At 57.7% G+C, this 138,131-nt stretch overlaps 6 protein-coding genes across 25 annotated transcripts in view; 1 reads left to right on the forward strand and 5 right to left on the reverse strand.

The window, feature by feature from the left end:
- Window positions 1-3,813, reverse strand: part of MRPL23 (mitochondrial ribosomal protein L23) — a 6,786-nt gene extending 2,973 nt beyond the window's left edge. The window contains exons 1-4 of one of the 2 annotated variants that reach the window (XM_057729952.1): window positions 3,763-3,813; window positions 1,925-2,047; window positions 974-1,056; window positions 278-351 (exon numbers count right to left, since the gene is read on the reverse strand). In XM_057729952.1, the coding sequence (XP_057585935.1) occupies window positions 278-351; window positions 974-1,056; window positions 1,925-2,047; window positions 3,763-3,779 (297 nt within the window). In that variant the 5' untranslated portion in view covers window positions 3,780-3,813. Of the gene's footprint in view, window positions 1-277; window positions 352-973; window positions 1,057-1,924; window positions 2,048-2,186; window positions 3,461-3,762 lie in introns of those variants that run through there. The other variant, XM_057729953.1, reaches the window with a different exon arrangement.
- A 25,820-nt stretch (window positions 3,814-29,633) lies between these two features.
- TNNT3 (troponin T3, fast skeletal type) lies at window positions 29,634-46,783 on the reverse strand. Of its 16 annotated transcripts, none has more exons than XM_057727216.1 (17): window positions 46,697-46,783; window positions 43,482-43,514; window positions 43,349-43,362; window positions 42,864-42,881; window positions 41,523-41,540; window positions 41,323-41,364; window positions 40,276-40,296; window positions 37,956-37,994; window positions 37,300-37,318; window positions 34,577-34,622; window positions 33,844-33,960; window positions 33,668-33,745; window positions 33,310-33,423; window positions 33,117-33,226; window positions 32,944-33,034; window positions 31,335-31,375; window positions 29,634-29,834 (listed from the first exon to the last, which is right to left on the reverse strand). In XM_057727216.1, the coding sequence occupies exons 2-17, from the start codon at window positions 43,496-43,498 to the stop codon at window positions 29,780-29,782; spliced, it is 840 nt and encodes a 279-aa protein (XP_057583199.1). In that variant the 5' UTR covers window positions 43,499-43,514; window positions 46,697-46,783; the 3' UTR covers window positions 29,634-29,779. The 16 variants fall into 16 exon arrangements, with proteins under 16 accessions (XP_057583199.1, XP_057583201.1, XP_057583203.1 ...); XM_057727218.1 differs by lacking the exon at window positions 31,335-31,375 and adding an exon at window positions 31,913-31,953; XM_057727220.1 differs by lacking the exon at window positions 37,956-37,994 and adding an exon at window positions 40,042-40,056.
- Window positions 46,784-51,481: 4,698 nt separating this feature from the next.
- Window positions 51,482-88,520, reverse strand: LSP1 (lymphocyte specific protein 1). Of its 4 annotated transcripts, none has more exons than XM_057729896.1 (11): window positions 88,434-88,520; window positions 62,077-62,214; window positions 60,555-60,722; window positions 58,731-58,773; window positions 58,143-58,232; window positions 57,860-57,903; window positions 57,617-57,698; window positions 56,541-56,675; window positions 56,143-56,220; window positions 55,887-55,989; window positions 51,482-51,892 (listed from the first exon to the last, which is right to left on the reverse strand). In XM_057729896.1, exons 1-10 carry the CDS (start codon window positions 88,499-88,501, stop codon window positions 55,900-55,902), a joined length of 936 nt encoding a protein of 311 aa, XP_057585879.1. In that variant the 5' UTR covers window positions 88,502-88,520; the 3' UTR covers window positions 51,482-51,892; window positions 55,887-55,899. The 4 variants fall into 4 exon arrangements, with proteins under 4 accessions (XP_057585879.1, XP_057585876.1, XP_057585877.1 ...); XM_057729893.1 differs by having other exon boundaries at window positions 58,575-58,773; XM_057729894.1 differs by lacking the exon at window positions 88,434-88,520 and adding an exon at window positions 75,275-75,420 and having other exon boundaries at window positions 58,575-58,773.
- On the forward strand, window positions 52,905-54,308 carry PRR33 (proline rich 33). Its single transcript, XM_057729892.1, has one exon. It carries the CDS (start codon window positions 52,905-52,907, stop codon window positions 54,306-54,308), a length of 1,404 nt encoding a protein of 467 aa, XP_057585875.1.
- Window positions 88,521-96,468: 7,948 nt separating the features above from the next.
- On the reverse strand, window positions 96,469-98,406 carry TNNI2 (troponin I2, fast skeletal type). The gene is made up of 7 exons (XM_057727346.1): window positions 98,377-98,406; window positions 98,230-98,259; window positions 97,493-97,534; window positions 97,266-97,394; window positions 97,030-97,119; window positions 96,751-96,927; window positions 96,469-96,635 (listed from the first exon to the last, which is right to left on the reverse strand). Exons 1-7 carry the CDS (start codon window positions 98,389-98,391, stop codon window positions 96,540-96,542), a joined length of 579 nt encoding a protein of 192 aa, XP_057583329.1. The 5' UTR covers window positions 98,392-98,406; the 3' UTR covers window positions 96,469-96,539.
- A 1,888-nt stretch (window positions 98,407-100,294) lies between these two features.
- On the reverse strand, window positions 100,295-102,728 carry SYT8 (synaptotagmin 8). Its single transcript, XM_057727348.1, has 7 exons — window positions 102,421-102,728; window positions 102,162-102,328; window positions 101,684-101,782; window positions 101,388-101,559; window positions 101,151-101,323; window positions 100,959-101,064; window positions 100,295-100,864 (listed from the first exon to the last, which is right to left on the reverse strand). The coding sequence occupies exons 1-7, from the start codon at window positions 102,539-102,541 to the stop codon at window positions 100,395-100,397; spliced, it is 1,308 nt and encodes a 435-aa protein (XP_057583331.1). The 5' UTR covers window positions 102,542-102,728; the 3' UTR covers window positions 100,295-100,394.
- Between the last annotated feature and the right edge of the window lie 35,403 nt (window positions 102,729-138,131).

A 138,131-nucleotide genomic window follows, 5' to 3' on the forward strand; every position in this document is an offset into this window, starting at 1 on the left:
GTCTGGCCTGAGACGGACCTCCACCCCATCCACTGCTTCCTGGCCTCGACGCTCGCTGGCCCTGGCTCCTGTCTGACCCCGCCCCCAGGCCCGGCAGGCGCCTGCGCCCACGGCACGTCCAGGGCGCGTCCAGGACTGGCCCCGGGGCCGCTCCCCAGCGCCCGTGCCCTCCCACCTCTGAGCAGTGCTCGGAACCCCAGCTCCTCCCGGGGCTCCATGTGGATTGGAACTAAGTGCCCCCCGCCCAGGTCACGGCGGGGGTGGGGCGAGCGCTCACCAGCTGCACATAGGCCACCTTGTAATCTGGCTTCTTTATCCGGACGTTCCTGTGATCCCGCCTCCTGTTGGAACCTGTCAGAAGGGGAGAAGACAAAACCCTTCACTCCCAGCATGCAGTTTTCAGTCCCAATAATCCAGGGACCCACTTTCTAGAAACAGGAAAGCACGCAGGCATCCGCGGGCTGCAGGCAGCATGCCCGCGGCCACCAGGCCAGGCTCGCATGGGCAGGCGCCACCACCTGGGTGAAAACCCAAACGTGTCTTAACTCAAGAAACGGCTTTCTGCCGCGTCAGCAAAGAGGCTCTTACTGCCTGACCTCCCCTCGACAGAGGGTCGTCATATTTACAACTGGGCGACCGGGGGCTGGGGGGCAGGGGTCAACAAGAAGGAACGAGAAAGGCCCAGGGGAATAAAAAAAGCGCTTTGCTGATCGACCCAGGGACAGGCAGGGAAGTGGATGGGAGGGTTGAGTGTGGGGCCCTGCTCTGAGCGGCCGGCAGGGCCAGGCCACCCGCGTCCCAGCCCCGGGAGGCCCCTTCCACCCTTGTGTGCCTCAGTTTCCTCACGTGCAAAGGACTACATGTCAGAGTGGCTGCGAGGGGGACCAGGCCAGTGACAGGGACAGCCTGGCCCCCCTGAGCTCTGGGGAGGAGCCCACAACACAGAGGGGCAGCCCCTGCTCCAGGCACCCACCGTGCTGCACCCTCGTCCGCACGGCGGCCACAGGCACGTTGTAAATGCGCTCAAGATAATTCCTGAGGTCCACTCTGGTCATCCTGGGCAGAGGAGAAAGGAAGGGACTCTGAGCAGGGCCAAGGCAGAAAGCCACCCGCCAGACAGAGTGGGCTGCCAACTGCAGGCCCCAAGTGGGAGCAGGCTGAGGAGAGGCCAGGGCTGAGGCCGGGCCGTGCTGACCCCGGAGATGCAGCCCCTGGTCGCTGCCCAGCACACTCAAGTCCGCACACAGCAGTGAGGGGTGACGGGACCAGCCCCCGGGACTCGGTTCTGCTCTCCCTCCTGCTGATCCCGCTCCCTGGGGCCCAGCTGCCAAGGGCAGGGACAGGATGGTCGGCGAGGCCCCAGCTGCCAGGAGCCGCCCGCAGTGCCCTCCCAGCCAGCGCGTCTTCCCAGAAAGGGTGGTCAAGGGGATGGTGGGCTAGTCCCACTGCCTCTTCACCCTACATGGGCCTCGGCCTCTCCTGCCCTTGCCCCCAAGGCTGACAGCACAACCCCCAGCTCACACAGAAGCTCAAGCCAGGCCTGGAACTCCCAAGACTTCAGCGTGGGGCACAGGGAGGCTGTGTCCCTGTGGTAACTGGGGCCTCCGTGAAGGACCCACTGAGTACAAAGGCTTTGAAAGCCACGGTGAGTGGGTTCAGGAGTCACAGCCCAGCCTCCTGGGAAGAGCAGCCAGGCCTGACGCAAGAAAAGAAGTTGGGTCACAGGCCAGGTTCCCAGGGGAGGTGGGGAGCACCCCACGCCAAGGCTCTGCACACACCGGACCTCGGGCACTGCGGAACTGCCTGCAGCATCTTCACGGCAGGAAGAAACTCGCCTGTGAGTGGGGTTCAGTGGCACCTCTAGGGCCATGGGCCCCCTGGGGCCCTCCCCAGCCTGAATGCCTCTGGGGTGGGGGGTGCTTACTCCATGGGGATCCGGAACTGCACTGTGTCCTCGGGCTGGGCTGTGCCAGGCCGCACCAGCTGGACGAAGAAGTTGGTGCGGAAAACCCGGAGCTGGGGGTTGCCCAGCTGGTACAGAGGATACCTGTGAGGAGGAGAGGGGTCACGTCAAACATTCAGAACACGAGGCTCCCAGGATGCCCCGGCAGGGGCCACAGGTCATCACGCCCACGAGGCCGGGGAGTCGAGGGGGCAGTCACCCACAGGCCACTCCCTCCGCTCACCCGATACCGGCAGCCAGTCCCGAGTCCTCGGGGCAGGGTGGCCTGTTGACCCCCAAGGTCAGTCTTTGGAAAGGACCGGTGAATGATTCATGAACAGAGACCAGAGGACATGCCCACCCCACCCCGTAAACAGGCTCAGAGTCATGTGTTTGTTCAAAGTGCCGTCCCACAGGCACGTGGCCCCCGCATGGCTGTCACCCCCCGGAACGGGCCCCACACAGGGCACGCCCTCCAGCTCCCTTTGGCTCAGGTGAGGTGGGCTCGGTCAGAACCAGCTTATTCCGCACCGGCCCACCCCCTCAGTGGGGAAACAGATGGGGCCACCTCCACGCCCCTGTGCTGGAAGCGCCAGCTCATCCTTGACAGGCGTGAAGATCAACAGATAAGAGGCTCAGGAGAGGTGGTGTCCACATCACCAGCTACAAGCTGACCGCCCACCCGCCCACCCCCAAAACCCCCAAAGCGAGAAGCATCTAGAAAGTGCAGGCAGCCCCCACCTGCCCCTGCCAACTGCACCCAGGCCCCAGGTGGGGTTTAGTGGGCCAGGAGGGCCACACTGCCCACTGGGCCCAACTGGGCCTCAGCAGCGGGGGTGAGGAGAAGGCCCAAGGTCTGCAGGGTCTGCAAGGGGCCGAGGTTCCACTGGGAGCCCAGGGACGCGCCTTGGTGGAGGGTGGGCACAGGGGCTGAGGATGCCCTTGGGGGGGGGGTCCCTGGTGAGCAATGTGCAGCAGGGCCCGTGATCTGGGGGAGCAGCCGGCACCACCTCAGGGGGCTCAGTGAAGCCAAACCCCACGCTTCCGCGGGGCCTCCTCAAGTCCAGGGAGCGCGAGGGGGTCAGAGGCCCATATCGGGGGGCGGGGCATCCCGAGGGGGCTGGCACAGGCCTAGGCACGTGCGGCAGAACAGGCACAGAGCGGGGCGCTAGGGGCCGTCTCCCGGGATGTCCTGGTGACCCAGTTCCAGGTGGCAGCTGCCCCAGTGGAAGCTGGTGGCACGGGTTTCCCCGTGGGGCGGGCACCAGGGAGGCGGGAGGGACAGGTTCCGGAAGCGCAGGGCTATGCACCGGGACTAGCCCCGCTCTGCCCTCGTGGGGGCCAGGCCATCCCCCTGGGGACGGCGGCGGGCACAGCAGGGGCGCCGTCGGGGGGGGAGGGGGGCGCCGGGAGCTGCGGGTGGGGGGTCAGCCGGGGGGGCTCAGCCGTGAGGGGGGACTCAGCTGGGGGAGAGGACTCAGCCGTGGGGGGGGCTCAGCGGGGGGAGACAGCCTTGGGGGGGGGAACTCAACCGTGGCGGGGGGCTCAGCTGGAGGGGACTCAACTGGGGGGGGCTCAGCTGGAGGGGACTCAGCTGGTGGGGACGTGCCTGAGGTCGGCAGAGGCCCCGCCCCACCCCGCCCCCCTCCTCCCGCCCCCGCCGAGCCTCACGCCCGATCCCCCAAGGGGCGGCCCGGGCCCAACAACCCCCCCCGCCCCCGGCTCCACCACGACCACCCCCGGCCCGCCCTCCCCCGCGGGCGCCGAGTCCCATCCCCGCGGCCCCGCCCCCGCGCCCGCGCCCCGAGAGCCCTGCTCACAGTACGTTCCGCGCCATCGCCGGCTTCCGGGGCGGCGGGCGGAAGGAGGGGCACGCACGGCCCGGGCCCACCCCCGCCGCAGCGCCCCCTGGCGCCCGGAGGACGCGCCGCCCGCGCACCTGTGCCGCACCTGCCCCCCCAAAGCCCGGCGCAGCCAGCACGCACTCCCCTCCCCTCGCGCCCCTCTCGTGCCCGGCAGCACACGGTCCCACGTGTGCCCCCTCCACCCCGGGGCCCAGCGCACCAGCCGCCCACCACGCCTGCCGCCCACCCAGTGCCCAGAGCCGGCCACCCTTCCAGCTGCTGGCCTGCGGGGGAGGCTGGGGGAGCTGGGAAGGGGAGGGTGCATCGGAGGCCCATCTCTCCACCAGGTGGAGGTGGTTTCCTCCCTCCCTCCCTGGCCCCCAACCCAATCCTTCTGGCCGGCCCAGCTGGGGCCCATGCCCTCAGCCACTCCCCCATCCCCTGAGACACTCCCTCCCCACCAGGTGCCCCCAGTCATGCCTCCCCTGTGAGGCCGCTGGCCTCTCCAGGCCTCTGCTGGCCCACCCCACTTCCAGCCTCCGCACAGTCCTCACTGGGGACCCCCTCCGAACCCGGGGCCCCCCTCCGAACCCGGGGCCCTCTGCCCGCCGGCTCCACCCCCCCCCCCCCCCGCCCCCCAGACACACACAGCAGGCAGACCTGTGGGGAGGAGAGGGCCACAGGCCTCCCGGTCCCCAGGCCCAGCTCTTCCCCTCGTCCCCTCTGCCCCTGGCTTCCATCCTCCCCCCACCAGACTGCCTGGGTCCCCTTGCACTCCACAGCACCCTAAGTGCTCTTCAGGGCGGGGAGGGTATTCCACAGGCTGCAGGGAGACAAGGGACCCCAGGAAGCAGGGGAAGGTCCCTGCAGGGGGGCCGGGAGCAGGCCTCCAGGGGGGGCATGGGACAGCAAGGAGACTAGAGCAGAAGGAGCCAGCTGGTGAGGGGCCCGGTTCTGGGCAGGAGCTGGAGGGCCCTCCTTACTGGAGTGTCTGCTGGTGGAGGCCTTAAGTGGGTTCGTCTCGGCTGAAGAAACGATGGGGAGTGGGTGCTGGGGAGGGGTCAGCTGTGAGTGGGGGGACAATGGCCTGCTGGGAAGGACCGAGGAAGGCAGAGAAATGTCCGGCCCTTGTGGGATGGAGGGGTTCAGGCTCGGTTGGAGGGGGACATGCCATGCTGGAGGGGGCCTGAGCTGCACAGGCTGCTGTGCCAGGGCCCAGTGAGGCTGACAGGTGACCGAGGTGGCCCAAGGAGGTGGGGAGAGGGCTGGAGCTGGAGAATGGGGGTCCCCAGACTTAGAGGCCAGGAGGCTTTCTTCTCCTTTTTGTAAAGCTTTAACTCACAGCCATATTCCAACCCAAAGGTCCTGATGTTGCTCAGAGATGTGGCCGGAACTTGGGCTCAGAGCCGTGCGTGGCTGACAGGAGGGGCCACGCTGGATTTCAGTGGCCGACGCTCTGATTAGCGGGGCTGAGGGAGCTGAGGTCCTCAAAGAGGGTGGGGCAGGGATGGGGTCTCAATGGTGCAGACCCCACAACACTCAGACGTGGCTTCTCTGATTATCTGCCAACTGGATTCTTCCCCTCAAGGCATGGGACCTGTGAGCGTAAGGTGGGTCTCAACCCCCACAGCCTGGGGAGCCCACGTGTGGCCCTTCTCTCCTCCTTCCTCTGCATCATCACATCCATCCCGTCACTCTTTTCATGGCTTCACAGGGCTAAGTTTGCCAAATAAAGGAGGGGATGACCAGTTAAATTTGAAGCTCAGATCAACAAGTTGTTTTTGTTGTTTGTTTTTTAAGACTGTTTTTAGAATGATTTTAGGTGTACAGAAAAATTGCTCAAGAAAGTACAAAGAATTCCCTATACTCTGTCTCTCCTGCCCCCTACCCCCATCTCCTGTATTATTAACACTTGCACTGATGTGATACATTTGTTACAATTGATAGACCAATGCTGGTAGGTTATTACCAGCTGAAGTCCTTAGTTCAGGTTAAGGTTCACTCTAGGTGTGGTACATTCTACAGGTTTTGATAGATGTGTGATGACACGTGGCCTCCATTACAGCATCCTACAGAGTAGTTTCACTGCCTGAAAAACCCTGTGTGCTCCTCCTGTTCACCCCTCCTCCTAACCCCTGGCAACCATGGGTCATTGTACTGTCTTGGTGGTTTTGCCTTTTCCAGAATGTCCTGTAGGTAGGATCGTACAGTATGAAGCCTTTTCACCTTGCCTTCTTTCTCTTGGTGATATGCACTTACGTTTCCTCTGCGTCTTTCCATGGCTTGGTAGTCCCTTTCTCTTTAACTCTGAATAGTATTCCATTGTCTGATGTACCACAGAAATGTATCCACTCATCCCCTGAAGGGCATCTTGGCTGCTTCCACATTGTGGCAGTTATGAATAAGCTGCTGTAAACCTCCAGGTGCAGGGTGTTGCATGGACAAAAGTTTTCAGCTCCTTTGGATAAGCACCAAGGAGCATGATGGCTTGATCATATGGTGAGAGTATGTGTCGTTTTCTAAGAAACCACCAAGCTGTCTTCCAAAGTGGCCGTGCCATTGTGCATTCCCATGGGCAACCATGCGGGTTCTGTGACCTCACATCCTCGTCAGCATTTGTTGGTGTCAGTGTTTTGGATTTGGGTCTAACAGGCATGTAGGGATATATTTCTTTCATTTTTAACATACATTTTCATTCACTAGATCTGACATCCCTACCTGGGGCCCCACCAGGGTTCGGTGCTGGGGAGGCCCAGAAGTGGCCCGGGGAGTAGCAGCCCCCGAGGGCAGGTGAGAAGGGGGGTGGGCAGGAACCCTCCTGGGAGGGCAGCTTCCCTGCTGCCCTTTGCAAGTCTGGCTGGGGAGCTGGGGCTTCTTTCAGAGAGCAGTGGGCGTCCCTGAAGGGCTCCAAGGGAGGGACAAGATGACCTTGGAAGTGCCTTGGGGCCGCAGCTGAGGATGGGGCACCCGAATAAAATACAAGCATGAGATACACTGGATTCCCTTGGAAACATGTGGGGGGAAGAGTAACAGAGGTGGGAGGGAGCTGTGGTTTTAAATGAGGCTGTCAGAGAGGCCTCACAGAGGAGACAGCTTTTCTAGGGCATGCAGACAGCATGTGCAAAGGCCCCTAGCCAGATGGAAGGGAAGTGGCGGGCAAGGTGTGGGGAGAGGGCAAGGAGCATCCGTGCTCCCTGAGCACCAGGCCCTCAGATCTCCCCAGGTTTACAGACCCAGGAGCAGTCCAAACCTCATCCTTCTGGGTTTGGGGGAGCCTTCATTGCAGAGCACAATTGATTAAATCATGGGTTCAACCTCCAGCCCTTCTCCCCGCCTCAGGGCGGTGCGGAGGCTGGAATGTCCCCCATATGCTCAGGGCTGCCTCTCCTGCCATCAGCCCCGGTCCTTGGGTGTCTTCCCAAAGCCTCCTTGTGAACATAAACCCAGTGGTGCTGAAAAGGGACTTGTGTGAACATGAAAATCAAGACACCCGTTTCACCTTCACGGCTCTGAGTGGTTTCAGGAGCTGAGGCCAAAACACCAAATATTATAACAAATGATGCTCCCATTCGTCTTACTGCCCAGGAAATTCCAAGGGTCTCGGGAGGAAGCTGTGAGCCGGGGACTAGGGACAAAGACCAGACATATATTTCTTATAAATCTCTGTATCATAGCCTGTTTTTGTAACCTGGGAGGCTCCAAATGTTTCAGAAAGTTCGGAGGACAGTTCCGAAGAGGGAAGCGGGGAGACCACTAAATACGTGATTCTGATTAACGGGGACGTGTGATCAAGCACGCATCTTGTAGAAGATGTTTTTCTTAATGGTTTTAGTGCTTTCCTAAGTGTGGGGAGATGCAGGAAACTGGGTTCATAACGTTTTCTCCTGACAAACGATCTGAGGGCCAGTTCTGCCAGGTTCTCCAGCGCGCCTCACCCTGCTCTATGTCCTGACCTCCTTTAGGGTGTGTTGTAGGTCAGCGACTGCGGGGGCTGATGACCTCATTCCTGCAGAACTGGACGGTGGGCCACATTCTTTATTTTACAGTCCCTTCCCTTTCCGTCTTAATTTCAACCAAGGCTCGGGAGGCATTTCGTGACCAGTTTCTTCCACGGCGCTAGGAATGCTCCTTCCCGACTCGGGCAAGGATTTCCGTGACGGGTCCCTCGAGGTGCTGTTACTGGACTAGGCCCTGTGAACCATCACCCAAAGCCTCTGGACCCCCTGTCTTCCTAGTCTGTTATGGTCCAGCAAATGGGTCCCTCTTTTTGCTTCTTCCCGCATCTAGAGCCACCCGATGACAGTCATCGATCTTATAGAACTCTGTCTTTGATCAATCTTTGCACGTCTCCTAATCGCCATGAATTTTATCTGAGGCTCCATCACACGTTTGGTAATGCGAGAAACAATCGTCTCGTAAAACAGGCGGAACACACGTCATGGACCTGAGGACGTTCGTAAGGTCATGAACAAGTATTTGAGCTAAGGACTCCTATGAGGCGTGGTCCAGTATCTCCCCCGGTCATCTGGCCAGTCTGTCCTGCAGCCGCTGCTATCTGAAGGGAAATGATATACTGCCATTGCTCATAAAGTCCAGCAAAGATGTCTGCACGTACAAGGCCAGCGGTGGGTCATCGTGACCCCTTACGGGACTGAGAAAGGAATGTTATCTTCTCAAGGGTTACATGGCTGACGTCAAAAGAAGAAAAATAGATTTTTATGGCTGAGCAGGTATTTCTTTCCTTGGGGAGGTCTGGTTAATGCATAATGCAGGCGTGTAATGCCCACCAGAGAGGAGGCGAGAGGCCAAAGGGCACAGAAACAATTTCATGTTGAAATTTTTCTGGTCTTGCCTTAAAATTGGAATTTTTTCCATCAGGTGTTGGCTGTCCATGTTCAGACCTAGCCCTGTGAGATCTTGCCACCCCTGAGCCCTGCAAGTCTTTCCCCAGAGGTTCCAGGCCCCTTTGTGGGACCCACGTGTGTGGCTCCCTGGAGGGTGGAGGGGTGACCTCTAGCCGGGGTCTGGCACACAATAACCAAGGGACCTCAGCACTGGGGGCGACCTTTGCAAGCTGGAGCAGGGGAAGGGGAGGGGGACTCGGCCTCTCTGGTTTGCATTTCTACTTTGGTTACACACCATATTCTGCTGGATTTATTGGTCATGTGCATTTCTGATTCTGTAACGTGTCTATGACATTTGCTCATTTCTTTTTCCTATGAGGCTGCATTATGGGCTGACTCGTGTCCCTCCAAAAGTTTACATGTGCAAGTCTTAACCCCCGGGAACTCAGAATGTGACTGTATTTGGAGCTGGTCCTTTAAACAGATGATTAAGGTAAAATGAGGTCCCTAGGGTGGGTCCTAATCCCACAGGACTGGTGTCCTTTTAAGAAGAGGAGGTCAGGACACAGACACACACAGAGGGACGACCCTGCGAGGACACAGGGAGGAGATGGCCGTCTACACGCCGAGGAGAGAGGCCTCGGGAGGACCCAGCCCTGCCCACACCTGGTTCTGGGATTCCAGCCTCCAGGACAGGAGATAGTGAATCCTGTTGTTCAAGCCACCCGGGCTGTGGGCCTTCGTTTTGGTCACCTAGCAAACTAATTAGGGTGTTAGTGTTTTCCTTATGGATTTCCAAGTGCATTTACTGTGTGAGTTATGTTACCCCCTTGTCTCTCATATTTGACTCAAAATAACTTCCCACCTTTGTTACTTGCCTTTTAATTTTTGAAAAACGGCTTTATTGATATGTAGTTGGCACAGTATGTGACAAGTTCTAACCTGTGTAGACACCCATGACACTATCACCCCCATCAAGATGGCAAGCACACCCGTCACCCCTAAACGTCTCCTCTGGCCCCCGGGATACCTCCTCCCATCCCTTCATGCCGTATCCACCCTCCCCCATCCTCAAGCAGCCAATGACTTGGTTAGTTTGCATTTTCTAGAGTTTTCTATAAATGGAAGTGTATATATGTACTCCTTGTTGCCTGACCTCTTTCTCTCATCATAACTATTTTGAGATTCCTGCGTGCTTTATCGTGCATCAGTGGAACATTCCTTCTGAATGCCACAGTATCGATACCCAGAAATTTGTTTATCCATTCATCTGTTGATGAACGTTTGGGTGGTTTCCAGTTTTTGTCAATTAAAAATAAAGCTGCTATTTACGTTCATGTGAAGGGCTTTGTAAGGACAAACATTTCCTTTTCTCGTGGGGAAATGCCTAGAAGTAGGATTATGAGATCACGTGGATGCTTAATTTTTAAAGAAAAAAGATGCTGCCAAATGGTATCAGTTTACATTTCCAACAGGAATGCGGGGCTCCTCCACATTCTGGCCGTTTGGGACAGTTGGTCTTTTTTAATTTCAGCTGTTTTTACAGAGTGATGTCCTGTGATTTTATTTTGCATTTCCCCAGTAGCTAATGGTGTACTGAATCTTTTCACGTGCTGATTTGCCATTTATCTTGTTTAGTGACGTGTCTGTTCTAGTCTTTTACCCTTTTTCAAAAATTGGGTATTATTGAGTCTTGAGAGTTCTTTATATGTTCCGGATAAGCCCTTTATGAAATATATGCAAACTTTTTCTCCCTGTCAGCGGTGTATCTTTTCATTGTCTTTACAGTCTTTGGGAGAGCAAATTTTAAAATGTTTCGATGAACTTCAACTCACCAATTTGTTTTTTTAGGGACCACGCTTTCCATATTGAATGTAGAAAATCTTTGCCTTGTCTAAATTCACAGAGATTTTCCACTATGTTTTTATTTTTTTATTTTAATTTTTTTGTAGCATTTAAATTTTTAAAAAATTTTTACTTATTTATTTTTGGCTGCATTGGGTCTTCGTTGCTGTGCACGGGCTTTCTCTAGTTGCTGCAAGCCAGGGCTAGTCTTTGTTGTGGTGTGCAGGCTTCTCATTTCAGTGGCTTCTTTTGTTGCGGAGCATGGGCTCTAGGTGCGCAGGTGTAAGTAACTGAAGCACGCGGGCTCAGTAGTTTTGGCGCATGGGCTTAGTTGCTCCATGGCATGTGGGATCTTCCCGGGCCAGGGCTCGAACCGGTGTCCCCTGCGTTGGCAGGCGGATTCTTAACCACCAGAAAAGTCCCACCCCTATGTTTTGAATAGTTCTAGTTTTACATTTAGGTCTATGACCCACTTTGAGTGGATCTTTGGATGTAGTATGAGATATAAATCCAAGTTCTTCTCTTATTAATTTTTTTTGGCTTGTGGATATCCAATTTGTTCCAGCACGATTTATCAGAAATGCTGTCGCTTCTGCACTGACCTGCCCCTGCACCCCTGGATGACCAGGTTGTCTATGAATAAAGGAGTTTTCCTTCCTTCGCTTCAACCTGTATGACTTTTTCTTGCCTAATTGCAGGAACCTCCAGTACAATGTTGGATGGAAGTGGTCAGAGCAGACATCCTTGTCTTGGTCCTGATTTAAGTGAGAAAACATTCATTATTAGCTGCTCCTGGTTGGCTGAGGAAGTTTCCCTCTACTCCTAAGTTTGCTGAGAGTTTTTTTTTTTTAAATCAAGAATGAGTGTTGAATTTCGTCAAATGCTTTTTCTGCATCTGTTGAGATGATCATGTGGTTTTTCTTTTTTAGTTTGTTAACATGGTGAATTACTCAGATTTTCAGGTGTTGTACCAACCCTACATTCCTGGGATAAAACACACTCGTTGTAATGTGTTATTGATATTCTTCATTGTTGAGTTCTATTTGCAAAATTTTGTTTAGGATTTTTGTGTCTGTGTTTGTGAGGAATAGTGGTCTGTGGTTTTCTTCTCCTGTACTATCTTTGGTTTGGGTATCAAGGTAATGCTGGCCTCATAGAATGAGTCAATTTATTTTTTGTAGAATTTATATATAATTGCTATTATTTTTTCTTTAACTGCTTGGCAAAATCCACCAATGAAACCGTCTGGGCTTGGAGTTTTCTTTGTGGGAAGGTTTTAAACTACACTTTCAATTCTTTAATAGATATAGGGTTATTCAGTTTTCTACCTTTTTTAAGTGGGCATTAGTATTTTGTATTTTTAAAGACACTTTCATCTAACCTATCAAATTTATTGTCATAAAGTTGTTCATAATATTCCTTTGTTATTCTTTTAATAGCTACAATCTGTAATGATGTCACCTCCCTTATTCCTGATATTGGTAATTTCAGTTCTGCCTCTTTCTCTCTCTCTTTTTCTGGTCAGATTGGTTTGTGATTTATCCATTTTTATTGATATTCTCAAAGAACAAAGTTTTGGTTTGATGTTCCTGTTTTTTCTATTGCTCTGTTTGCTATTTCCTCGACTTCTACTTGATCTTTATTGTTTCCTTTCTTATGCTTACTTTAAGTTTAATTTGCATTTCTTTTTCTATTTTTCTTAGGATGGAAGCTGAGGTCATTTATGTGAGCTCTTTCTTGTTGTCCAGTATAGGCATTTCATGGTAGAAATTTCACCCTAAGTCCTGCCGTGGCAGTTTTGCATAAGTTCCCACGTGCTTTTTTTTAATTTTCATTCTGTTGAGAATACCTCCTAACGTCCTTTTTGATTTTTCCTCAACTCGAGGATTACTTAGAAGTGTGTTATTTAAACTCCACATATTTGAGAATGTCCCAAGGATTTTTCTGTTATTGATTTAAAATTTAATTCCGTTATGGTCAAAGAATATAATTTATGTAATTGCATTCTTCTCAATCTATTGAGCCTTGAGTTAGCCCAGAACGTGGTCTCTATTGGTAAATATTCCATATGCACTTGGAAAGAATGTGTATCTGAGTGGCGTGTTCCGTAAATGTCAGTCGAGTCAAGCTGGTTGGTGGGACTGCCCAAGTCGCCTGCCTTCTTGCTAATTTTCTGCCTCCTTGTCCGATTAATTATAGAGAAAGGGGTACTGAAATCTTGGACTGTAATTGTGCATTTGTCTCTTTGTCTATATCATGTGTGGCTTTCAAAGGTATTTCAAAGGTATTTCAAAGGTCTGTAATTCCTTTTAACCTGTGTGTCTTTATAGTTAAAGTGCGTTTCTTGCAGGCAGCACCTAGGAGGGTTCTGCCTTTTTAACCCAGTCTGACCATCTCTGCCTCTTATTGGGGTGTTCAGGCCTCTTACACTTAATGTACTTTTACTCACCGCTATGAGCAGATCATCTCTCACCCAGGCTGTATTCATTCCGTCTCTTTTTATCTCGTTCTTTCTTCTTCTTCTGTCTTCTCCTGCGTTAATCAAGAATTTTGGGGACTTCCCTGGTGGCACAGTGGTTAAGAATCTGCCTGCCAATGCAGGTGACACAGGTTCGAGCCCTGGTCCGGGAAGATCCCACATGCTATGGAGCAACTAAGCCTGTGCGCCACAACTACTGAAGCCCTCACGCCACAACTACTGAAACCTGAGTGCTCTAGGGCCCATGCTCTGCAACAAGAGAAGCCACCACCGTGAGAAGCCCGAGCACTGAAACAAAGAGTAGCCTCTGCTCACAGCAACGAAGACCCAACGCAGCCAATAAATAAATAAATGAATGAATAAACAAACAAACAAACAAATAAGAGAAAAGGAGTTCTATGTATTCCATTTTGTCTTCTTTGCTGGCACTTTAGCTGTGACTCTGTGCTGTTATTTTGGCGGGTGCTTTAGGACTTTTAGTTCCCAGTGTTAACTTCTCACGGTTGGTTTTGATTGATTGACTTTTCTGCTCTTCATGGCTCACTTTTTCCTGCTTCTTTGCCTGTTTGATAATTTTTGATCAGATGCCAGACATTGTGAGCTTTTCCCTTCGTTGGTGCAGGCTATTTTTATATTTCTACAAATATTCTGGAGCTTTGTTCTGGGACACAGTTAAGTTACCTGGTCATAGTTTGATCCTTTCTGGTCTTGTTTTTCTGATTTGTAAGGGCGGGGAGGCAGGGGGTGGGGGTGGGGGTTCTGGCACAGTGCCCCATTCAGGGTTAACTGTTCCCAGTACTGAGGCAGGACCCAAGACCCCAGGAAGTGTCCATTATCCTCGTCTGGCTGGTGGAAACAGACCCTATTCCCAGCCCTGCATGAGTAGTGGGCACTGGTCCCTCCAGTCCTCCCAGTTGTCCTCTCCTGAGCCTGGAATCATTTCCCCGCAGGTACATGCTGAAGACGTGTGTGGATCCATCTGCAGGGCTTCAGGGCTCCCTCCCTGTGCATGCTCTCCTCGCTGACACTCTGTCCCGTGAACTTTTGTTGTCGTGGTCTCCCTAGACCCTCAGCTTTTTCTCACCAGCTCGGGGATTCTGTCTGGCACCCCCTCAGGTCCTCCTTCCTCTCTCGAGAAAGCAAGCTGAGCAATTACAAGTCTCAAGCTGGTTGTTTCTGGTCTCCTAGGGATGTTGCTTTTCACGGCCTGATTCATGTACTTACATGGTTTTGTTGTTGTTGTTGTTTTGTTTTGGTGGGGGCGTGTTTCGGGCAGGAGGATAAATCTGGTCCCTGTTTCTGCATCTTGGCCAGAAGCAAATGTCTGCCTTTTAATTTTTTTTAAGAACTTTTATTGAGATATAATTGACATACAATAAACTGCATATATTTAAAATGTACAATTTGATATTTTTTTCTTATTAGTAATGTATATATGGCAATCCCCATCTCCCAATTCATGCCACCCCAACACCCCCCCTCCCAAACTGGCTTTCCCCTCTTTGTGTCCATATGTTTGTTCTCTACATCTGTGTTTCTATTTCTGCCTGCCTTTTAATTTTGATGAACATTTTTTGACACACAGACATTTTAAGTAATGAAATTTACTGAGCCTTTCCTTTTCTTCCATGATACTTTCATTGTTTGTAAGCTTAGAAAACTGTTCTCTGGCATGAGACCAGATCAATACACACCTACATTTCTCTCTCGTTTTATTGTAAACAATTTTTTTGCACATACTGAACTCTCTAACTCTCCTGGCATGTTTTTGGTATTTGGCGTGGAGTGAAAATCTCATTACCTTTTTCTCCTCCAGTATACATTTCTGATTTTCTCAGCCTCCCAATTAAAGATCATGCCACCTTTGATGGAAATGCTCCCAGATTTCTACATTTTCATGGCATCGAGATGACAGATATCGTAGAACTGAAATAACTTGTACAACCTACAAAAGTGGACCACGTGAGGTTATAAATTATGGTCTATATTTGGATCCACTTCTTAGTAGCTGTGTGACCTTGGGACTCTGCTTAACCCACTCTGAATTTCAGTTTGCTCTTCTGGAAGATGCAAGTGGTGAGAATGTTTACCTCCTAGGGCTACTGTGAAGATTTCAGGAGACAGAGGCAAAGCAGCTTCGCCAGAAGGCTGGTCTTCAGGGACCTCCCCACATGCATCAGCCATGTTGCCTTCACTTTTGAAATCTGTTCTTAATTTTCAAAATTTTCTTGGCTATTCCTGCCTATTCTTCCTTGTATATGAATTTTAGATTCGTCTTGCCAGCTACCTCCCCACCCCTGGCTCACCCCTCACCCCCAAATAAACCCTATCAGAATTTTGGTTGAAAATCTGGCAAACCTATACATGAATTTGGGAAGATGTGATGTTTGTAAACTTCCTATTCAAGAACATGTTGTCTTTCTTTCTTTTTCAAATTTCATGTTTATATTTCTCATTAAAGTTTGCCATTTTCTTCCTGCAGACCCTGAGCATTTCTAAAGAGGGTTTTTGTGAAGTATTTTTATGTTCTTTGGTTTTTGTTTCCCCTTTCATTTGAGAATGAATTAAAAAAAAATTCTACCTTCTCCTCTAACTGGTCGTTGTTAGAAAATAATAAAAATATTGATTTAAAATATGTATTTTGCATTTGGCTCCTTTCCTGAATTCTCTCCTTCATTCTGAAAGCGCTTCCGCTGACTCTCTCGGGGCTGCTAGGAATGCGGTATTTTGGTCTCCTCCTTTCCAGACGTTGTACATCTTATTTCCGTTTAACATCTTTTGCATTGTCTTCAGTTTATAGAACAGGGCTGAGCAGTAATGGTAAAAGCAGGCATCCTTGTTTGGTTCCTGTCTTGGGCTGCAAATGCCTCTGTGTTCCACCATCCAGGGTAGATAAAGGAAGTGCTTATTTATAATTTTCTATAGTTTATTGAGCTTTTGTTTTGTTCTCAGTAATAAGGATTGACTTTCAGCAAAGATCCTTCCCCACAATGTTTAACAATCATGAACTATTTAAGACATGCCAGAAACATAAATAAAAATAGGAAGAACCTGCATCTACCCGCCCACCACTTGGCTCAAGTGGCTCTGAGGGACCCCTCACAATAGAACCCCTCCCCCGCTGGAGGGGGCCATTCATCGGAGATGCTGCTCTCACGTCCAGGCGTCTGTAACTTATTTCCATATATTGAACCGTGTTATGGAAGTCACATCACCCCGTGTTCTTCCTTTTGCGACTTTCTCACCGCCCCCAGAGCTGTGTTTGGGAAACTTTGCCAAGGGATGCATGTGGCTGTACGTCATTGTTTTAACCGTGTCGACTCCACTCACAAACACACCTCCATGGGCCTCCTCTCAGTGGAGGCTCTGAGCTGCTCTAATTTTCCATAACTACCAACAGGGACCTGCACTCAGCAGAAATCGATGGGCCTCTTTAAGCTGCTCAGATGTGGCTACATTGCTCTGCCGGCCCTCCACCCCATGTGCCTTCTCCCGAGATGGGTGAGCACGCTTCAGAGCACAGGCTTGCAGACCGATTCCCCCCTCCCCAAGCCTTGCAAGGAAGATGCAGACAGGAGTCTTCCGAGCACAAGGCCCCCCTCCTGGACCACACCCCAGGACCACACCATGGATGCAGGGCCTTTGAGCATTCTGTACGTGATCATCCAGGCCACGCATCCTGCTTCGTGGTCCTGCCCCTTTATCTCTCTTCATCTGGAACAGGCCACCACTTTTTTGGGGCGGGCAGGGGCTTTTAGAGTCAGTGACAGCTTTAAAGAATCTAGGCTAGTTATCTCAAAGAGGGTCCCACAATTGGATTTGTTGGACCGTTTCTTCATGGTCAGACTCAGGTTGAACTTTTGGGCCAGATCATGGCTTCGGTAGTGCTGGTCCTCGGTGCTAGTCACGGCCCAGTGCCTGGTGCCTGTTTGTCTTGCTGTCAGAGATGCTAAGATTGATCACCAGGTTAAGGAGGGGCCCGCCAGTTTTCTCTCTTTTCAAGGTATCCTTTTAACGTGGGAAATAATGGAAGAAAGTTCATGTATGCAGGTGTGGGGAACTCATTCTGATTAGACTTGAATCCTGTGCTAAGTAAAACAGCCTGTTGGTGACCTATCAGACATGCATTGTACATCTGTTTTAATCATTAAAGAAAAGGGTGCATTGACCAGAAGTAGAGAAGGTCCATGTTAAAATCAGGATGAAACGCCTCCTTTCTTGGGACGCTGATGCCAGTCCTCCTTCGATAAGACTCCCTCCCAGGTGCCAAGGCCAAGCCGAGTCGCTGTGTATGTGTCGATTTTTTTTTTTTTTTAAAACCTTGAAGGAATGTATCCCTGATTTGTTTAAGCGGGCTTTGTTCCAACAAGACATAAAACTGTGTCGAAAGAACTGCTTCTCTGGAGCAGACCCTCAGAGTCATCTGGGAAGCGGGCTTCCGGGCTACAGTCCTCAGTGTGACTCAAGTAAAACTCTTTTCTATTCCTATTATAGGTTGTTTATTGATTATTTCCATTCTCATTGCTTGTTGTAGTTGGCGGGATATTAGAAAAACCCACCTTAGGTCACCTGGAATCTACTTTGGACCAGTGCTCGGGACCAAGCCCAGGCCCCTTGAGCACCACTCCCCGGCCCCCAGCCCCCAACTTCACAGCCCCCTCCAGATGCTCTGGAGTGCTCTTCCTCACGTCTGGATCTCCTTGTACTAGGTGACTTTTATTTGAGCTGTATCTTAAGATGTGGAGTCTTTGGGGGGATGCTGGTATGTTTCCTAGGTGAAAGGGACCTGGAAGGAATTTCTAGGGAGGAAAGGCCTAGAAGGGACTTTGGAGTGAACTGGGCTGGCTGAATTTTTTTAAAAATATGGCTTAAAATTAGAAAGATTTGTACTTTATAGTAAAATGAAACTTGAAAAAAGTGGGAAATTGTGCTTCTAAAGCCTATCAGCTTCCAGACAGGCAGCCACCCACTGGAACCCCAGCTGGCTTCTTTAACTGGTATGGATTCAGTACTTGCAGTTACGTATCTAGCCCTGAAATGGCCTGGACACAACTCTTTTGACATTCCAAAACTGATATTTTGCACATGCAATTAAAGAAAGCTAGCTTGATAAAACAGATAAAAATTCAGACCCTGGGGACTTCCCTGGCAGTTCAGTGGTTAGGCCTCTCTGCTTCCACTGCAGGGGGCACAATTTCAATCCCTGGTTGGGGAGCTAAGATCCCCTCCACATGCCGTGTGGCCAAAAAGAAAAAAAAATCATGAGATTTAACAGAACGTGTTTCCCAATCTAATAAAGACTTAAGTATTCAACATTTTAAAAAAATTCAGACCCTGAGAGAGCAAAAGTACTCCTAGGAGAAAGCCTGATGTTATAATTCTCATCTTGTCCTTGAAATGCAAGCACAGCCCACATTGCCTAAGACAACAGCCTTGGCTCAATTAGTAGAACCTAAACACTCCCCACCCCACCGCCAAAATAAAGGGGAAACTTTTAAAACTCAAGCAGGACAACTATGAGATCTCTGTCTGTGTCTATCGGGATGTATGTACATATTTGTGTACTTATAAATATGATCTGTTTCTACCTGTGAATAATATTATCAAAATTAATTTGTAAAAGAGATCTATTTAGTTGATTTACAAGCGCTTGCAAATCAACTATTTCTAAATATAACAGGAAACTAACCCAATTTTTTAAAAAAGGAATCGTGATCTAAGATTAACCTTTGATAAATGAAAATAAGTTCAAGTTGTTGGTTTGATTCACAGACACGTCTTTAGAGCCATCAACATTAAGTATAACACTTTCATTGTACCCAGGTTTACGGCAAGCCAGTAAGCTCATGTTACACATTTTTTCAATCTCTGTTATAAAATTTGTCAACAAGAAATCTAACTTGGTATAATGATATTTCCATAAGTAATGAAATAGAGATAAATGGGATAAATGTTTTTAGGTAAACTCTTCAAGAATAATCATGTTTCTGTATACAATGGAATACTACTCAGCCATAAAAAAGAACAAAATGATGCCATTTGCAGCAACATGGATGGACCTAGAGACAATCATACCAAGTGAAGTAAGTCAGACAGAGAAAGACAAACACCATATGATATCACTTATGTGTGGAATCTAAAATTTGGCACAAATGAACCCACCTACAAAAGAGAAACAGACCCACAGACATAGAGAACAGACTTGTGGTTGCCAAGGGGCAGGGGGGTGGGGAAGGATTGGATTGGGAGTTTGGGATTAGCAGATTATATGTTATATATAGGGTGGGTAAACAACAAGTTCCTACTGTACAGCACAGGGGACTATATTCAATATCATGTGATAAAGCATAATGGAAAAGAATATAAATAAAGAATGTATGTGTATAACTCAGTCACTTTGCTGTACAACAGAGATTGGCACAACACTGTAAATCAACTATACTTCAATTTAAAAAACTGAAAAAAAAAAGAATAATTATGTTTTATGGTATGTCTACTTAAAAACAGTTTCTCCAGATTTTGGTAACTTGAAACTTTAGTTTTGCTAAATTAAGTTAAATGATGGGAATTCATTGACTATCCAGATTATTTCCAATTAAAAGACTAAAACATTAATTGCTAAGCAATTTTAAGTTTACCAAATTTGTCTTCTTCTTAGAGAAAAACTAAAGATGTTTGGGTTTATTGGACACATGTCTTGTACCACACTGAGGGAAGAAATTACGGTGTGAGAAAATGTACATTTCTAGAGGTCGTAGAATATGTCCATACGTTTGCCAATCAGGAAATGCTGGCCTGACAAACAGTTCAGAGTTGCCTGCTTCTCGGTTTTTGCTAGAGATTCAGGTATTTTCAAGGGTTAAAAATTATAGTATTTATGTAATTAAAGTGACTTTAAAAAGGGAAACATTTTGGTATACAGGAAAATAGGAAGGAAAATAAGATGTACATTTTCAGTAAAATAAGTTGTGAAAAATGGAAATACATTTTGTTAAGGGAAAAGAAAGAAAGTGGTATTGTCCTGAAGCATTTTAAAGAGAGATAGTAAACTAATTAGGCTTATTTGGTACATTAAGTTACATGGGAAGCATTATCAAATAAAAGATAACATTAAGCCTTCTTTATGTTATGTCTACATAAATATATATTATGTGTTCCAGAAATTATATGAAATTCCTGGAAGTCTTGTGTGTCCTGACAAAGTGTGATCCGATCTCAAAAATGAGGCTCGCACTGAAGGCTGAACCTGAGTAGTAGGGAAATGCCCTTTCCTGCAAAGGTAACAACAACAGAATCTGTAAAGTTTATGGCACTGCTCCTACAGAATTACTCCCTCCTGGTCAGACATTTCCCTTCCTGATGTCCTGGTCACAGGGCAACAGTCTGCTCCTGAATCAGAGGAGTTCAGATAAGCGAACAACAGCCGTAAATTAAGTGAACGATCAGGGCTGTGGGAACCCGAGACGGCCACTTGCTTCCTCCCTTCTCCCCGGCAAACTGCATTTTTCATTTCATGGGTCAGAGCCTTCCCTTGCTGCGAGGCTTCTGCCCTCGTGATGAAAAAGACATGGTAAAAAGTATGTTTCCCACTTGGGAGATCCCTCCCATGACCTCCAGGAAGCAGGGCACCCAGTTTGCTGGGCAAAAGCCTGTGAGCCTCAACCAAGACACCTCCAAACTTCTTGAAATGGCCACCGTCCCTACCATCCTCTGTTGTCAGGCAAGGTCCACAGAGCTCATGGAAAACCTGGACTCCAGCAGAACAGAGAGTCATAACATGGCATTGAATGATTGAATGAACTGATAAATGTGGTTACAAATTTTTATGACTCTTTGTCTGACATATTGCTGGCTTTTCATCTTCGTTTTTCAGGTGTGAGGGAACCTTTCCCCTTAAGCTTATTATGACTTACCACAATTTAGTAAATTATACCTTTGTAAGGAGAATCAGAGCATTTATCTTTCTCTCTACCTGATCCCTCCAGAATCAGGAAACTCCTAGGTTCCCAGCAGCCTCTCCAGGTGAATAAGGAAGGTCACTTCCCAGCAGGTGCAGGGACCTCAAGATACTTTGGATCTTGCAAAGAGAGGAATCCACCTAAATCTGTGGGTGCTTGCCACCTAAATCTTTTGGCAAGTCCCCGGCATAACTTTCCTGACCATGAGAAGCCTTTTAGAAGTCCAATTTGAGATTCTTCACGAATAGTTACAGCGCAGCCAAATTGAAAAGAGCCTGTAACTCCAAAGAAGACATACTGATGGCCCACAGGCACGTGAAAAGATGCTCAACATCGCTAATCATCACAGAAATGCAGATCAAACCCACAATGAGATATCACCTCACTCCCATCACAGTGGTTCTCATCCAAAAGACCACAAATAACAAATACTGGCAAGGATGTGGAGAAAAGGGAACCCTGGTGCACTGTTGGTGGGAATGTAAATTGGTGCAGACACTATAAAGAACAGTATGGAGGTTCCTCAAAACACTAAAAATAGAACTACCATATGATCCGGCAGTTCCACTTCTGGGTATTTATCCAAAGACTATGAAAACACTAATTTGAAAAGATATATGCACCCCAATGTTCATAGCAGCGTTATCTAGAATATCCAAGACATGGAAGCAACCCAAGGGCTCACTGGTAGATGAATGGTTAAAGATGTGGTGTATATATGTACCACGGAATATTACTCAACCATAAAAAATGAAATTCTGCTTAAAGAGTATTATGGTTAGCAAAATAAGTGACAAACAAATATTCTATGTTATCATTTATAGGTGGGACCTAAACAATAAAACAAATGACTGTATATAGCAAAACAGAAACAGACTCAGAGATGTGGAGAAAAAAGCAGTGATTGCCAGTGGGGAGAAAGAAAGGGGAGGGACAAGATAGGCGCAGGGGATTTAGAGGTACAAACTGCTACGACGGCACAGGGAAATACAGCAACTATTTTGTAAAAACTGTAAACGGAGTGTAAACTGTAAAAATGATGAATCACTGTGTTGTATACCTGAAACTAACATAATATTGTAAATCAACTATTCCTCAATAAAAAATAAATAAAAGAGCCTATATGTTCAATTACACAGATGTGAATCTTTAGGCCAACTTTATTGGAATGAGACTTGTTTTTGCGAACAGTCTTAATTTGGCTATATTTGATGGAAATAAGGATAATTTTCGAGAGAAAAATTATGTTTCAACAATATAGCTTCGTGGATATTAAGTTCTAGTGTTATTGTCTTCGAGGTTTGGTATTTTCTGCATAAAACTCACTTCCTAGGTGACTCCTTGTTACTGTGTTACATTATTGTAAAGTTTAATTGAATTATTGAAAGGATATTCTAAGCTTGTTTCTGAAGCTGATCACAGCAAACAATCTTTGGATGAAGGTCAGATAGTCCGTGACCTGCACCCAGGAGACTGTGCAGACTGGAAAAGATATCATTTAAAGGACTCTCTCCAACCTAGATGGCAGGACCCTTATCAGGTGCTCTTAACTGGCTCATGCACAGTGAAACCAAAGGGTATTGACTCTTAAACTCATATTCCGCACTTTATTCATTTTTTTTATAAATTTATTTATTTAATTTATTTATTGGCTGCATTGGGTCTTCGTTGCTGCACACAGGCCCTCTCTAGTTGCTGCGAGCAGGGCCACTCTTCATTGTGGTGTGCAGGCTCCTCATTGCAGTGGCTTCTCTTGTTGTGGAGCACGGGCTCTAGGCTCATGGGCTTCAGTAGTTGTAGCTCATGGGCCCTAGAGCACAGGCTCAGTAGTTGTGGCACTCAGGCTTAGTTGCTCTGCGGCATGTGGAATCTTCCCAGGGCAGGGCTCGAACCCGTGTCCCCGGCATTGGCAGGCAGACTCTTTACCACTGCGCCACCTAGGAAGTCCATATTCTGCACTTTAAAAAGGCCTCTGCATCGGACTGGTGTGTAGAGAGGACCGCTGACCTCACACTCACCTTAAAACAACCATCAAGACAGGACCAGAAGACAGCAGTAGAAACACAGTGGACCAAAAATCCAGGCCAGGCCTGCAAGACCCGTCCTACGAGTTCAATTGAACTGTTATTCAAATGTTTGTCTCCCTATCAAAATATAGAGTTACTGTTTTGGTTATACTTTTGCCCCCATGTTCAGGTTGGAAACAAAATTCTTTGGTAAAGTTGTCACAAAAAGTATAGCTACTGGGGGGCAATGTAACCAACTGTTAGATCTGTCATCATTTCTAAGTCAATACAAGACTGATAAAGGCCCCTCCTGTCATCTGTCACTGACTTCTCAGATGTTCCTGATGTAACCACTTACCTACACCGACCTCCCGGTGTAGGTAGGTTCAAATTCTTCGAGTTCAAATTCTTCAGCATATAAATGTGTCCACCTCTTGTCTGATACTTTCGTCTGTCCTTAGAGATGGAGTGCAACTTACGCTAGGACATCCAGCCCCCACTCTATCCCTTACTTAATTAACAGATGCTGTAAAGGGAAAAACACAAGTAAATTGTGCCAGCAACTCCCTTATGTCAAATACCATGCAGATAGCTTTTGGAAAGACTGCAAGAGAAATGACCCGTGGTTTAATACCATGTTAACAAAACTTGCAATTAATGAGGCTATCAACAAGAGCTCTCTAGGAGGGATCACTTTCCCTCTCCCAGGTTTTGTCTTCGTGTGTGATATTGGAACTGATCCACCTTCCCAAGGATGGGCACATAAATGTCTTAACAGCTGGCAAATAGATTTACGTTTATTGGGTCCTTAGGTTACCCCATTGTCAATACACAAGGAAATAAATGAACCTCCCTGTTACACTGTCAACAGATTCATGCTAGCAGGATACCAAGAAACCTGGTGGCAAAGTCTCTTAGAAAACTTAATTCCTAACGCAGGAATGTATGTAAACAGAGAGATGATCAGAAACCTATCAACCACCATTGGTCAAAGAGCTGAGGAGACTGCAAGAAGCACTGAAGCACAACAGACATCCCTAAACTCCTTAGCCCGAGTTGTATTAGATAACAGGGTTGCCTTAGATGTTCTGCTGGCTAAACAAGGAGGTATTTGTGCTATTTCTCACACTACTTGTTGCATTTACCTCCTGAGAAGTTGAGACTCGTCTAGAAAGAATTTCCCAAAAGGCAAGTTGGTTACAAGATGTAAGAAAAACTGACCCTTTAAGTGACCTGTTTCTCTGGCTCTCTTCAGGCATAAGTAATTTTTCCACTCTGCTTTACAGATGAGTATTATTTTCATAATATGTATTAATCATCCTTTTCCTAACTATCAAGACACTAGTGACAGGTATCTCTGCTTTCTTTAAGTCTATTGTTAAAAGCACATGTGCAATGTGTGTGTGACCATTCAGTACAATTGAAGAAATGTATAGCCTGTAGAATGCTTTCCCATTAGCTTACCTCTGTGCTTGTTTACTATGTCTGGTGAGTTTCCCCTCAGTGTGGATAACTAGGCAAGTCTCTATACACATATAAACAAACAAAAGAGGCCTAACACCAGGGGCGGGGGGTGGGGGGTGGGGTGGGGGCACGATGGACCCAGGGCGACTAGCAACCACCTTGGCATCAAGGGATGAATGTGTTGATCGTCTATGCTTTCTATCGAAAGGTTTATGATCAAAGGGGAGAAATAATGAAAGAAATTTTTCATGTTCAAGTTGGGGCAATCATGTTGGCTTATAGATGACTTAACTTGAATTTTATGCTAAGAAAAACAGCCTGTTTGTGACTTGTCACACATACATTGTACATCTGCTTTAATCATTAAAGAAAAGGGTGTATTGACCAGAAGTAAAGAATGTCCATGTGAAAAATAAAGATAAATGCCTCCCTTCCTGGGATGCCAATGCTGGCGCTCCTTTGATGATAAGACTCCCTTCCCAGGCGCCAAGGCCATCCTGACTCACTGTGTACATGCTGGTCTGTTTTTTCTCGGAACCTTGAAGGAATGTACCTCTGACTTGTTTGATGTTCTTTGTTCTGACGAGATGTAAAAATGTGCTGAAAATCTTGCTTCTGGGGAGCAGTCCTCCGAGTTATCCGAGAGGCTGTCTTCTGGGGTGTAGTCCTCAGTTTGGCTCAAATAAAACTCTTTTCTATTGCTATTGTAGATTGAGTATTTCCGTCAATGTTAGTCATTGGACAGGCGTTACTTGGAGACTGAGTATTCTTGATACTTAAGTACTCAGAGACTTGAGTACTCTGTACTCCACTAATTTTTCCAGTCATGTCAGCAGCCAGTGACGACCCTTGCCTTGGTTGAGCATCACAGTTAGTGGAGCTTTTCTCCCTCTCCCTCTATCCCTTCTCTGTGTTTATCAGCTGTATCCTTCTCTTCCCCTCACTGACATCTATATTCTGTTCCTCTCGCTGGTCTGGACTGGCATCGGTGGTAGTTTATATTAGACTTCCCATGTGCTACGATCACTCAGGTTCTCTTTTCTGTGAGCTGATTACTCCCAAGTTGGCCCATTTTTCTGTCCAATTGCTTGCCTTCTCATGGTGTCCTCAGGTTCCTTATACAGCCATCCTCACTGTCTGAGGGGGATTGGTTTCAGGACCCGCAGATACCAGAATCTGGGGATGGTTAAGTCCCTTACACAAGACAGTGATGTGTTTGCATACAGCCCATGCACATCCTCCTGTGTACTTCAGATCACCTCTACATTGTTTATAACACCTGATGCAATGTAAAAGCTATGTAACTAGCTGTAAATACAACGTAAAAACTACATAAATAGTTGCTGGCATGTGGCAAATGCAAGTTTTGCCTGTGAGAACTTCCTGGAATTTTCCTTTCTGAGTATTTGCAATTGGAGGTTGGTTGAATCTGCAGATGCAGAGGGCCTACTGTATACACTGAATACTAACAGTGAGCACATGACCGATAGGTGCTACAAATATCTCTTCCCAAGAGACGCCTTGTGTTTTCACTTGCAGTGTCTTTTGATGCAGAGAAGTTTATGTTTTTAACTTTTTTCTTGTTGAACTTGTCTGTCTTTTGTTTTATGATCTGTGGTGTTTATGCCTTGTTTAAGAAATTTTCCCCGATAGGAGAGCTTTCTGATTGCTCTCTTATAGTTTTTTTCCTAAAAGTTTGAATGTCTTCTTTTTCAGATTTAGGTCTTTCAATGACCAGGAATGGATTTTTGGTTGATGCTATGAAGGACAGCACTGTTAGTTTACTTTGTTCTCAGTGGATATGCAGCTGTTTCAGCTGTGAAAGAACGTTGCCCACCACCCAGTTCCACCTACCACACACCCAGAAAGGAATTCAAGGCAAAGATCAGGAGTGAGACACTCTGTGCTCTGGAAAACAGGCAGAACAGGCCCTCAGAGAGGTAGATATTTTCAGGAGAAAACTTATGAACCCACATTCTTGCATCTTCTCATACTTAGAAAAGCACTAACATCATAACTGAGACACCCGTTCCTCATGACCAGCAGGAACCTTCTACCCAGATGTGTGCTTGGTGGCGCACACTGCTTTGCCAAATTCGCGTATGTCCTGGTCGCCCCCCTACCTCTTCAGAACAGTTCCTCAGAGCTGCTGTGAGGCTGTCTCCCAGGCTATGGTCCTTAGCAAGACCCCAGATAAAACTGAAACTCACAGCACTCCCACTGTGGGGTTTTATTTGCATCAACACAACCCATTCTTTCCCCCATTATTCCTGGCACCATGTCTGCCACCTCCCCCCCCATCAAGTTCCCCTGTGTCCACCTTGGAGCAGACATTCCAGTGGCTTAGGGAACCCAGCTTCACACCAGAGGGTAGCTGGTAGGACAGACCCCCAACCTCAATCTTGGGATACTCAGGCCCCATTTCCTTCCATAGGAATTTTAGAATCGGTGTCAATTTACATGTGAATCTGCATTGGAATGTGGGTGAGTATCCCTGAATGCGCAGATTAATTTAAGGAGAAAGAATGTTTTAAAGATATTTTATCATCCTCTTGTGGAGCCTGGTGACGTGTCCAGTGATGTGATTCTTCTGTAACACTTTTCAGTAAAGGGATTGTATTATCTCTCTACTTGCACATCTTGTGTTCGATTTATTCCTATCGCATGCTTTTTACATTTCTGTCGTAAATGACATCCTTGCTCATTGCCTCCTAACCTTCGTTCTTTCTCATGCTCCCATGCACACATCCTCACTCTTTTTAATTTTAAAAACTTAGAATTGCAGATGTTTCTGGGTTTCCTTATAGACAGTTATTCAATTGTGAATAATGTTAGTTTCCTCTAAGGGACTGGTAGACCAGACAAAGGGAAGCTGACTTTCCTGCCTTACCCTTGTTCTTAAAGAGGATCTTCTGACCTTTCACTATTAGGATGATTTGCTATAGGATTTTGGAAGATGCCTTTCTCAGGTTGAGAAGATTGTCTTCTATTCTTAGTTGACTAAGAATGTGTAAACTGTGTTCTGTGTCATCCAATTTTTCCCCCAGCCTTCAAACTGTTTATGTGTCATAAATTGTCATGTTACTGAGTTTTCTAATATAAAACTATTTTTTCATTAGAGAGGATACCCTGGGTCGTGATGTAATTTTCAAAATCTTAGTATTTTTTTTTTTTTGGTGTGGGGGGGTTGTTTAACTGCTGGTTCAACATCTTTAAAATGAAGTCAGTCTTTTCAAGTGTTATGCTTCAATGCAGTAAGTCTATTTCCCTATTTCCCCTGGAAACTGGCCGTTTTATCTGCTTTTCAAATATACCATCATAGAGTTGTCTATGCTGCACGCTCACTGCTCCTTGAGTCTGTGCTGTCTCTGTCACATGCTCTCTCTTCATTTCCAGGTGGGGTTTGTGCCTTGTCCCCTTCATACCTGATTTTCGTGCCAGATGTCGGACTGTTTTATCAGTCCTTCTGAAGAACCAATTCTTGACTTTGTTGACCTTCTCCGTTCATTTTGTTTCTTTATTTTATTGTCTTCTCTTTTCCTTGCACTTTTCCACGCTTCTCCTTTAGTCAGTTTTAGTTTTTTGTTCCTTTTCTAACTTCTATGAATTTGATGTGTAACATTGAACATGTGGGTCCCCCACCTGTTCTACCGTAACCATTCAGGCCCTGACAGTTCCCTGTAGGTCCGAGTCAGCAGCACCAAGTCCTGCGCCGCGGGCCCGCGTCATCACCCCGCTCCACGGTGCTTCCTAAGTCCCAGCCCAATTTCCGCTGTGATCCCTCAGCTATTCCCGGTGTGCCTTTGCATCACTAAACACACGCTAATAGGCTACCTGTGGTTGGTTCTGACTGTGCTGCAGACCCCCGGCTGGGACGCTTCCGTTAGAGCTTGAAACTTGCTCTGAATCCTTCTATAGAAACTGCTGCTGAAGGTTTCACCCACTTCTCTAGTTTGGAGGAACCGCGGTCCATCTGTGTCCATCAGTCGAGCCTAATTGTTTCGTTTGACCCTTACACGTCCACCCCCTCACCTTCGAGCCCACTGACTTCTCCGTGGCAATGAGATGTGCTTAGAAACCTCCCGCCCGTATTCCAGACTCGCTCATTCCCTGGGTTCCAGCGTGCGTGACTCAGCTCACATTGTTCTGAATCTGCACTGTCCCAGTGAGCTGACTCTCCTGCCTGGGTGTGCTGGCCTCTTCTCCCCAGGGCAGCTTTGGTCCCGTCAGTTCTGTGTGATGCGGAGGGACGGTGCTAGGGGGTCAGTGGACCCCACCGTTTACTACATGAAGGTGTTCGTCTTCGAATCACTACAGGAAAACATACTGGCTGTGCTCGGAGTATTTATACCAACTGCAAACAGCCCTGTTGTGCGGGAGTTGGCGGCGGGGGCGGGTGGGGGGGATGCAGGCATGTTTATGGATGTATGTGGCGGGGGAGGCTACACGAGGGGGCGTGGGTGTGTGTGTTGGAGCGCACACCGTATGCGTGCACGTGCCATCTGGGCAGGCGACCTTGTTGTCAGGGTACCGGCCCCCTGTGGCAGACCGAGCAGGGATGCTCTCTACTCTCCTTCCGCTCAGCAGAGCCCTGCCGGGAGGCGGATCCAGACCCGCGCAGCTTCCTCCGTGAATACTTGGCTGTGCGAGGCTCTATGTCTTGATCCAATTTTTGTGATTTATATTTTCCGTAATTCTATTTGGTCAGGACTTTCAGACTTATTACACAGTGAGCGCTGTGTTCTCATAGAACATAGAAAGAATGGTCTGTGTGTGCCGTGTCTGCTCCCCGAACTGTGCTTTTCCACTCCTTTCCTGGGGCCATGTGCACCTCTTGTGCTCTGGACTCTCCTTCTGCCCCATTTCTGGGGGATGTTTGCGACATGTCCCACTGTGCCCCAGGCCCGCCTCCCGGACCCCCTGCAAAGGCCAAGCTCTTATGCCCCAAATCGTCTTCGGAGCTGACCTGGTGGGGCTGGGGGCTGAAGTGGAAAACTGAGCAGCTCTCGGAGTGGGGACAGAAGAAGGTTCTAGGGGTGAAAGAGGTTGACAGAAGTGGAAGCCACTGCCAGAGCCAGCGGGTGTTGGGGGCCCAGCGCCCACGGCACAGTAGTGCCACAGCCCGGTAGTCCCTTGAGCCGACCCCTGGGATGAGCGCCCAGGGTCCCTCGGGCCCCCAGCTGCAGAGCAGCCCCTGTGATGCTTCTGCCAGCCCCCCCGGGGCCCCGTCCATGAGCCAGCGCACGCCTGGTGGAGGGGAGCCTGCTAGTTTTATTCACAGACCCCAGAGGATGGGGACAGCGAGGACAGAGACACGGGGCGTGACTGGGTGCCAGACGCCGCCATGTGGGCCCCATGGGCTGAGGGGCTCTGCCTCCAGGAACCTCTTCGGCTGCTTTACTTCCAGCGCCCGCCGACTTTGCCCTTGGCCGTGGTTCCGGCCTTCTTGCTGCTGCAAGTGGGAAGCAAGTTGGTCTTGAGCATGGGGGTATCTGGGACCTTAGCCAACCCCTTCTCCGGCCCCCAGCAGACCCCAGCCCCCAGGAAGCCCCAGCGCACATCCCCAGCTCTGGTCCAGTGGTGGTGACTCACCTGTACCTGCCCGGCTGGGCTGGGCGGTGTTGTGCCAAGGGAATTAGTGAGGTTAAGGGGGTGCGGACGAGAGCTTGGTCCCCCTCCCCCCATTCCTCACCCAAGGGGCTCGGGGCACAGGCGGCAGTGAGACTCCAGGGCCCTACGTTAGGCAGGTCTGAACCCACATGGGAAGCTGTCCCTGCGGGAGGCTGCCATCTCCCCAGTTACTTTGGCCTGAAAAGACTCTGTGCCCCCTGGGTCACAGCCTCCTGGGGCAGGAGGCGCTGGGGCAGTGGGCTACTCCAGTCCTTCTCACCAGGCCAGCAGTCCCTTCTTGGTGGACTCAGGACCTGGGAGGCCTCTGATTTGTTCCAGAGTATCGGCCCCTCAGCCACAGGTTAGAACCGGACCCTGGGGTCTGGAGGTCCCCACCCCGAGGGACCGTGGTCCTCAGGAGCCCACCCCATCTGTCTCAGGCCCTCTGCACGCCAGTGAGCAAGGAGTGAGCTGGGTGCCGAGTTCGTGGAGTGGTGATCAGAGCTCTTTCTGGACAACTTCGGGCTGGAATGGGCCCTGTAGCTCCCAAGGCTTCAGGAGAAGGCCCGGCACTGCAGGCCATGCCCACAACCTGTGTTCCACAGCCAAAGCCTGAGAACCCTCCCAGCCACGCACACGCAGACACATGCACACATGCAGACACACGCAGACACACACGTGCTCGTGCACACACCTGGTCGGATGGCCCGCTCGCTAAGGGGCCTGCACAAACCCCCGCCCTGCATGTCGGAGCGCGGGGAGGACGGCGTGTCCCCTTAGCCAGCCCCCTGCCCACCTTGGGGGGTGCCCACGCTCAGCCACCGGGCTCGGGGGCAAGATCTCAGAGCGGGTGGCCCCTGGGTGCGGACTCTCCGCGCCTTTCCCAGCAGCTGTTGTATAGGGTCCCCTGGATCCCAGAGGGTTCACCGTTCTGAGGAACCAGGGCTTTCACCCAGGGCCGTGGAGGGGCTGGTGACAGAGCCCAGGCCTCCTGATTCCCAGTCCCAAGTCACCTCTGAGGTGACACACTGCTGGCATGTCCAGGAGCCCAGGCTGGCTTCTCTGGGCCACTCCGAAGGCCACCCTGGGGACTCCCGCAGTCCCTCCCCCAACCTGCCGTCCTCCTGGGCTCCGGGGGTGGGCGGTGAGAGGAGGCCACAGGTCCAGGGGTTCAGGGCCCCGACATGAGGGCCCAAGTGGCCGGCTGGTTAGTCCTGTTACTGCTCTGCCAAGGGCCGGCAGCCACCGACACAGGCTGCACGAGCTGGGCCCTGGCGGAGCGGTGGCGGCCAAGCCCGGGGGCCACGTGCCCGCACAGGGCGAGGAGGGCAGGGCTACTCACTGCTTCTGGGCCTGGTCGATGCGGCTTCTGAGGTTGGTGATCTGCAAACAACACAGGGGACTTACCTGCCACATCCTGCCCCCAGGGCCCCTTGGTGGCCCAGGCAGATCTCGTGCTCTTCCTGCATCCTAGCTCCTCTGGTGGGAGGACACTCGTGCCTCTGACTTACTCTTGGTGGCCTGAGCTGGAGACCTGGGCCATGACACGCAGCAGCCCTGAGCCGGCCACTTACCTTCCAGCTTCCGCGGGATGTGGGGCGGGGGGCATGGGGCACAGGGGAGGCTTGCCAACACAGCCCCTGACTGGGGGCCGAGCTCAGAGCCCCACGGCCGCTCACTCCTCGGCCCAGCTGCTCCCTCCTGCCGACTGCCCAGGGAGGCCAGCACGGACAGCAGGTCAGCCCGGCAGCACCCCGGTGGCCGGCAGGGGGGAGGAGGCGGGCAGGAGGAGGGGAGGAAGGCCTCCGGGGTCTCCGTGCCCCCCGCCGCCGACACCGCAACGACCCGGGTTTTCGCCATGCGAGAGGTGACCGCGCACAGACACTACGAGCCTGGTCCAGGATGGACCCGGCTACTTACAACTTGGCCAGCATCTCCACTCTGGCCCGGACATTCATGATCTAGAAAGACCGAGAGGGTTAGGGGGCTGGGTGGGCGGCTGAGGCTTCGGTGCCCGCCGTGTGCTGTGCTGTTCTGGGCCAGGGCCCTCGTGGCTCTTGTAGCCCCTGGGGACCCAGTGTGGGCCGTGCACGATGTGTTGGGGGCAGTGTGACCCCGGCTCGGCCCCCTGGACAGGAGTGGGACCAGTCTAGGTCTCTCTGAAGCCCATTTCCGAGGCTGACCCTCCCAGGGGAGCATTGGCCAAGAGTCGCAATGTCCCTTGCGCCTAGCGGGCCCTGCCGGCCGACACGATGCACTTGCCCCTGGGGGTGGCCTGCGATGGGCGTGGTCCTGCTCCTGTCAGAGGTGGGGAAACCAAGGCGCAGGAGGACCAGGTAACTCGCCTAAGGGCACCCGGCTCCTGAGAAGGAAGCAGGACTCGCCCGGCTGTCAGGACTGGTCACTCACACCCTCCATCTCAGAAACCAGTAGGGGAAGTTGGAGGAGGGGCCTGAGAGTGGATGGTCCTCCCTGGGGACCCTGGAGGCTGGAGGGGTCTGTGCTTCACGTAGTGGGTCAGTCACCAGGACTGGCGTCCCCACCCCGGGCCCATGCTGACTCCGAGGGACAGGGCCCCCCCAGGCCTGCCCTCCTGACCTGTGACCCTGGTGGGGGGAGCCACCATCCCAGCCCCCTCCCCAGCTCTGAACTCTGGAGCCTGGGCAGGGGCCCTCAGGCGGGCATGGTCGGGACTTGGGTTTGCAGAGAGGGCTGTGTGGGAGGACCCCCGACCCCTGAGGAACTTAGTGCCACCCGGCGGACTCGGGACACTGGCTTTCCAAGGCCCCATCCTCCACAAGGGCCCCCTGCCCTGCTGCTCCATCCTGCCGGCCCTTGGAGCCAGCCTGGAGGAGGCCCAGGCAGGGATTCCAGCAGGACGGGGACTCTGTGGGCGTCCGAGGGGACTCGGGGTGCCTGCTGGCGAGTGAGGCCGGAGGTGCGTCACTCACGTCGTACTTCTGGCGCTTCAGCTTCTCCGTGCACTGGAATTTGTCCGTCTCCAGCTGGTACAGGGTGTCCCAGAGCTCCTTGGCCTTGTCCCTGGGGAGTAGCGGGTGGGGGTTGGTGCATCAGCCCTGGGAGGTGGCGCTGGGCGCGCCCCACGTCCCGGGCGGGTCCTCACCTGAGCTTGTCCTCGCTGAGGTGGTCGATGTTGAGGGGCTTCCGCCGCTCAGCCAGGACTTTCTTTTTCATCTCCCTGGCTGTCTGCTTCTTGCCTCTCTTCTGGTCAGCCTGAGGGGACACGACAGAAGGGACAACGTGCCACCGGCCTGAGAGCGTGGTGGGGACACCCGGGCCCTGCGCCCTGCCCTCACCTTGGCCAGGTAGCTGCTGTAGTTGGCACCCATGGAGGACAGAGCCTTCTTCTTCTTCAGGTCGTCCTCGGCCCTCCTCTTGGCATCCTCCTCCTCCCGCCGGGCTTTCTCCTCCTGCAGAGACCCCACCCCAAGCTCAGGGCAGGCATCGAGGACCCGCCTGGGCTCGGGACCTTCTAGAAGGTCCAGGTCCTGGTTGGGTCTGCCCTCTGGCGGGGGCTCTGCAGGGCGTGGGGAACTTATCCGGCGGCCCGGGTCCCTCGCCCAGGTCAGGGGGAGCATCAGGAGGAGGGAGGTCTGGGGGCCTGGCGCTTCTTGGGCTGGGGGCTGGGGTGGGGGAGGGGGGTGCCGGCCTCACCGCCAGTCTGTTCTGGCGCTCCCTTTCTTTCTCGGCCCGGATCCTCTGCTGTTCTGCTCTCTCCGCACGGCGCTTCTCCTGTGGCCAGAGGAGGAGTGGCTCAGCCCGGCCTGGACGCTGCCTGGTCCCCCACCACGTCCACCAGCCCCGCCTCCACCCAGAACTGCGGGACTCACGATTCTCTCCTTGAGCGCGACGAGCTCCTCTTCCTCCTTCTTCCGAGCCTCGAAGTGGCTGTCGATGAGCGCCTGCAGCTCCATGAGGTCTTTGTTCTGCCGCTTCTTCTGGATGTCCTGTTGGGGACAGACCAGTCGTCCCCACCCCTCCTCTGCAACCTTGGGCTGCCTGGCCCTCCTGGGGCTAGGCTGCCTGCTCCCTTCGCCACAGGGTAGGAGTGGTGCCCTCCCCAGGGGTGAGTCCAGGCCATGTGCAGCCCTGAGGTCGGTCGTCAGCACCCCGGGATGGACTGGTCCTGACGTGACCTCATTGTCGTGCCCAGGGATGCCCCGTGAGGGTCAGCAGAGAAGAAATTGGGGAGGTAGTTTGCTGGATGCACAGCTGGATGGGTGGGTGGATTGACGGATTGGTGGATGGATGGATGGATGGTATAGATGGATGGAGGAAAGGACAGATGGGTAAATGCACAGTTGGATGGCTGGATGGATGGATGAAAGCATAGATGTGTAGATGGATAGATGGGTGGATGGATGAGTGGGGGAGGTGGGAAGAAAAGTGTCTATTACTGGAGGAGTTTCCTCTGGTCCAGGAATGAACTAAAGCAGAATGGCTTGGAACCAGGAAGCCCTAGCTCTGGCTGCTGGAGAGGAGAAGACCTCCTCAGGCTTAGCCTGGAGCCTGAAGGCTGGGTGCTGGGGACAGAGTGTGTTGATCTGGGCCCCATAAACTTACATCGAAGTCTACTTTCTCCCCTTCCGGGATCTTAGGAGCAGTGAGTCTGAAGAATAGAGAGAGGCTCATGAGTGGGGACAAGTGGGGACCCCACCAGGACGGTTTGGCTAACCCCACCTGGCTTGGCCCCAGGTTGGCCCTCTTGCCCTCTGGCCCTGGCATCGGCTGAGGGCACATTGCCTGACCTTTGTTCTTATCAGATGTATAACCCACTGTCCCCAGAGTGACTTGACCCTTCGAGAAGTTTTCAACCTCTTAGCATCCCCCTGTTTTGCCAACTTCTAGACCCCGCAAGGGCTATTTCACCCCTGTCTGTCCAAGAAGGACAGCCTTGCTTTCTTTCTCAAATAAACAAATGCAGGTCAGACTAGAAGGCAGGGTAGTCACCACAGACCCTCCCAGGGCCTTTGGCCTCTGTGATTGGAACGGCCATCTCGGATGGCCCTTTGCGTTTCTCCGGCTTTGATCTTTCTTTCTGGGGATGCAGAGGAAGGGAGGCTGAGCAGAAGGTGGTGAGAAGAAGAGATGAGACCCTCTCTGAATCCCGTCGGCTGTAACAGCCTTTGCCCCCCCCCTCCCCTGGAAACATTTCAGATGGAGCAAAGAGTTAATCAACAACAACAACAATTTCTACAAAAAAGAAGAAAGTGGAACCGAACGTGGCCCGGGATGCTGGCGCGGGGGGAGGATTTTCTAAGCTCGGAAGGTCCCGCTGGGGGAAAGATGGCCAGATGACTCCATGCACTGAAAAACTTATGGATGTGGAAAAAGGCACAACGCGAAGGGGGAAAAAAAACCAGACTAGAAAAATATTTTCAGCAAATACAGAGAAGACTTATATCCTTATGCAAACCAATGATTAAGAAAACACAGAGACGCCCCCGCCGTCAGATAAATGGGCAGAGGGCGTCCGCTAGCAGCTCCCCAAGAAGAAAGACCACCAGTCAACACACGCGGGAAGGGCCCCGGCGCCGTCAGAGGAATGCGAACAAAAACAACCCGGAGAGGCCGTTTCTCATCCGTCCATCAGAGGCTCCGTGTGCGAGCACGTCGTGGGCCGGGCATGCGGCGTGGAGACCGCACTGGCGGCCCTCGTGGAAGCCGTTTGGCAAAGGCTATCAAAAGCCTTAAGAACGTTCCTACTCTTTGACCCAGTAATTCCATTCTGGGAATGCGGCCTAGGGAAATAACCCGAAAGACAGAAAATGCTTTCCACCCAGCGTTATTTATGATAGTAAAATATTGGGGAAAGCCTTAATATCCTGCAATGGAGGAACGGGTAGCAAAATTATGGTTTCTCCAATTGATGGAATATTATGTGGCCATTCAAAATATTTAAGAAGACTATGTAAAAACATGGAAAAATACTTAGGAACAGCACTGCATTTTTTAAAAAGCAGAATTCAAGGCTGTATAGACAGGATGATGTTTGAAAAACAGCCCAGAGTTTCAATCTTTTTTTTTTTTTTCCAAGCCCTATGCATGGAAAAAGAGTAGGAAGAAATAAGCCCTTTTATTTCTTTCTACACTTTTCCGCAGTCTGGCCGGCGGGGTGGGAGAGTTATAGATGATTTTTTTTTTCATTGGACTTTTACGTATTTTCCAAATTTTCTTTAATGAGGTGTTTTATTTTCATAATGAAAACACAAACATTTTTTTTTTTAACTAGAAAATATCTTGTGACCCGGCAGCTTTCTTTAAAATTGCTGAAAAATAAAGTGCAACGGATGGAAATGTGCTGGCTATACGTTTGCATATTTCCAGTCTGCTTTGGAGAGTCCGTAAGGCTCCCCTAAGTGGGAGCGAATGCTTGGCGTGCGTTCACAGGCGCTGACATCCCGTCCCGTGCAGAGCAAAGGCCGGCACGAACCCTCTGAAGGATATCGGGATGAATCACGTGCACAGTGCCGTGGGCTTGTGTGTACTTACCAGAAACAGAAAAGTCAGGGAAGTCAGATTAAAACAAAAAATCTCTGAACCACTCACACGTGGGCAAAACGAAGGAAAGAACGTCCCTTCCGATCAGGAAGATGGTTCCCCAGAGGGGCTCGAGGCCCTTTCGAAGGGAAAGATCGTGGCTCCCATCAGGGTTTTGTTTCCAAGCGGCTTTCAGGGGCGAGACCCTCCCTCTCACCACCCCACTTTCAAGCCTATTTCACATCTAGGACCCTGGGAGATTGGGGGCAGGGAAGCACAGCCAGTGTGGGCAGTGGGGTGCTGGAGAGGGCAAGCGGGAGCTCCGTGGTGCCTCCCTCTCTCTGCCCCATTTCCCCCAACTTCCTGCCCCACTTGCTTCCTCCGCCTATCGCCTCCTCCTGCAGGAAGCCCTCCTTGCCTACACTGGATGACCTGGGGCGGAGCCACGCCCGACTGGACCTCCAGAGTCGGTCTCTGCCCATCCCCGGGGGTGAAGCACCAGGCAAGGTCTGACCCCCGCCTGTGGGGCTGCCCCCAGTGACCCCATTCCTGTGAGGCAGCTCATCAGAAATCTGGAACCTTCAACACCAAATCGAGACGCAAAGAAGCGGCTGCTGTCTCTCAGGTGTTTGGGTCCCCAGAGCCTAATGTGCTTCACTGCCTTCCTCGGGGGGCCCGGGGCCTCAGGTGGCCTCGGGCCCATCCAGCCTGCCAACCCGGGCTTCTCCTCCAAACATGGGCTCCAAGGCCTCACCCAGCCCACCCCGCTCGCCCGGCATCCAGCACTGCCCGGGGCCCGCACTCACTTGGGTCTAGGCTTCTCTTCTGGTCAGCAGGGCGCCGGCGTGGGAAGAGGGGAGAGGAGAGAGAAACCAGGTGAGATGGGCAGCCTGCGCCCGCCAGTACGTCCCTGGGGGCACCTGGCTGGGGGCGTCCTGGGCTCCGGCCAGTAGGGCCACCTGCCCTTCCAGCTGAGCCCACCCCCCACCCTCCCCACCCACCAGGGGCGAGGGGGTCTTGCCCCCACTCTGGGCCCATGGAAGTCCCTGTGGAGTCTGAGGAAGAGAGCTCAGGTGCAGGGCCCATCCTTGTGGGGCAGAGGCAGGAGAGAAGGGCCAGAGATGGAGGAGGGAGCGGGGCGAAGACTGGGGATAGGGGCAGCACCCCCTGCCCAGGCTCCTGGTGTGCTGGCTGGTCCCCACTGACCGCCCCGCTGCAGTGTCGGGCAGAAGCTCAGGAGCAGGTAGCGCTAAGCCCGCGGCAGATGCAGCGCAAAGCAACTAGGCCTGGCCCTCAGAGGCCCCGGTGCCAGGAGAAGAGGAGGACAGACAGATGGACAGGCGGGCTGAGGGAGAGGGACGGAGAGCCCTCGAGACAGACCCTGGGCAGGCGGGCCTTCTCTCCCAGGGTCTTTGCAGACCCAGCCCGAGCGCTGTGTGCACCGGCCGGGCCCGGCGCTTACCTGCCTCGTCCTCCCACTGCTCCTCCTCCTCCTCGGCGTCTTCGGGCAGAAGCGCACATGCAAGAGAAAGCGGCGGGGCTGCAGGCAGGCGCGTCAGGGGCGCGAGCCGGGGAGCGGGCGTAGGGCTGGGCCAGAGCCAGCCGGGGGACGCGCCCGGACCCCCCTTCCCCTGGGCGTGCATTGGCCTGGACCCCATTTGTGACCCCGACGGAAGGCCAGAGAATTTCCGTCTGGGGAAGGTCTGGAGGAGCTGTGCGGCCACGATGCCCTGGGAGAGACCCCCGCGACCCAGGAGGTGGCGGTACAGGCCACTGGCCTCTTTGAGTCTTTCCGCTGGGGGTGGGCGGTTCTGAGGACCTGACTCCTGGGTTGTGTTGGGTTGAAACCCGGTGAATCTGGAACAATTTGGTTAGTAAAGCCTCCTGGGGCCTCAGACCTGCAGAAGCCTGGCTAGTTGCAGCCCCAGCCCAAGGGGCCCTGGGTCGGGTCAGCTCAGCCCTGGGGGCCGGGCTCCTGACCTCCCGAGGGAGTCTGTCTCAGCCCCTTGGAGGTTTCTCTTCCGGAGGCTGGGTGGCCACCTCAGGGGTTGGCCTTATGACAGGTGGCCTGTCCAGGCTGCAGCCTTCAGACCTGAGACCCCACCTGCCTGGGCGAACCTGGCTGCCCTCCCATGGGGGCAGCTTCCTCTGAGCCTCCAGCCTCCCCGGGCCCTGGGGAGGTCCTGGGCGGCCTGGATGTAGCCCGGGGTCTGCAGGGGGCTCGGCAGCACTCTACCCCCGTCCCTCAGTCCCTGCTCTGGGCCCTTCGGTGGCAGTGACAGGGCTGTCCCCACGCCTGGTGCTCAGCCTGTGTGAACCCCCAGTGGCCCCTGCACGTGGCCGGGCCCCAGGCCTGTCGGGGTGGGAGGGCTCTTGGCAGGGTCACCCCCTGCACCCCCTCAGCTCGCACATCACTCGGCTGCTTAGCTGCTGCCACTGCCCCACCCCCGCGCCCCTGCTGGGACGTCTGTTTTCAGGTGGGCCTGATGTCCCTGTCCCCCACCCCCGGCACCTGGTGGGGGGCTGTGAGCAAGGGGAGGCTGGGGGAGATGGTGCTTTGGGAGCAGATGCCGGGGCGGGCGTGGGGGGTGGCCGAGCGCCATGCGGCAAAGCTCCCCAGGCAGCGGCAAGCGGGCAGCGGCCTGGCATCCCCTCCCCCATCTGTCTGTCTGTTGGCCTCAGGGCTAGTTCCAGGGTGACCTGGTGACTGCGAGGCCCAGCGTCCACCGCCCGACCCTCAGGCCCGGCATGTCCCTTCTTGTATAGGTGGCCTCACTGTGGGGACTGTGCTCTGGGTTCGGGCCCAGCTGGGAGGCCCTTGCGGCCCCTCAAGGCTTCGTGTGAAGGCGGGGGCTCCCTGACTTGGGCCCCGACTTGAGCCTGCAGCTCCATCACCTCCACTCCGGGGTACGGCCAGCCCCGCTGCGGGGAGGGCAGGCCCACCCAAGGGGCCTCCTCGCGCCCGGGTGTGTCTGGCTCTGGCCCAGCTGTTGGGTGGGATGCCGGGACCTGACTGATTGCTCGTTTGCATGCAAGGCCCCTGGCTGTTCCGGGTCCCCGATGTCCCCACCTCAGCCGCAGCCTGACTTTCTGATTCACCCACTTGCCTCCCCACCCTTCCTTCAGCATCCCCCCACCCCCACCAAACCTCCCCTCTCTGCCCTGCTATCTGGGGTATGGAGGAGGCCATCTGTCCTGCCTCTTCTCCTCTGCTCTTCCTCATCCCACCCTGGTGGATCCCGAGGGTCCCAGTGGACCCCAGCCCAGTCCTCCCAGGGCCCGCACCCCTCTCAGGCCCTATGCTCAGCTCTGCCCTTGGCCTCGAGGCTGGTCGTCCCCATCTGCCTGCTGGCGGCCCAGGAAGGTCCTCATCCCCCGGCCCCGAATGCCCTCGGCCTGCTCCCCGTCACCTGGTCCCACCTGAGCCAGCACCCCGGGCCTCCCTGTCCCCGCCCTGTCTGCAGCCGGTAGGAAAGTGCGAGACGCATGCAGGGAGGGAGGAGAAAGCGGCAGGGCTCTGGCCTCTGGGGGGCTGGGGTCGAGCATACCTTCCTGGGCTTCCTCTGCAGAAGCGGCACCGTGGGGGCGGGGGGGGGGGGGGAGAGAGAACCAGCTGTGAACCTCGGGGCAGAGGCTGAGGGGAGGGGGCAGTGGGCGAGCAGAACGACACTGTGAGTGGGTTACGCGGCCCCTCTTGTTCCTGCGCGGCCAGACTGCGGCTCACACTCACACACACCCCGTGTGCACATGCGCCCACACGGGGCTGCCGTCATGGCACGTACCTGGTTCATGAACTTCATGGACTAAGGAGGGCCATGGACCAAGAGGCAACGCGTGGGTCAGAGGTCAAAGGAGAAAGCATCCGAGGTTAATGGAAACGGCCGGTCGCCATGGGAGGGTCAGTGGCCGAGGCCGAGGGGTGGGGAGCGTGCGGGGAGTGAGCGAGACAAGGTCAATGTTGGCCCGGGGCAGCGTCCCCCGTCCTGTCCCTGTCTGTGCGGAGATTCCAGCCTGGCTCTTGCTTCTGTCGTGACATCTCTGCTGGTCACGGGGCTGCGGGGGGCCTGCCTCCCTCTGCCACCTCCCCTCTTCCCGCCTTTTTCAGGCCCCCCAGAAGGACTTCCATGCGGGGACGGGGCTGTGGCCTGGTGGGGTAGCACCAGGGGCCTGGAAGGGCAGGGCCTGTAGCCCAGGAAGCTTCCTACCAGCCTGAGAGTGGGGACGCGCTCCCTTTTCTTTCCAAGCCCGCCAGGGTGCTCGGACAACGGGCACTGGCCCTCAGCTGCTCTGACCACTGGTCCGAGCACGGGATTCCCGACCCCGAAGAGAGAGCCCACTGGGGAAGGCTCGAGGGGGGCTGGGGAGTGACAAGGGCCCCTGCGGGGGCTGACAGGCCTGGCTCAGGGCACAGGCCGCAGGGGCCGTTCTGCCATCACCCTGTGCTCTCCAAGATCCAGCCTGGGGCCCTGACCCTGTCGAGGTGTCAGGCGCCACGGGACCCTGAGGTACCCACCCTGGGATGGAAGGCTGGCTTCAGGGATGTCCCAGGGCATCTAGGTCTATGTCTGGTCCCGAAGTGCCCCCCGAAGTGCCCCCCTGACTGGCCACCCATGGATGCCCCCCACCCCCGCCACCCTGCCCATGTTGGGGGATGCTGGCCCTCGGGGGGCCCCCTCTCTGGTCAAGCATTGGCCATGGTTAGTGGGTTACATTGGGGCCACATGTGGGGGCCCCTTGGCTGGCTGGTGCCTTGCTGCCCCCTCCCCCGCCCTGTGTGCCCAGCCAGCGCTGGGCCCCACATGGGGACCAGAAGTCCTGTGTCCTCATACCTTCTTCGTGGACCTCATGGACTTCTGCAGGCGGGGGGTGCACTGGGTGTGCGGGTGGCGGGAGGAGAGAGGAGAGGTTAGGCCAGGAGCACACAGCACGTCCTTAGAGGGGTTGGGGGCACTCGGGGTCACTGAGGGGGATTCGGGGGGCAGAGGGCTGGAGAGTGGTTGTGGGGGCCGGGGTCCTGGACCCCACTTACCTTCCTCCTGGGCCTCTTCTGAGGTGGGAGCCGGAGGGCACAGGAGGGAGAGAGGGAATAGGACAGTCATTAGGGGGCCACACACGGGGTGGCAGGGAAGGGAGACGGCCCCGGGGTGGGGGTGGCAGGCAGTGGGCCCTCCAGGGACCAGGGAAAGGTGGTCCTGCGTCGCGGGCCCACAGGACCTCAGAGAGCTCGGGCCTTGGCCCGCCTGTGCAGTGTGACCTCCTCCAGGCCCTGGGGGGCTCCGCGCTCCTTTCCCCTCCCTGGGGAGCCTGCCCTGGACTGCGGTGTCTGTGCACCGGAGGGGCTCGCTAGGTCTGACTCTGAAGGTGCTGGCAGTGAGGGCGGGTGTCATGAGAAACCCCAGGAGATGCTGACTGGCGGCCAAGGGGGTCTGCAGGTGGGCGGCCAAGGCAGGTACTGGAGGTCCCAGCTCGGGGGACATGCCTACCGGCCCCATAGCCTTCCCTGAGGAAGGGTGGCTCCCAGGACCACGGTTCCCTCTCAGAAAGGAGTCTTTCTACCTTTTCAGCAGAAAAAGAAAGGTTTTGCTCACGTTGTTAAGGTAGCCAAGTGTTTTCAAAATATTTTCAAACCCTAGTGCCCAGAACGTCCCACAAGAGAGGCCTGCCTGGTAGATGTGGAGCCAGGGGCTGCGCAGGAGCGCCAGTCGGGCCTGAGAACTGCCCGTGCGCACCCTTCCCAGGGGCCGCGGCTCCACTCCCACGCCTGCCCGGGCACGACCCACCCCACCCGGAGGCCCCCACAGACGCGGGCTAGGGAGGGGTCTCCAGATCCGCCTGGGGGTTCCTGCTCCCAGAGGTGGGGGGCGGGGAGGATGCTGGGAGAGAGAGAGAGAGACAGAGACAGAGACATAGAGACGGAGATGGAGATGGAGAGACACAGAGACAGAGACAGAGAGACAGAAATGGAGAGAGACAAAGAAAGACAGAGACAGAGAGAGACAGACAGACAGAGCTGTTGAGAGACAGGTGGCGCCCGCACACCCAGACTTGCTATTAATGAGGTGAGTGTCTTTGCGACCGAATCCCAGCTAAGGGCACACACCATGGACACCATGGACGAGATTATTATGTATAAGTAATACATAATAATAGGGAAGGATTAATGAACGATTAATGAACGCTTTCTATTAATCGAGGAAAGAGGTGGGCTGTTAGGGGTGACGGCAAGTGGGGATTAGGGATGAGGAAGGGGGACGGTTACTTGGTGAGCTCGGGGGGTGGAGGGCTTGTGGGGACAAGGCTGGGTGTGTGTGGGGGGGAGGGGGAGAGGCCTGGGGCTGGGGCAGGGCACTTCCGGGGCTGCCTCAGTTACCTTCCTCCTCGTACTCTTCTGCAAAGGGGTAAACAAAGGAGAGGAGCCGGTTAGAGGGGCACCCCGGGGGCGGGCCTGGGAGGGAGGAAGCAGGGGCCAGTGTGCCCCATCGCCCACTGTCAGGCCTCTCCCGCCTGCCAGAGGGGGGGCGGGAGGAACAAGAGGCTCTGGCGGCTCACGCGAAGGGGTCTGTGTGGAGGACCGGAGGACGGGGTCCTCTTCTGGGGAACGTGGCCCCGCGGCCCGCAGGGCCCCGCAGGGCAGGCCGGGTGTGCGGGGGGCTGAGCTCGGGGGCCTGTCCTGTGAGAAGAGGTGCGGGCAGCCGTGGGAGCCCGTTTACGAGGGGTGGGGGTGGGGGGTCGATCTGGACGCCGCTTCCAGCGGGGGCTCCTTGGGAGAGGTGCTGGCAGCAGCTGGAGAGCCCCTCCCCACCTGGGCTTTCTGTCTCGAGGCGGATGCAGAGACAGTCTGGCTTCCACACTTACCCTCGACGTGTTCACTGTGGGGGAGAGAGGGGAGGGGGTGAGGGGGGGGGAAGAAACGAGCTCTCGGCAGGGGGTCCTCTGGCCTCTGAGCACAGCCAAGATCCAGGGGTCCCGAGGCCGGGCGGGTACTCACACTTCCTCGTCCGACATGGTGGGCGGGTGCTGTCTGCGAGGGGTTGGGGGAGACCAGCGCGAGAGTTAGGAGTCGCCTCGGTCTAGAGGGCCTGGGACAGCGGGGGGTGGGATCTTGGAGGGGGGCTGCGAGGGGATGTCTGTGAACGGGGGCGGGGGGCTGGGGGGGTCAAGGGCCAGCTCTCTGGCCTTGGGCGGGCCGGCTCCCGCACGCGCGGCCTCCTCAGCAGGCAGCCTTGCTTCCTCCGAGGCTCCAGGCCCCCCAGCCCTCTACGCCCCAGATCTGATCCCATTCCGCCCCCCTTCCTTCCCTGGCTCCAGCCTGGAGCTTGGACTCCCGGAGCTGGACGGGATGCTGGGAGGTCGTGGCGGGGCAGACATCCTCTCTGCAGCGGCCCCCGAGGAGGGTCATCCAGAATGCACACAGCCCGTCCAGGCCAGGGCGGGGGCTGGGGGCGGGGGGCCCTCCACGTCCAGCCTGCTCTGGACGTGGAGAGGCCCTGCTGATGTTGCCTCAAAACCTCCCTCTTGGTGGTCTCTGCTTTGGGGCCTAGATTGGGGTAGTCCCAGGGAGCCCCCAAATTGTAGAGCTGGGCTCCCCCAAATGGCCACGTTGCACCTTCCTGGGCCTTCCCGCCCACCATCCCCACCAGGCCGGCTCCTCAGGTGTGAGCCCAGCCTCCCCTCTCTGACCGAGGTTTCCTGCGAGGACCCTGTGTCCTCTTATGGGGGTGCCCAGGGATCCCCTGGGGTGCCTCCTGTTCCTCTGCGGAGCCCTCTCCCAAAATCACAAGCACGCAGGAGCCATTCTGTCCCCTCTCCCCGTCTCCACGTCGCCCCAGCAGACAGCAGCCTGAGCCCTGGCTTGTGGGGGCTGCGTCTGGGCCGTTTCTCTGTGTGTCCCCCAAGCCTGGTGCCCATACCAGGCGCACATGCCCTCCGAGAACGGAGGGGACGGCCCGTTCCTCCCTCAGCCTGCTTTCCCAAGCCCCGCGGATGCTCTGGAAATTGTCAATGTCTGCAGCCTGTGCCCGGGCCTGGCCGCGTGCATCCAGGTGCGGCCGGCGCCGGGCCAGCAGGCTCGGGGACCAGCGATCCGTGAGCTGGCCACCGCACAGGCCTGAGGCGGCCCCGGGGCCTGGGAACGCTCGGAGCAGCTGCACCAGAATGTTGGCCCGGGGTTTCGAAAAACAGAGTTCATGACAACATGCTACAGCGTACTTGAAGACAATAGTTATGGCCGCCCCATGGGAGCTTTGTATAAGAAAAACACAAGTTCATCATCGAAAAATGCATTTACATCGCATTGCTAAGGTGGGAACAGTTTTCCAAAGCCTCTGTCAAGAATGTTAATTTTCCCAGAGCAATTTAAGCTCCATGCAAAATTAACCAACGGGTGGATCTCGGCTAGCCCTCCAGGAAGACAAGCAGCTCTTTCCCATCCTCGAGTCTGTTCCTGGGGCTCGGCTGCCCCCTCAAGTCACAGTCTCCTGCTGGCTCTGTAGCTGGGACCTCACCGTCCCTCAGCCCCAACCCTCCTGCTGGGCCCCGTCCCTGGGTGCAAGGCCCCTGCCCCACCCAGGCCCCTGTCCTCGCCCCGCTGTGCCCACCTCTCCCCCTGGCACGCCCGACACCTGTCAGCTGCCTGGAGAGGGGGTGGTCATGGCCTGGGTCCAGGGGTGGGTTATTTTTAAGGAGCCAGTGGCAGCTGAGACATCCAGAAATAGGCACCCAAATTAGCCAAGACACCTCGGCCCAGAAACCCAAGACGGTGGGCGGGCGGCTGTGAGGGCAGCCGCCGCTCAGGCCTTGGCCTGCCTCCCGCCCCTGCCGGCCCCACCGCAGGTCTCCCAGGCTGGCCTGAAACCTCCCCATCTTGCCCTCTTGTCTTCTGGGCCAGAGTCCCAGGGGGCACGCAGGTGGGCTGCCGCATCCCCAGACAGGGTGCGGAACCCTCTCAAAAGGGAAACTGAGGCTGCTGAGGGCTCCTGCTCCTCTGCCCAGCAAAGCCCTGGGGGTGACACCACGGGCTGCTCTGTCCCCCCGCCCGCCCTTCCCCTGCTAGGGGCCCAGGGTGGGGTGTGCTTGGGGGCAGGGTGGCATTTTGACAGCTGAGAAGGAAACCAGTTGTCCACTTAATGTCCTGCCCTCAGAGGGGCCATTGTGAAAACAGCCTCTGAGGTCACCGCTCCTTGGGGACACCCCCTCCTTCCTTCCTTCCCAAGTGACAAGGTGGGGGCGGGGAGGCAGGAGGCCCTGCCGCGCGCTTGCTGAGGGGCCCTGACCCTGTTCCGTGATCCCATCTAGCAGTGGCTCCTCACCCGTCTCCTCCCAGAATGATTGAAAGCACCAGAGGGGCTGCTGCCCGGCGGGAGTGCCCCGTCCCCTGACGTCAGGAGGGGCCGCCGAGCCCTGGTCTGAGGGGGCACAGGAAGGGCAGGAGGGGTGTGGGGGCCAGGAGCTCGGGTGGGGTGTCCTGGGAGCACGTGCTCCTCCCGCTCGCTCTGAGGGGGGACACGTCTCTCTTGGGCAGGCAGAACAGACGCCCAGAGCCCCACTCCCTGCTCTGTCCTGCCCCAGCTCAGGCCCTGTCCTCTCCTGGCCTTGACCTCTGGACATTGGCTCCCAGGCTGCCGGGGTCCCAGCCACCCCTCCCCCCAGACCTACGCCTGTGAATCAGGCCCACCTGGCCTGAGTTGTTGTCTTTACAAATGGCGGCCTTGGAGGCTGTGGCCACTGGGCTGAGCGTCCCAGCCTCCAGGGAGAAGCTGGCCAAGGAGCCCCTCAGCTTAGCAGAGCCCTGTGGCAAGGCCATGCTGGGGGCCAAGAAGCCCTGGGCAGCACCCCTTCCTGGCCTCTTCACCTCAAATCCTCATGTCCCTCTAGCTCTCTGCCTTGGGACCAACCCCCTCAGCCCTGGGCCTTGCAGGCCACCCCCTCCTTCCTCCTTCTTGGGCCTCCCCTGCCCCTGGACTCTGATCTGAAATGGGTTCTTCTCCATCTGATGTTCAGAGAACGTCACCCCGCAATGCCAGCACCCCAGATCCTTGGGGCCCTGGGGTGGCTTCCTGGGTCTCCAAGATGCCATGCGTAGAGTGGAGAGGCTGGGAGGCCCGGTGTGCTGTACCGTCTGCATCCCGGGACCCCAGGGCACGCCCAGGCCACCGGCACACAGCTGGCTGGCCCGGCCCCGGGGCTGCTCTCAGCTCTACTGACCTGCGGCTGGGTCTGCAGAGACGGGCAGGAGCTCCCTGTGGACAGGACCGGCTCAGGCACTGCCTGCTCGGCCGCACGCCCTCGTGTTATAGTGACATTCGATCTTTCCCAGCAGCCCATTGGCCAGGGGCTGGGTGGCCGGGCGCGTGTGGCGGGCGGGAAGGGGCCGTGCCTTGAGGCCCCTTACCAAGTATAGGAATAGCAGAGGAGGAGGCCCAAGGAGGTGAGGCTGGGGGGAGAAGGAGGGGAGGGCCGCCCCCCTCCCCCAGGAAGTGTCAGCTTCTATTTTTACTCCCCCAACAGCGGGCACATTCTTCATGGGCTGAGGAGGGTGAAGGAGGGTATTGGGTGGCCCTGGGGAGGGAGACAAGGACCCTCCTTTGTTCAGGCTGGTGTGGGGCCCCCAGATCTGGGCCCCCCACTTCCCCGGGAGAGCTGCCCCTGCCCCCCAGATCTGCCCAGGAAAGGGGTCTGCCCGGCCAGGCTGCACCACGCAGGCCCCAGGCCCACCCTACCCCCCCATCCGAGGCAGCGGCCTGAGGTCCCTGCGACCCCCACAGAACAGTCCTCGGCCAGGCCCTCAGCAGGTCCGAGCCCCACCGAGTGGCCGGACCTGGTTCCCTGGGTGCTGCTGTTGGGACGCACAGCGTGCGTGGGCGGAAGAGGTGCCAACCTAAGTCCGACGGGGGGGTCTGGCATCTCCCCAGGAGCGGGTGCCTCCCAAAGCCAGGGGCCGCGCCTCCACAGTCGGCTGGGAGCTCTCCGCTTGGGGGTCCAGACCCTGCAGGCCTGTCTCTCGCCACCGGCCAGGCTCCACGTGCCGCTCACAGCGGGCTCCACCTCACGCACGCAGAGCCCCGTCTTCCTCTTCTCAGGACTCCAGGTGGCACCGTCCAACGGGCACACGCCTCGCCCGAGGCCTTCCACGGTCCCCACGCGGGCCAGCGAGGCCGCGCGCGCCTACGGCCCTGCCAGCCGGACGCAGAAGGCTCCGGGTGAGGGGTGGTGGTCACAGCTGGTGGGTGAGGACACTCCGTGGACGCTGGCCTGATTCGACGCCGTGGCTGGTGGGCCGGGCCCCGGACAGGGGCCGGTCCTGAGGAGACTCTGATGAGGCCCCCGCCCTCTGGAGGCTTAGGGCCGGGGGCGTCGGGACCACCCCTCCAAGCCCCAGCCCTGCTTCCCCTCATCCTGCCCCTCCAGAGCCTCCTGGGAGGTTTCCCTGGGCTCCTCATCCGATTTCTATGAGTTGGAGATAAGGCCGTGGGGACCCGAGAGAGGCAGGTGGGCGCACCCGTCCACAGCCAGAGAAGGCAGCACAGACCCCTATCTCCTGCCCGCCCCCCCAGAGCTCCTGGGGGCAGGAAGCCCATCGAGGCCAGAGCCGCCGGGGTCCTTCCTGCCTCCCTTGTGGGAACTCGAATCCCTCCTCCTGTCCAGCTCCTCGAGTGGGCGAGGGCTCAACGGGCCACACGCAGCCCTGACCCCTGGATAACTCTGACCAACGTCCTGTCCAGTGGGGTCAGCTGTCGAGACACTTCCGAAAAAGGCCCCTGAGCGGCTCCTGGGGCCGCCCTGCCCCGTCTCCTCCCCACGGTGGGAGCTGACGTCCCTTCTCAGGCCGGTTCCTCTCTCTGCTGACACTGTCCGCCTCCCCCTGCCCCACAATCCCCGGAGGCAGGTGCCCCCGTGGAGGAAGCACAGGAGCAAGCCCTGGGCCTAGGAAGCCCCGTGTGTGCCCAGCCCCACCACCTGTGGGTGCCTTGCTCCTGGGAGCTGCCGGACACACCTCGCCCCGGGCCCGGGGTGTTCTTGGGGGCTGCACCCACAGGCGGGCACTCCACGGCCCTGCAGTGGCCCCACTTGGCCAGCAGAGGAGGGTGGCTGCCCGCTCAGTGGCCTTGGCCTCTGGCAGGTGCTCTCCTGGGAGCGGGCGCTGAGGTCAGAGGGACGGGGCAGATTTTATTTTGGGTATCGGCAACCTCCCCCTCGGGGCGCCAGGCCCGTGGTGCAGCAGGACGGCATCGAGCGGGCTCTGCTGGACAGGCCACAGGCTGCCGAGGGCCTGCGACAGGTAGCCCACGCCCTGGTCCACCTGGCCTGGCCGGGCTGCGGTGGGGGAGGGCGGCAGGACAGGGGCCCCCAGGGGCTGGACAGGGGGCTGGAGACCTGGGGAGGAGGCACGCGATGGGGTGGCCCAGACCAGGCTGGGTGGGGGACTCATCTCAACCCCAGGAAGAATTTGAGGGCTGACGGGGCAGGGCCTCTGCCCGGGGACAGCGGGAGTAGAGGGTGGGCTTCTCAGGTCTGCAAAGCTGAGCTGAGCCAGGGAGCAGGAAGGAGGCCGTGGGGGGCCAGTCCCCCCAAATAATTGTCTCTAGGTGTCTGCAGGTGACCCTCAGGGTGGTGGGGGAGGGCAGGGGCCCCTCGATCTGGGTCCTGGCCCCCAGTGTACACGCTTAGGAGTGGCGGGGCCCAGGGACCTTGAGCCTCTCCTGGGAGCCCTCAGCTGACCTAGGTGCCCACGCCAGTGCCAGGCTGAGCTCCTGGTCGGCCCGGCCCGCAGGCTCGGTCTCTGCCAGGCCCCAGATAGAAGCTGCTGACACAGCACTTCGGGGGTGAGCCTCTCCCAGCCGTGCAGCTGCCGCCCGCACACCCTGGGAGCTTCTGCAGGGTCTGCCGTAGGGCACCGGAGCAGGGGAGCAGGAGGGTGTCTGGTGGAGCCTTTCAGGACGGACGGCAGAGGGCCAGCGCTCGGGCGGTGGCCCCTCTGAGCCTCCTGACCTCTGTGGTGGGCAGGCCCTGACCCCCAGCTTCTGCAAGGCAGGGGCTGATTGTCACTGTCCTAGAGGAGACAGACCCTGGGTCCTTGTCCCCAAGGTCGGGCCGGGTGCCAAGGACCCCGAGAGGGGCTGGGCTGGATCAGGGCTGAGTGGCGCTGCTTTCCTGGCACTGCCCAGCCCCCCTCCCCCCACACTCGCCCCTCAGTGCCTCCCACTCTGGTCCCTGCTGGCCATCCCCTGGGCCGCGTGGCTGCCTCTGCCTGCTGCCCTGCCTAATATCCCATCCAGGTGGGTGGACGGGAGCACCACGTCCCCTCGCAGACACTCCCAGCTGGCAGAGCACGGCCCTGATGCCCCCGCAGAGGGGGCCACAGGCAACAAAGGTATGGTGGAGCTGCCCGTGTTCACAGCCCCTCTGGAGGCAGGCAGATTTTGACCATGAAAACTTCAGAAAACAAGTTCTCAGCAGACCCAGGCCAGAACCCCAAAGGTCTAGGAGGCCTGCTCTTTAAAGGGGCTGCCCTGACCCCAAGGGCAGCAGGGCCCCCTGTTAGACCTGTGAGCAGGCCGGGGAGGGGGTGTGCGCTTGGGAGGACAGCCCCACCCTGTGCCCCCACCACACGCTGGTCCATACACCAACGGCACATTCATTTTCACACCTACATCCTCAGTCACTGTCTGTCTCCCTCCCTCACTCCTTCCCTCCTGCCTTCTCCCTTCCATCACCCACCCACCCACCCACCCACATGCCCACCCCCCACCAGCCCTCCACCCACCGTCCTGTGAAGCAGGCATTGACCTGACTGCCTCTCCATCTCTTCCCTGGTCTACTCTCTGCACAACTGCTTTTGAGCCCATTGACCTCTCATCCCTTCTGCAGACCCACCCATCCACCTGTTCTTTATCTATCCACCCATCACCCAAGGATTCACCACCCCTCTTTCTATTTATACACCATTCATTCCACCTACTCATCCCTCCATCCACCTACCCATCCATCACTCTATCCCTCCATCCATCCATCCATTCATCCATCCATCCATCCATCCATCCATCCATCCATCCATCCATTCATCCCTCCATCCACCCACCCATCCATCCAACCACCTACCCATTCCTTCATCCATCCATCCATCCATCCATCCATCCATCCATCCATCCATCCACCCATCCCTCCATCCACCCATCCATCCATCCATCCACCCACCCATCCATCCAAACACCTACCCATTCCTTCCTCCATCCATCCATCCATCCATCCATCCATCCATCCATTCATCCCTCCATCCACCCACCCATCCATCCAACCACCTACCCATTCCTTCATCCATCCATCCATCCATCCATCCACCCACCCATCCATCCAAACACCTACCCATTCCTTCCTCCATCCATCCATCCATCCATCCATCCATCCATCCATCCCTCCCTCCATCCATCCCTCTATCCACCCATCCATCCACCCACCCATCCATCCAACCACCTACCCATTCCTTCATCCATCCATCCATCCATCCATCCATCCATCCCTCCCTCCATCCACCCACCCATCCCTCCATCCATCCCTCCATCCTTCCGTCATCCATTCTCCACTCATCCATCCACCCACCAAATCTTCACTGAGCACCTCCTGGTTGCTGGGATGGGGATGACCCCAAGGTGGGTCTTGTCCTCAAAGGGTGCACAGTCTAGGGGTCCAGAGCAGAAGTGCATCCTGTTTCAGGGGCTATAGAGTTTATAAGGGGCCAGTCAAGGGGCAAGCACCACAGGTACTCTGGAGGAGGATGACTGAGCCCCCACCCGTCACATGCACCCTGACTTTGGCCACCATACCCCTCACACCCCAGAGCCTAACACACAGAAGACCAGTGGACAGGACAGAGTGTCCAAATCTGAAGGTCAGAGGCCTTGGCCCCACAGTGTGCAGGGTGGATGGCCTTTCCAAAGGGCCCTGCTTCCTGCCCCGCCCCCGTCAGTGAGCCCCAGAGAGCCAGCACGTGGAGACACATGGGAGGTTTACTGCACAAAGTGGAGGGGTTCCAAGCAGGGGAGGGGGGCAGTGCGGTGCAGGTGTTGGTGGCTCTTGTCACGGAGGTCCCTGCACATGGCCTCCCTCTGCACCGGCTGCGCCTTCCCTGGGAGCTGGTGGCTTCTCAGGAGGTGGTCCCTTTGCCAATCAACAGCCAGAGTTTCTTCCCTCCGGACGGTGAGGGCAGAGCCGGGGGTCAGGGGGAGAGGCTGGAGGGTCCAGGAGCGAGAGGTGGAGGACGTTGGGGGGTGCGGGTGGCCAGGCGGACCTTGAGAAGCAGCGTCTTCGGCAGGGCAGGGGTGGGGTGGGGGGCTGCCGGCCCCTCCCTGGTGCATGCATTTGGAGCCAGGAGGTGCCGGCGGGCAGCCGAGCCGGTCAGGAAAGCTGCAACACGGGCGGGGGAGCGTCAGGCTGCTTGTCCAGGCCCGTAGCCTCTCGCTGGTGGTGCCTGGCCTGCCCACACCCCCGCCGCCCCCCAGGAGCAGCCTCCCCATGGCAGCCGTGAGCCCGGAGTCCAGCTCCGGCCTGGAAGCTTGCTTCCTGACACTGCGCTCCAGTGCCCTGGGCCCTGCTTGGGACTCAGGGTGGAGGGACGCGGCTGGCCGCCTGTTTGCCTGCTGGCCTGACAGCCCCCCAGGCGATACCTGGGGTCCCGGCTCCCCTGAGGTGGGCAGCAGCAGAAAGCGAGCCCTGGCAGAGCCCTCGGGCCCCTCCCTGGGCCCACAGAGCCGGTCCCACAGCAGCCCCCAGGCCTCCCTCCTCTCCCAGGACGGCGGCCCCGCTCAGCCCAGGCACCATTTGTCAACGTCCTTGCGAGCACGTGGTGCCCAGAAAGCAGGGTGGGCGGCTTGGCAGGAACCACCCCGCCGGGACGTCTGCGGGAACATCCCATGAAGCGCAGCCCAGCGAACGCAGCTCCCACCTCCCGTCTACCTCTGATGATGCAGCCACAGATCTGCTGAGACCCTGGCCGCCACCTCGCCGCTGGCTCACAGCAGACGCGCCTGTGGTCAGGCCGGCGACGGCAAGGCGGCCCTCACGTTTGTGGGCGGGAGCTCTTCCTGCCCTCGCGGGCGGCCAGCCCAGCACGTGCCTCCTGCGAGGCGCCCGCCTGTGGGTCTCGCGGAGCCGGGTCCCAGCCCTCATCCCCTGCCAAGCACCCAGGCCTCGTGGGTTTGTTTCTAAACCGGGGCAATGGTGGGGCCGCCCCACAGATGCTCCGGATGCAAACGTTCGTGCCCGGAGCGCTTGGCCAGGGCCACGTGCGCAGGGAGCAGAGCTTCTGATGGGCCAGCTGCCGCCCCTCTGCGCCTGGGTCCTCCTACACTGGGAGGGGGCCTGCAGGGAGGAGGGCCAGGCTCATGGCCGACCCTCCTTCCCACCCTAGGGTGCGGCGATGCTCCTCTCGGCCGCCCCCATGGCCCCTGAGATGGCTGGCCCACGCCCCCCAGCGCCCCCCGGACCCCCACCGCCCCTGCTGCCCAAGCCTGGGAAAGACAACCTGCGTCTGCAGAAGCTCCTGAGGAAGGCAGCCCGGAAGAGTATGAGCAGGGGCGCGCCCCCTGGCCCGCCCGGCACTTTCCGCACCTCCCTGTCCCCCGTGAGCGAGGCCAGCCACGACCAGGAGACGCCGGCCCCGCACCCCCTGGAGGCCCCGCCGGCGGTGGCCCTCCTGCCCCGCTCCCCCCACACCCGCGTCATGCACCATGTGGCGTCTGCCCTACAGAGGTCCACGTTCTCCTTCAGCCTCACCCAGCGCAGGAGCCTGGCTTCGCACTTCCAGGCCCCGGGGCCCCGGCTCGTGGCCCCAGCCCCCCACCCCGCCTGGTCCCCCAGCGGCTTCACCCAGGTCTTGGCCCCCACGGCAAGGAGCACCCATGTCAGCCAGGTGCACATCCGGATGGCACCATCCCCGCAGGCCGAGACCCCTGAGCCCCACCAGACAGCCCCGGACGACGGGCCCAGTGACCAGGACCAAGACACAGCCCCCTGCCCTCCCGAGCCTCAGCCCCTGATCCCCGTGGCCCACATCTGCCCACTGCCTGCTGGGACCCAGGCTGCCAGCCCCAGGCCTGAGGTGCTCCCTGTGCCCAGGCCAGCGCCCGGCTTCCAGGCCTCGGTGCCCAGAGAGGCTAGCACCCGGGTGGTGGTACCCATTGCCCCCACTTACCACTCGCCAGGACCCTCACCCTATAGGCCGGCCTCTGTCACCCCCGAAGCTGGGCACCTGGAGGAGCCCCCCACGGCTGGCCCTGCTGCTGAGGCCGGGCGAGTCTCCAGCCCCCATGGGGCCTTGTCCCCTGCCCCACCATCAGGCCCCCACCCTATCCCCAAAGTTGTAACCAAGCCCCGGCTCAGTGGCTGGACGCACCTCAAGAAGCAGCTGCTGGAGGAAACGGAGGAGTCCCCCTTCTCGGGGCTGGAGCCGAGCCCAGGGCACACGGATCCGGGGAGGATGGCCCCCACCGACCCGGCCCCCCAGCCGCCCACCGACCCAGCCCCCCGGCCCCCCACGGACCTGGCCCCCCGGCCACCTGCCTCCCGGGCCTCCAGGATATGGGACGCGGTGCTGTACCGCATGTCAGTGGCCGAGTCCCGTGGTGGCGAGGCGGTGCCCCGGGATGGAGCTCGCAACCTGGCCAGCCTCAGCCGCCTGCCCTTCCTTTGCCGGCCTCGCTTCAACGCCCGGAAGCTTCAGGAGGCGGCTGCCCGGCCCCCTCCCATGGGCCACCCCGTCCTGGTCCTGAGCCCCCAGCCCAAGAACTTCAACCGGACAGCAGCTGGATGGAGGCTCCAGTGAATGGCCGGGGGGGCCCCAGGACCGTGGGGTGGACAGAAGAGGGGCTGAGGGTCCAGCTGGGAAGCCGCAGCCGTGGACAAGGGAAGCGTGGCAGGGCTGGCGGTCAGGAGGAGAGGTGGGGTGGAGGGGAGCACGCAGGACCGTGGTGGGAGGTGCGACACTGCTGGGAGCAGGTGGGGTCAAGGAGGAGGTGGGTTTGGATGGTGTGGAGGGGCAGAGAGGGGTCTGCACTGGGGGGGAGGGTGGGGGTTGTGGGGTGAAACTCTGGGGAGACAGACAGTACACGGGTCTGCTCTGAGGCCGGGGTTGTATGAGTGACCTCGCAGGGCAGGGCCCACCTGAGGGTCTGCACAGAGCTGGGGACAGGCGGTGCAGGAGGTGGTCACCAGCGGGGCCTGAGAGGGCTGCCCGGGGCAGAGAGGCTGCAGGCAGGGAGCAGGCCCGGCGGAGCCCTGGAGGCTCTGGCTGAGGAGCTTGATGCTTGATGGGATGGAGAGGATTCTGGGGCCCCTCCCATCTGCCGAGACAGGTTGGGGGGCTGATTTATGTCATTGTGGGGCATGGCAGTGGCCAGGGCGATTGGGTCCCGCGCACCGTGGGCTCTGTTAGCCGCATTAGCCATGACCGCTGTGCTTCCCGAGGACGGAGCCCTGAGCGGTGTGGGGAGCCAGGCCTAGGCCCGGGCAGGAGCTGCCCCGCACCCCTGCCCCTGCCTGGCCACTTCTGCTCCCCGACCTGAGGCAGAGCTTGAGGGGCACTCGCGGATGAGAGTGAGAGGGTGGGGTCGGAGGACAGCCTGGCCACTTGCGTGAGGGGGAGCCGTGGCCCTGACGGGGTGGTGACGGGGCCCCCAGGCCTCATGCAGCTGTGGGGGCCCCCAGTCTGCACTCAGCTGGGGTCTGACTCAGGACAAGCGCTGGGGCCCTGACAGGGCAGCTGTGATGCGAGAGGGACACGGAGGTGCTGGGGGAAGCCCCGGCCACAGCTCCGGGAGCAGGACTCGGGAGGGAGGAAGTACTCGGTGGGGGGACGTGACGGGTGCTGTGAAGGGGTCCTGGGACCCAGGCCACTAATAAAAGTGTGTGTAACCATGGCAGCGGGTCACCTTTCTGATTCTTCACCAGGTGACGGGCTGGGTGGTGGAAACGGGAGCAGCTCCTCGTTGGGGCAGGAGGGCGAGACCAAGGTTCTGGCCTCTTTGGGACCCTCAGCCCTCCAACAGGTGGGTGGGGACTGAGCTCATGGGATGCTGTACTGTCCCCTTCCTGCCGCAGTCGCCCTGAGGCGGCCGGGACGGGCTCCCCTGCCCGAGGAGCCCAGCTGGGACATCACGTCCTCCTCCCAGGAGGGAGTCTGAGCTTCCCCGTGGGGCACGGGAGCAGGGCAGGAACCAGGGGAGGATGCGGATGGGAGGGGGCGTAAGTCTGCGGGCTGGGGGACCAGCGGAGGCGGGCTCTGGCCAGCTCTGAGGCCGGGCACTCCGCCCTCACAGGCCACCTTGCAGTCCTGCCGCCACATGCCCAGAGCAGCAAATTTCACACGTGACACAGCATGCTCTGGCCACCGCCCCAGACTCACCAAGAAGGGTGGCCTAGGGCACCGAGCCCTCGTCCACGAGCACTTTCTCATACTTCCCGTGTCCAGTGGCCACGAACTTGTACCTCTTCCCAGATGGGGTGCTCTGTCAGGGGGAAGGAGGTGGAGAGCAAAGGTGAGAGCTGCAGAGGGAGATGGCGCCGCCTCTTGGAGGCCCTCCCAGGTGTGCTGAGGGCAGCCCCTCTTGCCTCTCAGCCGCTGGACCCGCCCTCGCGCATCAACCAGGTTCCGGCTCTACCTTAACCGTTGATGAAGCCTTGGGGCCTCCTTTCTGCTCCCAGAGGCTCCTCTTGGTCATGTCTCCAGCCACGATGTCCTGGAGGCAGAAGGAGGCCACGTCACAGGGGCAGAGCCTGGCCTGGGGCTCGGAGCCCTGGTTACTTCTCCTGCCTGGCCTTCCAGGGCCAGGGCCCCTGGGCCGCCCACCTGCCTCCTTGGCTGAGAGGCCAGGAGAAGCGGCCAGGGAGGGAAGGCGACAGCGTCCACCTTCACCTGGCCCAGCAGCCTTCCCACCCAGCCCTCCACAGGGGCCCGCCTGGCGACCCCATCCGCCACAGTGCCCTCTGCCCACTCTTCAGCCCGGACAGTCTCACACCTCCCTAGGGAGCCCAGCCTGGCCACAGGATGGGGGCCTACCTTGCAGGAGGGGGCCTTGGCAGTGGAGTGAGCCTGCACCTCTCCCGTCTCCCAGAGGCTCTTGGTGCTCGCCACGGCCATGCTGGGCAGCTCGATGGATGGCTGGCGGGCGAGCTTGGGGTTCCGGCCGGCGGTCTGCAGAGGAGACAGAGCCCAGGACCACTTTACTGGACAGCCACGTGGAACACATCAGAGGGCATGTGTGGGTTGCTTCAGCACGCAGATGACGTCCTCTGTGTGGTTGTCCCCCACCAGGACTGCTTTTCCAACACAGGGCTGGAACAAGGCACTCTGGAAAAACGTGCCTTCCTCCACTCAGTGTACTCGTGGAACACCCCCTTGTTCTGCAGAGCACAGGTGATGCGGTGGGGCTGCCTGCGTGGGATCTGGGGTTGGATGGAAGGGTGTTGGTTGGATGGAGTGATGGTTGGATGGAGGGGAGTTAATGGGATGAAAGAGCATTGGTTGTGTGGAGGTATGTTGGTTGAAGCGAGTGGTGTTGCTTGCACAGAGGAACATTGCTCAAACAAAAGTATTGGTTGGATGGAAGGATAGTGATTGAATGGAAAGACATTGGTTGAATGGAGGGGTGTTGGTTGCATGGAGGGGTGTTGGTTGGATGGAGGGGTGTTGACTGGATGGAGTAGCATTGATTGGATGGAGGAGTGTAGATTGGATGGAAGAGTGTTAGTTGAATAAGAGGGTGTTAATTGGATAGACGGGTGTCGGATCAATGGAGAGATATTGGTTGGATGAAGGGGTGTTGGTTAGATAGAGGGGTATTGGTTGGCTGGAGGGTCATTGGTTGGATGGAGGTTTTGATTGGATGGAGGGGTGTAGATTGGATGGAAGAGTATTAGTTAACTAAAAGGGTGTTAGTTGAATAGGGGGGTGTAGGATCAACAGAGGGATCTTGGTTGGATGGAGTGGGTTGGTAGGATAAAGGGGTGTTGGTCGGATGGAAGAGTGTAGGTGAATGGACAGGAGCTGGTTGGATGGAGGGACATGGGTTGGATGGAGGAATGGGTGTGTCAGTGGCGGAGGGATCCAGCAGAAGCTGAGGGGTCTGCACCCACCTCGATGGCCTGGGTGTACTGCTCCAGCCGCTCATCGATCTTGGAGATGGGCAGGGCTGGCTGGGACTTCTTCACGCTGTTACTGGAGGAGAGGAGAAGGATCGTGGCCCAGGCCCTCTCACGCAGCTTCTACACCCTACCCTGGGCTCCCACCAGAGCTCTCCCGGGCCCCCAGATCTCCACCTGCTGGGCCCCCTCCCTTGGAGATCCCCAAGTCCTGCCTGGGGAAGCAGCCAGACATACCTCTTCTGAATGGAGCGGTGCAGGGACTCGGTTCTGTCACTGAGCTGTGGGGGGCAGGTGGGGACTAAGCCTCCGAAGCGGAGCGGGGCCCCCAGGCCACCCCCCACCCCCCCAGCTGCTCCCCCCACCGGCTTGTGCACGTCCCAGGCTCTGCTGAGAGCTGGCGTGGCAGAGAAGGCGCAGGCCATGCTCTGTGTGCTGGGGCTGCCCCGGGGCTGCCTCTCTGGGGCTGCCATTTGTCATGAGTCTGGGACAGAGGACAAGGCTTTGGGGCTTAACCTACTTTGGTGCTGGGGCTCAGCGGGGGTGAGCCCGGTTCTGTCCCCTCCAGGACCAAGGGGCTGGGGGTCCTGGGCTGCTGGCATCTCTGGTGCTGGGAATAGAACAGCCGAGGTTACAGGGTCTGGACGATCTCCCCCTTTGCACACCCCCCCCCCCGCTTCACCCCTCCCTGGGCCTCAGGTCCTTTCCCGCCCTGGCATGCCCCTGGTCCTGGAATTCTCTGCAGCAGGAGCTGGTGAGTCCTGGAAAGTGCTGTTCCACCAGGCAGGGTCACCAACCCCACCACCCTCTGCGAATGCAGGGTCTACAGTCTACCGGTGGGGGTGCTGGCTCCCTCTAGGCCAGTCCCCACAAGACCCACAGAGCACGCAGGTAGCATGGGGACCAGCCCAGGGGCTGGGTGTGCCCAGACCCTGCGGGGAACCGCCGGCACCTGCGCATCGGCCTCCTCGGTCTCTGCCGGCCCTGGGCTGCCCTGGACGGGCCCCTCGGGGCCTTTGGGCTCTGTGTCCTCTGGTCCCAGCCCCTCCTGGGGCTCCGAGTCGGGGCTCAGACGCAGCTCCTCCAGACAGACCCCGGCTGGTCTCACCTGGTCTTCGGCATCCTGGTTCCCGCAGGCGTGCTGGGGGGGCCTGTGGGGGTGGGGAGGCGAGCCAATCGATCGAGGGTCATTTGACTGATGGCTTAAAGTCCCTTCCCATTTCCAAGCCTCAGTCTCCCCATCTGTAAGATGGGGCGGTCAGACCAGTTGAGCACCCAGGAATCTTGAGACCCCAGCCTCTCTCGGGAAGTGAGCCCAAGGACCTCAGAGCCAGCCCTCTGTCCCCGGGGCCACTTGGCCACCAGCGCGCACTGCCCCATCCCTGCTGGGCAGGCCTCTCTTGACAGAGGGCCACCCACACACGGAGGTCAGCCCCTCAGAACTGGCCCGGGCCCATGTTTTGCTTGTAAGTGTTGGCCTAGGCTGGCTGGTCCCCTGGGGACCCCCTGCCCCCTGCCCTGCTGTGTGGGGGCAAGTGGGCCTGGGCGTCGAGTGGGAGGGAGCAAGATGGGGTGTGAGGGTGGTCTGGGGGCTGGGCAATGGGGGGACAAGGCAATGGCTGGGGTCACAGCTAGGACTGCAGCCCAGAGGTCCCGGGCTGACCGGGCTGGCTTGCGGGGAGGGGAGGCCAGCCGCTGGCAGCCTGCGCGGCTCTGCATTTGAGCGGGACTGAACCTGGAGGAGAAGATAGGAAATTCTCGCATTTTCCATGATTTCAGGCCCCTTGGTGTTCATGCCAGCCAAGACCCAGACCCACCACCCAAGGTGGGCCGGGGTCCGAGCCAGCAGCAGGCTCACAGAGGGCCCATTCAGCTGCGGCTACCGCGGCCAGGCAGGTGCGGGGGGGGCAGGGTAGCCTGGCGGGAGCAGGAGGGTCCACGGAAGAGCTATAGTGCCCCCTGCTGTTGGGCGGCCGGCTGGGGATGAAGGGAACAGGGCCGGCAGGGCTGTGGCCACCCCAGCGCCAGTGGATGGGCCATCCTGCATCCCCCGCCACACACAACCCGGGCCCAGCTCAGATACGCAGAGTGTGCTCTGACTCCCAGAGACAGACGGGGAAACTGAGGCCTGGAGGGCGGCCATGGGCAGAGGACCATGCCAGGACCAGGGCCCTGGCCAGGCAACTGTCTCTGGGCGTGGGGGCCCCGCTTGCAGGATGGGAAGGGGTGGCTGAGTGACCGGAGGGGTCTTAGCGAGAGCTCGGGGCTGCTTAGAGGTCTTGGAGGGGACGGGAGGTGGCTCAGAGGGGGCCTGGTGACACTCGTGGCCACAGGGCCCCAAGGCTGGAGCTCCTGAGAAGAGCCAGGCCCCTGACCACAGTGGGGGGCCTGGAGCCCAGCTTGCGGGGTGCCCAGAGCAGCTCAGACCCCTGAGGTAGGGTGAGGGGGAGGCTACGGGAGCAGCCCCCATCCAGGGGCCCCCTCCCCCTGCCCGCCCTGGTTCAGAGCGCCTGCACATCTGGAAAGCCTGTCCCCCCAGGCCGACGCATGGCTGCACATCTGGAAATACCTGCTCCCCTCCGTGGGAATGGAGCTCGCTGCCCCGAGGGAGGAAGGGGCGCGGCGGGGGCGCAGGGCCTCCCTGACGTCAGCGGGCTGCAGATGTGCTGATGGAGCAAGAGGCCGGCCGCAGCTGGTCTGGATGGGGCCCGGGGGCCCCGGGGAGCCCAGGAATGAGATTCCTCCCGCCCCTCCCGCGGCACCAGCACCCCCGCCGCCGCCGCCCTGCCGTCTCGCACTCTTCCTCCTTCTCCCCTCGCAGCCACGGGGGCCTTTTGGGGGGCTGCTGGGGAGGGGAGCAGAGGACCTTGCTCAGACACAGGTTAGGGGCTAGGAGAGAGCCCCCTGCCTCCATGCTTTGACCCCCACTTGCCTGTCCTCCTCCTGCTCCCCCTCTGGACTCTCGTCCCGAGGGGGGTCCCCGCCGTCCGTGGTCTCCCCAGCCCCCCAGGGCTGCCGCCGCTGCTCTGGCTTCTGGGACCAGTCACCGAAACCCTCATCTTCATCCAGTTCAGTGGCCTCCGAGGGCTTCAGGCTGAGACTGAAAGAGCAGGCAGGCTCTCAGGGCTGGGCCAGATGTGGGGCAGAGGGCTGACGCCCCTGTCCACTCTGCGTCCCTTTCTCAGACCCTGGGCACCAAGTACAGGAGACCTCATCCGCACAGGGGCAGCACCCCACAGCTGGGCTAAGTCTCCCCGTTGTCAGACAAGCCCTGAGGGCAGGATTGCATCTCCCCACATACGGGAGCTACCTGAGGCCAAGATGGGGCCATACCCTATCAGCCAGGGCTTCCCAAGAACAGGGCTGTGCCTCCCCCCTCAGTCTAAGAACAGGGCTGTGCCTCCCCTCTCAGTCTAGGGCTCCCCAAGAACAGGGCTGTGCCTCCCCCTTCAGTCTAGGGCTCCCCAAGAACAGGGCTGTGCCTCCCCTCCCAGTCTAGGGCTCCCCAAGAACAGGGCTGTGCCTTCCCCCCAGTCTAGGGCTCCCCAAGGGCTGGGCTGTGCCTCCCTCCCAATCTAGGGCTCCCCAAGAACAGGGCTGTGTCTCTCCCCCCAGTCTAGGGCTCCCCAAGAACAGGGCTGTGCCTCCCCCCTCAGTCTGGGGCTCCCCAAGGGCTGGGCTGCACCTCCCCCCTGCACCCAGGGTCCCGAGTGTGGGCGACAGTCTCCCCCGCTGTCCCAGTTGAGCCGCAGGGTTCTGGCCCCCAGGCTCCTTGCCCGGGCAGCAGGGTGAGTCCCGCACCCTGCCCCCCATGCAGGCCTGTGGTCCTGGCCCCGGCAGCCCCTGCCTGCCCCTGGCGGCCCCTGCCTGCCCCCGGCCCCTTCCTGCTTAGGCCGGGGACCTGGCCCGAGGGGCCTTGACCGCCACAGCACCCCCACTCCACCCAGAGCTGCTGACTCGGAGAAAATGGAACAAAACAGAGCCGGGAGGAGGGGAGCCATTATTGGAAAAACAGCCCAGCCCAGCCACAGCGGCCTCCTGGGCCCCGAGAGGGAACGTGCTGGCCCTCGGCCGCCAAGTTGGACGTGGACTCAGTGAGTCACAGGCAGCAAGGACTCGGGCAGGGGGCTCGGGGGCCGGGGCCCCACAGCTGCGCTCAGAGTCGGTCCAAGTAAGGGGGACCGTGCAGGGCGACCGGGGCCTGAGTCAGGACCCCGGGAGGCTGGCCGGGCGGGGGCGGCTGCCCGGGTCCCCAGCCAGGTGTCCAACAGGCTCCACTGGCACGTGGTGCTGGACGACCCTCATTCTAAGGACACCCCCACCCCTACCGGGGCTCCCAGGCTGGGCCCCTCCCTCCTCATCTCATCTGCTCGGGGGCCTCCAGCCCAGGGCCTGACCCCCAGCGGCCCCTCTGCCCAGGGGTGCAGGACTGGCGAGCTGCAGGGTTGGCTTACAGCTTTTCCTGCTCTGGCCGCTCCGGGGACTGGCCCCCTTCGTCCTCGTCCTGGGCCTGGAGCTGCCGGTCCCTCTCCCGCTGGCGCCGCTCCCGGGCGGCCTCCTCCTCATCTTCCACACTCCACTGAGTGGTGAGCCTGGGAGACACGGAGAAATAGTCAACACCAGGGCCCGCACCCCACTTCCCCCATCCCAGCAGGCCCCAGCCAGGCCTCCCTAGGCCTCAGTTTCCCCACCTTTAAAGCAGAGAGCATGAGAGGTGGTCGGAAAGGTGCCCTCAGGCCAGGGAAGGTCCCAGGGCTCTGTTGGCCTCTGGAGGTCCACGTGCCTCCTGGTGATGAGAGTGCCCCAGTGTCAGACAGGCCTGGAGAAACCCAAGGATGGGACCGAACCCTCCATCTTCTTCCTGCAGCCTGGCTCCCTGGCCCTCATCAGAGCCAGGATACTGGCCAGTGTAGCTTTGGCCCCAGGCAGGGCCAGGAGGGCACAGGAAGAGCCGGCTGAGGTGTACAGAGCTCGCTGTGGCCGCCGGACAGCTAGGGTCACTCATTCTACCTGAGTCAAGTGAGTGTAGCCTCGGCCAGTGGGCACTGGTGGCCTGGGCTGGGGTCAGGCCAGAGGCTGCCCAGCAAGGCGGCCATGCTCCTACCTCGACCACCCCAGCGGGGGTGATCCTTCCTGCCCTCTGAGAGCACAGCATATTGGGAACTGGTGGCCCTGCCAGAGGACCCCAGAAGGGGCCACCTTCAGCCGGAGCCTGATCCCCCAGCTCACCCAACACCACCCCCACTCCCAGACCCCATGTGGAGTCTCTCTGGGCCATGCTGTCAATGGGGAAACTGAGGCCCACGCAGAGTCGGGCACAGGAGAGCTGACTCCCACACTTCCCGGGGTCCCTCACTCGGGGCTACACAAGATCGGCCTGAGACGGGGTCTGGACCTGGTCACCCTGGCTGGGCCCAACACATCTCAGGCTGTCGGCGTCCAGTGGGCACCACAGGCCTCAGCCGGCTGGCATGGCCTGCCTGTCCCAGCTTCCCCGGAGCCTGAGGGGGGGGTCCGGAGTCTCTATTCTATTGTGCTCAGTGCCCCAAGCTGGGGTCTCAGCCCCATCCTGCCGTGTCCCCCGCCTGACCCCACTCCGTCAGGGCCCCCGTCCCCTGGCCAGGGTGGGCCGGCTCTGTGGTCCCGGCGGCCCTGCCAGCGCATGATCTAATCTCCCCCAGGTCTCCCCGGAGCCTCCCAGACAAAAGCCAGGCCCCTGCACAGCCCCAGCTCGGGGCCCGCTCCCCCCGCAGCAGCCATGTGGGACCCCAGCCACGCAAACCAAGCCGCCTGCTCAGCCCTCGGCACCCCCAATCCGCCCACCTCCACTCCTCAGAAGTGCCTTCGACTCCCACCTCCCACCGGGCCCCAGGGAGCCCCTTCACCCCCCACACCTGGCTCCCATCAGCCTCCGGCTCCGGGCCGTTGGCTGGGGGCTGGGGGCTGGGGGCTGGGTGGCTGCATCCTGTCTGGGGAGGAGGAGCCTGGGGTGATCTCGGGGATGTTGAGGATCTGGGGTCCGGGGCGCCTCCCCACCATGACCACCCACATCCCTTCCAGATGGATGGTGGGAGCCTAGCAGGGCTGCAGGGTGGGGGGAAAGAAGGTGCCCACAGCCCTCTCCCGGGGCAGCCTGGGGGCACCCGGGGGGTTCCTCAGAGGGGTGAGGCCAGCATGGTGCCCCTTCTCTGCCATGCCCAGCTGCACACGCCCAAGGGTGTGCTGGGCATTTGGGATTTTTTGGTCCATGTGTGGTCCTGGGTGTGTGTGCATGGACCCAGGTGGGGCGTGATGGGCCAGGTGGGGCGTGATGGGCCCAGATAGGGTGTGTATAGGCCCAGATGGGGTGTGCCCATGGGCCGAGGTGGGATGTGATGGGCCCAGGTGAGGGGTGGGTGGGCCAGGTGGGGACTCTCTCAGGACTATAGCTCCTGCTCCCCAGACCCCTCCCCAAGCCCCAGGGACCCTTCATGGGCACAGCTGAACGCAGAGGCCACACAATCCGCTCACCCCATTGGTAGGGCACTGTGTCCCGGCCACCAAAGCCCCACGCAGGCATGCAATCAACCCCCATCCTAGGCCCACAACGCACAGCGGGCCTGCCTAGCGTGCACGCACACACACACGCACACGTGGCAGGAACGCACATGTGTATGTCCACACTTTCTCCTGAGCCTGACACTCAGGCCCGCCTAGGCACACACACCCACTGTCCACGCATGGGTCCCAACTCCCTCCACCAGGCACACATGTGCACACAGGTGTGTGCACGGATGTCCACGTGCTCGCAGACTCAGGCACGGGAACAAGGTGAGGGCAAGGTGGCAGGCCCAGGCCCCCAGGCCCCTCCGGGGGCCCCACACACTGTTTACTGTTTTCCTGCTGTCGTCATGCCAACGGCCCTGGCCAGAGGCCAAGGCATGTTTTCTGAGAACATTACTCCTGAGGAGCCGGCCCCTCGGAGGGTCACCCCCATGCCCTGCCATCTGCATGTGACCCGCGAGCCCTCAGGGGCAGCGAGCTTAGGGGGGCCGAACGGGGGTGCAGGGTAGGGGTCTCCAGGGGCCTCCCCAAAGCCCCGCACCGGCAGAGGCTGCGCTGGCCCCCAGCCCCTGACCCTGCGGCCCAAGGACGGAGCCGACTCAGCCCCTTTCCTCCCGGCCTCCTCCCTTCCCGCCCGCCCGCCCCAGGATGTGAGTAATGCGGCCCCTCCTGGCCCCTCCCATGACCTCACCCCCTCACTGTTCCACAGCTGGGTTTCGTTCTGGGAACTGAGAGGGGGGCGGCTCTCCTGGGGTGGGGTGGGGGCCTCTGGCCTGGGAAAGGCGCCCCCGGCCGGCGGCCCAGACCCCTTGGCACGCTCGGCGGAACTGTCAGGATGCTGGCGTCGGCCGGCCCGCCTTGTGGCCCTGGCGCAGCCCGTGCGCAGCTGCGAGGGATTTGGTGTTCCTGCACAAACGCAATTATCTCTTTCCTGCGTCTGCTCTGGCTCTGGGCGCGCCCAGGGTTCAGCCCCAGGGGCTGCGGAGTGGGGCTCTGCCCGCCCCCGCCCCCGCCCCCCGTGTCATGCTCCACCGTGGGGCCTCACCCCAGCAGGGACATGAGCATGCGCAGACCTCCAGGGGCCGGCTCTGGCTCCATGGGGGTCCCCAGGTCCAGGGGCTGCCCCTGCTGGCCACGCCCACCACCTACAGGTCCCTCCTCTCCCTCCTCCGCAGCCCCCCAGTCTCCGCCGGGGCTTCAGTGGTGCCCGTCCTGGCCTGGTCGGGCCCTCTCAGCGGTCCCAACCTCCCTCCTCCCCTGCCGCGCGGCTGCAGAAGGCGCATCCAGGCTCAGTCCTGTCTCGACTCTGCCCCCTGCAGGCAGCTTGTGGCCGCCCCGCCAGCCTCCCAGCGCCGAGAGCCTGGCTCAGAGCCCTCTGAAGAGCTTGGGGCTCGGCTGGGGGGCCGGGGCCCAAGGGAGGACGGCCAGGCCGGACCAGGCCTGACATGGGGAGCTTCCCCTTTAGACCCGCAGGGCACCCTCCTGGCCACTGCCCCCTGGACACCACAGGCGGGAGCCGGCCCAGAGGCCTGAGGACCTGGGCTGGCCACCCAGCCACAGCAGGGGCCCCATCCCCCCGTAACTACCAAGGTGTCCGCTCCCCTCCCTGGAGTTTGTACGCCGAGGTGGACACGTGCTGAGCTGCCAGAACCTCGAGTGACCACAGAGCCCACGGGTGAAGGGACAGAGTGTGGGGGATTGGGGTCCCAGAAAGGCCGCTCAGCCTGGCTTCTGGGGCTGGGGGACAGCGCCCTCCCCCAACCACCCTAAGCAGCCCCTGAGCACAGAGGTCGGGCCCCGCGGGGCGCTCACGGAGGGCAGCAGTGGCTGAGCAGCGCCCGTACCCCACAACGCGAGGGGTGCCCCTCACCAGTGTGCCATGCAGGTCCCACCCAGGCAGCCCAGGGAGGGGTCCACCGGGGTGCCAGGGTGCTTGGCTGTCACTCATCCGTGCAGAGAGGCGGCTGTGAGGGCCGAGCCGGGAGCAGAGAGACAGCCCCAAGCGAGCAGGTGGGTGGTGGATGGGGTGGCAGAGGGTGCGGGCGGCCGCCCGGGGCGGGGGGTGTGGGCTCGGGAGCGGCAGCTGCTGGGAACCAGGCCCCCCTGCCCTCTCGACGGCCCTGGCGCTGGTCCAGCACCCCTCCCGCCCGCCTGCTTTCAGCAGCATCTTCCTGGGTGTGTCTGTGCCCCCATCTCTTAGGCCAGGGAGACACACCACAGGGCAAGCCCCGCCCCACTGTCCAGGGAAGCTCAGGAATCGAACTTGAACTTGGGCCTGAAATACGAGCAGGGGTCTGGGGTTGGACCCCAGAGGCTGAGGGCAAGAGCAGAGGCCGAGCCAATGGGTGGGAGAGCTCAGAGCAGCCGGGACCAGGGAGCAGTGGCTCTGGGCGGTGCCCTGTGTCCCCTGTGGGCAGCCCTGGGCAAGCCGGCACCAGAACAGGTGCGGTCAGAGCAACGTGGGGAAAGGGAGACACCACGGGTTAGGAGGGGGAGCCACAGGCCAGGTGCTGCAGGGGCAAAGAGACAGGCCTCCGGAGCTCCCCAGGAGGGGAGAGGCAGAAACCTGGGAGGGGGCCAGCCTGGGGGGGGTGGTGTCACAGAGTTGAGCTTGGATGCACGGGGTGTGTGGGGACCTTGGGGAGACAGTCAGTAGGGAGGGTCAGCAGGTAGGGAGGGGCCCTGGCCCACCTGGGGATGAATAACCCCTAAGGGAGCCGTGGGGACCAGGAGAGGGAAAGGCTGGGGGCAGTAAGCCCCTAGAGGCTCTAGGCCAGAGGCCGCCTCCTGCCGCCCTCTCTGTGGCCCCTCCCCACCCCGAAGGTCTTCTCCAGGGTCTGCTGTCCAGGGGAGGGGGCGCAGGACTTATGACTGAGGTGCCTCCTGTAGCAGCAGCCTCCACTGGGGGCCTCAGGTCTCCTGCTGTTGGCGTGCGGGGGTGCCCGCTCTTCCTGACCCCCCCCCCCACGGCTGTCACTCCCAGCACCGTGGGTCAGGACTCAGGGGTCCCCGGGTGACATCAGGACCTGGGAAGATTGGGTGTAAAGGCTAAGCTGTGGGTCTGCGGGGGAGACCGAAGGTTTCGAGCAAGGAAAAGCAGGGCGACTGGAGGAGACCTGAGTGCAGGGAGCCCATTGCCACCCTCGGGGACCCCCACAGGGACGGGGCGGGAGGGGGGAGGGCTGGCTGTCAGTCACCGGGAGGAGGGAGGGCCCAGGCCGCCGGGGGAGGGGCAGCTGCAGGGCCTGGGAAGCAGCCTGGCCCCTCCAGGGAGGAGAGAGGCAGGGCCAGCCAGGCTGTGGCTCTACCCTGTCTCTCTGGACCTTGTCCCTGGAGTGAGACCCCAGGCCCAGCCTCAAGCTCCCCAGCTGTAAAAAGGGGTGCTGACCTCACTCGGCAGGCTGAGAACTGAGATGCCCCCCCAACCAGGCGGGCCCAGCTCCCACTTCTCCACGGCTGGCACTGCCGGCAGACCTGTGTCCCCAAGAAGGAGACTGAAGTCCCTGGGCCCGGCCCACACCCCGCACCATGTCCCTCGTGGCCCCGTGGGCAAGTGACATCTGGGAAGCCTCCCTGGATGAGGGGACACCTGCTTGCAAAGCTGGCTTTCCCACAACCACAAGGAGGATGGTACCCCCAAAGGGCGCAGGCTGGGGCCGCTGTGTCTCCAGGGCACCCGGCCCGGAGCCCGGGGAAGGGGGCCCAGCCACGGCCTCTGGGAGCCCAGAGCTGGCAGGAGAGAGGCCAGCTCTGCAGTGGCTCCCCTCGCCCTGCCCTGAGGCCACAGCACCCTAGGGCGGCCCAGAGATGAGTCCAGAGCAGCCTGCCCGCCCCAGGACCGCAGCAGCTCCCCAGCCCCTGGGAGCAGAGGGCTCTGTGACCTGGGCAGGTGGCCTCAGGGAAGAGGCCAGAGCAGCCTGGGGATGAACCCCCCACACCAGCACAGCCTCCTGCCCCTGGGGCACCCACCGCCCTTCTCACAGCTCCCCCGAGCCTCTGTATCACTGTGGCCTCCCTGCCCGGCACCCCTGCATCTACCCATAGTGGGGCAGCACGTGGGGTCCTCTTGTTGGGGGGACCCCTCGCTGCCCTGCCCAGAGCCCCCAAAGGCAAGGACCCCCTTCTTCATGATTTTCCAGCCAACCCTGGGGCAAACTAGGGAGAGGCCGCCTCTGCCGCCGCCCTCCAGCCACCAAGGATCCCTCTGGCCAAGTCCCTGCCCCACCCTCGGTATCCCCTGGGCCTTCACCCCCCCGCCCCCGGCCCTGGGGGCCACGCCTGCCAGCTCCAGACCCTGCTCCCCACTTTACAGCTGAAGGGAGGGCGGGAGGGGACGCTGCAGAGCCTGAGGTGTGTCAGGGAAGGGGAGGCAGGGGAGCCACAGCCACCTGTCACCACCGCAGCCTCCCTCCCCAGCCAGGCTCCCCCGGGTGACACCCCAGCATCTGCGAACTGCCCCACAACCTCCCAGACAGCCCAGCCTGCTCCCCTCAGGTGGCCTGAGATGACCTCTGTCCTCACCGTGCCTCCATCCCCCTTCATCGCCCTTCATCTCCGCTTCGCATCCCCTCCTCCTCCTCCTCCTCCCCTCCCCCTCCTTCCCTTTGCCAGCACTTTACTTTGTCAGGTGCTCGGACCCAGCAATGAGGTTTCCTCCCTGCCCTTACAGACCTTAGAGGCCACCAGGAACACCAGTGCTGACCCCACAGTGTGGCTCAAGGGCCCCAGAAGAGGAGCCCTATCCCAAGCTTTGCTTTGGGGGGGTGTAGCTGGCAAGAAGTCCTCTCAGGTGAGCTGCCCTGTGCCTGCACCCAGACTGGAGGGCCAAGGGGCCAAGGTGGGAGGAGGCCCTCGGACAGAGGAAGGGGCAGCGAATTGCTGGGGGCCACCTAGGGGATCATGGCCGAGAGGACACGGAGACCCAGGGGCGCAGCAGACAGAGCCGGGACCCCCACCACGGCCCCTCCTCTCTCTTTGCATCCTCCCCCGAGGCCAGAGGTGAAGCCCACCCCCTCCTGGGTGACCCACAGTCGCGGCACCTCCCATACAGGCGCACCCTGTTCTCCCACCTCCCCCCACCTCTAGGAGAGAGTGGTGTGGGAGGGGCCACTGTTCCCATGGATTCTGGCTCCCACATCCTGCTCCAGACCCGCCCAGTCCCAGACCTGCTCCAACCCCCTCGTCTGGAGCTGCTTCCCGGTCCCCCGGCACTGCCCGCCCGCTGCCCACCCCGTGAGAGCTGCCCATGCCAGAGGAGCAAGACCCCTCCCTGCCCTTTGGAGGGGACCCCAGCCCTCCCTCAAAAGCCGCTCCCACCATGCAGTGCCAGACCCCTGGGTTCCTGCTGCATCCTTCACCCCAGACCTGGGACGCAGTGGCAGCTCCTGGGGGGGCCAGGAGCCGATGCTGGGGGGGGGGGGCAAACACAGGTCAGGCCTGACCGTCACACCACTGGTCCCAAAGCCGTCCAAGCTGGTCAGACGGACCCCCACCATCCACTCAAACAGGCAGATGGGAAGGGTGCCGAGATGGGAGGCACTGCCACCCGGGCGCCCACGTCCTGACGAGCAGCTCTGCTAAGGGGGTCTGTCACCCTCCTCATAGGGGCTCTACCCACTCTTACAGCTCGGCCCCATAGAGCTCCTCAGGCCCTGAAGACCCTGCTGAGGCTGGAAGGTGGGCACTGGGGCCCCTGAGCCCCTCTACCTCAGGCTTCCCCTGGGTCCTCAAGGCTGGGTCCCCAGAGTGGGGTCCAGAGCAGAGCAGAGCTGAATGTCCCACCGCCCAGCACGTCACCTCCCTCTGGCTGGATGTCCTACCTCTTGTGATGTGCTCCGTGGTCAGCCTCCTCTCCTTGGCTTTTCTACATCTTGCCCCCATTTGCTCAGACCAGCTTGCCTGCCTGGGCTTGGGGTGGCTGGAGTGGCCATGGCCAGAGCTGGCCCTGTGCTCGCCTCCCCGTGCTCGCCCTGTGCTCCGTGCATGCAGGGCTCTCCTTTCTCCTCCGAGTCACTGACCACAGCACTGCAGGGGCCTGGGCCGAGTGCCGAGGCAGCCCAGGAGACCTCCCCGGGCGCCCCCGCCCCATCCCTCACATCAGTGAGTCGCCCTGCCCACCCCACGCCTACACACTGCATCGCCCGGGCCGACCTCCCAGGGGACGAAACCCGAGGGCTGACCACACGGCACCCCCACCGAGCGGCAGCCCCAGCCGCACCCCCGGGCCCATCCCAGTCTCCTCTTGGCGCCGGACGGCCCTCCAGGAGAGCCGGACGCTGCCGAGCCCAGCTGGGACTGCCTGGCACAGCCCTCAGAGCGCTCACGAGGCCAGGCTTTGGCACACTCCAAGACACGCGACCGGCGGCTGGCACCGGCTGGAGCCTCTGCCACCCCTCCCCCCTCCCCCTGCACGGTGCCCCGGGTCCACCTCCCACTCCCCAAGGCCCCACGCACAGCTCTGCCCGCGGTCGGTGCCAAAGCCCCAGGGTCTGCACGTTGTTCAAACTTGGCCGCCCACCTGGGCGGGAGGCACAGCCTGGCATCTGACCACCTGTCCATCTGCTCCTGGCTCCGCCCTCCCAGGGAGCCCTGGGCCCCCAAGGGCATGGAGCAGCGAGACCCTCTCCCTGACTTCTCCACATCATTTCTGCCACCGCAGCCCCGCCTTCGAGGTGCTCTATCCCGACCCCTCAGGATTGAACACTTTGGGGGTGCAGGGGCTTTGCCACTGGACCAGCCCTAGTCACTTTTTGTCATGCCACCCCGGCTGTGTGTCTTCTGATTCTGCAGACCCCACTGCCTGTCCCCCAGGGCGGGGGCAAGACCCCACCCTCCCCAAGCCTCAGCCTCCCTATCCACACAGATGGGGGATGGGGCCAGCCTCCAGGGTCCTGCGGGGCACTGTGCTTCTGGATGTCCTACCAGACCCTGGTCCTCTGTCCCCAAGGCCTCGACCAAGAGCTGGGGGCTTGGCCGGAACAACCCCATTAAAGGGGCAAAGTGACCCCTCCATGGGCAAGGAAACCAAGGCTCAGAGATGCAGCATCTCATTGGGTGCTCCCCCACCCCAAGAGGGCATAGCCGGGGACCCAACCCTGCAGCCCCCAGGTCACCATCCAGGCAGGCTCAGCCCAGGGATAGGATGCCCCCTCAGGCCCCTCTGCATCCTTCTCTCCCCTCACTGGGTTTTCTCCACCTTCCCTTCCCTTTTCTCCCCTTCTTTCCTTCTCTTACCTGCCTGCCCTCCCCCACCTTCCCAGGAGAATCAGGGCAGGTGGTAGCTGGTGCTGTGCCCGCCTCCAATACTTGGTGCCCACACCTCCCAGCCCCAGGGACCCCCTCCCTCATCTGCAGCCGGGGACCGGGACCCCTCGAGCATCCCCGTCTCTGCCTCGTCCAGCCTCTCCCTCCCCTTGACCACTGTCCTATCTCCTCCCCTCATCCCGTCCTGTCCCCACACGTCCTCTTTCCCACTGCCCCTCACCCTCTCCACTCTGTCTTTCCTGCTCCTTCCTCCTCCCACCACCTGGAAGGACACATCCCAGCGGGAGAGCCTCAGGGTCCACAGAGCACACGCACCCTGGCCGCCACCTCACCTCCACAAGCCTTAGGACCTCCCTGCCCATCGCGGGCAGCAGCCATCCATCACATCCCCAGCATTCTTGCCTTCTGGGTGGGTCAGGATCTGGTCCCACTCAGTGCCCGAGGCCGGGGCCCCACACCCTTCTCCCTGGGCCACCTGGGCTTCTCACTCCCGAGCTCCCACCTGCAGTGGGTCATCCCCCCGCCACCAACCTATGCTGAGCCGCGCTGAGCCCAATGAGGTGTTCCTGGGGGCCACGCCCTGTCCGGCCATTGCTCGGGGCCCAGGAGCCACCAGGCACCCTCTCGAGGCTCTGGCAGGGACGGGGTGCCACCCTCCATGTGCCCAGTGCATGTCGGCCACCACTCACTGGCCGCTCTGTCCCACTCTGGTTTGCGGCTGGGGCTGGAGCCTGGCCTGAACCTCAGCGCTCTGGGTTTCAGCCCTGACACCCTGCCCAGGGGGCTGGGCCACTTAGTCCCTGTACCCCCTGCTGCTGGCTCGCCTGGGCTCCCAAGGCAGTACCTGCTCTGAAAGCCAGACCACCCGGACCCGTGGCAGCACCGCCCACCAGACACCTAGCTCTGCCAGGGCAGGGACCATCCCAACCTCCCCCCCACCACCCGCCATGTGGGGCCATGGGTGGGCCCGAGGCAGCCAAGCCCCTCGGATGCTGTGGTTTCAGGCCTGGCTTCCCCCAGTCCCCTCGGGCCAGCCCGGCAGGCAGCTGACAGCATCCCTTGCCTGTTTGCCAACCCAGGCTCCCCAGAGGCCTCCTGGGACGAACTGCCCAGGGTGGGAGAGCCGGACACGGAGATCACCGATGTATCCGAGGTGGACACGTGCTGACAGCAGTGGCCAGGTGGCTCCTCTGGCCCCAGAGCTTCTCCTGGGGGACCGAGAGTCCCCTTGCACTGTGCCAGCTTGGCCCCCACCCTACAAAGCCAGGTCCTCAAGGCCCGCGTGACCCAGCAGGTGGCCAAATGTCCTCTGGAAGTGAACGGGCCCAGGGTCCTCTCACTGTCCCTCCATGGTCCCTAACACTGGCCGGGCCCAAGGTGGGCCTGGGTGGCCAGAGGGGGCGGGCGAGTAACTCCCCACCACCTGGGAAGGGGCAGAGCTTGGCATGGGAGTGCCGCAGGGGGAGGGGGTCAGCCCTGGGATCTGGTCCTGCCAGCCGGAAGCCTCCTGCTGGGTGTCCCGGCGGCCGCGTGGCTGTAGCCCAGAGTAAGCCAGACTTAGATGAGGAGTACGGGCAGGTGTGGGGGGGGGATATTCCCCCACTGGCCCATAGGGTCGCTTTTAATCTGCTTAAACTGCATTCAGTTGGCACCAGCAAAGCCCTCTGGTGCTCAGCCCTAAGCGGACCACGTCCCCTCTGCTGCCGCCCTTCTCCTGCACCCAGGCGTCCAAGGTGAGGGACTGGGCCGAAGCTGTGGGTGAGGGGGGCAGGCTCCCCGCTCCCAAGGGGGCCTGAGGGGACTCATAGCCTCTTTGAGTCTGGCCAGCCAGGGTCAAGGGGCCCATCAGCGGGCAGACCCGTTAGATTCGGGAGAGAGGATGGCGGGAAGCAGCATCTGTGTGTGTGCATGTGCGTGTGTGTGTGTGTGCGTGTGCGTGTGTGTGTGCGTGTGCGCGTGTGCGTGTGTGCGTGTGTGCGTGTGTGTGTGTGTGGGGTCCTGCCGGCTGCTGGGGCAGGGGCCTGGAGGGTGTGTGGGTCTGTGCATGTTGTCAGGAGCACGTGCAGGGGGGCTTGCTCCGCGTGGCCACTCTCTTTGCAAGGGACCGTCCCCTGCTCCTGCCCCGCCCCCACAGCCAAGTTCCCAGGGACTTCAGAGGGAGGCTTCCTTCTGTCCCTTTCCTGGCCGGCCACCCACAGGCCCACCTGCCCCTGTCCAGGTCCTCGGGGCTGGCCCCCGAGCCCACGCCCACCCTCAGCCCAGCGGCACCCTCCAAGCCCTGGCAGTACCTCCAGCGCGCCCCCTGTGGCCCAGGGCAGCCACCTGGCACCGGGTTTGGGAACTGAGCCAACGCCGTACCTGGACGGATGCTTGTAACAACAGGTGTGCGCACAGCCAGGCCCTGGGGCCCTCCCTGCCCTCCCCCTTGGGCTGCTGCACGCCCCCCATGGCCCCGGTTTCCCCCATTTGTTACGTGGTGCTGGGGAGCCCTGGGGACCGAGCCAGCAGGCACGCCTCTGTTCCAGGGCCACAGGCTGGGGACGGGGGACAGCAATGACTCCTGGGAGGACACATCCCAGCTGGCAGGGACGAGAAGTCCCACCTGAGATGCGTGGGATCGGGCAGGTGTGAAGCCCCGGAGATGACTCGCGGGGGTCTGCCATCTCAGTGGGCAGAGCGGGCAGCCCCACAAACCCTCTCTCTGGTCCTCACCCTGGGGTCACAGCCCTCGGGCCAGGCCAGGGTGGGGCGGGGGGAGAGCCATCACCTTGTGACTGCAGAGACCCTGCGCGCCCCCTCAGAGGCTGCTGAGCCCACCCGCACACCTTGCCCCTCCTCCTCCCAGAGTCAGGGCTGGGGTGGACCTGGGGATGCTGAGGGACGCCCATCCACCTCCAGGAGCTGGCAGTCTGCCCAGCGTGTGCCATGCCAGCCCGCGGGCCTGGCAGAAGAGGTTGGTCCTCCCAGCTCAGGAGGAGCCGAGGCTGGCTGCGTGGAGGAGGCAGCGTTTCAGCTGGGTCTTAGATGCCTGGAAGGGTGGAGGAGGAGGAAGGGCATTGCAAGTGGCTCAGAGGGAGGTGGGGAAAGGCCCACAGAGCACAGTGGCTTCGAGCCCACCTATGGCCCTTGGCTTCCGCTCTTTCTCCAGGACTCTGTGAGGCAGGCGACACCACATCCCTATTTTACAGAGAAGGAAACTGAGACCAGAGAGGACAGGGCACTGGCCCCAGGCCCGAGGATGCAGGAGCCAGGATTCCAGCTCTGGAAGATCCGACTCTGAGGCTCAAGTGCTCAGAGGCCCGCGGCGCCTTCCACGCTGGGCTGGTGCCCTAAGGGCCGGGGTAGTGAGTGTGGTGCCAAGTCCAGTCTCGTCATCTCTAAGGTAAAGGGTGACTGGATGGTTCCTGAGGGCCTGCAGGACAGAGGAGGCCTGGGAGGCCGTGCAGGGGCTGCGCTCTTCACCTGAGGAGCATGGAGCTGGGGAAGAGACCCAGGACCTGGGGAAGGGTCTTCCAGCAGAGAGCGGCCACTGCCTGAGGCCCAGTGGGTGCTGCAGGTGGGAGAGGTGGAAGAGACACTGGGGCGCAGAGGAGGAGACAGGCCCGTGTGCACACACCCACACGCACGGGCGCGGGCCTGGCCTCAGCCTGGTGCACCCCGCACTCTGCCCGCAGCACAGGGGTCGCAGAGCTGCTGGGCTGGGGCCGGGCTCCCAGGAGAGGCTGGGAAGCCCCACGCCCAGGTGGCCCAGGCGGCCCAAGCTAGACAGTGCTAGTCCTCCGTGGGTGGCGCCGCGTGGGCACCCTGCCCTGCCCTCCACGCCCCAGCCTGGGCGGAGGGACCTACCTCAGGAGGCTCTCGAGGCCCTGTTTGCTAGAATTCCTTCTCAGGAGTGCAGAGCTGCTCATGACGCTGGCGGCCGCCCGCCTGGCCACCGGCGACCTGGCCTGACCCCAGCCCCGGGGCCTGGACGCAGCGGCTGCTTCTTCAAAGGCTCCTGCCTGCGGCCCTCGGCGGCTGCCCTGCTCCAGCCCTTCCTCCTGCCACTGGGACCCTCTCCCCCTCCCCTTTCTCTCCTGCCCCCCTTCCCTTCCCTCCTTCTCACTCTGTCTCTCCCACTGTCTGGCCAGCTGGTCTCAGGCTCTGACACCCCCTCCCCGTCTCCTATCTCTGTCTGTGGGTCTGTGACCCTGTGTCTGTCCGTCCTGGCACCTGGGGGTCTCCTGGGCCGGCTCCCCACTGGCTGCCCCCGGGCTGTCCGAGTGCCCCCCGTCCCCGTCTCTGCGGCCTCTCGGACTCTGGGTCTCGGGCCCTCTCCTGCTCCAGGACGCCCAGCAGCTGCTTCCCGTTGGTTCCCCCCCAGCCCCCTTCTCCGCCCCCCTCGGTCTCCTCCACCTCCCCCTCCCCCTCCTTCTGAGACTAGTAAAAATGTCAGAGAGAAAACCCTCGCAGCCCAGCAGCCTGGGGGCCTAGCAGGACCTCAGAGGCCTGTGATGGGCAGGCGGCCGCCCCCCTCCCTCCTCCTCTCCTGCCTCCCCCCTCCCCTGCCCTCGCCACCTTCACAGGCCGCTCCCAGCCTCACAAGCTCCTCCTCCCTGCATCTCATCTCCATCGCTCGCTGGTGCCTGGTCCCCACATCTGCCTCCCCATCCCTGCCTGCCTCTCCCCTTGCCCGGCCCTGGCCTAGCTGCTCTCTGGCCCTCTCCCCCACCCCGCCCGACTCTGCCTGGCCCCTCAGCCCCTTCCTCCGTTGCCCCTCAGCCTCCTTGGTCCCACACTCGGCCCCTCTCTCCTCTTTTCCCTCTGGTGTCTCTGTCTCTATCTCTGTCTCCCTCCTTCCCTCCCCCTCCCTTCCTCTCCCCTCCCTTCCTCTTCTCCCTCCTCCCCTCCCTCCTCTCCCCTCCCTCCTGTTCTCCACTTTCCCTTTGTTTCTTCCCAGCCCTCTGCTCCTGTTATCACCTCAGGGGGGAGGCCGGGGCACCCCAGGAATCCTGTCTGCTCCCCAGTGGCGAGGCTGCTGCCCTCCCTGCCCCCTGCCAGATGGCACTGGGAGGTCAGAGCAGCGAGGCCCCGTGAGACAAAGGCGAAAACAGCCTCTCCCCTCGGCATGGGAGAGCCATGCTACCCAGAAGTGGCCAGTGGCACGAGGTCAGTGTGGTGGCCTGGCCAGCGGCCCCCCTTGCCCCGGGCTCTGGCCAAGGCCCCAGGAGGAGCAGCCCAGCCCACTGTTTCTCCGGTTGGGCTGAGTCACCGTGACTCACTGGAGAACTCGAGAGGCGAGTGGCCCGACCAGGAGGGACCGGACTCAGCGGGCAGTCGCCGAGGGCCAGCTCGGGGCTGAGCCGTCTGATGTCCAGGGGCTCACCAGGCTCAACAACACTTGTGACCATCCTGAGAGGCAGACGCCACCTTACCCACATCCCAGACGGGGAAACCGAGGCTCAGATGGGTACCCGAGGTCGAAAAGCCGACTGCTGGCCACCCCAGCACTGGCTCGGCTGCTGCCTTCCATCCCACAGCCACAGAGAGATGGCCCTCTTGCTTCCCCAGCTAGTCTGACCTCTGGCTGAGCCAGGCGGTCAGCGCCAGGGAGCACCTGAGGATGTGTGAGTGGACAAGGGTGAGGTTAGGCTCAGACCTGCGAGCAGGTAGACACATGGGAGAATCCCTGTATGTTGGAGGAGGTGGCAACTGTCAGTAAAATTCCACGTGGCCCTCAGGTCCACAGTGACTCAGGTGGTGACTGGCTGGTAGAGACTTTGTGGGGGTCAGGGCGTCCAGGTCAGACGCCCCCACACACATTGGGCTGTGTCCTGTGGCCCACAGCCTCCCCCTCCCCCCGCACAACCCAGGAGGAGCCAGAGAATGTGGGGTGTGCCCCCCACCCATCCCAGCCTCCAGCCAGAGCTGTGGAGACCTCAGGATTCTGTTGGGATGAGGAGGAGGAAGGAGGGAGTGTGGCAGGGCCAGGCCTCAGGCTGAGCCAGATGGCCCAGGGAAAGTAAGTGGGTGTTTCATTTCTATCTCAACCTGCCCGTCTCCTCCTTGCCTCCTGATCCTAGTTCTGGAATGCCAGTCACAGAGGCGAGGAATGAAATGTGCCAAAGCATATTTTGGTTCAAAAGAAGGAAAAATGTTTCCACAGGAAAGAGGTCTACCTTGGGGTGGCGGGAGTTTCCTGTCGCTAGAACTTAACTAGCATCACGTGATTATTTATCAGACTGATGGGTGGAAAGTAGCAAGAACAGATCTTCATATGCAGTGGTCCGGATTCACAGTTTCACAACTAGGGCATGTCCCAACAGGAACAATAAGGCAGAATATTTGGTGTCAACTGTACCATTATTTGTCCATCCATCTATGCATCTGTGCATCCATCCTCCATCCATCACTTGTCCATCTTCCCTCCATAAGTCCATCCATCTGTCAATCTGCCCATCCATCCATCCATCCTCCATCCATCATCTATCATCCATCCATCTATCCATCATCTATCCATCCATCCATCATCCATCCTGCATCTACTCATCCATCATCTATCTATCCATCCTCCATTCATCATCTATCCCTCAATCCTCCATCTATCCATCCATCCTCCATCCATCATGCATCCATCCATTCTCCATTCATCCATCCATCCACTCATGCATCTTCCATCCACCCTCTTTATACAGCTGTCTGTCTTTCCATGTATCATCTATGAATCCATCAATTTCTCAATATATCTATCCATTCAATTGACCATGTGAACAATATATTCTTCCATCAATTCATGCAATCCATTCAATACATATATACCCATGTCCATGTCCATCCCTATCTCTACATCTCTTCATTGAGCAAGTATCCACCCACCCACTCATCTATCCCTCCATCCATCCATCCACACACCAACCCACCCATCCATCCATCTAGTTATTTAAATGTCTTCATACATGTAAAACACTTAAAAGAAGCATTTAACTAGGCATCCATCTGCCCTGAACATATCTACTCAATATATGTTAATTACTATTATCTATGTATTCATCAACTTGTATATCTATATGTCCAGCTACCCAGCCAGTGAACTATCTACTCATTCTTTAATTCATTCTTCTATCTCTCCAAATATTCTACTGTCCTTACATTCATATAAATATTTTACTGTTGGGCTTCCTAGGTGGCGCAGTGGTTAAGAATCTGCCTGCCAATGCAGAGGTCACAGGTTTGATCCTTGCTCCAGGAAGATCCCACATGCCGCGGAGCAACTAAGCCCGTGTGCCACAAAAAAAAATATATAAATAAAAAAAAATAAAATAAAAAAAAAATAAAAAAATAAATATTTTACTGTTGATTCTTCCCATTCATACATCCATTCTTATATCTGCCTATTCATCCATCCATATGTCCACCCATCTTCTCACCTATCATCAGACATCCAATTGTGCATGAATACATATATGTCTGTCCTGCCATACACATATTTGTCCATTATTTTGCCCATCCAAACGAGTTAATACTTAAAACAGTTGTTGTAACATAGTGAATTGTCAATAAATGTTAGTTACTATCATTTTCATCCAACTATTCTTTCATCCATATCTCGTCCAACCAACCACCTATTCATTCATCTCTAAATTTATCTTTACATATTTGTCCACTTATCCATATATTTTTCCATATATTTTTCAACAAATTTCTTGAAAACTGACTGTATTAACTTTTTAGGTTCTTGAGTTCAGAATTTTAAATGTCCCTGTTCTTACAGAATGACATTTTAGTGGGAACAAAAAAAAATAAACAAGGAAATATATACTGTAATGTATCAGATGATGGTAAATGCTATAGAAGATGGAATTCAGGGTAAGAGGATATGGAGTTATGGAGGGGATTGATATTTTATATACGAGAGTCAAAGAAAGCCTATGGGGAGGAATAAGCCTGTCCTTATTTGTAAAGACACTTGACAATAATAGCTACATACATTGATGGGAGAAAGTGTTCTAGGAAGAGAGAACAGTGAGTGAACCTGATTTAGGTGTGACTCTTCACCAGTTTTTCTCTTCAATAGTCCATAGTTCATCCAGAACCAAGCCATACATCTATTTACTTACTATCCTTTTATTCTTCTATCTCTATATTTGCCCATCTGTTCATCTAAAACTCTACTCATTATCCATATCCATCTGTATGCATCTGTCCATTCATTAATCTGTAACATTCTATTTATCTACCCATGCACTGATTCATAATTCATTCCATATGTCCATCCACCAATTCATCCATCCACCCATCATCCATCTATGCATCCATTCACTCATCTACCCTTATACCCACCCATCATCCACTCATCACCCACCCATCCATTCACTCAACCTCCATCTATCCATCTATTTATTTATCCATCCATCCATCCATCCATCCATCCATTCACTCATCCACCCATCCATATGACCACCAGCCCATCCATCTATCCACCCATCCATCCACACACCCATCTACCCAAAATTCATCTATCCAATCACCCATCCATTCATCCAGCCACCCACCCACAGAGTCATCCATCCACTCATCAATCCACCCATTCAACCACACATCATTCATCAATCCATCTACTTACTCATCCCTCCATCTACCCATCCATCCACCCATAATTCTCCACCCACCCATCCACTCATTCATCCACCCATCATTCATCCAACCAACCGTCCCTCCCTTCTACACCCACCCATCCACCCATTCATTCATCCACTCATCCTTCCACCCACCCATCCATCCATCCATCCAACCATCTCACCATTCTGCATCCATTCATCTACCCACCATTCCTCCATGCATCCATCCATCCATTCATCCAACCATCCACCTATCCATCCTTCCATTCATCCACTCATCTAAGCATCCACCCATCCATTCGTCCATCAATTCACGTATCTACCCATCCATCCACCCATCATCCACCCATCCAAACATTCCTTCATTCTGTATCCATTATTCTACGCAACATTCATCCATCCATTCACCTATCCACCCATCCATTCACCCACCCATTCACTCATCCATCCATCTATCTATCCAGGTTCCATCCATTCATCCTCCATCCATACTCCATCCATCTATCCATCCACCATCCTTCTACCCATCCATCCACTCATCCCTCCATCCATCCACCTATCCATCTATACACCCATCTATACATCTTTGCATCTCACCCACGCATCCACCCACCCATACATCCATTCAGCTACCCACCATCCATCCATCCATCCATCCATCCACCCACCCATTCATTCATCCATCCACCTATCTATCCAGGTTCCATCCCTTCCTCCATCCATCTACATATCCATCCACCCTTCATCCTTCTGTCCATCCATTCACTCATCCATCCATCCGTCTATCCACTCATCCATTTACCCACCCATCCATCCACCCATCCATCCATCCACCCACCCACCTATCCACCCATTATCCATTCATTCACCCATTCACTCATCCATCCATCCATATGACCACCAATCCATCCATCTATCCACCCATCCATCCACACATCCATCTATCCATTCATTTATTGACCCATCCCTCCATCCACCCACCCATACAGTCATCCATCCACTCATGAGTCCACCCATTCATCCACCCATCATTCATCAATCCATCTATTTACTCATCCCTTCATCTACCCATCCTTCCACCCATAATTCTTCATCCATCTATCCCTTCATTCATTCATCCATCCATCTACCCATCATCCACCCATCCATCCATCCACCCACTCATTCATCCACCCATCCATCCATCCAAACATCCCACCATTCTGCACCCATTCATCTACCCACCATTCTTCCATTCATCCACCCATCCATTCACCCAACCATCCATCTTTCCATTCACCCACTCATCTATCCATCCATCCAACCATCCCTTCATTCTGTACCCATTAGTCTACCCAACATTCATCCATCCATTCACCTATCCACCCATCCATTCACCCACCCATTCACTCATCCATCCATCCATCTCTCCATCTTCCATCCATTCATCCTCCATCCATCCATCTTTCTTTCATCCATCCACCCTCCATCCATCTACCCATCCATCATCCTTCTACCCATCCATCCACTCATCCTTCCATTCACTTATCCATCCATCTCTCCATCTGCCCATCCACATATCCATCTATCCACCCATCTATACACCTATCCATCTCACCCACTCATCCGTCCACCCATCCACCCACCCATACATCTATCCAGCTACTCAGCATCCATCCATCCATCCACCTACCATCCATCCATTTATCCACCCATCATCCTGTTGTTCCTACTCCCTAACTTTCTTCATCTACTTTTCCTTTCATTCATACTTTTCTCTCTTGGTGAGTCTTTTGTTTTCCTTTTTTGTTTCTTCTGTGACTAAGACACAGTTCATAAGCTTTTGGCTGAAGAAGATAAGAGAACATATGCTCTCTCCAGTAGGCTGAGTGCCACAATAGAACTTAAATAGGGGCTGGAGAGGGAGGGCTCTGTTCTCTTGTTCAGACATTCTCAACAGACACACACACACACACACACACACACATGCATGCACCCATGCTTACCGAATGAAAGGTGCATCAAGCAGTGAGATCCCATGGGGGGTGGGTGCGGAAGAGGGGCCAGGGCTGTTGGCCTCAGTGGCTCCTGGGTGACTGTGAGTAGGGCAATGTTTCTGAGTACTCATCTGTCTCATGTGTGCCTCAGTCCAGCAAAGGGAGAGGGGCCAGGGTGGTGCAGTGGTGGGTACAGCGATGACGCTGGGATTTGCGGAAGGGCTGGGACCAGGAGAAAGGCTGAAGGCTTCTTTCCAGATTCCTTTAGAATCAACTGCCTAGATCCATCTCTCCCGGGCCCCATTTAACTTTTGAAGGGAGGCACCTGGGAGAGGAGCAGAGGGTGAGCCAACAGCCTTGGGACCTCAGAAGGGAAACCATCAAGAGAGCAGTTTCCTCTCGCCAGGAAGGAAGGACACAGACACCTTTGGAGTGAGGGGCTTTTGTTTTTCCCTGAGAGTGGAAAGGAGCAGCGCCTGAGATCCCACCTGCTAGGCATAGATCAGGGCAGTGACCCTCTCCTGGTCCTCACCCACAGCCCGTGGGACAGTGAGGAAGTCGAGGCTGTACCCACCACCACTACCCCCCATTTACTGTCACTCCCACCCCCTGCCAGCTCTCCCTGATGACTTCTGCATCTCCCCACCCCCAGAGCTGGCCCTGCTCCAGGCTCTGAGGCCAGAGCCCCAAGGCCTTCCCACTCCTGTGGGGTAAGGTGGATGCCATTCCTAGGTTCCCAGACAGCTCCTCCCTGCCAACCAGTGGGACCAGACAGTGCTCCTCATGCCAACCCCCGCCCCCCCAACTCCCACCTTCCCAGCTTGGAGGCAGTTAGCTGATGGAGTTTGGACAGACTGTCCTGTCCCCAGGAAAAGGCCAGGGCTTTCCTCTCCTACCACCCCCCACCCCCTTATCTGCCTGTGTCTAGCACTGCAGGCCCGTGCTGACTGGGCAGTGGTAGGAGGCCTGATTTTCTCAATCCCCTTATCTCCTATAAACTCCCCACCCGCACAGGACCCAGCCCCCTTCCTTCTGGGTCATGGGTATTGGGGCAGGGGCAGAGGCCAGGGTGGCTTCCCAACCACAGGCCTGGACTCCTGTTTGGCCAGGTGTCTCCTGGCGCTGCACACCCTGCCTGTGCTTTCCCCTCTAAGTGTCAACTCATCATGGGCAGAGGGGGCCTGACTGTCTGCCTTGGGGGCACTCAGGGTTTGGGGAGGTTTGGGAACTTCCTTCTCTGGTTGCCTTGTGGCCCAGGGCTGCCCTGGAAAGCGGAGCCCCTGATGCAAAAGGCTGGGGGCTGGGACCTGAAAGCGAAGCTGATGGCTCCTTTCCAGGTGGCTCTGGAGAAGACCAGCTCATTCTGGCCATGCCAAGTTCCATTTCTGCTTTGAGGGAGGTCCCTAAGGGTGTCTCCCGAGCTGTGCCTTATTTGGGGTGGCCCTCACCCTCATGGGAACCTCAGGGAGCAGCAGTGCGTGGGGTTATTGAGTGCCTGTGAGGGGCAGCCCAGCCACCCCTGGGTCTCCCCGAGTCCCTTCAGGGTTGCAGGGGGCTGGGCTCCCCAAGGAGCCCCTGTGGGGAAGCAGTGTTAGGAAGTACATGCCACCAGCCGATGGCCAGCAGCCCTCCAGCAGCAGGTTTGGCCCTTAGGACTCGGTTTCTGCCCTTGGAAAGGGAAGACTTGGGGACTTCCCTGGTGGTCCAGTGGTTAAGAATCCGCCTGCCAATGCAGAGGACACGGGTTCGAGCCCTGGTCCAGGAAGATCCCACATGCTGTGGAACAACTAAACCCGTGCACCGCAACTACTGAGCCTGTGCTCTAGAGCCCACGAGACACAACTAGTGAGCCTGCGTACCGCAACTACTGAAGCGCACGTGCCTAGAGCCTGTGCTCTGCAACAAGAGAGGCCACCGCAATGAGAAGCCTGAGTACCGCAATGAAAAGTAGCTCCCGCTCACCACAGCTAGAGGAAGGCCGCGCACAGCAACAAAGACCCAACGCAGCCAACAAATACAAAATTAATTGATTGATTGATTAAAAATAAAAAGACCCGAGGCAGCCAAATAAATAAAAAATTAAAATATAAATAAATAAATAAATAAATAAGGGGAGGCCCTGGCATCTGCCTCACCAGCTGTACAGTACAAATCACTTGCACAGCTTAGCAAGGCTGGTGCAGCCGTGAGGGCTGAGCACCTATGACTCTGGGCACATGGGGAACTGAGGCCAGGGTAGGTGGGGGCGGGGGGGAGGGGGCGCAGTCGCCCCAGAGAGTACTAGACCAGGTGCAGCAGCACATGCCGTCTGCCCTGGGGCTCTTTGCCTGCCCACCTCCCCCGGCCTGCCCTCAGAGCTCAGCCCAGGAAAGCAAAGGTGACAGGTGTGACCCCACCCCTGCCAGTCCCAGAGGCCTCCTGCCATGGCCAGGACCCTCATCCTCCCCACTGAGGGCTGCCCGCTGCTCTGGGGCCCTCTGAGGGATGCGGAGGCAGAGGCCGGCTGGGGGGGAGTCGTGGAGGGAGGGAAGCTCTGCACCGACCCACAGTGGCGGGGGGCACCGCTCATTCTAGCCCCGAAACCCTCCTGGCTTCGTGTGGCTCCAGTATTGTTTTATGAGGAGGCAGACAGGGACCAGGAAGGGGGTGGGGATGCAGGCAAGGGTTTCCGGCTTCCCAAATCGGCAGGGTGGGCCCTGCAGAGTGTGTGTGAAGGTCCTCTCCCTCTCCCCCACCCAAGGAGGGAATGTGAAGGGTCCAGATGGAGGCAGGAGGAGGCGCAGGAGGAAGGCATCCATCATCTGGGCTGAGCTCAACCTCCCTCTCCCCCGGGAAATTTCCGGGCGCCCCAGACCCCTGACCTGGGGGAGGAGGAGACAAGGCCCACCTGGGGTCCGAGGCCTGACCCAGCTCTGAGTGCTGCCTCTGGGTCTGGACCCTGGGTGGGGCTGAGGAAGGAGCCCCAGCGTGCGGCCCCCAGTCCCTCCACCTCAGCAGCCCGTTGCCAGGGCCAGGACCTGATGCCGCCTGGCTCTGCCTGCCCTCCTGAGTGGCCTTTGGCACTGCCTGCTGCTCCAGGGCTGCATGCCCGGCTGTACCAGGTGGTGCCGGCCCCACGGGGAGAGTAAGTAGGTGGGAAGGCCACCAGGTGCCTGGCTGCTTGGGGGGTTCCCACCCGTGGGGTTCTGCCCCTCCCGTGCCACAGTCTCCTCCCACCCCCAGCTCCCTTAGGGGGGCAGAGGCTCAGCCCCTTCCTCCAGCTGCCAGCTGCCCACCCACAGCCCCGCAGGGACCTGTGGCCTCTCTCCTGAGGACACTGCAGCCCAGAGGACAAGGCCAAGAGGGTCTGCAGGGACAGATGGCCCAGAAGGGGACACTGCTCAGGGTGGCCCTACAAATTGTCCCCACCCTGCCTGGCCCCTGAGCTCAGCACACGGAGGCGTGATGGAGGTGGTGTCACCTAGGCATAGGGGCCACACCCTGCCTGGCTGGCAGTGGGGCTCAGAGGCCTGAGGGACATCTGCTTAGCCCACCCCGCCTCAGACAAGGTCATCCAGGGCCAGAGCAGCCCAGCCCTGCCCTGGGGGGTGGGGTACAGTTCAGGGCTCCACGCTGGCCCCCAACACAGGCAGTGGCAGATGCGAAGGGAGCCTGGGGTAGGGACCACCTTAGGGCGAGGGGAGGTCAGAGGAAACTTCAGAAGCCTGGAGAGGGGGTGGGGGGCCAGGTAGGTTGAGGAAGGGCCTGTGATGATTTCTGATTTCGGCACCTTCCAGCACTGGGAAGAGCTGGGAAGGCCATGGTGTGGGGTGAAGTGAGGTCAGCGTGGCCGGGGCCGGCTGGAGCGGCCACAGATTCTACCGCTCCGTGGTGAGTGGTCCCACGTGTGGACGGACATGGTCTGCTGGCTTTGCAGAGAAAGAGCATGGCGGGGCAGGGCCCGGGAGACCACGCTGTCATGCTGGCCAACCAGAGAGGGGCTGGGCTGCAGCAGGAGGCGCCCCAGGGTTCCGGCGAGCCTGTCTGCAGGTGGCAGCAGGATTCCTGCGTGCGGTGCAGACAAGGGAAGGGCCCAGCGTGGTCTGGTCTGGCCTGGCGGAGGGTCAGGGTGCACATGGGGTCTCTGAGGAGTCTGGGGCAGTCTGAGGGGGGCAGGACCCGGCCTCGGGCAATCTGAGGGGATGGCCCATTTGGCCAGTTGGAGGGCCGCGGCCTGCCCTGGATCCCTAGACCTGACAGCTCCCCATGGGCAGTGTGGGGGGGCGTTGCTGGGGGCAGACCTTGTCTGCTCTGCTCCCGCCCCAGCAGACCCCACCTGACCCTGGCCCTCCTGGGGGCCCCTGGGAGGGGCTTCCCAGCCGTGTTCCCTGCCTGGGCGTCGGGGACTTCTCCCTCACCCTGGGCAGGAAAATCCCCGCTTCCCTTAGTCACCTTGTGAAACGAGAACACCACCCGCCCTGAGTCTCAGTTTCACTCAGAGAGGTCAGGGTCGCATGCCCCACCATCAGGGTGATGTCCTGGGGCTGCCCAGTCTCCAGGGGCCGGGGGTGCATCCAGCCAGTTCTCCAAGCAAGCTCCCAACAGACCCCGTGCAGGGGCAGCCCAAGCCCCAGGGACAGGCACCAGAGAGCTGCCCGGAGCAGGGCTGGTGGCCGTGCCCGCCGCCGCCTCCTCCCTCTCCTTGGCATTCACGACAGCTGGTGGGGAGGCGGGTCAAGGATGGGGCCAAGGAAGGGGTAGGCTGCGGCCAGGCCGCTCAAGCCATGCCCTTCTATGGGCATGAGCAGCCGGAGGAGCCCAGGGCCGGACGGCGCTGACGTGCGGAGCCATTTCTGAGCGGGGACACAGCTGTTCCCCAGTCACCTGCTGTGTGTGCAGCGACCTGGCCCCTCCCCAAGGACGGGGCCATCTCCAGGGGCACAGAGCCTGGGCCGTGCCCCACGCCACGCCTTGGCGGTGAGCAACAGGTCTCATCCAGCACCCCTTCCCACCCCAGCCCCGACAGCCCAGGGCTGGCACGCACACCCTGACGCCCACCCGGATCCCAACTGCACAGCTGCTGCACAGCTCCCCCTCCCCCAGGACTCAGCCCCTTGAAGCCCCCACACCAGGGTCCCCCGGTGGGATTCAGCAAGGAGCGCATGACCTTCCACCTCCCTCACACACACGCGCGCCTGCAGACATTTCCGTCCTTCACCTCATTATCCATGAAAGCATCATCACAGAATCAGGTACCGCTGCCTCCAGCCCACAGCAGAAGAGCTGGGGTTAGAATCCACTTTGCAAGTCAACCCTGAGGCTGGGGGGAGCCATGCCCGTGGGGCTCGGTGGGGGTCCTAATGGCCTCCCCCCTTCCCTCCCCTCCCCTCCCTTCACCACTCTCCCAGCAGCGGCTCTGGGGCAAGTGGGAGTAGGGCCCCGGAGGCTCCATCTCAGTCCTGTGGCTTCCAGCATCTCACCTGCTCCCCCCAACCCCACCCCCGGTCTGGGGCCTGTACTCCTCCCCTTCCACTTGCCTGGGCCACAGCCCCCACTGTCCTCCTCCTGGACCGGTGGTCTCTCTCCACACAGCTTCCCATCCCCTGACTGTCACAACATCTGTCCGTCAGAACGTCTGTCCGTCCCCAAGCCCTGACCACTCCCATCTGTCCGGCACCTGCACCCTGGGGAGATCGGATCCCATGGTGTGGCTCAGCCTGGATGCCTCCCCTTCAGCTCTTCCCCCAACCAGGGACCCCCACCCCCCCACCCCCCCGTCCCTGCACAGGCCGCACGGCCCCAGGGAGCACAGCTGCCTCCTGAGGAGGCCTGGGTCACACAGTTTCTTGGCCAGCTCTGGCTGTGGCCACACGGGGGTCCTTTTTGCTGGCAACCACACAGCCTCTGCTGGTGTCCCCTCACGGCCCACCGCCAGCCAACAGCGCCGGCCTGGCGCTCAGAACCTACAGCATCCTTGGCCGTATCACCACCAGGGGAGGGGCCCGCCCAGGGGAGGGGCCCGGCCAGGCCTCAAGCACAGGCTTCGAGGATCCCGGGGCTGCATCCCCTCTTGGCCAGCCCTCCTGGGCCCTCCCAGCTCCTGCGCTCACAGCTTTGGCACTGCCTGCCCATGGCCTGGTCTCTTCCCTGGTGTGCAGGCCACGTCCTGGGTCCCATACCAGGTGTCCAACCTTCCCGCCCCTGGTTAGCGTCCCACTAGCTGGTGGGGGAATCCAGACTCTCCCAGGGAAGCCCAGCTGCAGAGGCAGGCAGAAGAGGCACTAACCTGCCCCCGGTGAGTCGGGGTCCCAAGAAGGCGCCCTGCAGCCTGTGTGCCTCCCCTGAGCCCCCAGGGTGCTATCGACCTCCGGGTTAAGCACCCCCCCACCCAACGTGTACGTGCAAAGGCTTCTGGGGACCGCAGCACGCACGCGGCCTGGCCCTGGGCCTTACCCTGCGCCTTCTTCCACCAGAAGCTCCTGCTGCTCCTCGGAGCCAGGGTCGCTGGGAGCCTCCGCCATCAGGCTGGTGTCGGGCTGGTCCGTGCTATGCGTGTGTGCGGCAGCTCTTGGTGCTTCCTGGGGTGGCTGCCCCGGAGCCCCCACCCCCAGCCGGGTTTCACTTCCCCCTTCCGGCTGCAGGTTGAGGTTTGGAACACATCGGGGCTTGGGTTGGGGTGTTGTTTTTTAATCTGTTGCTGCAAGAGGAGAGGAAAAAAAAAAAAACCACCACCAGCCATCAGGAAGCATTAAGCAAGTGGCAGGGGCCTGGAGGGCAGAGAGGGACCGTGTGGAGGCAGAGGTGGGCGTGGGGGTGTGTGGAGGCTGGGACACCCGCACGTGAGCCCCCCCATGCTCCCCTGGGCCCCCTGTAGCCCTGGCCTTGAAGTCCACCTGTGTGTGGCTGGTGTCCCCAAGCCCGGGGCGCCATCCTGGTCCCTGAGCCTCCCACGTTACGCGTGGTGACCTCTCTGGATGGAGATGTTCTGGGTGCCCCGAGCACGGACGCTCCTTCCCACGAGCCTCAGGCCATCGCCTGGCGCCCCCCTTGCTGGCCTGTGCTCTCCAGGCGATGTCTGGGGCCCACCATGAGCTGCCCTGTCTGAAGGCCCCATGTCTTCTCCTAGCGTTTCCTTTGCTTTCCTGAACGGTTGGGGTCCCCTGTCTCTCTGGGCTCCTGGACTCTGCCACCCCCCCATGCTCAGGGGGCTCAGAACCAACCCCCACCCACCAAGCGTTCACCAGACCCCGGGGCCCTCCGAAGCATGCGCTCTCTCCCCTCTGCCTATCCCCACACTCAAAGGCCCAGAAACAACTGATCCCTCCTGGTAAGAGCAGAGCTGTGTTCCCCAAATTCATGGGCTGGAGTCCTGAGGACCAGCACCTCAGAATGGGACCTTATTTGGAAATAGGGTCCCATTGTAATCGGTTAAGATGAGGTCATCAGGGTAGGTTCGCATCCAATATGACTGGTGTTCTTATAAAAAGAGGAAACGCGGAGGCAGCCTCACCACGGGGAGACGCTGCCGCAGTGTGAGGATGAAAGTGAGATGGGGGTGGTGCGTCTGCAAACCGAAGGTCCCCAGGAAACCACCAGAAGCCGGGGCCCAGAGCAGGTCCTTCCTCAGAGCCCAGGATGACTTCTGGCCTCCATGACTGGGAGGTGCTGGAACCACCCCGTCTGGGAGACTTTGTTATGGCCGCCCCGGGACACCAACACCCTCCCTCCTGCTATGTGCCCAGCAAACAGGCCCCGACACTTGCTGGGGCCAAAGAGTGGGAGACACGGCACTCTCCACGCGGGGGAGGTGGGGGCGCACGGCGGCCGTGCCCGAGGACGCCCTGGGGATCGGGGGCCTGCGGAGTGCTGTGGGCCCAGACGCAGCACCCTCCATGGTCAGCCCGGCCTCCCCTCCTCGTCCTCCTCTCCCATCTCGCCGTCCGGCCCCCGGCCCCCATCCCCCCAGATCCAGCTCCTGCTCTGAGCCTCTGTTCTCCCAGCGCGCGGCTGCCCCACAGGTGCCCGTGCCAGCTGCTGCTGGTCAGCCCCTCTTCCCATCCTCCAGGCCTCTGCTCCCCCATCGATTCCGTGTGTACGCCTGCATGCTCCAACCTCTCACGTCTTCAAACAAAAGCACCCTGGACCCACCCTTCTCACGCCTCCCTCCAGCCCCGTGAGAGGCATCCCTGGGGACCCAGTGTCCAGGTGTGAGGGCCCCTGTGCCCTGCTGGGCGGCAGGTGAAGCAGAGCCAGCCCCCCTCAGAAGAGCTAAGAGTCCACCCAAGAAGCAGATACCCCGTCATTTGTTCAACTGGCTTCGTTCACCCAAACCAGAGGGGCCGTCGGAGGACAGAGAGCACGTCTTGTGGCCCCCCACTCCCGCACCCGGGGCAGTGTCCAGCGACACAGCAAATGACAAGCGAGTCCAAGGCCCGGACACAGCAGGCTCCGTGGGAGGACAGGGTGGCTTCTGGCTCCGGAGATGCTGAGCTGAGGGGTGCAGGCCCCAAGGGGCTGGCCGGGAGGAGGTCTGGGCAAGGCAGACAGGGCAGAGGGACACGGGACGCGCTGACTCTGCCCTGCCTGTGGGACATCCAGGCGGACCATCCTGGGCGGCTGGGTCCGTGGACCAGCAGGCCTCCAAGGCCCAGGTGGGACGGGGTCCCAGGGAGAGCTGTGTCAGGACCACACCCTCAAGTGACAAAGTGACACTGGGGGACGAGACGCTGGGGAGGGGATGTGAGAGAGTGGGCGGAGTGAGCCAGGAGGAGGGGCCGAGAACAGGGACGTGGTCCGCACAGGGGCAGGTCGAGGCAGACGAGGGAGACGCACGTCTTTTCTGGTTGGGGCGCGGAGGGCACAGTCGGCCAGCAGGGGCGTGAGGCCGCCAGCCAGGGGAGAAGGGCGGGCTGCTGCGGGGCGGGATGCGGCCCCCCGGGGCCAAGGGGCGGCAGAGGCTGCAGGAGAGCCACCTGGGGGCTCAGCGAGGGCTCTGCGGGTGGGGGGAGGGCCGTGGGAGAGGCAGACGGATGAGGAGGAGGGCGTCGTCAGGATCCAGGAGAGAAATGTTGAGGCCCTGAGGACACCTAGGGCGGAGGGGGGGGGGGGGCACGGCTGGAGAGAGAGGGGGGCCTGGGAGTTCTATGGGCTGAATTGTGTCCCCCAGAAATGCATATGTGAAGGACCTGTGAGCTTCTAATGAAATGGGGTCTTTGCAGATGAGTTACATGAGACCACCAGGGTGGAGCCCTCATCCCATAGGACGGGTGACCTTATGAGAAGAGGAGGTCAGGACACAGACACACACAGAGGCACGGCCCCATGAGGACACAGGGGGAAGACGGCCGTCTACATGCCGCGGAGAGAGGTCTTGAGAGGACCCAGCCCCGCCCACCCCTCTGATTCCAGCCTCCAGGACGGGGGACAGTGAATGCTGTTGTTTGAGGCCCTCCTCTCCGCCCCACCTCTGGATGTGGTGCTCTTTTGTAGGTGTCTCGGACACTGACACAGGGATGTGCTAGTCAGGGAAGGAAGAAGCTGCTGCGACAAAACACCCTACACTTGGGGGTTTTGCACCCAGTCCAGGCCAGAGTAGGTGGGGAGGGGGTCCCCACTCCTTCTGGGATCCAGGTTCCTCCTTCCAAGGACCTCAGGGTCCCAGCTGGCAGGGGAGGGGCGGGGAGACCAAGAGGGAGGCTGGAGGCAGGGGGTCCCTGGCCTCACCTGTCCTCAAGGGGTTTGCCCAGGAGGAAAAGGGAGGCGGTGTTGTGGGCCGCCAGCCAGCTCCTGCCACTGCGAGATGCAGGGGCGGGGCCAGGGAGCAAGAAGTCAGGGTGCCCAGGATGTGCTAGGGGTCCAGGGGCACCATCAAGGCACTGGCAAGAAGTGGGAGAAGGTCGGGGCGACAGAGGATCTGGATGTGGACGCCCGGGGCTGGAGGTGCTGCGGGACCAAACAGAGGCATCCAGGGTGTTTGTGTGTATGTGGGCAGAGCACGGAGATACGGGGAGGGAGGTGTTTGGCGGGTCAGCAGGCTGGAGGGATGCCCGGGGTCTCTGCCTGGAGCTTGACCCTGTTCCTGTGCTCAGACTTCCCAGGCAGATCCCTCAGCAGGTGTGGAGGTGCACATATGCTGACCAGCTGTGCCCTGGGGAGGAACCAGGGAGTTTGCTGGTGTAGCTCCTTCTGTGCTCCCCATCAGGTGAACTGGGCCCGGGGGTCCTGGCCTGGGAGCCCGAGGAGGCTGGGGACAGATAGGGACAGGGAGTCTGCAAGGCCTGGGGCGGACAGGTCAGAGGGAGGCCAGGGAGGACGGACGATGGGAAGGCAGGGAGTGGCCACACTGAGCAGATGCACTGAGGGGCCAGGTAAGGTGCGCTCCCCAGGGGCGGCAGGTGGGTTATGGGAACCCCCAGGGAATGGGACAGCAGAAGAGACCGGTGAGCAGATAAGGACGTCTGTGCACACACGTGTCCCCGATGGAGGCTGGGGGTCAGGAAGAGGGGTGCGGCTGGGACCCTCTGCACCTGGCCGGGTCTCCCTGGAAAGGGGCAGCTGCCGTGAGCCTGGAATTGCCAGAAACTCCCCCATGGAACCAGGGGGTTGGCTCTAGAAGCAAGAGAAGTTATGAGGAGGGGCCACAGGGCGGAGGGCTCATGATGACCGCCACGGGCACAGCGGGGAGAAGCTGTCCGGAGGGTCTTCCCATGGGCCCCCCAGGACGACAGAGGTCAAAGGCTGGGAGTCCAGCAAGGACCTTGGTGATGGGAGTGGCCAGGAGGTGGGGCCAGACGTGAGCAGAGCCCTGGGGGCCCAGCGAGGACAGTGGGCACGCAAACTCCTGCCCCGCCTGAGGGCCGCCTCGCCTCTACACAGGGTTATCGTGGCCTAGACCACACGCCAGGCCCTCAGGGCTGAGGGCTCATGGAAGGTTTCTTGGAGCAGGTGGGGAGGAGGCGGCCAAGAGAGAGCCCAGGAGATGTTTGCAGGCTGGCGCTGAGGCGGGCGTGGCATGGACGAGAGCTGGGGGGAGCTGGGCCAACTCCCAGAAGAGGCCAGACTTCCCTCCTCACCTGTCCATCCTGTGAGGCAGGTACACTCACCTGAGCACCCATTTTGTAGCTGGGTAAACTGAGACCCAGCTGCTGTGAGGAAGAGTGAGCGGGGGTCGGGCAGGAGGGTGACAGAGAGGCTCGTGGCTCGTTGGTCACAGGCTAGGGGAAGCAGGTCTGGGCCCAGACGGAGCTTGAGGACCAAAGGGGACAGGTGTGAACATTGTCACAGGTGAAACTGGAGAGATGGTGAGGCCTGTGGGCCCCGGAGGTAGATGCTCTCGGAGGAGCTCTGTGTCCTCCGGCTGCGCTGGCTTCCCCTTGGCCAGGTGGGGGTGCAGGTGAAGGGGGCGGGGAGGCCTGTCCCACAGCAGCAGGGAACCCAGGGACCACACAACAAACTAGTCCTCAAGGCTCCGCCCACTTCCAAGTGGATCCCTGACTCCACCCCATCCCTGAGGCTGGCACCGCCCCCTGCCCCCAGCTCCTTGGCCCACTGCACTCACCCAAGCCACTGAAGAAGGGCACGTCTGGCACACTCCTGAGACTCCTGTCTGGGTCCCCCGCTTCCCACCATCAAGCCTGGTCCCCTGGCCCTCAGCCTGCGGGCACCTCGGCCTCTGGAGCTCTCTGGGCTTATCTGCCCGCACCTCCGTCTCCGGAAGTCCGGGTGGGTGCATCTTTGTTGATTTTGTTTCATCTACTTTGTGGTCGCTTCAGAGTGTTCTTGTTTTGACATTTAAAGAAGACTTTAATTGGGAGGAAATGATTTCAAACTGACAGAGGAGTCTCAAGATTAACACAAAGAACGTCCTGTACGTCCTCCACCCCGTCACCTGCAGTCGCTGCCTGCCGCCTCTCCCCACCTTTACTGGTTAGGTCAGCGTGGCCTGTTTCCTAAAGCTGGAGCCGCCCTTTCCTCTGGCCGCAGCACAGACACCAACCTCAGTCTAGGCATCTCGCTGGCCAGCCTGTGTCCTTGTAACCAGCTCTCCTCCGGGACTTTATTTGGTTTTCGTTCGTTCTGCCCACTTCTGGTCTGGCTCGTGGAGGGCGGGTGTGCACCGGCTGCCCCTGCGGTCAGCCATTCCTCCCAGAGCCCTGGTCCCTGCCTGGAGGCTGGGCGGCCCTTGCTGCTGGACCTCGCAGGGGCTGGCCGGGGAGAGAGCTGCCGGCACCGTCCCGCCTGTGCCCCGCACCTCTCAGGAGCAGCCCGCCAGCCTGGCCCGCCATCACAGCCCAGCCCAGCCCAGCCCAGCCGCGCCCCCTCCCTGACCTCCGGCATGACCCACAGGGTTCGCCTAATCCCCTGCACCTTTGCTGCCTGCCTCCTGTCTTTGGGGGTCCTTCCTTGGCCCCATCCAGCTCCAGGAGTTGCTGCCTTGCCCCGCCCATCGTCAGGGCCATGGCCCAGCACTCATGTCTGAGGACGCTCAGACCCCATCTCCAGCCCAGACCCCTGCACCCAGCTGTCTGTGCCTGGGAACTGCCACGTTCCCTAGCTCCCCCCCACCACCCAAATCTCAGCCCAAAGCCAGAGCCTCGCCTGCTCTGGGCTCCTGCCCTGGAGGACGGCCCTCCCCTCTCTCCCCCTGGGCGTAAGCCTGGGCTCCCCGTCTCCCTCTTCCACCAAGTCCTGGGGCCTCCGCCTCTTGAATGTCTCTCCATCCACCACCGCCCCACACCAGGAGGTGACAGTGGCCCCTCTCCCCTCTCCAGCCTCCAGCCTCACCTGTGCTCCACCCTGCAGAGATTTTCTAGAAGGCAGAGCCCTCAACACGTGCCCGGCGCTAGACTATGTGCTTCCCCAGAATCGCCCCGTTCAGCCCCGCGTCCATACAGCCGAGGGACACCGAGGTCGCCCAGCAAGGGCGCTGTCAGGGGGTAGTGGGGGGCATGGGGCCGGACCACCGGCGCGGGCCGGGTGGGGCTGGCTTCACTCGGTTCGCAGGGCCCCCTTTCATTTCACTCACTGATTGGAAAATGTAACCAGCGCCATAAATCCACGGTCCCGCCCAAGAATTACAGCATCATCCCCAAACCTTGTCTGCTGGGTGTTTCCACCCCAGCTGCCCCGGCTCGGCCCCCCACCCCACCCCAGGGAGTCACTGTCTGGAATTTCATGGTTCACATCTTTGTCTTTTAAAAGGAAGGTCATTCCCCACACCTGTTGGAGTTGGGTCCTGCCTGTGGGAACTGCCTCCCTGGGGTCCCTGAGCCACCACACGGCCCTGGGGATGGATCCGCACTCCCTTTCCTCGCAGGCACAGCCCCTGCATAGCCGCCCTGTTCACCTTGCCAGGTCTCTGTCACTGGGAGCTCCGGACGCAGAACCCACTCACTCCTTGAATTCACTGCCTGACCTGCCTGCTCTGGGCTCCACACGGGCTGGGCCTCAGCCGGAACGTCAAGGGCTCCCCTACACCCTGCCTCCGGGAGCAGGGGCGGCAGCAAAGGCACCAGGCCTGGGGCCAAGGGCTGGACAAGACCAGCCTGGTCCCCGGGCTACCGCGGGGCGGGGAGCGGTGCTGGCCAAGGCCGGCAGGGCAGGCTGACGTCTGTCCCTTGAGGCTCAAGGCTCCGGCCCCGGCACATCAATTGCTGGGGCCTCCAGGGGTCAAGGGCAGGGTGGACGGCCGCTCCATCAGGGGCTGCGTTCTGGCCTCCCTGGGCTCCCCACCCGAGATCTGAGCGCAGGACCTTGGCGAACCAGGCATCATCCCTCACTGAGGCGGCTGGCAGTGGCCTTGCTGTGACAGTTGTGTCTGGGCCTGTTGGGGACATCGTCCCTTGATGTGTGCGGTGGGCCAGGGTGGGGGGCTGCGCGGAAAGCAGAGGCCAGCCTCCTGCTGGGCCCGATATGGGGCTGGCTTGGCCTGTCATCAGTCTCTGGTGGGAGCACGAACCCCAGCCTGGTGTGCCCCTGCCCCCTAGGCTCAAGACCCCCAGGAGGGTCCCCTGATTCAAGACTGCCCGCCTGCCCGCTGTGGGGGGGGGGGGCCTGGGGAGGAGCAGCCTGGGAGGAAGGGGCTGCTGCAGGGCACAAGGAGGCAGGCCCGCCAGGCCCCTGCCTGGACGCATGCCCCAAGGACAGGGCCCCTGGGCCCCATGGGGACCGTCATGGTGACAGTGACCATGGACAAATGGTCATCTCGGGAAGTGACTCTGATGTGGCCTGGGCCACCTGTGTCCAGGCCTGTGGGGTCAGACCACCAACACCCAGTCGCCCCAACAGGCAGATGGGGAGGAGGGGTTCCTGCCGTGGGAGCGGCACTCCCAGCCCAGGCGAAAGCCCCTGAAGCCCACCTGTGGCTCCTCCACCCCCAGCCTGGGGGTCCCCAGTCTCAGAGGCCTCCAGGGCAGCCTGTGGGCGGAGAGGCTGGGGCAGCACCGGGCCAGACCAGACCAGACCAGAGCAGAGCAGAGCAGAGCAGTCGTGGTGATTGGAATCCTTTATTGACAGGGGCCCATCCGACCTCGGAAGGCCCCGCTGGGAGTGCCAGGTGGCCTAGGACTCGGACTCGAACATCTTCTTGCGGCCCTCCATGCCCGACTTCTCCTCGATGTTCTTCCTCCAGTCGCCCACGTCTCGCAGGTCCCGCTCCTGCCAGGGCCACGAGGGGGCTCAGGCCCAGCGCCCCGCCTCGCTCCCCCCTCTGCGTCCTGTCCTCCCTGCAGACCGGTCCGGGGCCTGAGCTGGCCGGCGGCGGGGGCCCTACCTTCTCGGTGTCCTCCTTCTTGACCTGCTTGAGGTTGGCCCGCAGGTCCATGCACACCTTGTGCTTGGAGCCCAGGAGCGCCTTCAGCATGGCATCCGCCGACATGCGCACCCTTCTCAGCGGGGGCCTCTTGAACTTGCCTCTCAGGTCGAACAGCTTCTGGTTCATGTCCTCCAGCTGCAGGGCAGGCAACAACGTTAGGCGGGGGCGGCGGGGCCAGGCCCCCTCGGTCCGTCAGGGCGCCCCCAACCACGCCCCATCCCCCGCCAGCCCACTCACCTCCTTGGTGCTCTTCTGGACCTTCACCTCCATGTCATACTTCTCCTCCTCGGCCGCGTCAATCTTGGCGTGCAGCTGTTTGCAGAGCTCCTGGTGGCAGGGGCCGTGGGGGGCCGTGGGTGGGCGGCCATCCCCGCACCAGGCCTCCCCCTGCCCTGACCACCCTGCTCGCCCTCTGGACCAAGGGGGAGACTGGGCGGTGGGCAAGAGCTGCTCGGGGAGTGGGGCCTGGGTACCTGCACCTCAGCCATGGAGCCAGGGATGTGCAGAGCGGGGCAGTGCTCGGAGAGGTAGTTCTGCTTCTCCGTCTCACGGCGGCTCTCCTCCTTCTCCAGCTCCGTGGCCGCGATCTGGAGCATGACACTCTGGGGGCGGGGGGGCGGGGGGAGGCAGGCAGGTGGTGAGGGGCCGCAGCACGCCCGCCCGCAGACCCCCAGGCGGCCCTGTCCAGGCCCACACCTACCTTCAGGTGCTGTCTGCGGGCCGTGATGGCCCTGTGGCGCTTCTACAGGGCAGGGACAGGAGACAGGAGGCAGAGTCAGGGCCAGCCCAGGGCCCCCAGAACCCCGCATCCTTACACGCTCACCTGCCCATCCGGGGGGTCCTGCCCAAGGTGGGGAGGCTGGGCCCAGGACACGGTGCTGCCTGGTGACCCTTTGCCCAGGTGGCCCTTCGGGGTGGGACTGGGGTCAGGAGAAGAGGCAGTGCTTGGGAGCCAGGAGGATGCTGGCAGGGCCCGGGGGGTCAGAGGGAGGGGATGCAGCCGTCAGAAAGAAGAAGCGATTCCCCGGTGACCAGGCCACAGCCGCACTTCCCCTGCCCCAGGGGGCACCCACAGCCACTTCCTCTGTTTGTCAGTGTCTCGGTGGGTGGGGGTGGGGCAGTTTCATGGGGGCGGGAAGGGCTGGTAGCCTCCCTGGGCCTTGGAACTCCGACCTCTGACCTATCCTAGTTGGGGGTCCCATCCCCTCCGTACTCCTCCCCAAGCAGGTACTCACCTCCTCACTGTCCCAGGAGGGCAGGTGGGGGGGATGGGGAGAGAAGAGAGGTTAGGGCCACACCATGGGGCTGTGTGATGGGGCAAGGGCGGGAGGTGGCCAGCTGGGGAGATGTGGAGACCCCCGCCCAGCAGTATGGGGCAGGGGTGGTGGGATGGCGGGGACTGGGGGGGGGGGCACCAGGCTTGGGGGCTACACTTACTCCCCCATCTTGAGGTCCTGGGCTTAGAGCCTGTAGGAAAGAAAGGTCAGAGGGTGTCAGGGCCACGGCCCTGGGTGCCAGCCGTTGGGGAGCGGGCACCGCACCGCGCACTCTCCCGGCCCCCAGCAGCCCCGCCTCAGCCCCCACCTCCTTGGAGGGCATGTCTTGGAATTCCCCCGGGGAGAGAAGTAAGAGAAGAAAGTGTTCCCAAAGTGTCCCAGGCGGGCCTGGATTCACTGCAGCTGTCCCTGGCGGCGGCGGGGGGGTGGGGGTGAGGGGGTGGTCCAGCTAGCACAGGTGGCCATCAGAGCCACCCGTTATTTTTAGCTCTGCTCCTTCAGCTTCTGGCCCAAGTGCATACAAGAAGCTGCATCCCCGTCGGGCCTGGGGTCCCTCAACCCATTAAATCCCTTTCCGTGTCCCAGAGGTGAGGCCTGGCCGTAGGGGTGCTGCCTGCACCCCGGTGCCCCCAGCCCGTCCCTGGATGTGCATCTCCCTCTCGCCCCCGCTCCGTGGAAGCCCCCCAGAGAGGCTGCTGGCTGCGGCCCCAGCCCCCAGGCCCCCAGGCCCCCGCCTCCTGCAAGTGAGCTTGAGCAGTGCCTTCCCGGCCTCGGCTGGCAGGGCCGGCCTCACCTCGCGTCTGGGCGGCCGCGCGAGGAGCGAGGTCAGGCCGGCAGCGGCAAATTGGGCTGGTGGGCCCAGGGGGAGGGGTATAAATGGCCTCCCCCAGGCTGGGCCCCCGCTCAGAAAGGGCATGGAGCATGCCTCAGACCAATGGGGGCACAGGGACCTCCCCACCTGCCCAGGCCGCCTGGCCCAGCCCAGCCTCGTGCTGTCGTCCAGGCCAAGAAGTCTTGGTGGTGGGGGGGTGGGGGAGCCGTGAGGTTGGGTTGGTCTATTTAGGGCTCCGTGACGAGCTCGAGATGCCTCCCTGTGTCTTGCAAGGAGCCTGAGGACCGCGTGACGGCCTTGCCAGCCGCCGTGCACAGCTCCGGGGTCAGCCGAGGGGCCACCCTCGTCCGCCCCGCCTGCCCTGAGTCAGGGTCCGCGCTGCTCTGGGCCCCCTGGGAACAGCAGCCGCCTTGCACTCTGCTGCTCTCCGTTCCTCTAGCCCGGTGGGCATCTCAGGCACGAGCTGGCCACGTCCACCCTTCCCCAAGCTGACCTGGTGCGAGGCCAGACCCCCAAACACAGCCTCTGGGGCCTGCAGCGGTGGTCAGGGTGTCTGGGGCGGGGGCTGCCCTCCGTGGGCGGGATCCCGGCTTCCCACCCAGCAGCAGGATGGGGGCTCCCGGGGAAGACGTGCAGCCCTGCCTGGACCCCCTGTTCGTGTGGCTCCTGCACGCTCTGAACACACCCTTCAACCCCAGGATTTCAGTGCCACCCACCTGGGAACCTCTCCCTGATCCGAGGGCGCCTGGGGCCCTCCTGGCTGCTCAGGCAGCCCCGGCACTGCCCTTCTCACCCCAGCCCAGGCCTGCGCCCCCTGCCCGGGCCCCCGCCCAGCAGAGTCATCTGGACAACCAGGACTTGGCACCCTGTGAGCTGGGGGTGCGCGGCCCCAGCCCTGCCGGCTTCTCGGGCCGTGGGGAGGGTCAGGGAGAGCTAAAGCGGTCCAGATGTGCAGGGATTAGAGCTGCTTCCCAGCCAGGCTGAGCCCCCAAAGGCCAGGGGCGGCTTCCGAAGGCATCTACTGCCCCCTGCTGCTCCTGCAGGGGAGGCCCCGCAGTCACTGTCCAGAGGGTCTGGGGGCCTCTCGGGGGCTGGGCCGGTCCCTGGGGTTGGGGTCCCCTCCGTCCACTGTCACCATCCCCCGAACCTCTCCCACTCGCCCACCGTGTCCCTAGGGGACGGTCCCTGACTCTCCAGGCTCCGCAGACGGGAGGGCTCCCTGTCTCCCGGTATCATCCCCCTTTACCCTCACTCAGGGGTTAGGCGTAGGTCAGAGGCCTCAAGGCCTGGATGGGCCTGCAGAGGAGACCCTCTCCTTGTCCTTGGGAGGGGGCCATGGCCATGTCAGTGGAGCCCCTGGCCCTGCTGTGTCCGGGGGGCTCATGGAGGACACACAGTGCGGGGGGGAGAAGATGTTTATTATGGTGCATCCCCAGGACCACCTGCATGGGGCCCACGGCCCAGCCCGGGGAGACCCAGGCCCGGGGCTGCTTTCAGGAGCCAGGCCAGGGCAGGTGCAGGCGGGGCTGCAAGGCCAGGGCCCGGTCCACCTCCCCGGCTGGCTGCAGGCGGTGCCACCGGGCGACAGGCCGCCAGGCGTGGACAAGCATGTCTGCCCAATACTGTAGGGGCTGGCCAGAGGCCCAGGCACCCAGGAGAACCTTGCACACGGGCTCGGCCCGGAACTGCAGGCCCCAGGCCCAGACAGCCAGCACAAGATCCACGTTCTGGGTAGAGGCAGGCAGAGGTGCGGTGGGAGGGGAGAAAGACAGCAGCCAGTTTAGCCCTGAGCGAGGTACCTCCCCTGCCCCCTCCTCCAGGCAGCCCACCTGGATCTGGCTGAAGGGCACAAGGAAGGTGAAGGCCTCATTAAAGTAAGGGGTGGCCGTGCCCTTCCTGGCAGACGTCTTTCTCTTCTTCCACTTTCTCTGGTTCAGCATAAGCTGGACCTTCACGTAGAGCTCTGGGCAAGCGGAAGGGGTCAGAGGGCGTCCCAGGTGCGCAGCCCGAGCGCAGGGTCCCCTTGGTCCACGTGGAGGGGCGGGTCTGGCACTCACCTGCCAGCACTGGGCTCAGGCCTCGGGCCTCCAGCATGACCATGGTCAGGTGGCCCGAGCCGGGCACATACCGGAGTGAGAAGCACAGCTCCCCCGTCAGCTCAGGCTGCGGGCGGTGAGAGCGGCCTCAGCTTCCCGGCTGCCGGTGCACCGGGCCGGGCGGGGCTGGAGCCTGGGGCTCAGCGGGCTCACCTCGGCGGTGGCATCGGGTGGGCCCAGTGGGTGCCAGAGCTCCAGGAGGTGCCGTGGGTCCACGGGGACCAGTGGGAGACAGAGGCCACCCAGCAGCTCGTGCTGGGAGAAGTGCCTGTAGTACAGCACCTGTACCTGCAGGGTGGTCCGGGGCAGCTCCGCGGGGGGGGCACCTGCGGGCAGGGGTGTGAGCGGGCCCCGCTGCCCGGCCCCAGCCTCCCACCACCCGGCCCCGACTCACTTGGAAGAAGCAGGTCTCCTCAAACATGGGGCAGAGTGTGCCACGGTGCACCTTCGTCTCGTGCCTGCACCCGGCCTCGGGGGAGAGGCTGACACGCGCGTAGGGGTCCGCCGTGCCGCCCGGGCCCCTGGGCCTCAGGTCCGCAGCCTGCTTGAGGTCCACCTTGATCTAGGAGCCAGGGGGCGGTTCAGCCCAGGGCCTCTCCAAGGTCAGCCCCACGCCACCCAGCACCCAGCGCTCACCCTTTGCGCATCGTCCCTCCGAAATCCCACACAGCCTCTGGGCCCCTCACCTCCTGGCTTCCAAAGTCATACTCCATGGACAGCTGCAGGCGCCCCCACTGCCGCGGCCCCCCAGTGTCAGGCTCCATGTTGCCCACATCCGGCTGTACCTGGGTGGTGTCGCAGGGGCTGGTGACAGGTGATGCCAGGACCATGTCCCCACCAGAGCCCCGGCATCCCAGGCAGCAGGTCCGCGGTGGGTCCGACCTCCAGGCCAGGCCACCAGAAGGGCTCACACCCCAGCCCTGCTCTGCGAGACCGGCTGTGACTGCCCCAAGTCCACCTCTCACGCCACTGCCTTCTCCAAGCACCGCTGTGGCTGCCGCGGCCCATGCCCTCTGGTACTTTGTTTATCGCCTTGCTTCCAGGAGGGCCCCCCGCCTCTGCTCTGGGCGGACCAGGCCATCTGGGGGCTGTGCTCCCCGCCGAACCTGGACCTTGAGCTGCCCCTGGCACGGACCCAGCTGGGAGCTGGCGCCCCCGTCTCACCAGGTGGGTGGTGGTGGAGCCATGGGCGCTGCCCAGGCCCACGGTCTCCTTGTCTCTGGGCTTCTTCCTGTGGCAGCCACGGTGGCAGCAGCAGATGGCACAGAGCAGGCAGGAAACAATGAGCATGCCCGCCACGGCCGCGGCGGCAATGAGTGCCCCACGGAGCCCTGGGGTGGGGGGGTGGGGGGGAGGCACAGAGACGGACCTGAGACGCAGCCATGGACAGCGGCTGCCCCTCACCTGGCCGGGCCATGCCCACGCCTCTCTCGGAGGTCCCAAAACTCCCAGGGGATCCGGGCAAAGAGGTCCGGAATGAGCCCGGGTACAGCCATGGTGCCCGCCGGGGCCCGGGTGCTGCGGGGGTCTGGCGGGCACCCCATCTCCTCGCCCTGCTGGCCTGGAGCAAACAGCCAGGGAAGCCAGGTCACCTGTGAGGATGGCCCCTCGGGCCCCTGCCCACTATCCCACCTGCCCAGCGCAGCCAGCTCCGTCTGCCTGCGCAAGGAGGCAGTCCAGGTTGGCCGGGGGCAAGGGTTCTGAGTGGCGCCAGCGGGAGGCAGGCGCTGGGCCTTGGCCAAAGTGTGGGCTTAGCTACTGCAGGCCTGGCCTCCTGGCCACCCGCCCCAGCCCCCAGCCCCCAGCCCAGCTGAGCGGGCCAGGCCTGGGCAGCCCGGCCCTGCCTTCGCTGGTCCTCACCACGGAGCCCTCCCCCTCCTCACCACAGGACCTCCTCCTCCAGGAAGCCCCCTCCCTCCTGGCCTCTCTCCTAAGGCCCCAGGCCCTCCTGGCGGTCACCGCTGGGGTCCCATCGCAGCCCCCAGTCTTGGGCCTGCCATGGTATGCCACTGACACAGGTGGAGCGTGTTTCCACATGGGTCCCCAGAGCAACAGGGGAGCTTGGGGATAGGGGTTCTGAGGGGTAGGGGCTCTGCTAGGGTCATGGGGGGCAGGGGGTTGAGGAGCAGGGGTGGGTGTGCGGGAGCTCGTCTGAGCAAGTTTGGGCCGAAGGTGCATTCCTGATGCCGGCCTCCCCCAGAGGCGCCAGGGGAAGAGGGCTAGGTGGGGGCAGGCGCGGGCGGTGTAGCTGGGAGAGGCCAGAACATTCCTGCCTTCTACCTGCCCTGCCGCCCTTCAGTGGCTCAGCTCGTGGGTGGGAAGGAGGGTGGGGCGTGCTCGGCCTACCTGCCTGGGGCCCAAGGAGGAGCACGCCCGGCAGGGACCCCCACAGCCTGCGTGCTGGGACCCCAGGTCCACGGTGAGTCTCTCTGGCTCAGCCTCTCCTGGGCTCCCCCTCCTCTTGGGACCACCAGCGGCCAAGTCACAAGGGCTGAGCCCAGGAATTCCCGCCTCCAGGAGCAAGCAAGATCCCCGCTCCTCTGCGTCCCTGCCCAGCCTGGTGCTGAGCATGGGGAGGGACTGAAGGAGCTCCACTGTGATCCCAGAAACGACCCCCCCATCCCCACACACGCGGCATCAGTGCCTGCCGGCAGAACCAGCCCAGCCTGTGCAAAGGAGGGGCCACAGCTCACAGGGCGTGCCCAGGCCCCGGTGTCCTGCCTCCCAGGCCCGGCTCTGTTTCCCCTTCTCTCGAGAATGAGGGTCTTGTCTTCGGTGAATAAGTGTCTGAGGCTCGCAGCAGGGCAGAGGCCAGGCCTGGGGTGTCACACACACACGCACGCACAAGGAAGGGACGTCAAGGCAGCCTGTGCTCTGGGCCAGGCTCAGAAGGAGGGTCTGGCTTCCTTTACCACCTGCCACAGCCAACCTGACGTTCTAACCGTTTGGAAGAAGAGGCTGCATGTTTCCTGCCTGGGCCCTGCAAATATGCAGCAGGTCCTGGCTGGGGGGCCTCCAGGAGAGGCCCCTGAGCCGCAGCGGGGCGGTGCTCCCGGGACTCACAGCCCTCGGCAGCCTCTCTGACCACTGCCCGCCCTCCTGCCTCCACGTCCTCCCAAGGACCCTCCCAGGGCAGCCGGCGAAGTGCCCCTGGAGGCGGCTGATGGCGTGGGCCGGCCTGAGAGCCGAGGGTCCGCAGGTCCCTCGGAGCCACCCGGTGGTGGAGGCAGGGAGGCCTGGCTGCCCGTGCGGGACTGAAGGCCCACCCTGACTTGTGGAAATGTCAGAATCTAGATGTGTTCTGGAACTCAGATAGCTTCACTCGCGATTTCCGTGGTTGAGAATGTGGGGTCAGTTGTCACTGTCAGCACAGAATGTCCATCTTTGCATGCGGGTGTGCCTGCACGTGTGCACAGCTGTCCTTGTGGGTGGGTGCATACGGGTGCCTCTCCCCGCACCTCTGCGCAGCTGCTGTCCTCTCGGTTTGGCCGGGGCGGGCGGTCTTCGAGTCACAGCGACTTGGTGCTACTGGCGGCAGGATTCCCAGGCCAGCCTGCTGAAGGCTGAGCCCCAGAACCGCAGGGGGTGCCTGGGAGCTGGCCCGAGAGGACCCTGGGCCCCTGGGCACACCAGCCACAAGCAGCGGGGTCCCTGAAGCCCGGGGAGATGCGGGGTCCCTCAGGACGGCCTGTCCGCCTGGTGGTGAGGGGGCTGGCTGGTGCACGGCCACCAGGTGGCGCCATCTGCTCCATGGGCCTTGGCTTGGCCGCTGTCCACCTCCAAGCCCGGCTGCAGGCCTGGCTCCAGGCCCGGCTCCTGGGGGGGAGGCTCCCAGAAGCTCCCGCAGGCAGGTGCCCCGGGGCGGCCACCAGGCCCTGCGAGGGCTGCCCACCTCTCCCGGACTCTGTGCCTGCCTCTGGAAACCCTCCCTGCCTGGGCCACCCCTGGGTGGGACCACCCCTGCCCGCCCCTCAGAAGGCAGGGAGTCCCTTCTGGGGTCTACCTTCTGGGACCCAGCTGGGGTAAAACCCTGCAGGTGCTAAGGCTGTTTTCCCAGGAAACGGGGACGGGCGTCCTTCCTAAATGGAGTCCTGGTCCCAGCCCCCTCCTCTGGGGCTCCCTCCCGGCCACTCTGCTCTCCCCTTCTGGCAGGACGGCCTCCTCCTCACCACCTCCGGGCACAGGCTGATTTGTTCCTGCAGCTGCCAGGCTTAGCTCCCACCCGCTGCTCCACAACCTTCCCTGTCCCCCTCCCCCTCCCCCTTGACCTTGGAGACCAGAGTGAGTCCCACCTCCTCCAGGAAGCCCTCCAGGAAGCCCTCCCGGGTCACTCCCGGCCCTCAGACCTGCCTGAGTAGTGCTGGATTCCACCTGTGTCCTCCCCCGCCTTCAGGAATGCCAGCTCTCCCAGGGTGGGGGGGGGGACCCCTCCCCTACCAGCCTGGGGCCGGGCACCTGGTAAAGCTGGGTTGACCGACCCCTTCCACCTTTGCTCTAACTGGTACTTTTGATGCCTCAATGGGACCAAGTTTCTGTGGGCCTCCCTCCGAAAGAGTAAGGTTCCCCCACGTGCTGGGGATGGCAGCACCCCACCCCCCCGCCCCACAAGCATCGCACACGCTCACCTGATGCCTGCACTTCCTGTGGTCCCCCCAGACCCCAGGCCTTCCTCTCGGACCCTGGGCACTGGAGGACCGTGCTCGGAGCCTGTGGCTTTGCGTGGCCTCTAGTGGCTTGAAACGTTCCTTGGTGGGGGGAGGGGCTGCAGGAGGCAGGGCTTTGGGAAGCCCCACCTCAGGGTCAGAACGCTGGCCCTCGGGAGCCGGGAACTCCCTTGGGAGAAGGGTCCCTCCCGAGACCCAGGCAGCCGGGCTCACCTGCAGTGCTCTCCTGGGGCCAGGGCCTCTCAAGTCCTTCCAGAGGCCTTGCCAGAGGAGGTGCTAGCCCGTTTGGGCTGAACTTTCGGTGGCGCAGCAGGAAGGAGGTCAGGCTGGACTCGGTTTGTGAAGGTTCTACACCCCAAGGGGGCTGTCCTGGGTCACGAAGATGTCTGGGTTTGGTGGGGAGCAGCTTTCTGGTGCCGCTGGGACGCGGCCCAAGGAGGCCTGGTGCCCGGCAGGGTCAGCTGCCGTGAGTGGGGCCGGGCACTCTCGCTGGGCGACTACCGGGGCCTGTGTGGCCCTGCTGCTGTGGACTTCTGGAGCCTAGAGGACCTTCTGGAGGTCATTCTGTCCATGCCTTTGGCCCCAGCTGGTGCAGCCAGCGGGCGCAAGTCCTGCTGCAGTCTCCCCTCAGCACCTCTTGCTTCAGTGGGCCCAGCAGGGCCTGTAATCTGAGCTCCGCTCTGCTCTGGCCAGTTTATCTGGTCCGGTCACTCCAGGTCCGGCTCCTCCACTGGACCCAGCTCTGAGGGGCTCGCCCGGGTCAGGGTGTCTCCCCAAACCCGTTATCAGCGGACAGCCAGACGCGGGGCTGGTTACTGCTTAGCTCGTAGGGCGGAACTTCCGGGAGACGCAGCCCAGGTTGAGGCTGCTTTGGGAACACGACAGGCGGGACGTGCACACGCGTGCACGTGTGTGCCCCTGCTGGTCACCCTTGGCTCTGGGGGCATATGGCACGTGGGGGCGTGTGTGCCCCTGTGGGCACATGTTCCCCTGTACAAGGCCTGGGTCCCTCTGCTTGTCCACCCAGGGATGGGGGTTTAGAAGGAGCAGCTCTGGGGCCACAGAGGAGGCCTGCTGGGGGGCAGCAGGGCATGCAGGCTCCCATGCTGCAGGGGCAACACGCATGGGTGGGTGTGTTGGGGGTGCACTGGTGGCGGGGCCAGCCTGCGGCGCTTCCGCCCTGAGTGTGGCTCTCCTCAGCCTGCCTGTGTAGGGCCTTTGTGCCTTTCCCAGGATCTGGGCGCCTCCACGGCAGGACGGGCGTCTAAGGCTCCAGGGCAGGAAGGGGAAAACCAAACAGAGCTGGCAGCCCCGGGCCTGCCCCACGGCCCCCAAGACGGCGGCTTGGCAGCCAAGAGCCACACGGAGACCCTGGTGGGGCTCCTGGATGGGGGCGCATCCTTTGAGGTTGCTTGGGGAATGTTTGAGGTTGGAACCCATGGCCATGGCCGGCCTGGGGGAGCCGGGGGCTTCTGGCAAGGGACCGTGAGACGTGCTGGGACGGCACACGTGCACCCTGCCCGCCCTGACCCACCACCACGTCCCGCTCAGCCAGGAGCGCCCTGCGCAGTGGGGCCCGGGAGCTCAGCTCTCCAGTCTCCGCGGACTGGGGTACCCTGTGCCCATCCACTGGGTCCCAGCCTGTGTGTGCCCCGGCCGTCCTAGATTCAGGCTAACTATGCCCTCCACTCCTGGGTGCCTGCACCCTGTCACCCAAGCATTAGGGCACCTGTGCGCGTCACGTGAGTGTCCGGGGAGACTGCACCCTGTCACCCAAGTGCACACCTCCTCTGAATGTTGGCCTCGAGGTGCCAGTTCTTGAGCTTCTCTCCATCTCCTGAGAGTCTGCCTGGTGGCTGTGAGTCTGCATCTCCGAAGGATGCAAACCCTGCTTCTCGGAGCATCTGGGTGAATTATACCCCACTCACCTGCAGACTGAGGGAACACCTACCCCAGCACCTGACTGCAGGTGTAGTGTGTAGTCCACTCACCAGCACCCATGTCAGAGAACCGGAGTTCTCCGTGACCCAGGCATCAGGGTCCCTCCTGGGGCTGCTGGCACCTCCCTGCATTGACTGCATTTCCCAAGGGCCTCTGGGACCCCTTGGGCCAGGACCTGGTTCCTCTGCAGCTTTGGGGGCCCCGTTCACCTTCTCTCGGGGTATCTATTCATCAGGGCACCCCTGCTGTCAGAGGATCTTTTCCCGACTCCTGGGGATACCTGGAGACCCATCTGACCAGCTGAGCCCCAGGGCAGCCTCTCCCCTCATACCCAAGGTGTGGGGGGTGTGCTCCCTGCTAGTCTGGACACCAGGACTCTCAGTTCTGTGGTCACCTGGTTCCAGGAAAGCCTGTTCCCATCTGTTGGTCCCTGGGTGCCTGAGTCCCCCCGACACGTCACACGTAGGCTGAGTGCCAGGCCAGGGCCTGCAGCCTCACTCCTGTGGTTTTGGTTGCCCTGTGCCCCTCCCTGCACCCCCCCCACCCCAAGTGTGTCCCATTCATCCTTGTCTCTGGTTGTATGTACTATTCATTCCCAAGCTGGGTGCCTGCCTCTCCTACAGCCAGGGATCTGGGACTGTACCTACGCTTCCCAGGACTGGACCCAAACAAGAGACATGTCTGGGTCCTGTACCCCACTAGTGGAGTGTCTGGGCCCTGTACCCCAATAGTTGAAGTGTCTGGGTCCTGTACCCCACTAGTGGAGTGTCTGGGTCCCGTACCCCACTAGTGGAGTGTCTGGGTCTTCTACCCCAATAGCCAGAGTGTCTGTGTCCTGTAATCTAACAGTTGGAGTGTCTGTGTCCTGTACCCCACTAGTTGGAGAGTCTGGGACCTGTACCCCAATAGTTGGAGTGTCTGGGTCTTGTACCCAATAGTCAGAGCATCTGGGACCTTTACCCAATAGTTGGAGTGTCTGGGACCTGTACCCTAGTAGTCGGAGTGTCTGAGACCTGTACCCCATTAGTGGAGTGTCTGCGCCCCTTACTCCATTAATGGAGTGTCTGGGCCCTGTACCCCACTCTGCCAGACAGCGGAACTGTTCAGTCCACAACTCCTTAAGATCTACAGCCTGGGGGTACCTCAGTGACTGAGTCCTTGCAGGCTCTATTCTTGGGGCCCTGGGGCCTGTACCCCGTTCCCTAGAGAATGAGGTTGGCTTCCTCCTCACCCAGTCCTCTCTGCTTTCTCTCACGCTGACGACGTACACCCATAAGACTGAGAAGCTGGGGACCTGGCGCCCACTTGTTTGGGCATTAGGGCAGCACAGACACAGACTCTGAGTGTCTGGGTGCCCGCTGTCGCCAGCACTGGAACTGCAGTTGGGACAGCCCAGCCCCATGAGATGAGCTGTCCCCCGCTCTTCCATCCAAGGGTCTGGCTGCCCAGTCTTGGAATCTCAGCTGGTGCAGCTGGCACTCCACTGCCCGGATTCTGTGTGGTGTGTACCCAAACCCTCAGGGGGCCTCGTATTTTCGCCTGTCTCTGCACCCAGCTCACCTGAGGCTGACAGATCTCACCTGTACATCTGAAGAAATGGGACCAGGTACCCATTACCCTCTGTTCTTGATCCCCCCTTTCCTCTGTTTTGGGTCCAGACTGCTTGCCCCCTCCCTCTGGGTCTAGCTGCAGTCTGTACTACCTCCCCGCAAAGCCTCAGGCCTCAGAAACCCATGGCTCCCTCGCAAGGTTCAGGTCCACGGTTTTCTGAGTACCTGGGCAGTCTGCATCCCAGTCCTCTGATCACCTTGGTAACAAGGACTCCAACCATCAATCTGATGGGTACCCTGCCCCCTAGTTTCCAGGGCCTCTGGGCGGTCCACCCCGCGTTGTCCCGGCATCAGCCTCCCCCACCCTCCAGAGTGCTGGGCCGTGTGCACCCACACCCCGTCCTCACGTTCCCTGAATCTCCTGTCTGCTGGGCTCTTGGGAGCCTAAGCCCCACCGCCTGCCTCTCATGTAGGCCCGCGTCCCAGGTCTTGGGCCCCGGTGGCCCAAGCTCCATGGCATCTTTGGAGGCCTGGTGCCCATTCGTGGGTGTCTGGGCCTCTGTGAGTCCAGTCACCCCTGTCCCGGCATCTCCATTGGGCTCACCCGTGAGTCCAGGCAGGCTGCTCCTTGCCCTCCAAGTGCGTGGGGTCCTATGCCCCTTCCCTGGGAGTCTGAAGCCTCCACAATCCCTGGAGCATCTGAGGGGGTGAACCCCGTGCATGGAAGGCTCTGGGTCCTCGTACCCCATCATGATGAATAGCCAAGGCCTCAAAACCCGGCCTCCAAGTCCCCGGAATGCCCTTGACTGTGAATGTCCAGTGGCCACCTGGGCGTCCAGGCCCTGCAGCCTGCACCCCACTCCTGAGGGCTTGAGTCACATGTGCCCGTGAGTCTGAGTTTCGGGTTGCTCTGTTCTTCATTCACCAGGGATTTTAGCAGTAGGGACCCTTCGTGTTCACACTCCACACCGCGCGTAGGCCCTCATCCCAGGTCTCGGGCCCCCCACGGCCAGTTCTAAGTTCCACTGCGTCTTTGGACGCCCGGTGCCCGTTCCCAGGTGCCTCTGTGAGCCCATTCAGCCTTGCCGCGGCATCTCTGTGCCCTATTCATGGGTGCTCTGGGCCGGCTGCGCCCCGTCCGCCCACGTCTCCAAGACAGTGCGTGCTTTGTGGCCCCAGTTCCAGGAACAGCTGCCGTGTGGCCAGCAGCCACATTCCGGGGTCTGGCAGAAAGCCTACGCAAACCCCGGTGTTGCTGGCACTAGCAGCAAGTGGGGGCAGGGCTGGGGAATGACCTTCGTGGGGGTTGGGGTGCAGGCATGGAGGGGAGAGTGGGCACCCTGGGTTTGGGAGCAGGCGATCTAAGCCTTCCCTACAGGGTGCGTGTCCTGGATAGGCTGCCGGCGGCGGGGTGCACATTCCAGACCCTCCCCTGCTCCTGGCATTTCCTGACCAGGCTGCCCTGCAGCCTGCCCACTGGCTGCCTGGCCGGGAAGGATAGGAGCATTCTGACGGCAAGACGGTCCAAGTCGGCTTGGGGCACGGACCCAGGGTCCCAGGCCAGAGTGGGCAGCAGAGGTGGGTGGAGGGGAATGCCACCTCTGGTGGCATGCCACCTCTGCCATGACCCTGGCTGGGGGCTGGCTGGCCACCTCCCTGCCTTGGAGCGCTCAAGGCCCCAGGGGGACGGGCCCCTGGCTCCAGCGCCCCTTCCCCATCAGGCTCTGGTTGGGGCTGGCTCCACAGTCCCCCACCACACGTCAGGATGTGAAGGGATGTGCACGTGACCATTTCCTGCCCGGGGGGTCCTGAGGGGTGGAAAAGCACCCCAGCTTCCCAGAAGTCCCCATGGGGGCCGGAACCTGAGCCCCACCCTCCAGGGCCCCGTGTGAGGGGCCTGGTCCAGCTCTCCAGTGTCAGATGGAATGCAAGCTCTCCGCGTGTGAGGGGGTTTGTCCAGGCTCTCGGGGTGAGGGGCTGGTGGATTCTCGGGGCTGTCTCTGGGTGGGCCTGTGGGGCAGGGTCCCCTCTTCCAGGATATGGAGGTCCAGGTGTCCCCCCAGGTTGGGGGACCCCTGGCTACCCCCCACCACTGCCATCCAGGCCAGTCTTGCACCCTGTGGGCCCTACAGCAGCTCACTTGGAGCTCAGGGCCTGGCCACCAGCCCTCCGACCCCTCCCCCGGCTCCCCAGTGCTGCTGTGGGCCCACCGGGTTTATGACAAGATGCACAGGAGCCCCTTCCAAGCAGGCCTGGGGGGTAGGTGGGGGCATCCGAGGCTTTCCTGCATGTTGGCCGGCTGGGTGCCCCACTGAACCCAGCCCAGTGGGCACCGTGAGCCCAGACACCATGGCATGGGCTGCGGGCTGTGAGTGCAGACAGGGCCCTGGGAGGGCGTGCGGAAGTGTCACTTCCAGCTGGCCCTGCAGCTGGGGGCCCCCTTCTTGGTCGCCTCTAGGGTCCCTGGGATGCTGGGAGGTACCTGCCACGTGGGGACATTGGACAGGGGACCCCTGAGCCTGTGGTGACTGGACCTCTCACTGTTTGTGGGGATCCCGCTTTGTCGTGATGACTCATAACAGAGAATTAGGGTGCAGTTGGGCCGCCCACAGGTTTCCTGCTCCTGTCCTGGTCCCTCTGCAGCTCCAGAGAGGGGGTCCGATCACAGCCACTTGGAAGCCTGCCACACTCCCCTCCCATCCCCGCTCGAGTCTGGGGGGTCTGTGAGGCCACCGTGGGCTCCCCGGCCACCTTCCCTGAGTGCAGCTGGTCCTGCAGGGCCCTGACCGGGCCCCCTGCCCTGTCTACAGGTGACTGAGTCGAGCACTGGACGGTCTGGGATCCGTCCCCACAGGTGCCCTCTCGTGGGCCTTTCTCAGCCTCCCAGGCAGCCACCCCCAGGGCAGTGAGTAACCCGGGACGACTGACTGGCCCCTCAGCGCCTTTGCCTGGGAGGCTGAGTGGCAGGGCCTGGAGCCAAGGTGGCCGGGTGGCCCAGGCAGGGCCCAGATCAGCTGGGTTCCAAGCTCCCCCTGCTGTCCGCTGGCCGCTCCTGGAGGAGGCCTGACCTCCCTGCTCCTGCCCGACCCCGGGCTCCCTCCCGCCAGCTGGGCCTGGCTCCGCCTGCTGCCCTACCGCCAGCCCAGCCCTGGGCCAGTGCCCTGGCAGGCATTTGGGCGCCCCCTTCCGTACACAGGCCTCGTGCTGGGCCCCCATCCGTGCGGTCCAGAGGCCTCCTGGGACCCGCCCGCCCCACTGTTCAGGGCTCTCCATCCTGGGCCCCTCCCCACAGAATTGTTTTGATGCTACCCTCTTCCTGGATAAAAGGCCCCCCACCCTGGGGGCCTGGTCTGCGCAGAAGCCCCCCAACCGAGGCCCCTTGTGAGCCGCTTTCCACCCTGGGATGCCCCCACCCCCAAACAGGCCCTGGGTGGGGCTCGCCAGGACACTGGGAGACCTGGGGACATCTGGGAAAGAGCTTCAGCTCCCTAATTTCAGGTCATCCCCCAGAGCCTCATCCAGAGGGTCACATCGAGGCAACAAAGGCCACCGGTGGAGTCACCCTCGTGGCTGGGGCAGAGCAGGACCAGGGACGCATGGGGACGTCACCCAGCGCTGAAGCCCCAGGACAGGCCGGGGACCAGCAAGGACTGTCCAGCGGGGGTACCAAGGCCACCTGCCATGGGAGGAAGGAGTCTTGGTCCCACAGCGGCCACCAGCTCCCACACACCCTCACTGCCCTGATGGAGAGTCACACACGTGTCGCCTGCCGGTGCTGCCCCGACCCCGGAAGCAGACAGCCCTCCGGCCGGGCACAAGTGGACACTGGCCGGGCTGCCCAGCGTTTTCCTGCAGGGCTCAGGCTGGGGGCTGGGGTCTGTCTCCCTGTGCCTCTGCTCCTAATCAACCACTGGGACATGGCCCTGGGTCCCAAGCGAGGTACGTGGGGCCCAGAATCAGCCTTGTTCAGCAGGATGGGGAAGGCCAGACTCGCTCCTTCTCCGGGAGCTCTCTGCCCATCCCCCCCGGGCACAGAGCGTGTGCACAAGGATTCTGGTGGTCTGGAGGGGTCCCAATGGAAGTGACTGTCGCCAAGCAGTTCCCCCAGGAGACTTGCATCGCCTGGAATGGGGCCTCTCAAGCCCCGGATCCCCTACAACTTTGTTGGATGAAGATACCAGGGCCTCAGCAGCTGAAGGTGCTGGACGCTGGGGGACACACGAAGGTCAGCCCGGCCGGCTGCCGGCCTCCCCGAGACCCTCTAGAGCCCTGAGGCTAGAGCAGACAGAGCCTCCAGAGGTCCCCCACCCTGGAGGGAGTGGAGAACTGGGGAGGCAGGAGATGGGGCCCTGAGGTCCAGCCGAGAGGCTTGGCAACATCGCTGAGCAGCTGAGACCCTGGCCTGCTCAGCAAGGGATGAGGCAGAGGAAGTACCAAGTCCCCATCCCCAGCAAGAGACAGGGAACGTGGGGCTTGGCACACGAGCCACAGCAGCTCTGCCCACAGGCCAGGCGCTCAACCTAAGCTGGGTGAGGGCTCTGCACTGAAGGGGACCCAGCTGGGAGGCGACAAGGTCTCTGAGTGTCCGGGCAGCCCCTGGGGGAGCAGAGGATGCTGGAGCCACCTGCGACCGGGATGCGGTCTGTGAGCCACCAGTGAGGGAGGTAGATGCTGACCACAGGCCCCCACAGCAAGAGGTGGTCACCAACTCTTGTCCTGGCTTGCCCGGTCTGCTGTTTGTTTGTTTGTTTGTTTTTATAAATTTACTCTTTTATTTATTGGCTGCGTTGGGTCTTCGTTGCTGCACATGCAGTCTTTCTCTAGTTGTGGCGAGTGGGGGCTACTCTTCGTTGTAGTACACAGGCTTCTCACTGCAGTGGCTTCTCTTGTTGCGGAACACGGACTCTAGGGGCATGGGCTTCAGTAGTTGCAGCACGCAGGCTCAGTAGTTGTGGCGAACAGGCTTAGTTGCTTCGTGGCAAGTGGGATCTTCCCAGCCCAGAGCTTGAACCTGTGTCCCCTGATTGACAGGCGGATTCTTAACCACTGTGCCACCAGGGAAGTCCCCAGTCTGCTGTTACTCCTGCCAGATGCCCCTGGTGTAGGCATGGGGATTGCTCTACCCCTGCTCTGAGCCCCCATGTCCTGGAGTGACCGGTGAGCTTCAGGGCCCATGGTCTCTGGGAACGTGGGCAAATGCCCCTTGGGGTCACACGGAGGGGAAGGCTCTCATGGCTGCCAGTGAGACACATGCTGGCCCCACCTTGTAAACACTCATCCACCCCATGAGGGTCTGGGGAGCTCTGGCCGCCGCCCAGCGCCTGGGCCCTGCAGCAAGCCCTTGCTCCTGTTCCCCTGGGGTGTCTTGACGAGAGGGGGCCTGGCTCCCCCACAGCTCCGAGGGGCTTCCCCCACCCCCACCCCCCTGCCTGTCCATTTGAAACCTGTGCTGTAATCAGAAGGCAGATATTTCCTAACTCTTTGTTGGGAGAATTTCGCACACGTACAAAAGCACGGAGAACAGTGTAACTCTCACCCGAACCGACAATCACCGCCAACAGCCAGGCTTGAGTCTTTGATGCCCACCTACCTCACTGTCCAGATTACTTTTAAGCAAACCTCAGGCAATATATGATTTCATCCATAAACACCTCACCCTTCAATGTCTGTGGGTCCCTACCCCTTCTCATGGCTCTTAAAGATAAGACCTCTTTTTAAGAAAAGACTCCCACACCATCACCACACTTCCAAATGCATCAATAATTCTTTCATATCATCAGATTTGTGGACAGGGTCCAAATTTTTCCAGTAGTCTCATAGATGGATTTTACAGGTGATTTTATCAAGTCGAAATCCACACAGAACTCATGCAGGCATTGCTGCCATGTCTCTGAAGCCCCCCTTATAAGTATCCCCCCACTTTGGGGTGGGATGAATTGGGAGATTGGGATTGCCATATATACATTACTAATAAAAAAAAAAAACACCAAATTGTACACTTTAAATACAGGCAGTTTATTTTTTTATTATTTTTTTCCTTTAACCCAGAGAATTTTTTTTAAAGAACTTTTATTGAGATGCAATTAACAGACAATAAACTGCATATATTTAGAGTGTACAATTTGGTATCCCAGTCTCCCAGTTCATTCCCCCCCAATCCTCCCTGCTTTCCCCACTTGGTGTCCATATGTTTGTTCTCTACATCTGTGTCTCTATTTCTGCCTTGCAAACGGGTTGATCTGTACCATTTTTCAATAGTCCGCATATATGTGTTAATATACGATATTTGTTTTTCTCTTTCTGACACTTATTGTAGGTCAATTGTATCTCAATAAAAGTTCTTTAAAAAATAAAAAATAAAACAAAGAATTTATTGTCAAGTAGATTACAACATCAGAATAAATCTTTTTAGTCATTCAGAAAAAATAAATATAAGTATCCCTCCCCTTAATTCTTGCAGCTATTTGTTGAAGGAACAAGGTCATTTGTTTCAGGGAATTTCCAACATTCTGGATTTCATGGGCCACATTATAATATGTTTCCACGCTCTGTATTTCTCGTTAGCCCTGACCCGTTTGAGGTGAAATCTTTAGACAAGTCCACTTCGAAAGTAGAAACGGTGCGTCCTGTTGCACAGGGCTGGAGGCACGCGTTGGCTGGCGTGTCTCCTCTGTGACACTGATCGGTGGGCAGCGTGTGCTCCCCATCGGCTATTGCCGTGGTCTTCACAGCCACTGGTGACCTTTTCTAGACTGGGGTTGGCAAACTACAGTAGCCACAGGTCAAATCCAGTCCACCATCTGTTTTTGTAAATAAAGTTTTATTGAAACACAGCCCTGATCCTTTGTTCACAAATCATCCATGGGGCTTCTTTCCTGTTACGATGGCTGTAATGGGCTGGATTCTAAGAACCCTGCCCCTGGCCAGATTTTCTGCCCTAATTCCCAGAACTGTGAATACCACAGAGATTACTCTTGTGCTTGTGTTACGTTACTAAACAAAAGGATTTTGAGGATGTAATTAAGGCTGCTAATCATTTGGCTTTAAAATAGAGAGATGACTGGGTGGGTCTAATCTAATCCCATGAGTGTCAGCTGGTGTCAGAGAGAAATTCGGAGAAAGTCAAAGCAAAATGTTTCACAGGAGGGAGGTTTCTCCACGGCTGAGACGGAGGGGGCCCCATGGGAGGAGCTGAGAGGGCCCCCGGCTGCCAGCCAGCCAGAAAGGGGGAACCTCAGTCCTGCAGCCACAAGGAGCTGAACTCTGCCAGCCACTAGGATGGGCCCAGAGGTGGATTCGCCCCCCCAGAGCCCGCAGGGAGGAGCTCTCTTTGATCTCAGCATGTGAGGCCCTAAGCAGAGAACCCAGCAGAACCCACCTGGACCTCAGTCCTCAGAACCACGAGCTGGGAAACAGGTGTCATTTCGGCTGCTAAGTCCATGACCATTTGTTATGTGATGATGGAAAAGCCAAGACTATTCACTACCTGGCCTTTTACAGAAAAAATAATTGCTCGAGATCAGTTGCTCAGCCTTGGCAGTGTTGGCATCTGAGGCCAGTGTGTGCGTTTTCTGTGCTGAAACGAACCACTGCACACTTAGAGACCCCCACAGGCGTTATTCTTTCCCCATGCTGTGGTTCAGCTTGACCTGGGTGCGGGTTTGCAGTCTCATCCGAAGATTTGATTGGGGAGGGTCCACCTCCGAGCTCCCTCCGGGGGCAGAGTCACTTCCCTGTGGTTGCAGAAGGTCCTCACCTCCTCCAGGTACCCGGGTCCCCATCACACGGGCCCACCCACAGGCTGTTCGCACACAGTGCTTCTGCAAGGCCAGCAGGAGGGAGTGACCCCAGCATCTTTGGCAATGAGACCCAGTCCCAGGAGTGATACCCGCCCCTTGGCTACTCTCTGTTATAAGAAGGCACGCGTCCCCTTCACGCGAGGGGGGTGGGGTTGCAGGAAGGTGTGAACAACCGGGGGTGGGGTCAGGATGGGTGGCTCGGGGTCAGCCCACCACGGACACATCATTCCCATTCCCTTTTTGTCCATCAGCACCCCCACCTCCGCCCCAGTGTCAGTGGTACCCCCTCCGTCTCCATCAACACTGTCTCCAGGCATTGCTGACTGTGCTCTGGGGATAGAGTCACCCCAGCCTGGGTCCTGTGGTCCTGGGTCCACTATTTCATCAGGGCTGCAAATAGTCAGTTTTCTAAACCTTGTGTTTCTTCAGCATTTGTTTGTAAGAATTCTTCTATAAAGATACACTTTCCCACATCACATATTTGAAACAGGGAAGGCGGAAAAGATCCAGAGATACTGCTTACTTCACACACACACACACACATCTTATGATGGACTCACGAATTTGAATGTATTTAAATATATTTCATGCATGTCATAGTTTTTAATTGCTGCGTGACAATCACCACAGTCTAAAGTTTTAAAATCACATGTCTTTATGACCTGGCATTTCTGTGGGTCAGAAGTCCTGGCGTAACTCCTCCCTAGGTCAGGTCCCCTGTCGGGGGCCTCCCAGGGCTGAGGTGTGTGTGGACCACGCGTGTCCAGACAGCTCAGGGTGGTCCTCCGCTGCCAAGCCCCTGACCCAGAACAACACCTGTGTCCTCGGGAGCCCCAAACTCCCGTCTGGGCAGCTCTGTCCCAGGAGCTCCCCTTTCCGTGCCTGGACCCAGGGAGCGGCGGCTGGTCCCCACCCAGGGGAACGAACCCCACGTGGCACCAAGGGCAGTAGTGACAGAGTGACGCGCTCATGGTTGGGCAGTTCTGCCGTTTCAGATGGTGGCCCACCCTCAGGAGGGCCCGGGCCCCAGTGCACCTGGACGGCACACACCGCGTATCCGCTCGTGGCTGGGGACATGCTGTGCCTCCCCGTGAAGGCAGAGCACAGGGTGGGGTCTGGGTCTCTCTCTGGGAGCTGGCACCGCACCGCGCATGAGGAGGCGGCCGTCCTGGAGGAAGGCTGCCCCGAGTGCCGGCCGGCAGGGAGGCGACAGGGCTTGCTCAGGCCTGGGCCACCTGTGCCCCCGCCTCCCGGCCCGGCCACTGGCCTGTAGCCCGCAGGCATCTGCGCCTCCCTGCCCCACTGCCTGCAGGAAATTCCGACGTAATCATCGCAGACCCCAGGCATGGGGTGAGGCTCTCCAGTAACAAATAACCAATGGTCACCGGCCACCCCGAACCAAAGAAAGGAAAGGAGGCTTTAGGGGAGGAAGAGGGGCAGCAGGCAGAACCCAGAAGGCCCCGAAGGTCAAGGCCCAGGCTGGACGGGTGACCCGGTTCCTGGACACTCCCTCCAGAGCTTCCTGCCTCCTTCCTTCAAGACCCACAACGCAGGAGCTTCACAGGTCCACCAAGACAGCCCCCGTGGAGGAGGAGGGGTTGTTTCTTGCAGGGGAAGGAGGTCTCTGTTCCCAGATGCTGGGGCAGGGGGCTCAGGCAGGCACCCAAAGTCTCCCCCAGCCACCTGGCATGGTTGCTACCCGGGGGCCACCCAGCACCCAACACCAGCACCTTTCTGCTTTGTCCTCTCCTCTCCCTGCAGCCAGGCCAGTGCTGGGGGGTGGGCAGCTGTGGGTGCTGCCCAGGCGCTGAGCTCTGGACCCCTCCCAGACATCCTCCTGCAGCCCGCAGCCCTCCAGGGGGCCGGACTGGGCGAGCTTTCCCACCGCGTCCTTCTGCAGGTGCCCTGGGCTGTAGAGGACCCAGGAATCCCCTCACCTCTGCGGTCCCTGCATGTGTGCTGAGCAGTCACGCGATGGGCTGAGCTGTGTCTCCCACTGTCATATGCTGCAGTCCTGACCCCCAGGACCCCAGATGTCACTATGTAGAGCTGGGCCTTTAAAGAGGTGATTAAGGCAAAAGAGGTCACTAGGGTGGGCCCTAACCAAGTGTGACTGGGGTCCTTGTGAGAAGAGGAGGTTTTGGTTCAGGACTGGGTGACATGGAATGTCTATGGGTAGAGGTCTGGGACTTTGTTCTGGCTGCCTGAGCCCACTGGCACAAGCATGAAAGCATTTAGGTGGGATTTGGTCTCCACTGGTCCCTGTCGCTGGGCCCTGGTGGGCTCTGGCACCGGGCCTGGGTCCAGGGTGCAGGTGTGGGTTACAGTCAGGTGTGCATGGTGGCTACAACACACCAGTGGCTCTCCAGCCAGTGTCCGCCCAGCTCACCACTCCCTGGTTCCCAGGCCTTAGCCCTCACATCGTGGGCAAGGATGTCCATTGCCATGCCCCAGCATAAAGTGAAGGGAGGGATGCTGTCTCTCAGGGAAGGTTTCAGAAGCTGCTGGACATGGGCTTACAACCACCGGCCAGAACTCAGTCATCCTACCACATCAACTGCAGGGGTGGGAGGTGGGTTGGTCTTGGCAGGGGTCATGGGAAGGTCAAGGTTGAATAATGTGCCCAGGAGGTTGTGCCTCCTCTGGGGACCAGAACCTCCATCTGTGCTGAGCCCAGAGCAGTGGGACCAGGATGCACGTGGTACCCCAGGGGGTCCTGAGAAGTGATGGCCAGTGGCTAACCCCTCTAGGTGATGGTCAACCTCTTGCATCAGCTCGACTGGCCATGGGAGGCCCAGAGAGCTGGTAACACACAGTTTCTGGGTGTCTCTGGAAGGGATTAGTGTTTGACGGGATGGCCTCAGTGCATGCCCTTCCCAGTGCAGGAGGGAGTCATCCAACCCACAGAGAGCCTAAGTAGGACAAGGGAAGGCACTCCTTGCTGGGGCGGGGGCACGTGTCTTCTGCTGCCCTCGACACTGGCCCTCCTCCTTCTCAGCCTTCGGACGTGGACAGAGTGACCCCACCATTCCCCTGGCTCCCCAGCCTGCACACGGGGCTCCATGATGGCCTGAGTCAGATCCTGTAATAAACCTCATGTCTCTCTAGAGCCTTTGGTTCTGTTTCTCGAGAGACCCCTGACTAATCCAGGCTCCCACCCTCTCTCCTGGACCCAGGCTCCTTCTTTCGGGGGAGCAGTGTAGAGGTGGCAGACTGCGTGCACGTAATTAATTCCAAAGGATGACACTGCTTTCCACCATTGTGTTTCCAAGTGGTGCTTCCGTGATGCCTTTACAAGACTGTCCCTGGGCTCCACGCGACGTGGTGTGGGACACAGCCTCTCCCCACTCCTCCCCTGGGGGCTTCCCGTCTCCCATCTTCACTGCTTTCCCTTCAGGCCCCTGATCAGAGAGCCTGGCCACTGGTCCCTGCCCAGGAATCTGCATTTTCTCAGCTTGGGCCACATCCTCTTCCACACAGGTGGATGGCCAGGTGCATGGCTCTCAGCCCCACCCACCGGGGTGACTTTCCTTCTCCAGCGTGTTTCAAGGCCACCTGTGACTGCGTGCGATGCAGCCTCCATTCTTCTCAACTGCACCTGCGTGTGGAGCAGCCCATCGGGACACTAAGTGCGGGTTTCCTCCTTCCCCTTACCTGGTCCCAAGGGCTGTAGGCATGGCTGGGGGAGGGCCCCATGGCGGGGGACATGGGGTTCTGGACTAGCTGGTTGCGTAGTATGTGTGCACCCTGGTCCTGCTCGGGCTTGGTCTGGGCGCACCGTCCCTGAGTCACTTTGCACAGAGCTGAACTCGGCGCAGGCAGGTGTGGTGGCCTGGCCCAGGGATGCATGGGGGCAGCTGCTCCAAAGGCACGTGGCTCTGGGCTGCAGGTGGCACGGCCTCGCGCTGTGGCCCCCGGGAACTTGCCTTGTGGTCCACACTGATGCCTCCCAGGAGCTTCATGTGGCGTGCTTGCCCTAGCTGACACTTCAGGGTCACAGACTCTGCTCAGCTGTCACCTGGGTCCCTGCCCCTCCCGCCTGGTGCCGCTCACAGCTGGCAGCCTTGTGTCTCCCAGTTTCCAGGCCAGAGAAGAACCCCCGGGTGGGGGACACGTGTCCTCTGACACCTGATGGAGAGGGTGGGGCTGTGTTCAGGCTCGGTCGGTGAAGGTGAAAAGGGAGGATTTTACTTGCAGTAGCTTCAGGGCCCCTGGCCTGCGGGCCGACCTGTCACTGAGACCGACCCACACCCCTCCAGACAGCACGTCTCCATGATTGCTCTTTTCCCGAAAGGATCCAGGACTGTATAAACATCTTTTCTACATTCTTCTGGGAAGCAATTGCAGGAAGCAAGCAGAGACCTAATTTACAGTGACACGGGAGAATAGAAAGCTTCACTATCTCCCCCATAAAAGCAGCCAGACACGCTCAACAATGAGCCTTTAAAACAGTGCCCTGAGCTTTCCAGAAAATAATACTAGTTCCCAGATAATAAAAAGGGGAGGAGGAATCTGGCTTCTGGGAAAGACAGACTAAACTGTTTGACCTCCCCTGATGAGAACAACTGGTGAAAACATCAAAAGAACAAAAAAGAGGTTTGGAAGACAAGGGGGGCTTAGCAGGGCTGTGGGGATTTATTTGCCTAAGATTCGGAGAGAAGATAAGAGTGGTGCATGCAGAATCTTCGGGAGATTACACGTTCCTAAAGCAGTTTCAGCAGCTGAAAGTTTGGGGGGTTGAGGGGAGTTTTGTGTCTCCCACCGCCGGAGGGACGGAGTGCACTCAGGAGGTCCCGGCTGGGACCCCGGTACACCACACTCAAGGGGGTAGGGGATCTGAAAGCCACCTGCCTCGTAGAGACTGAAACCTGCTTTAGGTCAACTCCATTCTTGAGTAAATTACAACCATCCTCTCAGCCTGATCCCCTCATAGATGCAGAAGGAAACCCTCTCTGGAGGGTGATAACGTAGTCCAGAGCTTCTGATCACTTCCTGAGATTTGTATATAAGAGGTTTGGTTCTAAATAGGAAACAAGCAAGAATAGAAAAACACGAGAACTAAAACAGGAAAAAACAAGCAGGGGGAACAGACCAACAGAAGATTCAGGTGCAGGAATTGTCAGGCATCTCTTTAATAGAAAATTAATTATGATGTTTAAGAAATTAAAAAGCCAGATGGAGGAATTTGGCAGAAAAATTATGAAAAAGAATGCAAATTCTAGAATTAGAAACACAAAGACCGCAGTGGTAGTTAGATGGATGCAGTACACGTTAGGCACAGCTTGAAACAGAACTGGTAAAGTGGAAGATAAAATATTTAAAAGAAAGGAACATGAGAGCTATACGGGAATGCAAATCGATGCAGCTGCTAGGAAAAACAGTATGGATGTTTCTCCAAAAAATTAAAAATAGCTCTGCCATACGACCCAGCAATTCCACTTCTGAATATACATCCAGAGGAAATGAAAATGGGATATTGAAGAGCTGTCTGCACCCTGTGTCCACTGCAGCATTAAGCACAACAGCCAAGATGTAGAAGAAACCTTGGTGTCCATCAACACATGAATGGATAAAGAATGTTACAGAGAAATGGGAATGTTTTATGTCTTAATGCAGTGAGAGTTCAATGAGTGTATACATTCCTAAAGCTAATTGTACTGTATGTACACTTAAAATGTGTTTTTATTGTCTTTAATTCTATCTTAATAAAGCTGATACAAAAATTTCCCATAAACACTGAAAAGAGATGGTATGGAGCTGGAGAAGGTATTTTCCACATGTGTAACTTAAAAGGACTGTTGAAAATCAACCAGAAAGTGGCAGATAATTCTACTGGAAACTGGCAAAAACCCTGAACAGGTACTTCACAAAATAGCACATGCAAACTCCCAATAAACACACGAAAACATGCTCTGTGACAGTGGGGGAGATGCTAGTGTCAGTCACAATAACAAATTATCACACGCTCATCAGATTGCGATCCTTTAAGACTGAAAATGCCGGGCATTGGGAAGGCTGTGGAACCTCCGAGATGCTCCCACCTGGCTGGGAGTGTGTTGTTCTGTGCGTCCACTTGGCAAAGCCGGGGGGTGTTGTTAGACTACCATCTGCGTACGTCAGCTTTTGTCAGGTATTGATCATTTCACACATGTGTGCATTTATGTGTGTGTACATACACGTACACCACATACATGAGTACTCTACACACACAACATGCATGCATAGATGTACATGTAGGCACGCAAATGCACACATGCATGTAACTGTACATTCACAAAAACATGCATGTCCATTGACAGACACAATGCAATGCAACGCACATGCTCACGTCCACACACACATCCACACAGTACATGCATGTACACATGAATGCATGTGTGTACACGTATGCAACACATTCATACACACATGTGTGCAGGCGCACAAGACATGTACGTGTGTGCACAGATATACACACCTGCACGTTGTACATGCACGTGTGTATACAAAATATATGGCTGCCTACACATGCACCCACATCTCTGGGTACATGTATACACTGACTAAAGAGCCATGTGCACACGTGTGTGTGTATGTACACACATCTGCACACGTCACACATCCTGCACCCACGGATGCCTGTTTGCATCTGTAATCCGTCCGTTTTCTTTGCCTTGTATTAGTCTTTGTACAAATATGCACATTTATTTATCCATTTTACTACTGATGGATACTTAGATGTTTACCAAGATTTTGGCAAATACAGTGTTGGAATGACATCAAAACTGATACCCATCAATAGCTAGTGGTTCCCAAGGAGATCAACTCGATGCTTGGTGTTGACCTGGAGGGGTGGGGTAGGGAGGGTGGGGGAGAGGCTCAGGAGGGAGGGGATATGGGGATATATGTATACATACAGCTGATTCACTTTGTTGTACAGCAGAAGCTAACACAACATTGTAAAGCAGTTATACGCCAATCAAGATCCGAAAAAAATAGCTAGTGGTTCCTAGGTGAGCAGGAGAGATTATGATTGGGTAGATTTCTGGAGAGGCAATAATAGTCCGTTTCTTGACCTGCACTGGGGTCACACGGATGTCTGCTTTACAGTAATTTATGAAACTGTACATGTGTGCTTCGTGCATTCTTCTGCATATGTCGCACTTATAAAGGAGTGATTGAATGAAGGTACATCTAGTTGTTTACATCTTTAATGTTCTAAAGATGTCCATCCCCAAATGATCCACAGATTAAACGCAGTCTTGATCAAAATTCTCATTGGTGTTTTGTGGAAATTGATAAACTGACTCTAATATTTATGACAAAAAATGCCAAGGACCGAGAGGAGTAGAATACTCTGGAAGAATAAGAAGTCAGGAAAGCTCGCCAACCAGCAATCAGGGCGTCACGGAACCGTCACAGCTGAGAGAAAATGGTATTTACATGTGTGCTAAGTGATAACAGTAAGGATAGAATGGAATGCAAACCCCCGGGGAGCAATCTGGGTAGGTCCGAACCACTGGCACGTGGCAATACTGGCACTAAAGGACAGTCCCTTAGAATTCAGTGCTGGAGCAACAGGGCACCTGTGAGGATGAAAAGAAACACACATTATTTAGGTGGACAAACCCTAAGACATTTAGAAGAGACACTAGGAGAATATTCCCATGACCTAAGGCAGGAAAAGATTTCTTAAACCATATCTAAAAGGAAAAGAGAATCAACATATTTAGCTATATTTAAATGTATTCAATAGTTAACTCTCTAAGTTCTGTTCATCAAAAGACACCATAAAAAGAGTTCAAGGAAAAGTCACAAACTGGGGGAATACACTTGGAAGAAGTATGAAACACAAAGGTGTGGTATACAGAATAAATGGTCCATGCCTGTAAATCACTGAGAAAATAAAGCAGACAACGCAATAGAAACATTGGCAAGATATTTAAACAGCCACTTCACCAGCGTGGACATTCAGATGCTCAGTAAATGCATGAAAAAGAGATTCTACCCCATATGTAACCAGGGAATGCAAACTAAAACTGCAGGGATGGGTAGACAGTCCTCCAAAGAAGACATACACGTGGCCAACAAGCACATGAAAAGATGCTCTACCTTATTAACCGTCAGGCAAACACAAACCAAAACCGCAATGAGATATGGCATCTGCCCCATGAGGAGGAGGCTAGAATTGAGACATCAGACAATTACAAGTGTGAGTGAGGCTGTGGAGAAATTGGGATCCTCATGGACTTGGGGGGGGTGGGTGGGGATTTTCCTCAAAAGGTTGAACATAGAATGACCTTATGACCAAGCCATTCTCCTCCTAGGTCTATTCCAAAGACATGAAAACTTGCATCCACACACACAAAAGTGCACGCAAATGTTCACAGCAGGTGTTACTCATGATAACCGTGGGGTGAAAACAACCCGTGTCCACCAGCTGATGGATGGATAAACAAGACCTGTGGTATCCTGACAACCAAAAGAACCAAGTACCGCCACACACCACAAGGTGGAGGCACCCTGGGAACATCATGCTGGGTGAGACATACAAGTCACCAAGGACTGTGTTGTGTGATTCCATTTATGTGAAATGTTCGGAATAGGCCAATGTATACAGAGTCCAAAAGTAGTGGTTGGCAGGGGCTACGGGATAGGATATGGGAGTTAGAGCTAAGGTGGGCATGGGGTGGGAGGTGGGGGTGAAAACACTCTGGACGTACCTATCGGTGATGGTGGCTCAACTCTATCTATATACTAAGTGCTACTGAAGTGCACATTGTATGATATGTGGGTTATATCTCGACAAAGCTGTGTAAAAACATCACACTGATTTGCCCTTACAGCATCCAAGAGAGGCAAGCATTTAGATGCCTGACTGAACTGAGCTTTGCCAAGGGTGAAGATCAGAGTCCTCCTGCTTTGCTGTTGCCATGGAAACGGGTATGACACCTTGAGAACCAGTTTGACGTTATCTGGGAAAAGTGAACATACACGTTCCTTGTGGCCATCTAGCAATTTCACTCCTGGGTACAAGGGCCTGGAGTGATTCACGTAAACGTGCATCACGCCACCCAAGTCCGTGAATGGTCATTGAGGTGTGTTCATAACAGCCCCAAGTCAGAAATGAGACAGATGACCACATGCGATGGCTGCAGTGATGAGGACGATGCAGCGGAGACACACGGGCTAAGGATGCAGCCTCCTCGAGGGACCTCAGCCCAGACGTACAGCAAAGGACGCCAGGAAAAGAGAATGCACACAGTACAGCACCGTTTACATACAGTTGAAAAATAGGAGACGCCATTAAAAAGAATGAAATAAAGCCATTTGCAGCAACTTGGACGGACCTAGAGATTGTCCTACTGAGAGAATTAAGTCAGAAAAAGAAAGACGTATATCGCTTACATGCGGAATCTAAAAAGAAACGATATAAATGAACTTTTTACAAAACAGAAACAGACTCATAGACTTAGAGAGTGAATTTATGGTTGGGGGTGGGAGGGATAGTTAGGGAGTTTGGGGCTGACATGTACGCACTGCTATATTTAAAATAGATAACCAACAAGGACCTACCGTACAGCACAGGGAACTCTGCTCAATATTCTATAACAACCTAAATGGGAAAAGAACTGGGAAAAGAATAGATACATGTATGTGTATAACTAAATCACTTTGCTGTACACCTGAAACTATTACAACACGGTTAATCAACGATACTCTAATATAAAATAAAAATTTATTTTTAAAAAAGAAAGAAAAATAGGAGAAACTAAACAATGTCATTTAGGGATGCATTCATAAGTAGTAACTATAAGGAAAGGCAAGAAAACTATTTTCACAAAGTTTAGGGTGGTGGTAGGGAGGTGACCCAGCAAGGGGGGCCGTGAGCAGGTCTCTCAGCTAAAATAGAAGTTCGGAGACGGTTCCTGGGACAGACCTGCAGCATAGAAACAGGTGCAACCCAGTGGTTACTCAGCACCTGGGGAGAAATGAAGCCGCTGACTTGCACACCAGCGCGAATGTACCCCCAGCACTGTGAGCTAAAGAAACCGCTGGGGGGCCAACCAGGGGGAGAAAGACATTCCAGCCGCAAGGAATGCGGGGAAGGCAAGAAGAAACGGTGAGTGAATTAACTGGTAAGCATTGATACAGAACTAAGCAAATCTTCAAATAATAAATAACTAATCTGTAGGGATAAAGTGGAAATAGAATATTTGCTGGTAACATCAGGAGAGAGAGAGAGACTGGGGTTTAAGGCTGCTGAGAGATTGACTAACAGGAAACATTGTAAAGAACACATTATATTTTAATGCATTTTTAATTTTACAGACAGCCAATTGCACTTATCTGGGGTACAGTTCTGTGAGTTTTGGCAAGAGTTATATAACCACCACCAAATTCAAGAGACAGCACAAGTCTGTCCCCAGCGTCTTGTGTGCTGTCAACCCTCTACCCCTTAACCCCCCACCACCACTGCTCTGGTTTCGGGCCCAAGGTTTGTCACTTCCAGAATGTTCTATAAATAGAAGCGTGCAGCACACGCAGGCTTCTGCATCTGGCTGGAAGCATCCGAGGTTCATCCCCAGATTGCTAGCTTGTTCCTCGCATAGCACGGACGGTAGCACGGACGGTCCCGTGCTTCTCTCAGTGTACTCATCCGTTCACATGCTGAAGGACATCCAGGCAGTTTACAGTGCTTCGTGGCAATGACATGACCAATGCCGCTGTACACATTCCCGTCCAGGTGGTTGTGTGAACCTGAGCTCTTGTCTCACTCCAGATGCTTCAGGGCGTCCAGGCTCATAGGCAGCATGTGAGGGCGCCCAGTGCACTTGGCATGGAATGGTTTCTTTTTGTTTGTTTGTTTGTTTTACTAAATTTTTTTAATTCATTGGCTGTGTTGGGTCTGTTGCTGTGAGCGGGTTTTTTCTAGTTGTGGTGCAAGGGAGATTCTCTTGTTGTGGAGCACAGGCTCTAGGCATGGGCTTCAGTAGTTGTGGCATGTGGGCTCAATAGTTGTGGCGCATGGGCTTAGTTGCTTTGTGGCATGTGGGACCTTCCTGGCCCAGGGATTGAACCATGTGCATTTGTAGGTGGATTCTCAACCACTGGGTCACGAGGTAAGTCCCTGAGTTAATTTTTGTGTAAGTTGAGCAACAGCTCCAGGTTATTGATCTGCTTTGGTTGAAGGTGATGTCTGCGGACTTTCCTGGAGGTCCACTGGTTAGGACTCCGCGCTTCCACTGCAGGGGGCCCGGGTACGATCCCTGGTCGGGGAACTAAGATCCCGAAAGTCACGTGGCCTTGAAAGGGTTGGGGGAGTGATATCTGGTGTTCCCAGCACCACTAGCTAAAAAGGCAGTCCTTTCTTCATTGACTTACTTTGCATCTTGGTCAAAACTCAATCGATGGTCTCCCCTCCCAGCCCACTGACCTTGGAGCCGTTGTGTCCACCAACTAACCCCATGTGGCCTCAGTCGCTGGGGCCCTAGAGCAAGCCTGGGTGCCAGGTGGTAAGACTTCTCCAACTTTGATCTTTCCAAAACTTATTTTGGCTCTTCTAGCTCTGTTTTCACTTCACTTGTGGCAGAATCCTGTTTATACTTTTACTGGAATTGTCTTAAATCTGTAGATGAATTTGAAGAGAACCCACATCTTAACAGCACCAAGAGTCTCAGTTACTGGACATGATGGTCTGGTTCTTCACTTATGCAGGTTTTTTATTTCCTTCAGCAGATTTTACCTTCCTTCCTGCCACCGTTTCATAAACGCAGTGGGTCTGCGTCCCAGCTAAGGCTAAGTTTAGGAAACCCCGATATTTTCATGGGGCTGCTAGCAAACCCACCCACTGTGGCCTGAGGGAGATATTATCCACTGTATTCTGGACAATCTGCCTTCTGCCCCCACAGGGAGGCACTGTCTTCCAAGGCTGTAGGCTCTACAAATGATCTTAGATGGTCTGGGACCAAGTGTGCCGAGGAGGGAGGTCCAGTGGTCAGGCCTCTGCACTTCCACTGCCCAGGGCCTGGGTTCCATTCCCTGATCCGGGAGCTAAAATGCACAAGCGGTGTGGCCAAAACAAATAATAATAATAATAAAGGAGGGAGGGCCCATGTAGGGTGGTCTCTCAACACCCCCTTTCAGAGTCCAGCTCTTGGTAACATTTATTCTTTGTTTTTCTCTTGATTAATTTAGCTGGGAGTTTTAGCCATTTCTTAATTTCTCTTTCTTATTTTTCTGCCTTTTATTTTATCAATTTCCGCTCTTAGTTTTAGTTCTTCTACTAAACTTAGTTTCATTGATTCTTCTTTTTTTTCAACTTTGTCAGGTGGAAACCTAAACACATAATTTTAAACCTTTTTTTTTTTCAGCCACACAGCTTGCGGGACATTAGTTTCCTGACCAGGGTTTGAACCTGGACCCCGGCGGTGGAAGTGCCGAGTGCTAACCGCTGGACCGCCAGGGATGTCCCTCTTCTTTATTAATATAATCATTTGAAGCTATACATTTCCTTCTAAGCACAGCATTTACTGCCTCCCACAAACTTTGGTGTGCTCAGTTTTCATCCTTATTCAGATCAAATGTTTTCAAATTTCCCTTGCGGTTTCTTTCTTTTCTTTTTTTTTTCTTCAAATATTTGGGGGGCTTCTCTAGATATGTTTTAAAAGTTGATTTCTAATTTCTCCTAGGTTCAGATAATGCACTCTATGAGACAAATCTTCTGAGAGTTTGAGGACTTGCTCGCACTGTCTTTGGTTTTGGTGCTGGGATACACTGGCTTCACAAAATGAGGTGGGAAGTGTCCTGCCGGCTTCAATATTGTGGAAGAGATTATGGGAAATTGAGGCCAATCCTTCTGGGCATGGAAGTTTCCTTTTCTTTTCTTTTTTTAAATTTTTTTAAATTTATTTATTTATTTTTGGCTGTGTTGGGTCTTAGTCGCTGCGCATGGGCTTTCTCTAGTTGTGGTGAGCAGGGGCTACTCTTCATTGTGGTGCATGGGCTTCTCACTGTGGTGGCTTCTCTTGTTGCAGACCACGGGCTCTAGGCACGCAGACTTCAGTAGTTGTGGCACACGGGCTCAGTAGTTGTGGCTCCCAGGCTTAGTTGCTCTGCGCTATGTGGGATCTTCGAGGCCTAGGGATTGAACCAGGAAAATCTCTAGGTTTCTTTGTTAGGAGCCTTTAAATTGCAAATTCACTTTCTTTAATATTTATGGGGGGCTTCCCTGGTGGCACAGTGGTTAAGAATCTGCCTGCCATTTCAGGCACATGGGTTCTAGGCTCTGGTCTGGGAAGATCCCACATGCCTTGGAGCAACTAAGCCTGAGAGCCACAACTACTGAGCCTGTGTGCTACAGCTACTGAAGCCCACATGCCTAGAGCCCATGCTTCACAACAAGAGAAGCCACTGCAATGAGAAGCCCATGCACTGCGACGAGGAGTAGCCCCCATTCACCACAACTAGAAAAAGCCCTCTCACTGCAACAAACATCCAACACAACCAATAAATAAGTTAAGCAAATGCCCCCCAAAAAATAGTTATGGGGTTTTTCAGATGATCTATGTCATCTCAGTTGAGTTTGTTGGTCTGTGAGGTTTTAGGTGGTCTTTTTCTTCCAATTTGTCAAATTTATGAGTGTAAAGGTGTTCTTTGTACCCAGCATTGACTTTCTTACCAGCAGGGCCTTTAATTACTAGGTGGTCACCTTGAACTTGCAGAGGTTCTGTCTCACACTTTGTTAGAAACATTCATTTCATCCTGAGCCTTAATCTTAGGGAAAATCCCAATTCTGGGGGTACAGTCTGCTCTGAAGCCATGGCCCTTCTGGGATTTTGATGGAAGCCCTGGGGGTATCCAAGACTCTCTCCTGAGGTGAGATTCAAGGTCTAAGCTCTGCCATCTCTTTGGGGTCATCTTTTGACAGGTCTGCTTCAACCAGGCACCTGGATTTTCTCCTGCACACACTTGGTTTAGGGGTCAGGGGCCCACATTTGGGGTGAGTTATGTGCAGATTTTGGGGGTCTCCTCTCTGGGGCTCCCTCCTATCAGGGGTTACCTCTCTCACCTCCAAATCCAGCCTTTGACACCTGAACATGCAACAGGGAAGAATAAAATCTGACTCCACGCTGGATCTGTTTCTTTTACTTTAAACTTTGATGTTGTTGCTTTTGTTATTATAACCATTAAAAGGATGCTGTCTATAGCTATAAGCATACGTAATGGCCTGCTCGGAGAACCTGGCCCTCTGCCTGAAGGTTAAACTAAAGCGCCTTTGTTCCGCTCACAGGCAGACATCCTGTGGCCAGCTGCAGAAAAGAAGAAATTAATGCATCCCCTCCCCGAGGCTGGCCAAACCAGGAGATGTTTTGCAAGACTGATGGCCTTTTTATTTTACTTCCTCACCTCCTCCCCTTCTCTGTTCTATAAAAGAAACTGGCATCCAGACCCTCATAAGATATTTTTTGGGGGACACTAGTCTGTCATCTTCTCAGATGCCCGGCTTTCCAAATAAAGTCCTCTTCCTCGTCTCAACACCTCGTATCCCGACTTATTGGCCTGTTGTGCAGTAACCAGAGTGAGCTTTGGACTCAGTAACAAATCCACTAAGATCTGAACTTTCTGCTTGGACCCCAGCTCCCCTGCACCGCACAGACTGGAGGCCCACAGGACCAGGCCCTCTGCGTGTGCTTCTGCTTGGTTGTGACTCTTCCCAAGTCCCTCTAAAGAGTTTTTTAAAATATTTTGTCCAGAATTATCATTGCATTCTGCAGAGGGCTAATCTGATACATGCTACGTGCAATTTCTGAGACCCAAACTATAGATGGTTTAATGACAGGTTAGCAAGCCTGATATAACAGAATGACATAGTTCCCTGTATCTGATGATTAGAGAGTTATTATTTTCCTCAGGCTCACATCTGTGACGATTAACTGCATTTAAGTCTATAAAGGGGACTTCCATGGTGGTGCGTGGTTAAGAATCTGCCTGCCAATGCAGGGGACACGGTTTCCAGCCCTGGTCTGAGAAGATCCCACATGCCACGAAGCAACTAAGCCCATGCACCACAACTACTGAGCCTGTGCTCTAGAGCCCACATGCCACAACTACTGAGCCCATGTGCTGCAATTACTGAAGCCCGAGTGCCTAGAGCCCATGCTCCTAAACAAGAGATGCCACCACAATGAGAAGCCCGTGCAATGCAACAAAAAGTAGCCCCTGCTTGCTGCAACTAGAAAGCCTGCATGCAGCAACAAAGACCCAATGCAGCCAAAAATAAATAAAATTTTTTGAAGAAGCCCCTAAAGAATGAATTGGTGTCATATTGACCCCACTCTCTGACCATATAGCAAGTTAAAAATCAAAACGACAGCAAGATAAACTAAAATGCATTTTTAAGCCTGAAAGACAAAAGACATTCTAAAATAGCTGGAGGCCTGAGAACAAGTCATAGTGGGAGTTAGGAAAGAACCTGGAACTAAGCAATGATGAAACCACTGTGTGTCAGAGTCTGAGGATGTCATTGCTGCTAAAGCAGTGCTTATAGAAAAACCAAAAGCTCTAAATTGGAAGGGAACAGAGGCTGAATTCAGGGAAGTAATCATCTAATTTATGAAGTTAGGAAGAAGAGTGGGATAGGCCTCCCCTAAATTGGTAGGAAACAAAATGTTAAAAATACAGTAAAAATTAATGAAATTGAAAACAAAGATGCGTTAGAAGTGCTCACAGATCAGAGAGAGGAAGAGAGAAGGAGAGAGAGAGGGAGAATACATCTACAATTTTAGGGAGGGGGGGAAGGAGACAAATGCATCTGAAGTTTGAGAAATAATGAGAGAATGCTATGAACACCTGCAGGCAAAGGCATTTGAAACTATATTTGAAATTAACAAACTTCACAAAAGATCACATCAAACTGATCTCAGGTGGCCTCGGCCTGCAGCAGCTTGAAGCAGGGTTTCAGTTCCCGACCAGAGACTGAAGTCAGGCCGTGGCAGTGAGAGCCCTGAATCCTAGCTCCCAGACCACCAGGGACCAGTGGTCAGTGACAAGGCCCTGGACCATCAGCTTTGCAGAAAATGAATTTCCATATAGAGACAGAAAGTAGTGAAACAAGTAACGTGTGTATTAGGAGGTAAAGGGTACGTGTGGATAGACATACGGAAGGGCTCAGATAAAGAGTTGCGCCCTCGTGGCAGGTTGCATCACTTATATGGGGCATTTCGCATCACTTATATGGGGCATTTCTTCTGGGTTTCCTCTGGTCAATCAGCTTGCTTTGCCTGGTTCTGAGTCTGTATTTGGTTTGTCTCAGGGTCTTCCCCTGTGTGCGAGCATCTCTTAGCCAAGATGGATTCTAGCAAAGAGGCCTGGAGGAGGTTGACATCAGTCCCTTTTTGACCCCCGAGGAGCCTTTCTGTGTGTGTGTAGTCAGGGAAGTCTCCTTGACTTAGAATGAGGACTAGGTGGTCTGTTATCTCTTACCTGGGCAGGGTCCAGCCTCCTCTCTTGCTCCTGCTATCTTGGAATATCTGTCCACAGGGGATAACATCCAGCTGCCCAGACTGGGGCACAGCAATCTCCTGTCTCAAATCTGACTCAAGAAGAAAAAGAACACCTGACTGTCTCGACAGCATTGAAGCAGTTAAACCAGAAGTTACAACATAACCACAAGGAGGTGGGTGGTGGGGAATAAAAGATCAAAGCTTCCAAACTTACACACATGTGGCTGTGAAAGTAAGTTGGTTTTACAGCTTATGAGACTAGGGTAACTTCAGTACCAAAATCAGGGGACAGCTGAGAAAAAGGAATTATGGGCCAATCACACTGGAATGCAAAAATCCTAAAAAACATGTTAGAAAATCACATCCTAAAACGTGACATATTTTCCTGACCAGCTCAGGTTAAAACCAAAAATGTAAGCATGAGGTAGTGACTTACTGGAAACTCTATTAAGAAGTAAGGTCAGGTATGAAATGGAGTTTGAGACAATACCTCATTCAAGGTGATACTTTGTAGCATCTTCCAAGTGAGCTCACTGTGTCTCCGGATTCAGCAATGAATAAACACAAACCAAATCTTGTCTCCATTCTAGTCTGGGAAACAGCAAACAGAACCAGCATGTATTAGAAAACCAGCTGTGTGTGGTGTGTGCTTTGACTAAAAATAAAACACAACTACCTTTTACATGGCATCTGCCTTTGCGGTTTCAGAGTAACTTGCTGTCTGCTGGGACAAAGCCCTGGGTCTGTTACCTCTCTCTGCCTCTTTCCTTTCTGCCAGGACACACAGGAGATACATATTAACTAAGCATAAGATTATTCTCCACCACATTGCTCTTTGAGAGAAATTTTGGAATCTGTTTGTCTATTTTCATGAAAAACTGCCATGATATTGATCACAGTCAGACTGACGTCATAGGTCAGTTAGGAAAGAAGTAGCCCCTGCTCGGGGTTGAGTCTTCATATCTGTGAATATGGGACATTGCTCCATTTATTTGTCTCATTTAAATCCTTTCAACACATTTTTTTTTCTTTCTATCTTTCTTGGAGTATAATTGCTTTACCCTGTTGTGCCAGTTTCCGCTGTACAACAAAGTGAACCAGCTCTCTGTATACAGCTATCCCCATATCCCCTCCCTCTTGAGCCTCCCTCCCACCCTCCGCATCCCATCCCTCTAGGTCGTCACCAAGCATCAGGCCGATCTCCCTGTGTTATTCAGCAGCTTCCCACGAGCCATCTATTTTAAATTTGGTAGTGTATATATGTCAATGCTGCCCTCTCACTTCGTCCGAGCTTCCCCTTCCCCACCTCCCCTTGTCAAGTCTGTTCTCTACATCTGTGTCTTTGTTCTTCCCCTGCCACTGAGTGCATCAGTACCATTATTTTAGATTCCTTATATATGTGACACATTTTTTAAGATTATCTCCACAAATGTCATAAACATGTTTACGAACCTGGAAACCTTTTTTTTTTGTTACTGTTGTAAGTGATATATCTTTTTAGGGTATATTGTCTGCTGTTCTAGATGTGGAAATGCATTTCATTTTGTTATTGTCATTGTTGTATATTGATCTTTTTTCAATGTGCCTTGCTGAATTCTCTTGTTAACTTTTTCCTGTAGATTCCCTGGGTGTTCATAGTCATATCATCTGAGAATTATAAGAATTTTCCTCCTTCCTTTCACATTCTTATACTTTTTTCTCCGTCACTTATTGATTTACTTGTCTCTAGACTAGCTAGGCTTTATGTCAATATTGAAGAAAAAGACAGTAACAGTAGGCATTCTTGTTATACTCTTGGTTCAAAACGGATGCTGTTAGGGACTTCCCTGATGGTCCAGTGGTTAAGAATTCACTTTCTGCTCCTTGAAAAACTAAAAATAGAGTTACCATATGACCCAAAAATCCCACTCCTGGGCACATACCCAGAGAACACCATAATTCAAAAGACACTTGCCCTCCAACCTTCATTGCAGCACTATTTACAATGGCCAGGACATGGAAGCAACCTAAATGCTCATCGACAGATGAATGGATAAAAAAGATGTGGTTCATATATACAATGGAATATTGCTCAGCTTTAAAAAGAAACAAAATTGGGACATTTGTAGAGACACGGATGGACCTAGAGACTGTCATACAGAGTGAAGTGAGTCAGAAAGAGAAAAACAAATATCATATATTAACACATATATGCAGGACTTTCTAGGTGGCGCAGTGGGTAAGAATCCGCCTGCCAATGCAGGGGACACGGGTTTGATCCCTACCCCAAGAAGATACCACATACCGCGGAGCAGCTAAGGCCGTGCACCGCAACTATTGAACCTGCGCTCTAGAGCCCGTAAGCCGCAACTACTGAAGCCCACACGCCTAGAGCCTGTGCTTTGCAACGAGAGGCCACCGCAATGAGAAGTCTGTGCACTACAATGAAGAGTAGCCCCCACTCAACGCAACTAGAGAAAGCCCATGTGCAGTAACGAAGACCCAACACAGCCAATAAAATAAATAAATAAATAAATAAAATTTAAAAAAAAACACATATATGCAGAATCTAGAAAAACAGTACAAAGCAACCGGTTTGCAAGGCAGATGTGGAGAATGGACACCAAGTGGGGAAAGCAGGGAGGGTTGGGGGGGAATGAATTGTGAGATCGGGATTGCCGTATATACATTACTAATAAGAAAAAAAAAAGGGAATCCACCTTCCATTGCAGGGGATGTGGTTGGGGAACCAAGATCCCACATGCCTTGGGGCAACTAAGCCCGTGTACTGCAAGTACTGAGCCCACGTGCGCTCTAGAGCCTGGGTGCCACAACTAGAGAGATGCCTGCGCACCACGATCAAGAGCCCATGTGCCACAACTGAGACCCGACGCCGCCAGATTAATTAATTAAAAAAAAAAACAGATGTTTTTCATATTTCACCATTAAATATAGGGTCTGCCATACAGTTTTGGTAGCTAACTGTTATCAAGTTAAAGAAATTGTCTTCAATTTCCAGTTGGCTATGACTTATTTTTTAAAATAATGAATATTTTGTCTTTAGGTTTTGTCTTTATCTTAGTTTTAATTCTAATTGTTTGAGTTCGTGTGGGGGATCTTCAGTCTATCTGGTTGTTCTCTTGCTCTTTGTTATATTTGGTTCTTGTTTTCACCATTTCTCTGGGGTTTTGTTTATCATTTGTTTGTTTTCTTTCTTTTTTCTTTTTCTTTTCCTTTTTAAGATTTTTTTATATATTTCCATTTCTATGTGCTCTTTTGTTGTTCTGTCTTCTTTCCCTTTTCTCTCTCTCTTTTTAAATCATTCTTGTTGGTTTCTTTTGTTTCTTTGCATCAGTCTTTAGTTGGCACTCTGCTAGAAGACAGATGGTAGAAATAACTGCCACAGACCAGGAAAAAGGAAAAAGAATAAAAAGAATGGAAGGCAGTCTCAGAGACCTCGGGGACAACATTAAGCGCACCAACATTTGAATCATGGGCGTCCCAGAAGAAGAAGAAAAAAAGAAAGGGTCTGAGAAAGTACTTGAAGAGATTATAGTCAAAAACTTCCCCAACATGGGAGAGGAAAGAGTCAATCAAGTCCAAGAAGCACAGAGAGTCCCATACAGAATAAACCTAAGACGAAATACACTGAGGCACATATTACTCAAACTAATGAAAATTAAACACAAAGAAAAACTATTAAAAGCAGCAAGAGAAAAGCAGCAAATAACACATAAGGGAAAACCCATAAAGATAACAGCGGATCTTTCTGCAGAAACTCTGCAGGCCAGAAGGGAGTGGCAGGATATACTGAAAGTCCTGAAAGAAAAAAACCTACAGCCAAGAATACCCTACACAGCAAGAATCTCATTCAGATTCGATGGAGAAATCAAAAGCTTTACAGACAAACAAAAGTTAAGAGAATTCAGCACCACCAAACCAGCCTTACAACAATTGCTAAAGGAACTTCTTGAGGCAGGAAACACAAAAGAAGGAAAAGACCTACAAAAACAAACCCAAAACAATTAAGAATTTGGGAATAGGAACATACATGTCAATAATCACCTTAAACGTGAATGGCTTAAATGCTCCAACCAAAAGACACAGACTGGCTGAATGGATACAAAAACAAGACCCTTATATGTGCTGTTTACAAGGGACCCACTTCAGACCTAGGGACACACACAGACTGAAGGTAAGGGGATAGAAAAAGATATTCCATGCAAATGGAAATTAAAAAAAAAAAAAAAGCTGGAGTAGCAACACTCACATTAGACAAATTAGACTTTAAAGTAAAGACTATTACAAGAGACAAGGAAGGACACTACATAATGATCAAGGGATCCATCCAAGAAGAACATATAACAATTGTAAATATCTATGCACCCAACATAGGAGCACCTCAATACATAAGGCAAATGCTAACAGCCACAAAAGGGGACATCGACAGTTACACAATAATAGTAGGAGACTTGAACACCCCACTTACATCAATGGACAGATCACCCAAACAGAAAATAAATAAGGACACACAAGCTTTAAATGACACATTAGACCATCTTGACTTAATTGTTATTTATAGAACATTCCATCCAAAAATGACAGAATACACTTTCTTTTCAAGTGCACATGGAACATTCTCCAGGATAGATTTCACAATAAGTTTAGTGAACATGCATCATCTCAGATACAAAATTAAAGAAATAGAAAAAAAATG

Source organism: Hippopotamus amphibius, chromosome 3 (assembly GCF_030028045.1).
Source record: "Hippopotamus amphibius kiboko isolate mHipAmp2 chromosome 3, mHipAmp2.hap2, whole genome shotgun sequence".
Classification (NCBI taxonomy): Eukaryota; Metazoa; Chordata; class Mammalia; order Artiodactyla; family Hippopotamidae; genus Hippopotamus; species Hippopotamus amphibius.

Excerpts from the sequence above, each read along its gene's own strand:
- TNNT3 (XM_057727216.1), bottom strand. Across the intron at positions 33,424-33,667 it reads AGCGCCAGAACAGACTGGCG|GAGGAGAAAGCCCGGCGGGA; the intron begins GTGAGGCCGGCA and ends GGGTCTCTGCAG. Across the intron at positions 29,835-31,334 it reads ATCGACCAGGCCCAGAAGCA|CAGCAAGAAGGCCGGAACCA; the intron begins GTGAGTAGCCCT and ends TCCCACTTGCAG.
- PRR33 (XM_057729892.1), top strand. The coding sequence starts at position 52,905 with ATGCTCCTCTCGGCCGCCCCCATGGCCCCTGAGATGGCTGGCCCACGC.
- LSP1 (XM_057729893.1), bottom strand. The coding sequence starts at position 88,501 with ATGGCGGAGGCTCCCAGCGACCCTGGCTCCGAGGAGCAGCAGGAGCTT. Across the intron at positions 60,723-62,076 it reads CGGCCAGAGCAGGAAAAGCT|TCTCAGCCTGAAGCCCTCGG; the intron begins GTAAGCCAACCC and ends CTGCTCTTTCAG. Across the intron at positions 58,233-58,574 it reads CCGAGGAGGCCGATGCGCAG|CACCAGAGATGCCAGCAGCC; the intron begins GTGCCGGCGGTT and ends TTCTATTCCCAG.
- TNNI2 (XM_057727346.1), bottom strand. Across the intron at positions 97,395-97,492 it reads CCCGCAGACAGCACCTGAAG|AGTGTCATGCTCCAGATCGC; the intron begins GTAGGTGTGGGC and ends CCCCGCCCCCAG. Across the intron at positions 96,636-96,750 it reads AGAAGGAGGACACCGAGAAG|GAGCGGGACCTGCGAGACGT; the intron begins GTAGGGCCCCCG and ends TGGCCCTGGCAG.
- SYT8 (XM_057727348.1), bottom strand. The coding sequence starts at position 102,541 with ATGGGGTGCCCGCCAGACCCCCGCAGCACCCGGGCCCCGGCGGGCACC. Across the intron at positions 102,329-102,420 it reads TTGGGACCTCCGAGAGAGGC|GGCTCCGTGGGGCACTCATT; the intron begins GTGGGCATGGCC and ends CCCCCACCCCAG. Across the intron at positions 101,560-101,683 it reads ATGACTTTGGAAGCCAGGAG|ATCAAGGTGGACCTCAAGCA; the intron begins GTGAGGGGCCCA and ends CCTGGCTCCTAG.